This window comes from Myxocyprinus asiaticus, chromosome 34 (genome assembly GCF_019703515.2).
Source record: "Myxocyprinus asiaticus isolate MX2 ecotype Aquarium Trade chromosome 34, UBuf_Myxa_2, whole genome shotgun sequence".
Taxonomy (NCBI): domain Eukaryota; kingdom Metazoa; phylum Chordata; class Actinopteri; order Cypriniformes; family Catostomidae; genus Myxocyprinus; species Myxocyprinus asiaticus.
Genome location: NC_059377.1, coordinates 34,542,210 through 34,668,258, shown reverse-complemented (window position 1 = coordinate 34,668,258; position 126,049 = coordinate 34,542,210). Strand labels below are relative to the sequence as shown.

Here is a 126,049-nt window from a genome sequence, read left to right as displayed (position 1 = left end):
ATAGAACAGTATAGGAGATTATTCTGTTAAGGAATATTGCCTACAAAGGCAAACCTCAGTAACTACGCCGACAAAACTGAGAAAAATAGTTTCAAAGTTTTTTTATATTTTTATATTTCCTGCATTCGTATAGGAGATCAACTGACAACCTCCTTTAGGTTAATGTAAATATTTGCAGAGGAATATTCTGGGTTCAATGCAAGTTAAGCTCAGTCGACAGCATTTGTGGCATAATATAGATGACCACAAAAACTAATTTTGACTTGTCCCTCCTTTTCTTTAAAAAAAATAAATAAAATTGAGGTTACAGTGAGGCACTTACAATGTAAGTGAATGGGGCCAATTTTTGGAGGGTTTAAAGGCAGAAATGTGAAGCTTATAATTTTATAAAGCACTTACATACATTTTTCTGTTTAAACTTGTGTATTATTTGAGCTGTAAAGTTGTTTAAATAGTCATTTTTATGGTCGTTTTAGGGTTTACTGTGTTAGGTCATCAAGGCAACGAAGTTTGAAGAAAATTTGCTATAACTTTACACAGAAAAGGTTAGTAAGTGATTTTATCACACTAAAATCATGTTAACACACATATTGTCTATGTCTTGTGGCTATACTTTTGAAACAGTGAGTATTTTAACGTTTACGGATTGGCCCCATTTACTTCCATTGTAAGTGCCTTACTGTTACTCAGATTTTCGCTTTTAAAGAAATGGAGAGATTGAGTCTAATAAATGTGACACAAATTCTGTTGATTGAGCATAACAACACTGAATTGAATCTGGAATATTCCTTTAAGGTAACAGTTTTAGAAAGTTTCCATTTCTGTCGAGCTCTACCACTGCTAAATGGTTTTTTGGAAAATAGTTTTTTGAATATGAGAGCACAAGAAACACAAAGCATATTGAGGGCCATGGGGCCAAGCGTACAACATCCCAGTAAAGAAATATCAGCCAGCTTTTTAGAACATCTACCTTCATGTACAAATCTAAAAACATTACAAATTGATAGCACTGGACAAAACAGAGAGTGGTGCTTAGGTCATGGACCCTTGCTCCTAAAGTTTGGATGTCAAGATGATAAAAATGAGGCTTTTGACTACGCTACATGACTACACAACCCTTTTGGAGTGAGTTTGCTAATGATACAGATGCTATTATGTACAGAATTTATGCTCTTGTCCACTTAAATCTGCCATACCATTTAAAGAAATCTCCCACATTCGTGTCTTTTTGCTTGTCAGTACAAACAAGACAAAAATGGTATACATAGTTTTTTCTCATGAGATAGAAAAAGACTATTTTTCTATGATATCAGATAAGGGAGGGAAAATGTTGTTATGATGTGCAATAAGAACTTCATTAAGATTTACACACTTTACATACAAATTTAAATATGTATACAATTGTTCTCAACTATTTATGCAGTCTTCTATGAATATTTTCTCTTTCACTACAATATTGTTTTCTTTCTACACCATACATTCTTTCTATATGTATAAATGCTAATGTCACTTTTCCCTCACTTAAAAATTGCGCTCTGAAAATCTATTACGTAAAATGTCGGTCAGGCTCAGGCACAGAATTGTAAGTGAAGTGCTTCCTTGTCTACAACTTTTCAACTTGTTAGCACCCCTTTTTCCATTTTGCTCCCATAGTCTCTGGAGTTTTAAAAGCCCCTTTAAGCCTCCCTCCTACTTGAAGTTATATGTATATTTCTGCTTGCGCATGTTATACTACTCTCTGAAGTACTTTTTCTTCTAACATGGGGAGGCGCTCATGCGCATGTGGGCATGGTAGCGAGGGGGTGGCACAGCGGCTGGGGGTGTGGCCATTGGGAGGGACTGAGGGACGGGGCCACCGGAATGGGAGGAGTGGATGGTGTGAGGATAGGAAGAGGAAGAGGAGGAGGAGGCAGGTGGGAGGTGATAGCTGGCCCCGGAGGAGGGCCCTGATGAAGAGTGTGGATTGGATGGCCTGCTGCTTTTGGGTGGAGGCAGCGGGGTCTGGTTGAGTTGAATGGAGATGTCACTGGACACCTCAGAGGCGCTACGTCCACGCTGAGGAGGAGGCCAGGAGTCGGGGTGCAGGTATTGGCCGCTGTAGTCACTGCATTCAGACAGACGAGGACGATAGAGTGCAGGGTGGGGCCGGTACATCTCCTCCTCTGCATAGCGTTTCATGAAGAGATAGACGGACATAACCCCAGCACCCTACAAAGAACAAAAGATGTGAATCATTAGAATAATTCACATTTTATTTAAAATGTTAAAAACTTGAGCAATCATACCCATCTCTGTACAAGCAGATGGGTAAAAAATAATCAAGTACTTGGAAACTAGTCAATTAGAAACACTGTCTTCATGGGAATAATTTTGGAATGGCATACTACCATACTACTAACTCTTAATATTTATACTGTACTGTATATTGATATGGCAGAAATAGTAAGAGTAGTGTGGTAGTTTGCCATTTCAAATTAAGCCTCAGTGTCTTCAGGTTTGCTGACTTTTTTTTTGGAGGGCGAGTATGAGAGAGGGGGCGTGACGTTAAATTTGCCAGTGGTGGAAGTTTGCAAAATGGATGAAATCACTTACAGCACCATTAACCAATTATTCAAGTTAGAATCGATAAAATTGTTTATTGAATTAATTACATGATATGCCAGTTAATAAATCAAATGTATCCCAATTAATCGCATATATCAATATTGTCAAGAAAAGACCTCCAAATAAAGATATTTCAATGTATAATAAAAAAAATAATAATTATAAATAGGCCTATAATTTAATCAATATAATAATTCAAAGATGTTACATTGTGGTAGAGGTAAAGTATTGATAAGACAAAACAAAAAGTGGCTTTAGAAGTCAATAAATTGTTTGGTTTATTTCCATATCATTGAATAAAAGCGTATCACTGGCCTACAATCCACAGCAATCCATCCATTTGCAATTGAGTTCGTCCTTCTGTTCAAGGTAGACTTGGGCTGTTCTCACATGACATTACATTGTTCCATTCCGTCTGTACACACTTCAGAACGCTTTTGGAGCTACTCACGGTGGTTGTGTCAAGTTTAACTGATTTTCAGTGTCTCTAGACATAAATGATGTGTTTTTTTATGGTGCCTTTTTTTTTTTTTTTTTACATTATTCAACTCATTATTCAAACACAAACTTGCTGACACAATATGTGGTGTCCTTGCATTATTCCACCACAAGGTGGCACCCTTAGAACATAATGTTGATTCTAATAGTAATCTTAAAATGTGTTATCATACAATGTCTTATCACCTACCTTATCTTTTGATTGCCAAACATTTTTTTATTTCTGGCTTGTCAGGACCAAGTTGTTTGATGGCCAATCTCTGTCTTGAATTTGCAAGAGAAACGACACACTGTTACACACGTTCAGCGATAGTGCTCACCATGCTCACACTGCTGGCACGCACTAATACTAAAGTTACCTTTGGTTTGGCACTACATTTATGGGCAGTCTCAATGAGGGCTCGTTGCAGTACCATATTTGAGTATTTCTGTAACTGCTTATCTCCTGGGATTTTCATGCACAACAGTCTCTAGAATTTACTCTGAATGGTGCCAAAAACTAAAAACATCCAGTGAGCGGCAGTTCAGTGGACGGAAATGCCTTGTTGATGAGAGAGGTCAACAGTGAATGGCCAGACTGGTTTGAACTCAGATAACTGCTCTGTACAATTGTGGTGAGAAGAATGCTATTCTGAGATGCGGGTTGGCGCTGTTTTGGCGGCACTTGGGGGACCTACACAATATTAGGCAGGTGGTTTTAATGTTGTGGCTGATCAGTGTATATCAAACACTGTGTAACGGAGCTTTCAGCTACATTACGACTTCAAAATAAAATAAAAACTTATACTAGGCCTGCTTTTAAATACATATGTCAGCTAATTGAACACCTTTAAAGGGAAACAAATTACATTATTGGTAGTTTATACAGTATGTTTTCAAGTGGATGAATATTTAAGTGGTGCTCTGCCCTACTAGCCCATATAGATAAGCCGTTTGAAACTTTAAGACCCCTACACTCTGCTCTGTCCAGCTGTCTTTTAACAGCTGTAACTTTTTTAGCCTGTACAGCTGCGCATTACCTGCAAACAAAGCATGCAATGAAATTTTGCATTACACTGCGCAAAAATTGTTCAAGTTTGGCGAACTCTGACCTGCAAATTCTTATGACAAGAAGACATGTGAGTACTATAAGATCGAAACGTCACACATTGACCTCTTGTGTTAATACAAAGAATTCATATATAAAAGCTGTTTTTATTGTTGCAGGAAAGTAAGTAGATGGTATATTATAACATTTAAAATATAATATTTTTTGTTATTTGTGATATATTATTCACTAAAACTAGAAGTCTTCGAATGTGACATCCTGTCCATTGTCCGAAGTAATTTAACATGCTCGAAGCCTAGTGTGACCGCAGCTTTTGCAAGACCCTGAGAGAAATTGGCGAGACCACAGGAGTGTGCGCAATAGCAGGCAGGGGTGGCGTTTCCGTATGGCAGAGTATGACATTTGCCATACCCTAGCATGCAGACAAAACCAGGAAAATATATGCCTCATAAAGATGCAATTTGCTCATCACTTCAGTCTGTGTCTGCCTTGTTTACCAAAAGCATCATAAGCCCAATTATATCACAGAAACAACCATACAAATCATCTTAGAATTATGGGCTGTTTCCCAAAGGCATCATAATTTAAGTACATGAAAATGGTCGTAGATCTAGTGTTCTGAAGTAAGGACATATCTGACTTATGCAGACACCTGCAGGACAATTTCGAAATTACACCTCATACAATTTAATTCAGTTAATGTCTTACACTTTATGTACTATATGCAGACGTTTACAGTGTGACAATGATACTTTAATTTTAAATTGTATTTATATTTAAATAGAATATAATTATATAGGTCTACTTATGTAAATGAACCTACATAGGCCTATTTTTTTTAACTAATATATATAATAATATATAGTTTAAAATTAAGCATAAAATAGATAAATGAATGGGGAAAAAAAGAGAAAAATAGAATGTTTGATAAAATAATTCAATAGCATAAATCAACAAATTGTGTGAATGTGTATGTCTGTGTGTGTTTGCCCTGTGATGGACTGGCCACCTGTCCAGGGTGTTTCCCTGCCTTCGGCCCGAGACAGCTGGGATAGGCTCCAGCACTACCTGTGACCCTATATAGGACAAGTGGCTTTAGAAGATGGATGGATGGAACAAATTACAGAAATTTGTGTGCAGGACCACATAGTTGGTACAAAGTGGCCACATAATTGAATTAAAATTGTAATTCAGAGGGAATTGAGATGTTTTATTTGTTATATTGTGCTCTAGCAATAGGACTACTGCCAACATGGTAAACACACACATACACACACACACACACACATATGAATTTGTGTAAACAAAACATTGAAAACGTACTTTTGATGAACAAAGCACTGATTGTGTAAAAATAATAGATCGTACTGTATTGATTGTACAGTAATACAGATTTTGTTGTTGGTTATCCAAAGGTTTTTGGCTATACCCTAGGTTTTTGTAAATTCCTGCCGTTGATAGCAGGTACTGTAGGTTGCAGCTAATGCTTGCGAACATGAATCCATGTTAATGAGGAACTCCTGAACACTACAGTAAGGATTTGTTATGCAGGTTCTACATAAATAGTTTGAGCTAGTGGCTAATGTTACTACAGTAATATATGCACATATATGAGGTTACTGCAGACACTAGATGCTGACATTTACAGATTACTGAGCTGAACTTAGTGAATTAGCATATATGCAGCAAAAATGAAAGTGCTTAGCCTTTACCCAGCGGAAGCTAGAGTAAAATGAATGCATACTGATGAGGGCAGACCTATTGGTTTAGCAGCTAACAGCAGCTAAAGCTGTTAACACAGACGCATTTTAATGAACAGAGCTCTGTGATAAGAATGCACATACACACAGTCAGTTTGAGTGTAAACATTGGCAGTTGCTGGACTCTGTGGCTGACCTCTTTTAGCAGAAAGGAGCTGGCAGCAAAAGCAAATGACCAGCCATAATGGTAATGAAAGAACTGCTCTGGTTCCCGGGGCCTGTTCATCACTTCATCATTTATACTCGAGATATACAGCACCAGACCAACCACTAAACTTAAACCTAAGAGAGAGAAAGAGAGAAAAAAGAAGGTAAATCATGCATGAAAAGGGTAAATCGTGCGAAATGATATCTGCAAAAGAAAATGTATAGCAGAAGATGAGTTTGAAGGATTAAAAGTGGTGTAAAACTTGCTTCCACAATGTTGTGGGTGGTAGCCAGGGCATTGCTATTTGGCTTCTAAGGTGTTTTGAGTGGATCTTAACATCCTGCTATGCAGTTGCACGAGGATTCTGGGTGGTTGCTAGGACATTGAAAGCTGGTTGCTAGGGTGTTCTGAGTGGTTGCATACTAGCTCAAGTCTAAAGAGCCCATCCAACATATTCTTGTCCCTAGATTTCTAGTTTCTCCTTCAATGTAAGTCACCTGTTTTATCATCAACTAGGCAAAAATCATAAGGCCAATTACAAACAAAGTGAGAAACTACTATATACACAAAATAGAATAAAATGTTTTAATGACAATAACAAATGTAAGAAACGTATATGCCTTGTAAGCATTCACATTAAAGGTTTGTCGATGCTGCAGTGTTTTCTTATTATAGATCTGTATGATCAACATTGCTTTCTTCCGAACACTGGGACTGATACACCAGTGCATGCACACAGAACCTGTCAGACCAGGAGACATTAACATTTATAGTGTACTCAAATGTTGCTGTGGTTATGATGGAGAGAGCTGTGCTGCAGTGATTGTGTAGCGCAGAGAAAGAGAGAGAAAAAGAGGAGAAAGGAAAAGCCTCTGGCGTAATCAAACACATTATTGCAGTCTGTCACTGCCAGCTGTCTACACTGAGAATACCAACAAGGGATGTTCTTACATATTTCCATTTTGCATTAGAAATGCAAAACGTTCGGTGTTTAACTGCTGTGTCACATTAGGGCAAATATTTCCAGATAAACAAGCATGGGCGGTAAACAACAATACCCTTTGTTCTCCAGTCAAGAGCAATTAAGCAAAATGCGAAGTGAGTATTCAATAATGCAGTGCTGAATGAACTCAAGAGATGCAGATCTGCTCTGTAAGGAGTAATTTAATAACAGATGTTATAGAGAGTGATACCTGCCACCTTCTGTTGCACTGGTACTAATAGTCAACTATACCATGGTATTTATGTTTAAGATCTGCGAGCTTTGGATTTTAATAGCAAGAAAAATATAATGAAAGGGATAGTTCACCCAAAACAGAGAATTATGTCATCATTTACTCACCTTCTAGTTGTACCAAACCCATTTTACCTACTTTCTTCCATGGAAGAAAAGGAGACTGTTAGTCTCAGTCACCATTCACTTTCAATGCATCTTTTGTTTTTCCATACAATGCAAGTGACTCATTCTGTCTAACATCTCCCTTTGTGTTCCATAGAAGAGACAAAATTATACTGGTTTGGAACTTCATGAGTGTGAGTAAATCATGACAGAATTTTCATTTTTGGCTGAACTATCCCTTAAACATTGAAGTACTTTGTTGATAGATCATGACTTTTTTTTAATGAGAACTGATTATAAAAAATAAAAAAAATAAAAAAACTTGCCGACTTCCAACGTCCTATATGAAAAATGTTACATTTCTTCTGATTGGCGTCTCGAAGATGCCAGATATAAATGCAATTATTTTTTACATCTAAGATTGAATAATGTACACATTGTAGACTATTATTTTCATTATTCACAATAATATATATATATATATATATATATTTTACAGTATATTAGTGCTGTCAGTCGATAAAAATGTTAATCGCGATAAATTGTATAATGTTTCATAGTTAATTGCGATTAATCGCAGATTTTGAAAGCGCTAAAATTTTACTCTCTACATATTTATTTTCCTGTCAAAATGCACTTATTTCCCTCTTAGGATACAAAACAAAACAATATGTAACAATAATGTTTTATTAACATTTTACAAACAAAGCTTACAACAATATAAACATGCACTAAAATAGCACCAATTCAAGTAACATTAAACATTTCTAAAAGTCTAAGTGGGAGTTTGACTAATTGAAAGAATTAATCTCCCCATAGGTTGCATATTCAGTGCAATAGGCATTAAATCTCTTAAACTCTCATCCTCCACAATATTAATTAGCCGGCAGATTCTCGCTATCCGCTTTGCTACAGCAATCATGAGCCGCGTTCATAATTCACGTCAGGGCGTCAACGCCAGCACCGAGCACTGCTTTGAACTCCAAAATAAAAGCATTTGCAAACATCTCGTTCTGCATTTTCGTGATAGTTAAGACTTGATGTGTTTCTTTGGTAATTAAATTGCACCTTACAGAGGCTGCAAAGTACTTAATTTCTGTCACAAGTCCCACCTAGGCTTGTTTTGTACAATAAATAGCTTTTGATCACTGACACGGCTGTTGTGTGTGTGTTTGTGGTGTGTGGACACATCACAAAGGTTCCGCCCTGCTCCGACCAGTGTTTATGCTGGTTTATGCTTTCTTAATGGTAATGCGTCAATCGCGATTAAGAAAAATGTATGTGTTCAACTTTTAAAATGATCTCATGCGTTAATGCGTTAACTTTGACAGCTCTAATATATATATATATATATATATATATATATATATACATACACAGTATTTTTTATTTTTTTTAAGTGTACGAAAAGTGTGTGAAAACTCCCCCTGTCTTCCACTGGTCATACAAAATCACAGCATTGGTTGAGAAAATGCTACTGTTTCTGGATTGCCAAGCCACTCAAACAAACAGAGGAATGTTTTGAGAGAACCACAGAGCCCCAGTATTACACCTTTAGGTGAAATCAACCTACAAATTGCTTACAGTACGTAGTTGTCTCAGCATATTAAGATGGGATATAAGAAAGTTACAAGAAAATGTACACACATCAGCTTTATCTATAAACTATACCACATAGTAGAACATCACAGGCTTACTAGATTTTTTTTTCTGCAGTGTTGTGCATGTCTGTGTTCAGCACTTTGCAACACCGCTGTTGTGGTGTCTTGTGCTTTATTAATAATTCTGTAGAACAAAATGCTGAGCTAAATGTAACATTAGCACCTGATGCAGTGCTACACAGCACAGAGCTGGACGCCTGCCGGTGCTACTGCTCACACTACCACAAGAATCTGCAGTGGCTCCTTTTCCTGCATAACAGAATCCATTATTATTAAACTGCAGCAGTACCTACAGTAGAACTGCAGCAGCTGTAACACATGGGATATGATGACCTAGGTCTGCCACGCCTCCTATGCAAATGATCGGTGGGCTTACTTATTCTCCCACAGCTGCTGACTCTTTGCTTTGTGCCCCTATGTTAATTTCCTGACATCTAATGAAGACAGTGAGGCAAATTAGATTTTAAGAGCAACTCAGTGACTTATTCTAATTTGCAAATGTTGATTGGTTTGATTTTTAGCTTAAATGGTATCGCTTATAAGTGCAAATCAAGAACTGCAATTAAGCAAAACGGTACAAAAGGCTATATTGTGAATATAGTCATGGCTATAGGGCATTGTTAGTCACGGTTGACTTAATTTGAGTTTAAATGATTTTCTTATGTGAGAAGAAAGAGTGATACAAGAGACAACAACTATCAAAGCTGTGTAGGCTGTTGGTTGACAGGGACAACTGTTAATTATACGGTTTAACAGTAATATTTGACTGCAGAATGCCATGAATGACCAATCATAATGAAGCATTCCAGAGAGCCATGCAATAATGCTGCATTCACATCGTGTCGGAATTACATTACTTGCAAGATGGCAACTCCGAGATTCTACTCAGGACTGTTCACGTCCCGGGACCTCGGAAGCTATTTGTTTCTATGGTAACATTAATAACGCCAAAACGTTGTTGTTGATAAAAGCAAAGTACATCATGAATCATTAATTCACCTCTATATGTTTTTGCTAAATGTTTAAGAATAAAGAAAGTGCTCCATGTATAAATGGCATAGTAAAATATCAACTGAAATATGTGTTCACTACCTGTCATTTTTGAGGTTGCTGCCATATTGGTTCTTTTTAAATGATGTCACGACTATCAAGTCAAAGATTTTATAGAATTCCGAGTTTACAACTAGTAATTATGAGTTGAATGTTTAAAGACATTAATGTTTATTTTACAAGTCGGAATCTCGTAATTATGGTAATTCTGACATAACATGAATGCACCATAAGTAAGGGATAATATAAATTCAGCCAGTTATTAAAAGTCATCAAGGGTGATCAAGGTCTTGTATCACACTGAAAAGGTCTGGTCTGGTCTGAACGTTTAAAAAGAGAGAGAGAGAAAGAAAGGAAGAACGAATGGCAAGGGGAGAGAGAAAGAGAGAGAGAACTTAATGCAGATTAAAAGCCTTTGTGTGTTTGTTTACATTTGAATTTTTTGATGGTTAGAGTTTGAATAGTCTGGGCCCATTTGAATATTCCGTCAATGTAAGTCTATGGGTTTTTTTGAGTCCAATCAGTTAAGATCATAGCAACCTGAGTCAGAACATTTTGAACGGCTGTGCCAAGTTTGGTGGATGTAACCTGGAAGCTGTGGGAGAAGTTACATTTAAAAATGTTGTCTTTGTTTAGGGATTTTGGAAAACTCTTAATCAGCTGAAAGTGTAGGACATGTTGGCTTTTTCAAACCAGCATAATAATAACTGACTGACTGTACATTATCCCAGCTCACTAGAAAACTTCATTCTGATTGGTCAATTGTGGCATTTTGCACACAATTAGCCATGTAATTGTCTTTGCCAATTTCCAACTGTACATAGCTTTTCAGGTTTCATGTCTCTCGTATCACTCTTTCTTCTCACCAATAACTTACCAAATAAATAAATGGATATATTAACATTAATGAGATATGAAATATTAATTTAAATTGCAATTATTTTGTTATGTGAGAGGAAAGAGTCCGCAGAATGATACGAGTGACGTGAAACTAACACAGCTTTGGAGGAAATCGGTTCCCTGTGACAATGGTAAATTATACAGTTTAGTGGTCATTATACCATTACACAAATATATTTAGAATGCCACAATTGAAATATCAGAATCAATTATTCCAGACAGCTGTTGGATGTATCTGTCCCAGAATTCTACAACTGTTCAAACAGTAAAGCGTTCCAAACCGTCATGAGAATTCCGTCCCTGCAGGCTGATTCATACAGCTATCACCAGGCAACTGATACAATCAGCTTATATCTGTTATATAGCTGTCTCCAGGCCACATTGACTGAGTATTGTGAAAATGTGTGGCTTTCTAGAATAGTCTGAATGTACTGTTAGTCTGGAACACCTTGTTATTCTTTAGATAGCAGTGTATATGCTATATTTGGTGTATTTAACAATGGTTGAATAAACATACTCTGTGTTGGTGTTTTGTTGGTTTTTGCCCGCCAGTGAAATTCTTACCATCCGTTTTAGAACATATTTTGAATGTAAATAAGTAAACGCGTAAAACACTTTGACATTCTTGACTATCTGTTCCTATTAACAAAATGCAGATGACAGCTATTAGGCAGAAACCGGATCAGAGAGTGCTCTTGTTAATTACTGTTTGAAAGAAAAAAGTAGCACTTAATGGATATTGTGTGTAGCACATTACCATAGATGGATATCGGGAACACCATTTATTAAATATGCAAAACTCTCAGTGGGTTTCTCAGCCTGATTTCAGACCGAGCTGAAACTGAATATCAACAAACAAACAGGGTTGTAGTACATGAATTAAATCTAGAGAATGTAAGCTAGTAGCCTACACAACTATGGGCCAACAAATGTTATGTAAACTATAGTAAAAAGTTACTGCACAAGTATGAGAAATATGTAACATTCATTAATTTCATATGTAACAAATATCAAACAACTGTACATACAAAGTAGTGATTGTGCAATTTACCTGATAAGATGAAGAAGATTCCAGAGACAAAGGCCAAAATGGTGCGCTGGGGACGGATGTGGCCGATGTTACTTATGACGAAGGCCGTAAAGACAAAAAGAAGTGAGACCATGGGGAAGGGGGTGGCCGTTCTTACCATTTCTAACAGAACAAAGAGACAGAGTAAAGACATTACTTTTGAAAAAAAAATAATATACATAAAGTGGGGTCCAAAGGCCTGAGACAAGAACTAGCAAAAACGCATCTATTTTGCATTCTTTTGTAATTTAATATTTTTTTTTTAAATTTACAAATGTTATATTAGTAAAGACATTTACATATTTTACAGTGTCAAGAAAAAGTATGTGAACCCCTAGGCTAATGACATCAAGAAAAGCTAATTAGAGTCAGGAGTTGGCAAACCTGGCATCCAATTAATGAAACGAGATTGGAGGTGTGGGTTAGAGCTACTTTGAATTTTAAAAAGCACTCAAACATTTTAAGTTTGCTATTCACAAAAAACATCTGCTGACGTGCACCATGCCTCACAAAAAAGAGATCTAGGAAGACCAACGATCAAGAATTGTTGCTTTGTATAAAGCTGGAAAGGGTTACAAAGTTATCTTGAAGAGCTTGGATATTCATCTGTCCACAGTTAGACAAATTGTCTATAAATGGAGGCGATTTAGTACTGTGGCTACTCTCCCTAGAAGTGACCATCCAGCTAAGCTGACTCAAAGGACACACTGCAGAATGCTCAGTGAGGTAAAAAAAAGAACCCTAGAGTGACAGCTAAAGACTTGAAGTGGGAAAGAGGAGCCATTGGAACTGGTTAACATCTCTGTTCATGAGTCGACTATACCGCAAACATCAAACAGGCATGGCATTCCATGGCAGGACACCATGAAGTAAGCCGCTCCAACAAAAACACCGCTGCGTGCTTGAAGTTAGCCAAAGACCACCCTGACACTACCTAATATTACTGGAAAAAATGTTTAGTGGACTGATGAAAGTAAGGTTGAATAGTTTGGGAAGAACACACAGCACTACGAATGGTGTGAAAAGGGCACCGCATACCAACATGAAAGCATCATTCCAACAGTGAAGTATGGTGGATGGAGCATCATGATTTGGGGCTGCTTTGCTCCTTCAGGGCCTGAACCGCTTGTCATCATCAAGGGAGAAAAATTAATTCCTAAGTTTATCAAGAAGTAGAAGTTGGGTGATGCAGCAGGATACTACAGAATGGCTTCAAAAAAAGAAAATCCACCTTTTGGAGTGGCCCAGTCAGAGCCCAGACCTAAACCCAATAGAGATGCTGTGGAAAGACCTCAAGAGAGCTGTTCACACCAGACATCCTAAGAATATGGCTGAGCTGAAGCAGTTCTGTAAGGAAGAATGGTACAGAATTTCTTCTGAACGTCTGAATGGAAACGCTTGGTTGAGGTTATTCCTGCCAAAGCAGGATCGACCAGTTATTAAATCCAAGGGTTCAGCTACTTTTTTCACAGCACTGTGAATGTTTAATGGAATTTTGATGAAAATGAGATCACATTTTATGACCAATTAATGCAGAAAACTAGCTAATTCCAAAGGGTTCACATACTTTTTCTAGCCATATATATATATATATATATTTATTTATTTTTAAATTACAAAATATATTGTCAGCATAATCAAATTGAGTGGAGAGTTTCATTTAATTTAATGTCCCCCTTTTGTTTTATTGACAACATGCACTGAAGCTGGCATGGACTCCTTACATTTGTGCAAAACCTGATGATCAATGTTATCCAGCATAATTTGAGAATGTTTCAAATATAATTTTATGTGCTTCAATGCAGGAAATGTCACAAACTTCCATACATTTGATTAGTGACTTAGAAATACTGCAGAATCCTAAATATTTCTTATTCATTTTACAACTTTATAAACTTTTATTTTATTTCCAGGTTTAAATTAGATTAATCCTAGATTTCTGACTATATTACTGTTATAATAATAATAACTTGTTTACAGCACCTCTTCTCTAAAACTATATTTTTATTTAAAGTATTGCTTGAGAATGACTAATGTTCCAACACCTCATACTTTTTTTGTGTGTTTGTCTTGAATTGTATTCATACACAATAAAGTGAATGTAAAGTTCTCACTCAGTATATTGGCAGTGTTCTCAGTGGTGATCTCTATTTCTGGCTCTGTGAAGTATTCAGATGCCACACATCTCCCCTTCTCTGGCCCTGAGATAGAAAGAGAGACAGAGAGAAAGAGAGAGAGAGACAAGGGCACAAAGAGAGAAAAAGAAAAGAGAGGCAGGGAGTGCAGACAGAAAAAGACAGAGATTGACAATGACAGAGGGGAGACAGAGACAAACAGAAAGAGACAGAGCCATGATTTTTGTTCACACATTGAGAAGGTTGTGACAGAACTGAGCTCATATGCATTGCACACATATATAAAGTATACTGCACAAAAAATTACTGAGTGCATTATATAAATAAAACATATATAGTAGCACATGAACATTAGACCTCCCTCTCTGCACACACACACAGAAATAATAATAGAGCCTGTTTAAGCACACATAAATCATACTCTCTCTGGAGCATATGAAAAGTGTCCCAATTATACACACACCACACACCTGATGGGCAAAAAGTCTTCCTGTAGTGATTTGTCACACCCACATACACAAACTAACTAAATAACATACAACAGCACTGATAAAGCTTGAAAACAAGGTGACATCATCCTCACACTCCTCTTAGTCGGCCATTTGCTGCCAGCTGGTGTGGCATGGTTTCAGCCTCAGCATTTCCTGTCAGTGTTGTAACAACAAACCAGCATGCAATGTACAGCAAACTCATTTGTACAACATAGAAAAATGTAACCACTCCAAACGATGACTCTTGCTTAAAGCTGAAGTGTGTAGTTTCCAACATGGTCTCATTGAATCGTGTTCCTATACCTACATTTTTGCAAAATTATTTTTACGTGGCTCACTACAGTATATGTATTGTGACAGTTTTGTAGTGAAATGAAAACTAGAGGCCCTACAACAATGACTTTTCTGCACTTTCACACAAATCACTAAAACCACAGATTTCAGTTCATAAACACTTTTCGCTCTGTTCCTCACAATTTGCTATCTGATGTCATCTTAAAACTTTTACTATTGCACATAACTTCTCAGGTCATTAATTTTAACGTTTGCATTACCAACTGCATTTATAAGCTTGTGCAAGGTTGCTTCAACAATTGTTTTTCATCTCACATTTGCTTTTTATGACATTATCAGTTAGGTTTCGGTTTAAGGTTTAGGGTAGGGTTTGTTGATTTAAAACTCTATAGAGCATTAATGTTCAATGCTTTTAGCGCCACACAGTGGACATTTCACCTTGGAACTGTTGCTATCCTTTTGTAAAAATGTTGCTACACATACTTTTCATTAAACCATTCACAAAACCCTTTGAAGACATTTTATCAGTTTCAGTTATGGCACAGTTACTGAAAAATAACTACACCCTTCAGCTTTAAACACAGCCAAACAATACATATTTCATGACAAAAAGTATTTTTTATCTACAGAAATTTCACACAGTCACTGATTTGGCAACTTGCACCAGTTTGCCCACACAGCCTCAATATAGTTCCTGTTTCGATGTGTGGCACGATTTTGGAAGATGATGCAATAGGGTGCCACACCAGTACAGTGGCACACTGTAGACCTAGTCAGCTGCATAACACAGCAGGACGCCCACAAATAAACTGCGATTTAACCAAGGACAAATTTAGAGGAAACCGCCATATGATGCACTGTGATTTAACTGCTGACCTACAAGCAACACCTGATGCTAATTTAGAAGTTCAGAGGAATGGATGCTTAACACAATGTGACGCCACAATCAAGTAATTAGGTTTTGTTAATCAGATATTTGTCTCAGCAACAAACCAGGGAGGTGATAGAAGATGTAGTTAGTTACATAAGTAATCGCACCTACCAGCCACAAAACAGACCCTCCAGAGTCCAGAATGCAGGGCCATCTTCACTTCATTGGTTTGGTTCTGTTGCAGAACAATGCCCTCTTCCATTAACAACCAGTAGTCTGTAGACACAGCTACGCCCACCAGGAGTAGCCCGCATGCCCCAAACACAGACGACAGGAGCGTCAGTGCCTTGGTGCTAAAAGAACTCATCTAAAAAGAAAGGTGAAAGAGAAGGACATATGTAGCATTAAAACACTTGTATTGAATGTCAATAGCCAATATGTGTGATCCTTTCCCATCACTAAGAGACCAAGAAGGCTATTTCATAGAATTCAGTCAACCGCACTGAAACTTAATTCTGTTTTCTGTCTAAATATATAGTTAAATAAATCTATCCATAAGGTAAAGATGAACTGGACAATGAGACACTGGGCACAATGGAGCAAACCTAGTGAGCTGGCTTGCAGTATACTGTTAACATAGGCAGATGAGGTAGGCCCTTCTGAGGTAGCACCCTAATCTAAAATGAAAACTCTTAAAGGGATAGCTCACCCAAAAATGAAAATTCTCTCATCATTTACTCTCCCTCATGCACTCCCAGATGTGTATGACTTTCATTTCTTTTGCTAAACACAAACAAAGATTTTTAGAAGAATATTTCAGCTCTGCAGGTCCTTAAAATGTGAATGGTACCACAATTCTGAAACTCCAAAAGGACATAAAGGCAGAATAAAAGTAATCCATATGCCTCAGTGGTTCAATCTATATCTTCAGAAGCGATATGATAGGTGTAGGTGAGAAACAGATACGTTTTCAAGTCCTTTTTTACTGTAAATTCTCCTCCCTGCCCAGTAGGTGGAGATATGCACGAAGAATGCAAATTGCCAAAAACAAAAGCAGAAGAATGTGAAAGTCAAAGTGGAGATTGATGGTAAAAAGGACTTAAATATTGATCTGTTTCTCACCCACTCCTATCATATCGCTTCTGAAGATATAAATTTAACCACTAGAGTCGTATGGATTACTTTTCTGCTGCCTTCATATGATTTTTGAGCTTCAAAGTTCTGGTACCCATATACTTGCATTGTGAGGACCTACAGAGCTGAGATATTCTTCTAAAAATCTTCGTTTGTGTTCAGCAGAAGAAAGAAAGTCATAAAGATCTAGGATGGCATGAGGGTGAGTAAATGATGAGAGAATTTTCATTTCTGGATGAACTGTCCCTTTAAGAAGCTGATTTGGAATACTGTGTTACTATGTGGAAAATAGTATTTTTCAAGCACCTTGGAACATACAACACACCAGTGACTCTTGTAAGCATAAAACAAAAACAGTGGGTAAAAGAAAATGGTAAATTAGAATGTATTTTTATCTATAATTTTCAGTATTGAAAGAAATACACTTACAATCAACATTTCTCTCAACTATCCTAGATTATTTTTTTCAACTGAGTTCATTAAAATTACATAATCCGCGAGGTATTTTATAAGGCACCATAATGTTGCTGCCTACTTTTTGTGGTATCCAACAACTTACTGAAATAAATAATCACAATGGTAAAATGCATCAATTGCTTTTTCATTTTAATATCAACCATTTGCCAATAATTCATTCTCACTACCTTCATTATGCAAAAACAGCAGTCATGCGGAAAAAAACTGCTGTTTTGTTTCTATATCAACCACTTGCTAATTATCTGTTTTAAAGGCAAATATACTGCACTGTAAGTACTATTGTGCAAGAATGACAATATTAGATGTGCCTGCAGGGCTTGATGAAACATTTTCCTCCATGAAGAACTCCTGAACTAGTGTGTGACTCATCAACAGACTAGTGTCCTTTAAATAGTGTATGACTAAAATTATTAGGTGGAAACGTGCAGTGAGACATATCTTCAGAATCATACGAGGGCTTAAAGACACTACATCATTAGTGACCTTATTTTTATGGGCTTTAGCTTTTAATGAACATGGCATATACAGAATAGACAAGCAAATGGCAGGAGAGAGAGCAGAATGCGATGGGATTGGAACATGATGCAGGTTGGATCCATGCTCTACTGTACCTGCTGTGCCATGGTGCCAATAAGCATTAGTTATTAATCAGCTAGCCCCTCAAAGGTTTGCACTCTGACAAATAGTTGTTTGCACAGACAAATCATTAGTTAAATTTGTTGTTTAGGGTTATAGGGCCAGGGCGAACCAAGGGTTTTGGCAATACTCTATAGTCAAGCACCACAGCTGCATATTGCATTGGTCCTGTTGCCTATTGCAATTTATTTGTTGATGAGATCTACAGGTTAAATCAGAAAGAAGGAAAGAATCTGAAATAATAATTGAGGGTTATAAAAAATTTGGTTTTACAATGGCAGTGTCATGCCTCCTGGTTTATTACACATTCTACTCTCATGCTCTGAAACACGAGAGTAACACGAGCATTTCACTGCCAGGGATCCAGGAGTACCACAATTCCCTCAATTCATTGACGGGCACCATATAGCAAGTGAATCAGAAGCCTGGAAACTTAAAGGGATAGTTCAACAAAAAATATATATATAATTCTGTCATTATTCACCCTAAAGTCCCAAACCTATATGACTTTCTTTATTCAGAGAACACAAGGGAGATGTTAATCAGAATGTTTTGGACTGACTGCCTCAGTCACCGTTCACATTTATTGCATCTTTTTTCCATACAAGGAAAGTTAATTGTGACTATTGATAGACCGATATATCGGCATCGGCCAATAATCATGTTCGCTTGGCCGATTAACAGAAGTGTTAACATTCCCTTCCCTTGTATCAGTTCCAAACTCTATCAGTAGATTTGTCAATGGATAGTCAACACTTTTTATTTTAAAGATTTTTTCTTTTCAAGTTTATGCAAATTTAAGTAAATATTGCATAAAATAAGTGTTTGTTTCACTTTAGAAATTATTATCTGATTAAAGAGCCCATATTATGCTAATTTACAGGTTCATGATTTTATTTTGGGAGTCTACTAAAATAGGTTTACATGCTTTAATGTTAAAAAAAAACACATTATTTTTCTCATACTGTACATTTCTGCTAAACCTATTTTCATCCTTTAGCTCAAATGCTCTGATTAGGTCCTGTCTCTTTAAAGCCCCCTTTCCGAAAAGCCCAGTCTGCTCTGATTGGTCAGCTGGCCTAGTCTGTTTTGGTCAACCGCCTAGAGCGTGTGTCAGAAATGTAATGCCCCTTACCATAACTGAGTTTCAGGCCTCCTTAACAGCTGTAAACACTATTGTAACTATGGTAACAATGGCGTCAGTTTTTGCTGTACCAGTTCAGCACCGAGTCCGATAATAAAAGTTTGGAAGAACAAGCTGATCGACCCGAACCACCTTCACAAGCACGACTTGAGCAGGACATTTCACAGTGGTAAGTTCTAATTTTGTAGCTTTCTTACAAGTACACTGTTGATTTTTGTGAACCTAACAAAGCTTCAAGTAAGACACGTAGTGCATCTAAGTTAGTCATCTTTTGCTGGAATGGGTGTAGCCGAACTTTTGTTGCCAGAGCTGAATGGAGAACAGAGGCTTACTCCTGGTTGGACATTACCTGGGGGTATTTGAGAGTTAGTGAGCGAGTTAGCCTTGGACTACCGTGGATAACGGCCATAACATTACAGCTTGTAATTATATAATTATATAAGACTCTTGAGATCGACCATTTTGTTACACAGTTTTAGGTAAAAGCTGGCCCACAGCTGAATAGTAAACCCTTACCAAAACAATAACACTACATAGCAAGTTAACCGAGCACTAACGTGGATTGCAGATGTAAAATGACCGTTTGTAAAAATAAATCTCCACACTTGATTACTATTTATGATAGTAAGAACGACAAACAATCTGCATAATTCTACACAATTGTAGGTAAAAGTGGGCCTGCAGCTGATTAGCAAAACTATTTCAACACAATAACATTAGCTAGTAGGTTAGCAGAAGCCTACAGCTGTGCACTGGGTTTACACCGTAGCTACAACACAAAACTCCGCATTTGAACTCTCAGTAGCAGATAAATCCACAAATAATCAAGCATACTTACAGGTAGTGATCCTGAAGCGTCAGATTGTCTCAACAACGTGGGAACTGCACCATCTTTCAGGAGTAATCATCTTGAAAATCCGGCATTGGTTGTGGTTGTACTGCTAAATAATTAAAATACATTTTAACCACTGATTCTTCAATTTGTCTGCCTTTGGAAGTCAAAACAAAGAGGTTTTGCTTTTGCAGAGAAGAAAACAGCGTCTTCTCGACATGGCGACAACACTAACCCAACTCATCCTGGCCTAAGCTATAACTTTTGTTTGAGGGAGGGCCAAAGTAGCCCTTTGGCGGGCATTATGCAAATGTGTTACATAGTGACGTAGATACTTTACAGAAGAAATGGCTGGACTACAATCCAGCCGTTTCTTGTAGTTCTTGAGCAGCGTTGTCTGTGGGAGAGAATAACTCCAATTTTAAACTTTTGCGTGGACTTTGTGCTTTGTAACTTTGCAGACCTTTTACATGCACAAACAGCTATATTATACACTTAAGGAAAGGTCAAATCCCAAAAAGCATAATAGGGCATCTTTAATATCAGCCATTGGCCATCCTGCTCTCTAGATATCGGTATCGGCATTGCCCATTGAAAAACCCATATCGGTTGACCACTAATTGTGACTGAGGCTCAAACATTCTGCCTAACATCTCCTTTTGTAATCCACAGAAGAAAGAAAGTCATGATGGTGAGTAAATAATGATAATATTTTAACATCTTTTGGACATGGGCTTGGTTTCGGCAGGATGAGAAAAACATAATAGGTTATAATGGGTTAAATCCTCTCTGGTTAGTGCTGGGTGAGTGAACAAATGCTTTATAGTGAATACCAGGTGGTGTAAGGATTAAAGTTAAAGGTGGGGAAAATGGCTTTGGAAAAGATAATATGGTGAAAAAACTAAATTCCACTGAAGAATGCATTATCATTTGGGACACTAGAATTGCAATAATAATAATAATAATAATATTAACAACATTGCACCTTTGTTTAAATAAATATTCATAGTTCCATACAAGTTAAGCTCAATCAGCAGCATTTTTCCCTCCTTTTCTTTAAAAAAAAAAAAAGAGCAAAAATCCAAGTTACAGTGAGGCGCTTACTATAGAAGTGAATGGGGCCAATTTTTGGAGGGTTTAAAGGCCGAAATGTGAAGTTTATAATTTAGAAAAGCACTTACATTAATTATTCTGTTAAAACCTGTGTATTATTTCATCTATAAAGTTCAAGAATTTCATTTCACGTACAGCGTTACGCTATCATGAAAAAGTATGTGATTTTATCATATCAAAATCATATTAAAATGCACATTGTTACGTCTTGTGGCTATACTTAAAAAAAAAACAAATAATAATAATATTTAAACGTTTACGGATTGGCCCCATTCACTTCCATTGTAAGTGCCTCACTGTACCCAGATTTTTGCTTTTTTTTTTTTTTAAGAAAAGGAGGAACAAGTCTAAATTCATTTTTGTGGTAATCAACATTATGTCACAAATGCTGTCGACTGAGCTTAACTTGTTTTAAACCCATAACATTCCTTTAAGTGTATGCGGTTTTCCAGTTGCATATGGTCATACCAAACGTAATAAACACACAGATCATTGTGGTCAATATGAGAAATAGTTAGACATATGATAAAGCTATTGTAATGTAAATGTGCAAGTACTAATGTAACCCATTTAAGAGGCTTTGGGGGGAGAAGTGAGTAGAAAGAGAGTGAAAGGGAAAAAGATAAAAGAGAACAAATCAAGGCTAAAGGGTGGGAGAGAAAAAAAGAGACACAATTGGGAGCTGTCTGTCACTGTGGTGCTGAAATCAGGCAATGCATAGGCCTGTGATCCTCCACCAAAGCTCGGTATTCTTTCAATCATAAAGGGTTCTTCATAGCATATTTGTTAAAATGCTTTTATTTCATTAAAAATATTTTATTTCATTGTATTCGTATCAACATCACTTCAGAAAAAGTTGAATCTGGTTTTGTTGATTGTTTTTATTTTTTTTTTTTATTATGACACCTACTGAAATCCATTTTTTACATACATCATAAATAAAAGGGTTTCAAGGAAAACAAGTAGTCTAAAACTTTTGTTCCCACACTGAGAGATTGGCATCTTAGAATAGCCAATGAAAAGGAAATAATGTAAAGTAATTGCAAGGAGCTGTCCGGTGCTGAAATCATAGTTGAGCTACTGAGGAACACTGGGCACAAAATCTGGCCATCCACCGAAGACTTTAAGAATGCAATAAAAACCCTTAATGCCGTGACCATTAAAAACACTAGAACATAACCCAACCAATCTAAAACATCAGCCTTTATTAGCCTTAAAGCACAACAGAACTATATCCAGTCCCTCTTTATTTCTTTAAAGGGGATTTGGAGAATATACAGTAGGAGTACGTAGGAGGACAGTCAAAATATGCTAGACATGGCCACATTTAGAAAGACAGCCCTCATGGTGTACTGGGGGTTCCACAGATGGCATGTCCACTCGACTGGGGAGCAAAAGCTCACGGGGGTGTAGTTTTCTGTTGAGAAGGCAATATGTTCCCCTGTCAGCAGGTTAGGCCAATTGGCAAGTGGAAAGAGTGTGGGAGGAAATAGTTAGAGGAAAAAATGGAAAAATGCATGCTTCGTGAAGGATGGTGTTTAGAGGAAAAAAATGAGAGAGAGAGAGAGAGAGAGAGAGAGAGAGAGAGAGAGAGAGAGAGAGAGAGAGAGAGATAGATTTGGTTTGGGGAAAGACCTTGGCCCAAAATATCTCAAAGGGCAGTTGCACACAGTTGCACACAGCTCTCAATGACATAGGCACATGCATTCACATGTGCACATTCATGATTTCAGCTCAGTTCACAGAGACGTACAGCACCATTCATAAGGCTCACATTGATATGTGCATTCTAGCATTGCTACGAGGTAGCAGAAAATATTCATACGTGACATACAAATGTATACAGTATATATATATATATATATATATATATATATATATAACAAATCTGCCATTCTGCGCGTCATTTTTCCCTATACATTCTAACTCTCTCTTACACACGAACACACACACAGCGCGTGTATTCTTAATTCCACACAACCGCAGTACGCTCTTGGCTCGTGGCGATACCCAAGTGATCACTAGAGAAATGTACAAAAACCTTTCTCCAACATACATGACACACACAAGTCCAGACGCGACATTCGGCGATTTCAGCACCGAAAAAAAAAAATCTTTTCGCTAAATTTTCTGATAAAATGTACATACAATTCACCGTTTTGCTATGTTTGTTATGTGGTCCGCAGCCTAAACACAGCTCGCAAGTACTATTATAGCATATGTAAAGACCGAATCTGTCATTCTTGGCGAATCGTACTCGGATACTTGACTTGAAAACAGCGTAACGAATCGATCGATCGACTTAAAACTATGTTGTCTAATCACGCGCCACTAATACAGAGATGCTTACGTGCATTAAGAACGAAGAGGCGCGAGCACTCACCCTTTACCACGCGACCCAACTCAGCGGAGCACAGGCGTCGAGAGGAATAACCGAGCGCCCGGAAACCTTGACAGATTTTGCAGTTTTCCTCTCTCTCTCTCTCTCTCTCTCTCTCTCTCTCTCCGTCACTCCCTCACTTTATCTTTCACACAGACACTAACACACACCTCACACACACGTGTTTCCCCTCTCTCTCTTTCGCCCCCTTTCATGCCCCCCTTTCTCACTCTTTCGCTTCTTTCAGCAATGCGGAGATTTGGCTGAATGTGATGTACTGGGATGCATAGAGACAGTTTGAGTAAAGAGAGACTTTCCCTCAGATAGTTTGATGCTGATGAGCCTCAATAAGGTCAGAGTTAGTAAGGCATGAGTCATACATTTAACATTTAAAATACAGTACGTGGTATGAACAGCAAAAATGAGTATTTCATCCCTAAAATAAATTGAATTGACCTTTTCATCTGACATTCCAGGAATTCCTCAATTACGGGGTCTTTGTTGTTTATGCATAAAGTTTCATATTTTATATATAAAAATTAGTTAACACCAACATACATCGTTTCCCAGTGATTATTATACTTTTTTTTTTTTTTTTTTTTTTAACATTTTCCATCTGTTATCTATATAATTATATTCTATATAGGCAATGTTAAATATCAAGTTTATGTTCAGATTTATATTCAGTAAGAAAGTAAATAGCAAGCTTTTTTCCAAAGTGATTTACAGTATACTAAACTGAGAAACCTATAAGGTTAGATACACAAACACACACTCTCTCTTCAAGATATAATTAAAACATATTTTCATTGACAAAACATGTAGTGCTAAAAAATATGCATCTTATGGTATGTTTGCCTTTTAGAGGGAAAAGTTAGCTTTGCATTCTAACTGTAGAGAAAGTAGTATGAAAAAAATATCAGGCATAAAACTATGAAAAATGTGCTACATTATACATACATACATACATACACATATTCACACATACAGTATATATATATAATTCCTTACATTTATATAGCGCATTTCTAGGCACTCAAAACTCTTTACATAGTATAGAGGGAATCTCCTCAACCACCACCAGTGTGCAGCACCAACCTGACATTTTTTTAGGCTACAAACTGGTAATTACAAGGGTATTATGCTATAAATGTGGTTTATGAGGACATTTCTAGTGTCCCCATAATTAAAATCGCTTAAAAAACATACTAAATGCTGTTTTTTTTTATTTTTTTTTTATTTTTTATTTATTTTATTTTTTTTTTAATGTAAAAATGCAGAACGTTTTTTTTTTGTGAGGGTTAGGATTAGGGATAGGTTTAGGGGATAGAATCTATAGTTTGTACAATATAAAAATCATTATGTCTATGGAGAGTCCTCATAAGGATAGTCACACCAACATGCAACTATGAGATGTCCACTGTACTGCTGAGAAAATATGAATGCCAATTCTGCTGTGGGAAACATAGAGATACCACTAGACTGCAGCACATAAGCACATTTTTATAACACTGCAGTGTGTGTGTGTGTGTGTGTGTGTGTATTTGTGTGTGTGTGTGTGTGTGTGTGTGTGTGTGTGTGTGTGTGTTGTATATAAGTGTGGCCTCAACGTTTGTGTGTCTGTTTTTGATAAACCTTTATAAAGAAAATGAGTGTGTATGTGTGCGTATGTGTAGTTTAAGGTGCTGCAATGCACACAGCCTTGGGCTCTTGAGAGCACTGCTCTTGTTGTTGGTGGTGTGTGTATATACAGAATGTGTGTGTTTGTGTGCAATCATGAGTGTGTTTGACCAAGGCTGTGTAAGGTGAAAACCAAAAGTCTATGAAGTGGAAATAATTGGATATGTAAACAACATACATAAACAAATCACAAACACTTACATTCTTTTCTCTGTTTTAGTGGAAGACATTTCACATTCAGTCAATTCTGTGAGAATCAATAATGGAGGTGAAGACCGGATTTCAAAGTTAATAATTGAACAGCTAAATGAAAGCATTCTTATCTTTTATGATTTGCTATACGCTTGGATTGACTGACAGTGGTATAAAAACAAAGACAAATGTGAGAATTAATCCAGAGAACAGCAGAGAATCAGTCTTTTCCAACCCATCAGTTTTCATCAAGAATAACTGTTTTTATACATTTACAGTTTTTTACGATTACTTACACTAAAAATAACACACAGTTAGTGAAAACTGACACTCACGGAGGAAAAACTCCACAACTATAAGCACATTCTCAGCCTCACATTTTTTGCAAAACACTAAACACGCTTCTCTGCATTAGACACAGAAATCTAACATGATGTCACTTCTTTGCCATTTCAAGGCACTGCCTTTCAAAATACCACACCTATGAACCAATTGATCAAACATGGCCATCAGGTGTACAGACACTTAGATGCTTAACTGTAAACTCAGCAGTCAGGCTTAAGCATTATAAAAAGGCAACAGGTGAGTTTACCTGTCTTCAACAAAAATGGAAGGCAACATTGCAGTAAGAGGAAGAGGAAGAGGGAGAAACATAAATGGCCACAGAGCTATTTTGAATATCCCGGGCCAACGTGGTGGTACTGTAACATCACAATGTGTGCTGCAATCACGCAGAATGGGGTCATCCACCGCCATGCCAACTTAAGTCCTTACAATACGGCTCACATACTCACATTTTTACACCGACTACACAACATCGTCACAGCAGAAGACCAAATGGATGCAGAGCAGATGAGATACATTGTCATCTGGGACAATGTATCTTTCCACCAATCTGCTCTGGTCCAAATCTGGTTTCACCAGCATCCACAATTTTCACTCCAATACCTCCCACCATACTCTCCCTTCCTTAACCGCATTGAGGAGTTTTTCTCGGCATGGCGGTGGAAGGTTTACGATCTCCAGCCCTATGTCAGGATACCCCTCAATCAAGCCATGGAGGAGGCCTGCGACCTAATTGATGCAGGGTCTGTGCAAGGATGGATTCGTCATTCAAGAAGATTCTTCACTCACTGTCTTGCGAGAGAGGACATAGCCTATGATGTGGACGAAGTGCTATGGCCAGATCCAGCTAGGCGAAGAGATGATGTTTGTTTTTTTTGTTTTTTTTTAATTCATGCTTTACAGTAATTCTTTTTTGTCTCCACTAATGTCTTTGCTGTGTTTACTGTATGTACTATATTTAGAATATGTTCTGTTCTGATTTTCAGTGCAAAAAGCAACCTTTGGAAATGCATGGATGTATTTTACAATGTGGAGAGAAATAAATATTTTCATCAGTGTGCAGTACTGGTCTTGTGTGTTGTGTTTGGTCAATGTTTTCATGTACTTTACTCTAACAATATCTCTGAAAAAAATCAAACCCAGAATATACCATTAGAAAAGTAGAAATGTTGGGGGTCTGGGTAGCTCAGCGAGTATTGACACTGACTACTACCCCTGGAGTCGTGAGTTTGAATCCAGGGTGTGCTGAGTGACTCCAGCCAGGTCTCCTAAGCAACCAAATTGGTCTGGTTGCTAGGGAGGGTAGAGTCATATGGGGTAACCTCCTTATGGTCACGATTAGTGACTCTCGCTCTCAATGGGACACGTGGTAAGTTGTGCGTGGATCGCGGAGAGTATCATGAGCCTCCACATGCTGGGAGTCTCCGCGGTGTCATGCACAACGAGCCATATGATAAGATGCTCAGATTGACAGTCTCAGAAGCGGAGGCAACTGGGACTTGTCCTCCACCCGGATTAAGGTGAGAAACCGCATCGCCACGAGGACCTATTGGGCATTTCAAATTGGGGAGAAAAAGAAAAAAGTGTGTAACTGGTTCAAACAGAATCAGATTGTATGAATCATGAGTGTGCCATACAGTGTCAGAATTGAGTTTTTATTAATTATTGTATAGTTTTGAATGAAGTGTTTCATTTTGCAAAATATTTGAGGTGTTCTGCTACTTGTGTGTGGTTGTGTGAATTGTTTGTAGTGTTTTTGACCAAATGAGTCCTGTTTTCAAAATCATGCTTAAGCAATCGTAAAAAACTGTAAGTGTGAATGCATGTAATACAGAATTCACTTTATGGTGGTCCCAAGATTGAGACTCTTTCCCACGCTAAGGGTCTTCACAAATCGATCCATTCCAGTGCTGGAATGGCCACAGAAGGAGTGAGATCATCCTTCTTCTCTCTCCTCTTTCTCTCTCCCTTCCTCCCACTCCCCACTAAACCGCTTCTCCCTTCCTCTTTTTTGTTTGAATCTATTTTTAGACCCCTGGTGGGGAAACCCAATGCATGTGTGATAAAAATAACACACAGTGCCAATATCTCCAGTCAAGGACAGCGTAAAATCTGCATACAAATCTTGTTTTACAAATCATTGTACTAAGGCAGCATTACACACACACTCAAATATCACAGACAGATTGACATTTGAAACCAATCAAATAGCTGTTGAAGCATGCAGTAATGAAACAAACATTTCCTTACACATGTTATGGGGGAAATTGCTATCCAGTGGGTAATCGTTTGGGATTGTTTGAATGATAGCTGTGCTATTCACTTACCAAGAAAAATGCTAATTTCAGTGCTTGATTTATAGACTTAGGACAACCAGAAAATCCCTGGCGTTCCATAGAGAGATAGCCCGGAACCATCCCCTCACTATCATGTCGTTGCTGTGACAACCATGACTTCAAAGAGGTCTCATCAGAGAGCAGCGGGAATTAGGGGCAAGTTAAAACATGAAATCAACAGAAAAAAATTGAGGGAGAGTTTGATAGAAGAAGACAGGGGAATGTAGGGATGCAAGAGAGAGGTGGACATTCATATTTCAGTGGAAAAACAGAAAAATGATGAAAGAAAGAGACAGAGAGAGAGAGAGAGAGAGAGAAAGAGAGAGCAGCAAAGAATGCACAAGTACTCAAGTGAAGATTATGCAAATGAGCCAGCAGATTATAGGCATATCAATAGATGATTTATATGCATTTATTCATATATGGATAACTCATAGGGATATAGGAATCTAGAATGAAATGGAGATACAGGACAAGATAGAACTAACTCTAAATATTTATGAAGTGTGAAACAGAAATTAAGAATGCTGAATGAAAAAAAGAAAAAAGAATTAGAGACAAGAAAGTGTTGTTTATTATTACAAGGCAAGCTAAACCCCTAAACCAACCTGGTCTCATAGTATCACAATACTATATCTACATTTTTGCAAAATGTTTTTTACATGGCTTGTCTTATGTATCGTGGCAGTTTCCTGGTGAAATGAACACTAGAGGTGCAAACAACAATGACATTTATTCACTCTCAAATCATGATTATCAGTTCACAAACACTTTTCACTCTTCCTCACACAATGCTGTCTTATGACATCAAAACACTGCATTATATGTAAGATGATAAAATGTTACGTTTGTGTTACATAACCAGCTATTTGGGTGTCAGTTTGTTTTAAAAAGTGGTGGGGACATTTTGGTTGGGGATGATAGGGGGGGGTGGGGAGGGGGTAACATCACTCATGAACTTATGAATATTTATTAGGTTAACTGCAGATAATGATCTGCACATCTTATAATTTTGTCAGTCAGTCGATAAATACATGGATCAGCAAACTCAGTGGTGGTTCTAGCTTGTATGGCACCCTGGGCGAAACCCGCTTCAACACGCCCCCAAAGTTTTTGAACGGGGGTGGGGGGGGGGGGGGGAGTGTGTCTGTTCAACTTGGGTAAGCAACCACCCAGAACAGACTAGAAACCACATAGCAACACCCTAGCTACCAGCCAGAACACCCTAGCAACTGCAGAGTAATGCCTTGACAACCACCCACAACGCCTTAGCATTGTGGAGTTTGGCATAAGCAAGAAATGTACAAATCTAGTTACTAAATATAACAGTAAGTACCTGCTGACATACAGAAAGGGAAATAAATTGCACAGAATCTGAATTTGGGACCTCAGACCTTAAGCTTTTTGATAATTTCTTCTTGATAATACCTAAAATTAGTTTTTTGTCATCCAACACACACAGGCACACCACACAGCATAGTGCCTTGCATTAAAAACGTCAGAGCACATTTATCTTGCTTCTTTTTGGCCCCTAAGAGTAGAGGCAGTCCTGTGATCATTGACTGAAAGATAAAATCCCTGGTGTCTTACATGGAGTTAATTACATGCATAATGAATGCTTATGGTACATACTGTACATAAGCATAGCTGGGTTGTTGACTTGCATTCAAAGGCGCATACATACACTGTACAATCTAATTAATGGACATTTCTTAAATTTCTAAAGGCAATCGATTTGCATTTTTTTTTTTTTTTTTTTTTAAGTAAATGTACTTATTTGGCTCAAGTAAATTTAACAAGCTAAACTTAGCTCATCAGTGATTAAAGTATCATTGTTTTTATTTAATTATTAAAATTTAGCTATATCATGTCTTATACAGTATAGTGGGGACATAATGACTGGACTCTAGATTAGCCATATTGCACATTGGATTCTCCTCTGTACTTCTTTTGAAAAATACGATTGAGTACTGAAGAATGGCTTAAAATTAACAGACTCCAACTACACCATAGGTAACACTAATCACCCTAATGGTGACTTCACAGAACTGACAACAATCAACCAACTACAACAAAACAACAACAATAGTCATAATAATTAAAACTACCCACATTTTTAAATAACAATTATTGCTCTATATAAGATCCCTGGTTATAACCAAACATACATAATTTATTCAAGCGCAAGGCTTTTGAGTATTCCACACAGCTCAATTTTGTACTTGATAATTCTGAGTTAGTAGTACTTGAAGCTAAAGAAGCCTAAAGAACTTATACACTCACTGAACACTTTATGAGGTACACCTTTACACCTACTTATTCATGCAGTTATCTAATCAGCCAATCGTGTGTCAGCAGTGTAATGTATAAAATCATGCAGATACGGGTCAGGAGCTTCAGTTAACGTTCACATCAACCATCAGAATAAGGAAAAAATTTGATCTCAGTGGTTTCAGCCGTGGCATGATTGTTGGTGCCACACGGGCTGGTTTGAGTATTTTTGTAACTGCTGATCTCCTGAGATTTTCATGCACAACAGTCTCTAGAATTTACTCAGAATGGTGCCAAAAACAAAAAACATCCACTAAGCCGCAGTTCTGCAGATAGAAATTGAGAGAGGTCAGTGGAGAATGGCCAGACTGGTTCGAGCTGACAGAAAGGCAGAAAGATAACCAATCTGTACAATTGTAGTGAGCAGAATTTCATCTTAGAAAACACAACACATTGAACATTGAGGCGGATGGGCTACAACAGCAGAAGACCATGTCAGGTTCCACTGCTGTCAGCCAAGAACAGAAAGCTAATGCTGCAGACTGTTGTGCATAAAAATCCCAGGAGTTCAGCAGTTACAGAAATATTCAAACCAGCCTGTCTGGCACCAACAATCATGCCACCGTCGAAATCACTGCGATCACATTTTTTGACTTCTGACCCATATCTGCCTGATTTTATGCATTGCACTGCTGCCACACGATTAGCTGATTAGATAACTGCATGAATAAGTAGGTGTACAGGTGTACCTAATAAAGTGGTCGGTGAGTGTATATTTAGGTTATGATTCCAAAATGTGACATTTCAAGGACTGTTTAATTAGGACCACTTAAATGTTTTTATTAATGAAAACTTTAGGGTTAAGAGAGTAATGGTAACTTAATTAAAGCTAGTGAGAATAGTAAAAAATTCAGCTTAAATTGAGTAAACTTTTTTTTTACAATTTGACAACTTGACAATAACAATACAATTAAAGTAACTATTAGTATTAGTATTTACAGTGTACACACCCATCCATATAAAAGCACTTATTATACTTAAATTACAAACATAGATTTGTCACATATTAAGATCCTTTTATGGATACTCTATCCCAATTTGAGAGTGAGAAAAATTTGTCAAATGGAATTAAAACGCCTGCGTCCAAATAAAACTAACAAACAGCAAACAAGTGGATTTATGAAAAAGAAGCAGACATTTTTGTGTGAATTTAGCATATATACATGCAAATGCAGTGGATATGACTGAAACTGTTCATGTGATGGACTGGATATTTTTTAGGACTGTTATGATTTGTGGTGGTGACCCAGTTCGGGCAGTGCTGTGCTGTGCCTTGATGTTCTTTGTGTGTGTGTGTGTGTGTGTGTGTGTGTGTGTGTGTGGGTGGGTGGGTGCACTGTGGCCTCGAGCTGTCCTGCTCTACCACATCTGTGAGAGAAATTACTGGCAGTCAAGTTTTTGAGGACTTGTGAGATGTTGCATGATATTTTGAGTTGTGTTTGGATTTTTGAGGTCTGTATCCACTGATACTGATAATGCATCTCATTCCAAAGTCATATTTTGTTTGCACATTATTCACATATTCAAATATATCCATAATCCATCTGCAGGAAAAAGTTTAATATTCAGAATACTTAATGCAATTGATTTTGCATTTCTTGAAACAAAAAAGAAACATAAAAGATCCTTTATGGGGCTGAAACTAAAATATGTCATTATTATTCCATATGCCAGCCATCAAGGTTGCAGTAAAATATTAAAAATGGACCCCTCCTGTCCCCAATTTTGTGAGGCTTTGGTAACCTTTTGACTGCATAGCTTCATGTGGAAAATCCTTTATCATTTTCTTTGAAAGGAGGATTTCTCATGCCAGTGCTACATTGGATTCTCCCTTGATGTTCATGTTTAAAATAAAATTCATGTTTATTAGTTGAGCCACTGGCCCAGCACCAGCTTAGTTCCATTTTGTGAAAAATACTTATTGGCTAATCTTTAGCCATATTATTTCTATGGAGGGGGGTGTGGTGACTGAGGAAGTCAGTTTCTAACATTCTGTTTAACATCTCCATTTGAGTTCCATAGAATAAAGAAATTCATATGGGTTTGGAATGACATGAGGGTGAGTAAATTATGACAGAATTGTTATTTTTGGGTGAACTATACCTTTATCTTAAATCAAGGATTATGTGGAATGAGCCTTTGTTTATTTTCTCTTACTTTAGTAGATCTTTAGTTTCTTATTAGTGTCACAAGACTATTGAGTGCAAAAAAAAAAAAAAAACCTTAGTGCACACAAACACACTCCCACACATACACACACACAGAAAGAGACAGAGATATTGTTGACTTACTTGCAAATTATGTAAGCCCCTTTAGGTCAAAATGAAAGAGCAATCTGTTCTTATTAGTTGCATTCGTACAGTGCTGCTAAAACTCTTGTTAGGAGAAACAGGCCCATTTATTAAGTAATTTGACTAAATAAGATACTGAGGTGAGCCAGGGGTGAACTAGGAAATGCTTCAATGCCCAATAGTTAAAACAAGCCTCTTTAATTATCACTTTGACTTTGCCATTAGCTATAGTTCAGAGCATATTATGACACAGGAAATGTCATAACTAAAAGAGATATGTAAAACTGACACACCGCCGTTGACATTCACCCCTGTTCTTTCGATTATTTAAGATAGAACTCTGCGCACAGTAGCTTATGGTGTCAGATTACAGTCTCTTGTTATCACAAAATGTCTTAAGGCCACAGCTTTGCCATTTGTACCTTAATGATGTTTGGATTGTATGTATGGAGCAGTTGGGTGCTGCTGGCATTACTAGCTATTTTATCTCGGTCATGTCATTACAGATTGTAATTGTTTATTTTTTCTTTACATCATATTTTACTTTTGACAACTAATTCCTAATGTAACATGAAAAGTGCTACAATACAAAGTTTCAATTGTATTAGAAAAGTACAGTACGAGCCAAGACAGAGATTAGAGTGCAAACAATAATAATTTAATAAAATAAATAAATAATAAAATACTTATACTATATACATATACACCGATGAGCCAAAACATTAAGACCACTCACAGGTGAAGCGAGTAATCATCTCATAACAAGGCCACATCAACACGTTTGTAAGCAAACAATCAGTTCTCGTAGTCAACGTGTTGAATGCGGGAAAAGTGGGCAGGAGTAAAGACCTGAGCGACTTTGACAATGGCCAGATGGCAGGGTCAGAGCATCTCTGAAAGGGCAAGCCTTGTGGGGTGCTCCCAGTCAGCAGTGGTGAGTACCTACCGACAGTGGTCCAAGGAAGGACAAACCACAAGCCAGCGACAGGGTGTTGGGCGACCAAGGCTCATTGATGCTCGAGGGCAACAAAGGCTATCCTGTCTGGTCCAAACCGACAGAAGGTCTATTGTGGCACAATTCTCAGAAAATTTTAATGATGGTTACAGGAGAAATGTGTCACAACACACAGTGAATCGCACCTTGCAGTGTATGGTGCTGCGTAGCCGCAGACCAGTCAGAATGCCCATGATGACCCCTGTCCACGTTCAAAAGTGCCTACAATGTCACGTGAGTGTCAGAACTGTACCTTGGAGCAGTTGAAGAAGGTGGCCTGGTCCGATGAGTCCTGTTTTGTTTTACATCACTTGGACGGCCGTGTACATGTGTGCCGTTTAGCTGGGGAAGTGATGGCACCAGGATGCACTGTGGGAAGACGACAAGCCGGTGGAGGGAGTGTGATGCTCTGGGCAGTGCTCTGCTGGAAAAACCCAGGGTCCAGCCATTCATGTGGACGTCAGTTTGACACGTGGCACATACCTAAACATCGATGCAGACCAGGTACACCCCTTCATGGCAGGATAATGTGCCCTGCCACACTGCACACACTGTTCAGGAATGGTTTGAGGAACATGATGAAGAGTTCAAGGTGTTGCCCTGGCCTCCAAATTCCCCAGATCTCAATCCAATTGAGCATCAGTGGGATGTGCTGGACCAACAAGTCTGATCCATGGCAGCTCCACCTCATAACTTACAGGAATTGAAGGATCTGCTGCTAATGTCTTGGTGCCAGATATCACAGGACACCTTGTAGAGTCCATGCCTTGATGGGTCTACCAGTCTTTCACGTTGCTGTTTGGTGACTTTATGCCACTCCTGGTGCAAAGAATTAGAGCAGCTCGGCTTTGTTTGATGGCTTGTGTCCATCCATCTTCCTCTTGATCACAGTCCAGAGGTTTTCAATTGGGTTCAGGTCTGGAGATTGGGCTGGCCATGACAGGGTCTTGATCCGGTGGTCCTCCATCCACACCTTGATTGACCTGGCTGTGTGGCATGGAGCAATGTCCTGCTGGAAAAACCAATCCTTAGAGTTGGGGAGCACTGAAGGAAGTTTTCTTCCAGGATAACCTTGTACGTGGCTTGATTCATGTGTCCTTCACAAATACGAATCTGCCCGATTCCAGCCATGCTGAAGCACCCCCAGATCATCACCGATCCTCCACCAAATTTCACAGTGGGTGCCAGACACTGTGGCTTGAAGGCCTCTCCAGGCCTCCGTCTAACCATTAGATGACCAGGTGGAGGATCGGTGATGATGTGTAATTGGTTGTAATTCCGATTTATGAGCTGTGCCTATGTTGAAGTTCTCTGTAAAGGAAATTCCTGGAAGTTTGGAAATGCTGCCCTCTTGTGGCATGGTATGAGAATGCCTCGAATTGGGGGCATTTTTCATTATTAATAAAAAATGTATCTAAATTACACCTTATTAATATGAACACCTGGAAGAAATAACTAAAAATATACCAGCATTGTTTATTATTTCACACATAGACACGTTGTGAAACGTTAGTCAAAGTATAGTGGCCCCAAAAAGGACACTTAAAGGAATATGCTGGGTTCAATACAAGTTAAGCTCAAGCAACAGTATTTGTGGCATAATGTTGATTACCACAAAAAAAAAATATTTAGACTTGTCCAACTCTAAAAATAATAATTAAAAAAATACAAAAATACAAAAAAATAAAAATAAAAATAATAATAATAATAATAATTACAAAATTGGGTTACAGTGAGGCACTAACAATGGAAGTGAATGGGGCCAATCCGTATGAAATTCTCTGTTTTTCTAAGTATAGACACAAGACATAAACAATATGCGTGTTAACATGATTTTAGTGTGATACAATCGTATACTAACCTTTTCTGTGTAAAGTTATATCCAGTTTTACAACTTTGTTGCCATGACGACGTGCCACAGTAAACACTAAAACTACATTTTAAACTTTATAGCTCAATTAACACACTTTTTAACAGAACAATTCAAGTGCTTTTATAAAATCATAAGCTTCACATTTTTGCCATTAAACCCTCCAAAAATTGGCCCCATTCACTTCCATTGTAAGTGTCTTACTGTAACCTCGATTTTTTGCTTTTTTTAAAGAAAAGGAGGGACGACTCTAAATGTTTGTGTGTGTGTGTGTGTGTGTGTGTGTGTGTGTGTGAGTGTGTGTGGTAATTAACAGTATGCCACAAATGCTGTTGATTTAGCTTAACTTTTATTGAACCTGGAATATTCCTTTAAGCCTCACTTAGAATGTGATTGCATTATGTAACAAAATATTAAATCAAGTGGCATTATTTTTTGGGGGAAACAAAGGATTTTGTGGTTAAGTGTCCTAAACTGTTCTGAGACCACTGCATGTGTCCAGCAACTAATTTTGATACCTGGGAGAGCTTTAAAGATTCTATGTGAATGGAAACAATAGGAAATGTTTATTATTGGTGTTATAACATGGCATTACTTAGCAAGTCTCTGCCCTCCACCTCTCAGTACACTGTTAACCGTTACTGTAGTTTATAAGGTAAATAACTGTAAAATGACCAGTAAATTACTATAATATATTCATACAGTATTTAACTGTAATATACATTGCATCATGTGTAATTTCTGTGACAACACTCATTAATAAGAGTAAATTACTTTTTATCTAATTAATACAGTAACAAACTGTAACTAAATACAGCAAATTACTGCAGATGTATATCCTCGCAAAACCCACAACGTCTTTTCCTGAGGGGCTAACGTCTTTCTGTGTATATACTTTTTTAAAATTCATAAATCCTGGTAATTATTTGCATTAACATGGACATAGGCAGACTCCATTTGATCTCAGAGCATTTCTAGAGGAAAAATGCGCCGTCAGCATTTATAATGGAGTACACACAGAGACAACTGCAGGTAAGTTTAACGATGAAACTTGCCTCTATAATATTCTAAGGTTTGGTATTGGTAGTAAGATAAACTGTATATTTGTAACGATCATGAACTGTAATCTTGGCTTTTTCTCTCTCTCAGCCTCCCTCCACCCCCCACAATCTCAGGTACAAGCACCGATGTCCCGCGCACCTGTCTGAGGGAAAGCTGCATTTGAGCAGAGCAGAGTCACAAGGAATTCAAGTGGAAAACTTCAAGTTAAGTAAGAACAAGCAGTAATAAGATGATAATTCAAGAGAAATGTTTATAGAGAAATAAGAAAACTCTAATGTTATTGAAAGGATAAAGTTTACTTTGGGGCTATTCACAGAGGACGCGTCCATGATTCCGTCTGCCTTAAGTGTTGGTAAGTCTTTAGTTGTTGCGTCACGTCTCTCTGTTTTTCTTCTTCTTTTTTCTCACGTCGTGAGGGTTACGTTTTTAAGACGGTTCGTCAACTGAAAGCTGTTCAACATTTTAAAATGCATCTCCAGACCCATGTTTCGCTGCTTTTTCTTGCATCATGAGAGTCGCGTTTTTAAGACGGTGTGTCACGTTAAACGTTAAGGTTAAATGAGACCCACGCGTTCACTGTTGCGTTGCGCTCCATCTTTCTATTTTGGGCACAAATGTGAATGTCTTATGTGTACGGCCACACAGTTAAATTCGATTTTGGGGAGTACTGTGTGTGATGACCTCATGACTTTAAGACATTAACACTGATCATATACAGTTGAATTCAGAAGTTAACATACACCTTAGACAAATACATTTAAACTCAGTTTTTCACAATTCCTGACATTTAATCATAGAAAGCATTCCCTGTCTTAGGTCAGTTAGGATCACTACTTTATTTTAAGAATGTGAAATGTCAGAAAAATAGTAGAGAGAATGATTTATTTCAGCTTTAATTTCTCAATCACATTCCCAGTGGGTCAGAAGTTTACACACACTTTGTCAGTATTTGGTATCATTGCCTTTAAATTGTTTAACTTGGGTCAAACATTTTGTGAAGCCTTCCACAAGCTTCTCAAAATAAACTTCTGGAATTTTGGCCCATTCCTCCAGACAGAACTGGTGTAACCAGTAGCAGATTTAGGCATGGGCAACATGTGCCGTTGCCCAGGGCGGCAACTTGCGGTGGGGCGGCACGAGGCACCCACACATCCCCCCACCCCCCTGTCAACAACTTTGGGGGCGTGTTGAAACGGGTTTCGCCCAGGGCGCCATACAAGCTAGAACTGCCACTGGGTGTAACTGAGTCAGGTTTGCAGGCCTCCTTGCTTGCACACATTTTTTTTAGTTCTGCCCACATATTTTCTATCCGTTTGAGGTCAGGGCTTTGTGATGGCCACTCCAATACCTTGACTTTGTTGTCCTTAAGCCATTTTGCCACAACTTTGGAGGTATGCTTGGGGTCATTCTCCATTTGGAAGACCCATTTACGACCAAGCTTTAACTTCCTGGCTGATGTCTTGAGATGTTGCTTCAATATATCCACATAATGTTCCTTCCTCATGATGCCATCTATTTTGTGAAGTGCAACAGTCCCTCCTGCAGCAAAGCACCCCCACAACATGATGCTGCCACCCCCATGCTTCACGATTGGGATGGTGTTCTTTGGCTTGCAAGCCTCACCCTTTTTCCACCAAACATAATGATGGTCATTATGACTAAACAGTTCAATTTTTGTTTCATCGGACCAGAGGACATTTCTCCAAAAAGTAAGATCTTTGTCCCCTGTGCACTTGCAAACTGTAGTCTGGCTTTTTTATGGCGGTTTTGGAGCAGTGACTTCTTTCTTGCTGAGCAGCCTTTCAGGTTATATCGATATAGGACTCATTTTACGGTGGATATAGATACTCGTCTACATGTTTCCTCCAGCATCTTCACAAGATACCCACAGATACACCTCCAATTCAGTACACCTCCTATCAGAAGCTAATTGGCTAAAGGCTTGACATCATTTTCTGGAATTTTCCAAGCTGCTTAAAGGCACAGTTAACTTTGTGTATGTAAACTTCTGACCCACTGGAATTGTGATATAGTCAATTAAAAGTGAAACTATCTGTCTGTAAACAATTGTTGGAAAAATTACTCATGTCATGCACAAAGTAGATGTCCTAAATGACTTGCCAAATCTATAGTTTGTTAATATGAAATATGTGGAGTGGTTTTAATGACTTAGTATGTTATACTTATGATATGATACCTTCTGAAGACATGGATTTAACCACTGGAATCTTATGGATTACTTTTATGCTGCCTTAATGTGATTTTTGGAGCTACAAAGCTCTAGCCACCATTCACTTGCATTATATGGACCTACAGAGCTGAATATTCTTTCTGTTTGTGTTAAGCAGAAGAAAGAAAGTCATTCACATCTGGGATGACATGAGGGTGAGAAAATGATGAGCAATTTTTTTGGGGGTGAACTATACCTTTAATGTTTTACTATATAGACTTATCCCTTATTCTTGTCATGCTCCAATACAAAAAATTGGTGTTTTCTTTATTATTAATGCATTTTATATAATAATAACAATAAAAAATAATGTAAGGGATATTTACAGCTAGTTACTGTACAATTTATATTTTTACAGTAATATACCTCAGCTACCAATTACAGTAATCAGTAAATTACTGCACACAACAATTGCAGTAGCTTACTGTTATCACGTTTTTACATTAACTAGCTGGCAACAGTGTTGCCAGTGTGTTACTGTAGAAAAACCACGGTAAGGTCTAATAGTGTAGGATAATCTCACTGCTGGCATTTCCTGATATTGTAATCCAACTTCCACACAAAGTCACCCATTGGCTTATAGGGGCTCTATCAAAAGATATGAATTTTCCTGAGTGCATTTCACCAGAGGCAACAGTTTATCGCCGCATTTTCACAATCACACAGTTAAATTAATTTAGAAATTAATGTTTATCTTTTTATCTGACTCTTTCAGTCCCCCTAAACCCAGATTTCTCTCTTTGTCTTTTTCTGTACGTACTCACTCTTTCTCACACCTCCCTTTAAGATTCGTCCATCTCTTATCTGCTTTCTTCTTGGCCTGATTTCTGCTCTACATTCTCTACAGAAAAAGAAGCGAGAGAGAAAAATCTTTCGAAGTCTAGGAAGGGAGAGATAGACTGGCCCCTCCACTGGCACAACATAAAATAGAATTGGTTTGGTGATAAGAAGTAATTGAAAGAGTCAAATGTGACTCAGAACCAGTGTTTGTTTGAATTACCATCCATCACAAGAATTGCTGTGCAGAGTAAAAAGCAGATGTGAAGATAGTTTGATGCAAGATCCATACAAATCAGTATGGAACTGTGATAGTGACTCATATTTAATAAAACAGGTTAGATATATAATCCTATTAGCAAGTGTACATTGAAGGGTAAAGATTTTTCTTATAGCTTGCCTCTTATTTCCTTCATTAGTCTCTGGTAAATGGCCCCCATTGGTTAATTATATTTCCTCAGTGGTAGCACAGAAACACAGTGTGGAATACATAAATCTTAAATTTCTAACCAATTAAAAACAGGAGAGAGGGTTCATGGACTTACTGTATGATAGGAAACAAAAGACAGCGCTATTTGTTCCAAATGTCTGATCTTTGATCAATGCTCAATCTCTTACTTTGGTAACCTACAGTAACCCCTCATTCTCGCTTTTCTCGGTCTGGCGAATGAGTATTACTAGTTACCTTCACCTCAGTTTCTGATCAGATGAGAAAGTAATAGTGCTCCCTACAAATTTGATGTCACCTGCATTTTACATGCTTATATTTCTCTTGGGTTGTGCAATCTCCAGTGATCCTGCATACCAACAGTTTGGTGGCCAGTAGCTCTTTTATCTCCTACTTCCAATATTTCTCATTGGACTCAATATATTTAAAATGTTAATGTCAAGATAAACTACTCAGAATTACTTGGAAATCTGTCATTGTGAGGCAGTGTGTTATGACTCACATGCTGACTCTGAGTGAGCACTGTAGATGTTGGCATACTGTATTTAGAAATGGGTAAAAAACTGTAGATTCATCAGAAATGCTTAAGCAAGCATAGTGAATCGAAAGCAGTGCTGTTAAGAGTCAAACTCCCGTGGATATCATGAAATTCAATATGGATTTTGTTTTCCATGAGTTGCTGTTTTGCAGCATTTATAAGCCTTAATTTTTTTCTGGAGTTTTTGAAAAAGTAGGCTAGCGTTGGGGAGTCCAAGTCATTTTAGCAAATTGGTTCATAATGTTAAAAATAAATAAATAAATATTCACAACTTGAGTCATCACTCAAAAGTGTTTTCCAATTCCCTGCACAGCATTTTATGTAATATTTTGTATTAAAATAGCTGTATATTGCAGTATTTTTACTATTAAGTTATATAAATGACATAAAATCTTATTTATTGTTCATTCTTGTTAACAACATCACTAACAATGTTGTTGCCAATGTTAATTATTAAAGGGATAGTTCATCCAAAAATGTATGTTTATTTTTTAGTTTTTTACTGTACAGTGCACTTTCAAAGTTTGGTGTGGATGTGACTTTTACTTTCACATTCATCCACCCACTGGTTGTGGTTGATCAAAGGTGGAGATTCACCCACACCTATCATATCACTTCTGAAGACATGGATTTTACCACTGGAGTCGTATGGATAACTTTTATGCTGACTTTGTGCTTTTTGGACCTTCTTATTTCTGGTCACCATTACTTGCATTGTGAGGACCAACTGAGCAGAGAAAAATCTTACTTTGTGTTCAGCAGAAGACAGAAAGTCATACACATTTTGGCATGAGGGTGAGTAAATGATGAGAGCATTTTCATTTTTGGGTGAACTATCCCTTTAATAATAGGCTATTAATTATTACCAATTTATTAACAACATTGTTACCATATCACAGTTTTACTCCTAAAAAAAAGTAATCCCAAGTTGGGTGATCTACCAAAGCATTATGAACTGGTTCCATAGTGTCATTTAAAGAATCGGTTCAAAAGAATTACTAGTTTGCGAATCGTACATCATACTGTTGTTTTTTTATAATATACAATGGCGACCAAAAGTTTGGAATAATGTACAGATTTTGCTGTTTTGGAAGGAAATTGATACTTGAATTCACCAAAGTGACATGCAGCTGATCACAAAGTATAGTCAGGACATTACTGATGTAAAAAAAAGCACCATCACTATTTGAAAAAAGTCATTTTTGATCAAATCTAGACATGCCCCATTCCAGCAGTCATCACTCCAACACCTTATCCTTGAGTAATCGTGCTAAATTGCTAATTTGAAAAGCTATTTTGAAAGCTATTTGGTTAGTTAAATGAAGCTTAACATTGTCTTGTTCATAACATTTGAGTTGCCACAGTATGCAATAGACTGGCATGTCTTAAGGTCAATATTAGGTCAAAAATGGCAAAAAAGAATTTCATCAGTCAATCATTATTTTGAGGAATGAAGACTAGACAATGCTTGAAACTGCCAAAACAAATGAAGATTTCATACAAAGGTGTACACTACAGTCTTCAAAGACAAAGGACAACTGGCTCTAACAAGGACAGAAAGAGATGTTGAAGGCCAGATGTTCAACTAAACAAGAGGATAAGTACATCAGAGTCTCTAGTTTGAGAAATAGATGCCTCACATGTCCTCAGCTGACAGCTTCATTGAATTCTACCTGCTCAACACCAGTTTCATGTACAACAGTAAAGAGAAGACTCAGGGGTGCAGGCCTTCTGGGAAGATTTGCAAAGAAAAAGCCACTTTTGAAACAGAAAAACAAAAAGAAAAGGTTAGAGTGGGCAAGGAAACATAGACATTTGACAACAGATAATTGGAAAAGAGTGTTATGGATCTTAACCCCATTGAGCTTTTGTGGGATCAGCTAGACTGTAAGGTGCGTGAGAAGTGCCCGACAAGACAGCCACATCTATGGCAAGTGCTACAGGAAGCGTGGAGTGAAATGTCACCTGAGTATCTGGACAAACTGACAGCTAGAATGCCAAAGATCTGCAAATCTGTCATTGCTGCATGTGGAGGATTTTTTGATGGGAACTCTTTGAAGTAGTTTCAGAGAATTCTGAACATTTATTTCAAATTTTAATAGTACATTTTCACATTATTTATGTACTGACTATACATTTTGATCAGGTGAATGCCACTTTGGTGAATAAGTACCAATTTATTTCCATAAGAGCAAAATCTGTACATTATTCCAAACTTTTGGCCACCAGTGTGTATATATATATATATATATATATATATATATATATACATACACACACACATATATATATATATATATATATATATATATATGTGTGTGTGTGTGTGTGTATGTATATATATATATATATATATATATATATATATATATATATACATACACACACGCACACACTACCGGTCAAAAGTTTTGAAACACTTACTCATTCTTTATTATATTTTTTTCACATTTTAGAATAATAGTAAAGTCATCAAGACTATGGAATAACATAAATGGAACTATGGCAATTATGTTGTGACTAAACAAAATCCAAAATAAATCAAAACTGTGTTATATTTTAGCATCTTCAAAGTAGTCACCCTTTGCCTAGAATTTGCAGACATGTACTCTTGACATTTTCCCAACCAACTTCTTGAGGTATCACCCTGGGATGCTTTTTAAACAGTATTGAAGGAGTTCCCATCTATGTTGGGCACTTATTGGCTGCTTTTCTTTATTATTTGGTCAAAGTCATCAATTTCAAAAACTTTTTTTTTTTTTACATTTTTGTTTTATAATGAAATAAATTAATATGGTGGCACAACTATATTTTTGTCTACAAAACTATTTTCAAACATTTAAGCATACACCTTCAGATCAAAAGATTTTTAAGATCATAAGAAACATTTCAGTCGTGTTTCAAAACTTTGACCAGTAGTGAGAGTGTGTGTGAGTGTGTGTGTGTGTGTATATATATATATATATTCTTGTTGCACTCTAATCTGTCTTGCATAATATTATTCTGATGCAATTGAAACTTTGTGATGCAGTACTTTTCATACTACTGTCTCCTTAAGATGAATCGCATGTGATTTGTTTGTAATCCGCTTTGGATAAAAGCGTCTGCCAAATAAATAAATGTTTTAATGAATTATCAACTTTGTCTGAGATTTTTCTCCTAAACAATTCTTAGCAAAAATAAAACTACACAAAAATTTAACAATAGTTGGTGTACAGTAAGATTATAATGCTATAAAATTAACATGGATTGCATAACTCATATTTGGTGTATACAAATTTGATGAGAAATGTTTGAGTTCATTTGAGCTCTGTGAGGTTTCATTGCAGACTTTGGCATTGTGGCAAATCTGAGCACTGTTTGTGACATTGTTGAGATCTCTTCTGAAATGCTACAGGAGACAAGTGAAATTAAAGGGGTCTTTTTTCTGGTGAAAAATCTGAGAAGCAAGAGACTTATGATCTACTTAAACTCATTGCTGTTTAGGAAAAAAAACTATTGAGACATTAATGAGTTCTCTTCAACTTCAATCCAAACATTTTTTTATGTGAAAGGCCTTTCTAAAACTCTTTAAAAGTTTCTTCCTCGCATTAAGGTTAAAAAAAAAAGTGTCCTCGCAAATGATTTCCAATGGCTTTTCACAATCTTTTCAACTCCCCATGTCCCCAGTAAGTTAAAAAACAAAAGGCTTACAAATTATTCACAGCTTTGCTGTCAATCACAAAAAGATCTCTGCTGAAACATGCTGATACCAACAAAACAGACCAAAACACTGTCGTATTAAAAGTCTTTTATTCTGTTCTGCTCGCAGCACAGCATAGTATAGTCTCCCATGGTTGAGCGGCCCAGCAAGTGTGGCCCCCCCGTGAGGCTCCTCTACTGAGGGGAGTATGGCACAAGAACCTAACACAGTGGTACCGGGGGGCACTACCGTCCTGGCACAGAGTGGCATAAAACATAACTGGCTCTGCTTAGCAACATTATCAAAGTATTACAGAGCAGCATCGCATGTGTTTGAATGTGTTTTCAGCATTACAATGCAGCTTGGCACAGACAAGAGCACACACACATACCATTTCCAAAGCCAGACCCATGTGACACACATGGACGGAATGCTGCTAACAGCATAGCTTTTGACTTCAGAAGAGCAGCTGTCTGCTTCAGACCTACTTGCCACCTAAAAGTGACCCTAGGGAGGAGCCTACAGCTGCTCTAGAAGTTTTATCTTCTAAAGTTGTATCACCACGTCCAAAACTTTCACTACAGGGACAGTGACATACACACACCTCAGTCACAGCATTGGTTATTTGCAACATAAATTCATTGTGGTCGATGATCGGCCGTGTTATTCATAAAAACACAGTTGGAGACTGGTCTCTGATGTCAGCTGTTATGAGACGAGAGAAGACAAAGAGACAAAAGAAGACCAATTCAAAGAGAATAAATGTAGTATATATATATATATATATATATATATATATATATATATATATATATATATATATATTCATGATATTTGTTGACATATATAATTCTATATATATTTCTATATGTATATATTTATATGCTGCTGCTTCGATAAGGAGTTATCCTTAGAGTTATAAATAACGAACGAAAAACAAAACATTTACTGTCAAAGACACTATCAAAACACACAAGACACATATCTAGAGAAAGGCCTTTTTAAGATTCTTGGTGGCGATGGTTCCTACTAAACTTTGTGCAATATGCCTGATATTTTATTAGATTTGAAAATCAAAGGGGGGTGGAAATAATTATCTTAAGGTCCTTGCAGGTTCAGCCCAAATATTTTATCAAAGCTGTCTACTGAATTTCTGTGCGCAATGGAATGGAAAGAGAATTCAAAATTACTTTTTGTAGGTAATACATGAAACACATGTTAATTAATTCTGCCGACAGAAGGGTTTGAAAACAGTCCTTTTGTCTTCAGCTATACTGCTTTGCTGAACAGCTATTTCTCTATTGCTATCTAAACTTCACAAACACATACATGAGGTACATCTATATATAAAGTAATCCAGACAAGTATTACACAACAAAGTTGGAGAAAAAGGATATACATACATAAGCTGCCAAATATTTAAAATGTTAATGTCAAGATAAACTACTCAGAATTACTTGGAAATCTGTCATTGTGAGGCAGTGTGTTATGATTTGTTCAGAATTGACCCAATTTGTATAACTACTCTCCTGTTATTTTCTAAACACAAGTTTTTTTTTTTTTTGTTTTCTTAGTTTTTTTTTTTAATCACTGATTATGTTTCTAGTTCACATTACTTCATAGTCGCTTGACATTACTGTTTAGCCCACTGACAACAAAATATACCCCAATTAATTATTACTACTTAAAAAAGCTTAGCATACAACAAATAAGCTTGATATGGCTCAGATGCAGTTAAGCACACACAAAAAACAATTAGCCTGTTGGACTGTGCGTAGTTCTGTGTCAGATATGTACTTAAATAAATAATAACATATAAATAACAACTTACAATGTTTCAAACCAAATTAAAATTAGAACTAGTAAAGAAACATTCTGCAAAACAAACGTTGATGTTGCCTTGATAAAGCCTTGTCTGAAAGTTCAAAAAGCATTAGTTTCAAGGTTATTTAGGCATTATGTACTGTAGTTTGAAAACATCAACATCTAAACAGCTTTGAGATTTTGGGGATCTTTGACCATCCACTATTAGAAAACCATAAGCCTGGTCAATAAAAAAAAAAATAGAAAGAAAGAAAGCATACAGTACCAAGGCAGAACAGCCTGAAGGACTGTGCCTAGTTGGTGGATGTATAGCTTCAAAGCTCTAGGAGAAGTCAAAACAGAGTTAGGAATTTTGAAAAAACCTTAACCCAATTGTGTTCAATAACAGCAAGTTGGACTTGCCAAGCACACATAATTGCAAAATGCAGCAATCAAAAGAAACACAGCAAGACAATAATAAAAAAAAAACTTAAACCACGAGCGCACGTGTTTAAATTTTTAAACACACACACACAAAAAAACAAAAAACAGACATAGTTGACTCAGACCTGCTGCCAACACGCATTTGCCCTTAGCGATATTCACAGTCAATTATAGCAATCACTTCAAAGATGCTAGCTTGCCTAATGGTAAAAGTTCAATCTAAAGGACAGATCTACCTGACTTTTAATAATCAGTCTTTTCCTCACAGTTAAAAAAAATCAAACTTGATCTGGCTTTTTTACTTAACAGATGTGTCAAGTAAAAACATAAAATCTAATTTGCTGTCATTTCACCTGTTTTTCCTTGCTGCTATGTGTACAGTTTAAGCAAATTTGCTAAGAAAGTATGAATAGAATGTCAGAAACTAATAAATGACAGAGCAGAGCAGCTTGTAAAAAAAGGTGTAAAAACACAGTGTTAAACTGTAAACAGTGCTCTCCTTCACTTATCGCTCTCAGAATAATGACATGTCTTTCATAACTCACTGACATCTTGGTTGAGTACAGCACTGCAGTATGGCTAGCCCTGTCATCCTTGCACTCCAAACATCAGCGTTCAAAGCTACCGTAACTCGCTCTGACAAGGTCTCCCCAGAGAAAGTTACGATCTTAAAAGTGTCTTCTTGGTTGCATTACACTGTGTTGTCATGGCAACGTGTACATTCAGTTGAGATGGGAAGGGCTGCCACCAATTATAGGTTTTTGAAACATTGCATGTGCCCTACTGTAAAACAGCACAGTGCTTATGTTCTTTTAATAACTCAACACAACTGTTTCGAACCAGATCACAAAACATATATATTATATATAATAAAATAACTTTTAAATATAAAATATATGTATTGAATGTTGTTTGTAGTTAATTATGTATTGCTCAAGGGAGGAGAATGAAACATGAGGACCTGTGAAATGATTTCAGAGTAACAGGACTGTACATCAGCTCCACTTATGTTTGGCATTTAGCTATTAAGCCAATATGTGATCAATCATGGCTAACTTACCCAGTTGCTAGGAATATAAACACTGACAACAACAACACAAAATGCTAGATACTAATTGTGAACAAAGGTGGAGGTCAAGGTATATGCTCTGAGAAAAGAAATATGGATTGCTACTTTCCTTTATGAACGCTTCCCTTGAGATAAATTAAATGAATATACACAACAATTACATCATGATTCGGAGCAGGAAAAAAGAAAATGGGGGGTGGGGCATTAGGGCTTTGTATTTCGACCTCTGAATCTCCCCTTGAAAAATCATTCCTGAGCCATCGAGCAGCAAAACACTCCCAAGAAAATCACGTTTACCCATATTATCGACGCTCCACCTAAAAGCCCCCAAGAAGAAAGCAAAGCTAATTACATAGCCTCGCTAACATCAAAAAGATTTTTCAGCATGGCAGTACCATTCTTACACAAGTAAAGAGAGAGGGCTACAATTTATGTGACATCCCAATCCAAGTTTGTCTCTAAGGAGCATTAGAGGTTTGTGCAAGAGAAGAAGGGTGCTAGCTAGAACAACCCAACCCGACTGTCATGAACAGTTAACAGTTTGTGGCATAAGCAGGTGACTTGATTGCCCCGGAAGGCTGCTTGCTGATGTTCCTCATTTAATTATGTCCCTTAGACCTCACTCTCCACACTGGAGAAGTGGGCAGAGCCTCGACGTGAGCACAGGCTCTTGGTTTTGAGGGGAACATGTGGGGATTGATACCTTTGGGTTTGGGGAACCGAACGGAGTTTTTGATATTGGAGCTTAGCACTAGAGGACGACAAGGAGGAGGGCTGTGGGGCACCAGGTGTAGATGAGACAACTGAAGGGGAGGAAACTGATGAGGAGGAGGTAGGTGGAGGAACATGTATATGATGAGAGGAAGATGGTGGTGCTGGGAGTGCAGGGACCACTGGAGGGGGTAAAGATGGTGATAGACTCTGAGGTGGGGATGATTGTTGTCTGGACCGGTCTGAGCACTGCAGTCTTTGTATATTAAGGTTGGATTGGCTTCCAGATTTTGCCTGGCTCTGAGCCCGGTCCGGTTTGGATGACTGCCGCTTGGGTCTTACACTGCTGCTAAAATTGTGGCAATGGAGTAGCTCCTCCTGACTCCGAGAAGTTATCCGATTCCATTTGGAGTGATTGTTGGCGGAGTGATGGGGTGACTGGCAGGAACAGGATGTGTGGCCACTACTCTTTACTTGGGACCTGCTTTTAAACTTCTTTTCAGTCTTCATTGGTAACTTGTCTACAGACCAATATCTTCGAGGGGGTGGGGGAGTCAATGGAGTTGGAGGCCACCGGTTTGATCCTGACCCTCCTGATCCCCATCCTGTTCCTGCTCCGAACCCCAAGCTGCTTTCTCCACCACCCCATCCTAAAAATGTGTCATCTCTACTGTTTATACTGCCTGCTCTTTCTCTGGCTGGGTAGGTGCCAAAAAACCATCCTCCTCCCCCAATGCCTCCAACAGCCCTTCCTTCATGACCCTCCCAATATCTCTCAAACTTACCAAACTCTCCAGAGGAACCTTCATCATCTGTGTATATCTCAACAGTTTTTTCTCTTTCCCTTTCTGACTCTGAGTCCATTTCTATGCTTTCTCTCCGTCTCGCCTGGTCTTCTGGTCTACTTCTTTCCACGTCTGACTCCACATCCTCTTCCTCCTCAGAATCCCATTCATGAAATGACAGGCCTTCTCTCGAGCGGGCCTTACCTCTCCCATTCCTTCCCAAAAGGGGGCGACTCTCTCCACCTTTTCCTCGCTCAGCTACTACAGACTTTCGTCTTTTGGAGGAGAGTGGAAGCAGTGGAACAAAAGATGACGGAGATTCTGAAGTTGGATTCCCACTACCCCAAAATGTGACAGTTGAAGAAGGCTTGTTTGAGCTGGTATAATGCTTGTTGTTAAACCTTGGCCTGGAGTGTCCATGTGATTTAGGGCTTCTGTGATGCCTTTCCTTTCCTCTACTTCTCTCTTCATCATCGCCTGCTTGATTATCCCTTTCTCTCTTTACTCCTTCTCTGGGAATATCCCACTCATAACTCCTTGTAGAGCTTTCACTTTTCTTTTGGAAAGAGCTTCGCCTCAGTGCAGGATAGGAAGAGTATTCCTGTCCTATTAATTTTTCGAAAACATCTTTCCTGTCAGTGTCACCCTCCTCTTGTTCAGACCGCTTTTCCCTCTCCCTTCTCTTGGATTTCTCCTCTTTTTTCTTTTTCTTTTTCACCTTACGTCTTTTACGCTCCCTTTCCCTTTCACGCTCTTCTCTCTTCTTTTTTTTTCTACCCTTCTTCCTCCTCTTTCTCTCCCTTTCTCTCTCTTTGTGATGTCGTTTATCCTCTTTATCTCCTCTGTTGCCAGCTGCTCTTCTGTTATTTTCTTTCTCCCCCCAAGATGCCCACCACTCTTGAAGTTGTGCAAGCTGACTGCCTGCTCTGTCTCTCATCTGCGCCCTCTCTGTACATGGTTTGCGGGGTGGTATGGGTGGTGGAGGAGGACTGCTGGGCAGGGATCGAGAGGACATGCATGAATGACTTTTTCTCCTCCCCAAAAGCAAGCTGGACTCCTCTGTAAGCTCATCTGTGTCATAGTCCTCACATACATCTTGTACATCTGTCCGGTACCTGAAGCTATGTAATGATGTATAAGATGATGAGGAGGAGGGAGAATTGGATCGGGAGACTACTTCTGAAGAAGAGGATGAACTGGTGGTGCTGGAGCTGCTGGAAGAAGTAGATGTGTAGCATTTAGATGCAGAAGGCGAGGGCAGAGTTTGGGTAGGAGAAGGCACAGGTACAGGTAGAGGGAGGGGTGGAGGGCGACATCCCCTTCTGCCACCCCCATCCCTTACTCCGTACCTTCCGCCGCCTCTCCTCCCGAGGGGAAGGATGTTTTCATACAGTGGGCCCCCTGAGCCCTTCCTTTTTGAGAGGCTGCTTCTCCTCCAGAAGGTTTGATGAGGTGAAGAGGGATGTGGTAAAGCAGGGTTAATAGGTAAATGTCCAGAGACCTGACTTTTTGGAGGTAACCTTGGATTTCCAGAGGATTTTGTCCCACGATGCTTAGTTTTTGGAGTTAGGGTACCTACATTTTTTGGCTCTGCAGAAACACCCAAGCCCTCTGGATCAATTGGGCCATAGTATCTTTTGTATTCATCCAGACCCCCCTCCCCTCCACTTACTCCTGTGCCCCAGTGAGGGGGTATTCCCAGGAATTGTGATATGTCTGTAATCCCACTGCTCACACCACTGGGCTTTTCAGGGCCCACCTTTGGACGTGTCCACCGATCAACCACAGCTAATCTGCGATCATGGCGTGGTAGGAATGTAGAGCATGGCATAGGTGCTCCAAGAATGGGACTGTTCGATGGCCCTAAAGCCATGCCAGAATGTCCACCTGATGGAGGTGAGCCAGGAAGAATGGCGTTGTAAACTGGGGGCTGCTGGTGGTGTTGTTTTTTTTGTTGCTGCTGTTGTTGTGCCATAGTGATGGAGGGATTGGCCACAGCTGTAGAGATTATATGAGGTGGGGGAGGAGGAGGAACGGTGGAAACATGATGATATTGAGGAAGTGTGCTTTGGGAACCTCCAGGAGCTGTTTCATCCTCGAAATTGCAGCAGCTGTACATTCCCTGTAAGAGATAACAAGCAAAAGATTTATTTAACAAAGAGTTCTGAGATGCAGTATATCACAATATTCCCTTTGGAGACATAAACACAGATTTAGACGCTTGGAAAATGTCTCGGTAAAGACTTGAAACATTACCATAATAATGAAATACCAAAGCTCCCTGTGTTTTGATGATGCAAGTGTACACACTGTTAGCTCAGCTAAACTTTATCTGAGGTAATGGCAATGAAGACCTCACTATTTGAGTCCAATCTAACCTAACAGCCTTACAGTTCGCTCATAAAAAGTGTGTTTGCTTGCAAGGGGGATTTAAGGTTATTCTTATTCCTTCCACAATGTAAGTAAAGAAGACAAACAGTGCTAATACAGAATGAATAAATGATCCATCTTCTGTCATCCGTATTCCCTCAGTGTATTTAGTGGGAATACTGAATGGCCCATCACATTGCAACAATACAGGAATTATAGAAGTGTGCTGGAAAGTCCCATTCTATGGATTTAATGCCTGATTGATACAGATTACTGTGTCACTCTTTGTAATCTAACCGTGAACTAGCAGGTAACAAGACTTAAATCGTAAATTGCAAAAAGAGTAAGCTTACCTTTCATTTATAATTTAAACAGTTTCAGTTTTCTTAGTTTGATGTTTGTGATTTTTGCTTTCATGAAAAGTTGAATGTACAATATAAAATGGCGGACACACTGAGGACACAGTTTCTTGTGATTCTTGGTGTATTTGTCTCCAATATAAACCCTTTTCACATTTCTGGGTTTGGAGCAAGCAAGCAAACTATAGCAGGATAAACTTATATAGAAGAGAATAGGAGACCATAGCAAGTATTATTTTTGTGTTCCCATGTGCTCCAGCATCAAAAGAAAACAACTACGTTTCCACACCTTTCCGCGAGAGGAAAAAAGAAAGCGGTGGATCAGGGCAGTCAGAAAGAGAAAGATGCTGTATTTTGCTAATTTACCATCACTCCCTCAGCAGTTGCATTAGAAATCCCAATGCAGCAGTTGTAACTATTAAAATGGAAAATTAATTATAAATTGAAAATATAAAAACTTTCATAGGCATAGGGTCCATAGGCATATTTTCACAAAAAATATATTTGGAGATGAGTATATATTATTAGGGCTCTCAGTTGGGTCACTCACCCGACTGAAAGCGAGTAGGAAGTCCAGTCCTCCAGAACGGGCCAAACAGTGGCGGAGCTTCCAGTAGACAAGATGCTCCCATGCAAACACCAGCAGACTTAGGCCCATGGCTACGAGAAGCATATAAAATACCCCTGCCATGTTGTCTATGTCCAGCTTGGAACTCATCACCTCGATCTTATCATTATGGCAGATGCCAGAGAGCCAGAGTCGTTCAAGCATGTCGATCTCATCTTAAAAGAAGGAAAAGATGGGCACATTGACAGAAGATAAGAAACATGAAAGATAAGCAGGCCTACAAACAGGGCATAAGAGGGAGAATTGGACAGAGGGTAGAGAGTGATGCCAAAAGAAAAGAAGAGGAGGAGAAAAGAAAGAACAAAAGGAGGTGATAAAGAACAAGATTCAAAAACTATTGTTGGTCAAAGTGTCTTTAATTCAAATCTCCAGGCAGTGGAGATCTTGGTTTAGCTTCAGTTATTATTACATGGTGTTCACAAAAAGGTGAAAATGGAAAACGAAAAAACAGAGCAAGGAAAAAAATCATGAAAGGCAGAGAAGAGGAAAGAGAGAGAGGTAGAGAAAGAGAGACTGAGGTGGAAAATAACAGCTTTGATGGAGGTCTGAAATGGCCTGGTTTCGAGGCTCTTGTGATAAGACAAACCTAGAGTAGTTTGGAGATGAAAGCTCTAGGCTGATGGGCCTACCTCCCAACAATAGCCATTAGTGCATTTATCACAGTGAAAATGTCACTGTGGGAAAAAATGAAGGCATGACAAGGGCATGTTTTTGGCAGAGAAAACGACACATACATTTAGATGTCTGCTTTATTTTGAGGATTGTTTATTAAGGATTTCAAGAAGGAATATATTTATATGAAACTATGCAAACAAACACTAACTACATTTAGTTAATTATATGTTTCAATTTATGACAATATGTCCTTGAACTATGACTTGGGTAATGATAATGGGAAATTTAATCATGGGAACTGAAATCGTATGTTTCATCCCATTTTTTCAAACAGGCAAAATCAGCCCTAATGAGAATTCCTATTCAAATACACATCAAAATTAAAAATCAAGTCTGTTCAACTACTGCAGTGTTTACTGAAGTGACCCTTTGGCTATTCATTACTGTGTTCATTTACTGTGACTCTTTTCATAATTTCATTTATCATATTTTAGTTCTTCCAGCTCCCTTTCCTATTTAGTCTTTAATCACAATCGCAACTCTTTAGTTTCTTAATCAAAGTGTCTCTACAAAACCATGAAAAAAAAGCATGCAAGTGCAAGAGATGGGGAGTTAAATGGGTTATATCCCACCTCAGAGGATGTACAGTCAGAATAACACACCACACCCCAATAAGTGTTACACCATTCAAAAAGGTGCCTTATTTCAAAGCATTAACCTGTTGGGTCACCATCTAGACTAGTGATGTGCACGTGTAATCGAGCTAATAGACTATTACAAACTCTACTTGAGTATCCCAAATGTATTTCTCTTTGCAAATTTGTTTGCTGTGGGCAATGCTAAATTATCCTGGACTTTCTTATGGGATCAAAATCCCACCATATTGCAGTCAAGGATCCAAAAATAATAAGCATGAATCAAAATAATAAGCGTGAATCAAAAAATAATAAGCGCAAAAATAAATAAAAAGTGCAGATCAAAATAATAAGCACAGATCAAAAAAATAACAAGCATGAATCAAAAATATATCCGAATTGCAAACAAAATCACGTTATCCGAGTAGGCCATTATTATAGTCCGTTAACACATGTATCGAGTCAGCTGAATTTAGTTAGCAGAGTCTTTAGTTTAGGCATTATTTAAGACTTCCTTGTTTGTAGGTTATTGGCTGGATATCTAAAAAAAAAAAAAACACACACAAAAAAAAAAACAAGGCTGGGTTGGTGTGGATGTTTGATGCATGTTTTTACTAGCTGTACCAATGTAGCCGCAAGTTCAGAACCTAACTTGATCCACTTTTCCATGTTGCTGAATGTGCCGTTATGTACTGATCCTACGTTGGCTTCGTTGGCACGGCTTCATGTAGTTTCTTTTTCCACGATACTGCAGCGAAATCAGAAACAAGAGACCAAGTGTCCCCACGTCAATAAACAATGCAATAAAGTTGGCTTGATGTTGGACGTTCTTGATTTCACAAATAGTCACAAATTTAGGGATCATCTCTAAAGATACAGCAACACTGGAGCATACAAATCCAAAACATTTACAAACATTTCCATAACAGAGTATACAACTTCAGTAACATTTGAAGCAAATGACTTCCAAGCATACAACCAACTCCAAAGTGTGCATGTAGGTGTCAGCAATAATGCACACCTTTTAGATTTATGATATAATTAAAAAAAGAAAAATGTCCAGTTATATGTAAGCATTTCTATATTCATCAGTATTGTTATAGGCCTTGGTGTCGGGATCTGGATTTTATTTCGTGGAAAAGCGGATCAAGTTGGGTTCTGAACTCGCGACTACATTGGTACAGCTAGTAAAAACATGCACACCAAACCAGCCTTTTTTTCTTTTTTTTCTTTTTTAGATATGCAGCCAATAACCTACAAACAAGGAAGTCTTATGTAACCTCCACTCTTAGAATGATTGGCTAGAGGAGGAGCTGTCGATCAAGAACTAGTAGACCAATAGGTACGCAAAACGCCCCCCTGATTTACATGAAACTCTACTCACAAGTTTTGGAAAATCAAGCACAGAACTTGGAAACAAAAGCAAAGAAAAATACAGCGTAAGCATACAATTTTTTTTAAATATGAGCAAAATTGTCAGCGAGCACAAAAAACAATAATATAACCAAGGAAATCATGATTTTGTTTGCAATTCTGATGACTTTGCTTTAATTTTTTTGTTAGTTTTTTTGCAGCATATTTTAAATGTGTTTATACATTTTTGATTCATGCTTGTTATTTTTTTATCTGTGCTTATTATTTTGATTTATTATTTTTATTTATTTTTGCGCGTATATTTTTTTTTTTAATCTGTGCTTATTATTTTTTGATTCACGCTTATTATTTTGGGATCCGTGACCGCAATATATTTGGCGGGATTTTGATCTCATACTTTCCCTCTAGATCTCTCACTATATTTCGCAGTTACATTTGAGTCCACTGGGGGCGTTATGGATTAGTGTATAAGGAGACATGACAGCGTCTTCGTGTGCTTTCAAGCAAAGCCAAGTGTAGCAATACTTGTAATGTGTAGGCCTTTATCACAGTCCACGTGTCGTCACATTCGGCTCCGATTAGTAACGTAATCACACATCCGCCCATAGTTCTGTCCATGGACGATCGCCAGTTTTCATAAATAAATTAAACTAACATAGATGCTCTTGGCAGTAAACATGAACAATTTAAATAGTTTCTTTGTCTTAACACATCCATTTACCTTATGTATCATCTTCCCCTTTAAAGTATAATAGTGTCGGAGCAAGGCGATTATCAGGGCAAAGTTTTCCCGGTTCATGAGGAGCTGCGTGCTGTTCTGGTTACTCCCAGAGGATTATTGTGCTCAACTCAAGTCCGAAGAGACAGCATTTAAGTCTTTTAATGTAATTGTTTTCACTATTGAAGCTGTGACATTTTCATCTCTATTTTTTATTTACATTGCATTCGGTCGCCAGCAAACTCTTTTCCAACCATCACACTCAAACCGGGTGGACATACCTACACGTTAACAATGATTGAACCAGCTATTTTCTGTAATTGGACTCTGGGATGGAAATGTTTCTTTATTTGAACATTTTTAAATGGATCTTATGACATACCTGGAGATTATACTAAAAAGTAAGTACATGATAGCAATGTGATCTTTATCATTGCACATACACTGTGCAATCTTTCCTTGGATTATATGTTTTTTTTGTTTTTTTTTGTGATATACTATATACCCCAGTCTTGTTCAAATGCTCTTTAATGTGTATATGTACTCTTGTTTGTATTATATTCTTGCATTCCTCTAATAAAAAAAAAAAAACATACTTTTACTCTGTGAAGTGCTGCCTATCCACATACATACACTCCTTTAAAATCATAAAATTCATCAAATAATATGACACCGTTTTTCTTTGTTTCATCATTCATGAGTAATTATTGAAAGGTGAGGTAGGTCTCTGTAGATTAAGTATTTGATATTAATTGTACATTAAAAAGATCATAATTATTCCGCACAATGGGGACTGCCATTGAAATAGAATGCAGCGGAAGCTGTTTTACGCTACAAGGCGAAGCTTCCGCTGTGCAAACGCGGAAGTGTGATAAAGACTTATTGGTGTTCTGTTCTTGTTGGAGTCATGCATACCAACTGACAGCAATCTGTTTTTGTTGTGGAAAGAAAATGCAAAGCGGTACGAGAAACTCAGAAGCTTATCAGGCTGGTATGTGCATTAAATATCTGAACACGGGCAGAGTGGATTTTATAAAAAGCCAACTTTCACCAATTGTTTTTCTGAATAATAACATGTGAAATTATGAAAATGTGATGGTTTTATGTGTATTACCCTAATGCCATAAGTATTGGTATTTATGTAAGTTCCAGGTGAGTACAAATGGGTTTTACTGTTGTTTTTAAATTATTATATATTTTTTATATTTATGCATATTCATTTATTTCCTAAAAGAAAAATAGGTAAAGGTAGCTTATTTTTAAACCATTCTTTGTAACATTTGTGAATAAAACAAAATGTGTAATACTTGATATTTTTAACTGACATTTTAATTTACAAGTAACCGATTACTCATTTTTATTTTTATTTTTTTGGTTAGAGTACTCGACTACAAAATTACTTGAAAATGCCCATCCCTAATTTATACAGTATAATAAGAGTGTGTTTTTTATAGTGAAAATCAGGGGTATGAGTCTCAATATTACAACTCCTGTACTTAATGTTGATGTGATGTGTTATAGAGACGGTTCACAGAAAAATGTATATGCTGCCATTATTTACACACCCTCATGTTGCTCCTAACCCGTATGACTTTCTTTCTTCTGTGGAACACAAAAGGAGATGTTAGGCTCAGTCGCAATTCACTTTTATTGCATTTTCTTTCTCCATATAATGAAAGTGAATGGGGACGGAGGCTGTCATACAGATGTCATTCTCCTTTTGTGTTCCATGGAAGAAAGAAAGTCATATGGGTTTGTAACAACATAAGGGTGATTAAATGGTGACAGAATTTTTATTTTTGTGTGAACTATCCCTTTAATGTGTTCTACATGTAAAACTTGTCTACATGTATAAGCCCATCGGAACCCATTTGTACCTCTGTCTGTGTGTAAAAGGCAACTGGTTACCATTTCATAAAATAATTCTCTCACCATCTCCAACTAGCTGTAGTAGGGCAAGATCTAGTGGCCGCTTCCAACGTGAGTTTTTGTGTAAGGCAATGCCGTATCCTGTTGTAGCAAACACTTTGCCAGAGCCGATGGTCATCACTTTGCAGCCTTCATCCTTACGTGCCATGTAGTTCAAGACAGCTGCATCATATATGAATGCATCCAGTTTTCTGCAGAGAGAAAAGGGAAATGGCAAACAAAACATCAAGGCATGGGGGAAAATTAGTTTGAGAGACCAATTATCACTTTATTGATTGTTAAATGTTACATAGGTGGGGGGGAAAAAATCTTTAAGGAAAACCAATTCTGAAACTAAATTACTAAGTTCAGGCATGAAACTCTGAATAGCACAAACTGATAGGTTCTTTTAACTTGTTATCTGTTAGCCAATCACCTAGCTCGCATGTTATATGTCAAGAAAATCAGCTAACATGATGTAAGCTGATAGGTCCTTTGATATGTAATCAGGTAGCCAATCAACTTGCATACTCTTTTTACCTGACATTTAAATTTGCTCAGTTTGCAAGCCGGTTTCACTGCAGCGCGCTGTGAGTTTTCTCTGAAACCCACCACCTCCCCAGTTTTCACTTGTCTAGATCTGCTACATGGGGATTGTATCAATGTTTAATTGTGCAGCAGCATGCATACATGCTTGATGCAGCAGGTCTTGTGTTTTTCTAATCTGGCAAGACCAATATGGTATCAATATGTCATACCCACATTAACATATGAAATCTTTCCGAGAGTTGTCAGTACTGAAATAGAGATTGAGTACTCAGTGAAGCCAATTAAAGTCTCCATGTACTGGTTTGAAAAGCGTAGTGGGCTTGGAGCCTTTAGTTTATATTACAACCAAGAACAAGTTTTACTACTTCTATAGCTAACCAGAAGTTTGTGGTGTTCAGGGGAGGAACATTCTTATTCTAATGAGCATTTAATTGGACAAATTGAGTGGGTGCAGTATAAGTCGTAAATATTTTTGTTCCATATTCCCAGGAGAGAGAGAACGTAAAACCACTGGTCAAACCATTTAAATTCTGGTATAACTAAATGCTATCATTTTACCCCAGCAATTAACAAATTTACAATTTAAAAGTTTACACCTCAAAATGTAGTGATAAAAAAGTAAGTTGATAAAGAAAAGGAAATAAGAAGCTACTAAGGTTGCATAAATTAGGCTAAGGTACACAGCTACTTCATGCATGCAAAGGTTTTTTTTTTTTTTTTTTTTTTTTTTAGGCGAATAATCAAAAACCTCTTGTGTTTTCTGAGGCATGTCTTGTTTCCTTGCCATAAATGTGATAATATATGCACACAAGCACTTTACTGAATATCTGCAGAGAATGCTGGTATTGTCTGGCTGCTCACTTGGTGGAAATGGGCAGCATACAAGAGGACTAATTTGTGCAAGTATCGGTCTTTAAATGAGCCCTGTGTAGATCAAAACCATCAGAAATTGGCATATAGCCCAAAAAAAAAACACACACACAAAAAAAAAAAACTTCCATGGTGAAGATTAGTTATTGAGTGACAATTTTGATGTGTGATTTTTTTTTTTTTTTTTTTTTTTGGTATCATGTTTCTTCATTCCTTCTGTATTTTAAATTACATTTTGGCCCTCAGAGTGAAAATGTTTTGGCGTCCCAGTTATGCAGAAGCATTGTATTGAAATGGTGTTGTGATTTTTGCCTGTTTTTATTAGACAAAATAGTAGAAACTGAGAGGAAATTACAGGAGAAAGAGAGGAAGAATGGGATCAGGGAACAACATTGCATACCACTCTGAAATCTCTGCCACCAGCATAGTCACGATAGCTCAACGTGCCATTAGGGATTTTAACAAACCGGCAATCAAACTTAAACTTTTCTCCAGGGGATAAAATGTGTGGGGAAAAAATAAATAAATAAAATAAAATAAAATAAAAATTCACTCTCTTGATTTGTTTCCTGTACACAACAATAAAACATTTACAATAAAAGGGGGGAAAAGTACATTGCTATACCTTTTCAGAAGTCAGAAGGAAGCATATTGGTCATACCATATAAGAGTTCGAGCTTGAAGTATGTGCACCAATATGTCTCTTATCTTTGATCATATTTTTCCCACCTTGTAACATGCCAACATCTTCGCAGCCAAAACCCATACTGACAGCTTATTACTGACTTTTCGTTTGGCTACTCTTGAACATCTTGCTAAGCACACTTTGAGGTTATTAACGAGCTTGACTTGGCCCTCAAAGACCAGCCAGAACCACATTAGCATTCAAGGTGGCAGGTTTTGTCAGAAGTGTTATATCCAACAAAATAGAGCCCTTGGGGGAAAATGAGTCCCACATTTCAGTGAAGGCAAAGCCAAAAGATTAGAACACACAAAGACAGGTGTTTGATAGTGAAAAATTCTGGCCCACAGTGTAACACAACTGAAATAGGGAGACAGTAAAAGCAGTATGTAGGCTGTCGTGGAAAACACAAGTGCCTTTGAATATCAACTATGACTGAGTTTGAAACCTAGCTTGTTGACTTATGGGCCGGTGGCCCTAATTTACATTCAGTGGAGTGAAAGTTAAAGTCTCCGTCATTGCAGAAGGGAGGTGAGCAGGTGACTATTGTTACACAAACCAAGTGCTCATGACAGATTCTTTGCGAGAAATTACGAAGACTAAAAGTTGGGATTCTACATTCAAATAGGGAAGCATAACAGCTTTTTGTTTTTTTGCAATGCATATTCATGCCCTTTGTATGCATAATGCAGTGACTTCAGCATTAGATAGTATGGTCATAGACACACACACACACACACACACACACACTCTCTCTCTCTCTCTCTCGTGCACATAGGCCGTCTGAATGTTGATCCAAGGACAGAGAGGCAGTGTTACTGACATCACAGTGCTATTTAATAATTATGGATCCATCACTGCGTCTTATTATGCAGAGAAGCTAATGTATAATAGACAACTGTAGAAATGCTTGATTCTGTAATTAAATGCTACCAGATGAAAAATGTAATGATATAAAATCAAATGGCCTTTGTATAATGATGACAAAGTCTAAGTTTTAAAAGTTTTCTTCTAAACTACTGTACACAAAGGGGTGTCAAGAGACTAGACTTGGCACTTAAAAGCAACATCACAAAAGCAACATTCTACCATTGACTGAACAACTTCAATATGCGATGCCTTTAAGCTGATGCCACTTCACCTTTGCTCAGAATTTTTGCTCACTACAAACTAAAAAAATATTTGGTACTACTTTAAAGCAGGTGTCATGGTACATTTGCATAAATTTAAATGTATTCATTTAGCAGATGCTTTTATCCCAAGCTAAATACAAAATGAGGAAGGATACAACATAAGCAATTTATCTTAAGGAGACAGTAACACAAAAAGTGCTGCATTACAAAGTTGCAATTGCATAAGAAAAGGCCAAGATAGAGGTTAGAGTGCAAAAGTATATATATATTTTTTTAATTATTTGTATTTTTTATTGAGAGTATGGTAAAGTGCTCATGATAAATTTGTGTCTTCAGCCATTTTTTGAAGACAGAGAGGGAGTCTGCTTCACGGATATAATATAATATAATACATAGGTTGAAGTGACCTATCAAAAAAAGTCTGAATGGAACTTGTACATTAAGCTATATATGAATAGTAGAAATAGAAAAGTATAGAGAAAAAGAAGAAGAATACAAAAGTATTAGAGATGTATTGCGAGCACTGCATAGACAAGTTAAAAGAGAACTGTGCTGTGGAAGCAGAATTCCCTGCTGAATCCTTGGTCCATCCAGTGACATCACACCAATGGATGTAAGTCTATCGTCACACCCTTCTTCGAAATGGAGATGAAAAGTGACAGCCAACAAAATAATTAACACCTCTTTACACTAACACTAACACCATTATGTCACCCACATCCATCAGTTACTTGTGAGCATATCTGTTTTCCCCATTGCTTAAAAGATCATCTTGATTTGCTGGGACACAACACATTTGTGTTCTGATTTAGGGCCAGCATTAAAGCTTGAGTTTGAGGCCTGTATTTTTTGAGAGCTTTTTCGTTTACCAAGTTAGCTATGCAAAACACTACACTATAGATATATGCATATACAGTACATCTATATAGATGTCTAAAAATTACGCAAATACAGTGGTGGCCAAAAATATTGGCACCCTTGTTAAATATAAGCAAAGAAAAATAGGTCTTTATTGTTGATCCTTCTGATCTTCAATTTAATTCACAAAAATATATCCTGTAAAGGTTATCAAACAATTGCAAACACAACACAAGTTATCAAAAAACAAATATTTTTGTCAAATAAGTGTGTGGGCACCCTTTTATTCAATACTTTGTGCAACCACCCTTTGCCAAGATAAACAGCTCTGAGTCTTCTCCTATAATGTATAATGAGGTTGGAGAACACGTGACAAGGGATCTGAGACCATTCCTCTATACAGAATCTCTCCTGATCCTTCAAATTCCGAGGTCCACATGGTGGACTCTCATCTTCAGTTCACCCCACAGGTTTCCTACGGGGTTCAGGTCAGGGGACTGGGATGGCCATGGCAAAACCTTGATTTTGTAGTCAGTGAACCATTTTTGTGTTGATTTTGATGAGTGTTTTGGATAATTGTCTTGCTGGAAGATCCAACCAGGGCCCATTTTAAGCTTTCTGGCAGAGGCAGACAGGTTTTGATTTTTTTTATCTGTTGGTATTTGATAGAGTCCATGATGCCATGTATCCGGGGGTTAAATTGGGCTGGTATGGTCCGGAACAGCATTCCGGCACCTTCGATTTAAAAAAATAAATAATATATATATATATATATATATATATATATATATATATATATATATATATATATATATATATATATATATATATATACACATATATATACACATATACATATATATATATATATACACACACACACACACACACACACACACACACACACACTTGTTTGTCGATCCATCCCATTTATTGTATTCTTTGATGCAGTTTTTGTTTAATCCCCTTGACACATTCCGTCTCTATTTAGCGAGTATACATGTTCAAAAATATTTCAAGCTCATTATGCTTCAGTCTAGTCAGTTGTGGACGCTGGTAGAGGCAGCATATTCGAAAGCGGCACCAGACCACGCGGCCCTGCATAGATGTGCATTCCACTTCTGTACCGCGCCGTGGTCCGATCTCTGATTCATAGGAATCACATAATATCGAATCAACTGCTCACCCATTTCTTAGATACACTGATATGTAGTAGCGATTTGCTTAGTTTTGTTAAAAAGCTGAATACCTGAAGGGGTTTTGAATCAGGAATCAATCACATCCAAAGCAACATCAAATCAAAATATCATATGCCTACAACTTAGACCACTCGACCAACACACTGTAAAAGGTTTCACTGTTATTTGTATATTGATGTGTACTCCATTTTTGTTGATGCAGCATTTATTTTAATTTTAGAATTTTGTTCTAGAAAATATACAGTGGGATTCACTATAGTGAAAAGGCTTCTTCATGAGGCAGTGAAGAATTTTAAACTCTTACAATTTAATGCAAATATTTTCATTACCAATTATATATTATCAGAAATACAATTTGAGTTAAAGGTAGTTGTGCAGAAGGTGTTTGTTTCCCCCATTAAGAACAATGTGCATTTTCTTTTAAATTGTAACATTAGATATAAATTTAGCAGGTTTTATAAGATGACTCCCAACAGGCAAGAAGGTACCTTGTCCCAGCTGTCATCTGATTTTTATAAAATGTATAAAATACATGTGATAATATTCTTAATTTTTTTTTGTTTGTTTGTTTTGTTTTTTTTGGTCATCTACTAAACCAAGATTTCAATGTAATTATGTATTTTCACAATTAAGTTGAATAATGACATACATAAATAATGATAGACCAATCATTAAAACAGAATCCCAGTCAAATCGACTCATCTAAAAGAAGAAACTTCTATGAATTACACACCAAACAGGCCTATTAATAAATTCATATTTAGACACCCATTTATTTTATTAAAAGGGGGAGGGGGGGATTCTTAACATCTCCAGTTGATTGGAACCTAGTTATTGCCCTGATGGTGGAAATAGGTATTTTCAATGCTTTAGCTATTTTCTTATAGCCATTTTCCATTTTGTGAAGCTCAACAACCTTTTGCCGCACATCACAACTTTATTGTTTGGTCTTACCCATTGTGATAGATGGGTAAGGGAATTTGGCTTGTGTGCTACTTCATATTTATAACCCTCTGAAACAGGAAGTCATGGCTGAACAATTTCATGTTCCTAGTCACCCAGATGTACTAAAATGTTTTAAATGTGAATGGGAATATACTTCAGACTCATAAGAATTTCTAGGGGTGCCAATAATTGTGCCACACTATATATATATTTGACAAAAATATTTGTTTTTTGATAAAACTTGTGTTGTGTTTGCAATTGTGTTAACTCAGCAAAAAAGAAACGTCCTCACTTACAACTGGTTTTATTTTCAGCAAACTTAACATGTTTAAATATTTGTAAGACATACAACAACAACTAAGACATAAACTGAACATGTCTGAACACAGACATGTGACTAACAGAAATGGAATAATGTGTCTCTGAACAGGGGTGGGGGGGGGTGGGGGGTCAAAACCAAAAGTAACAGTCAGTATCTGTTGTGGCCTCCAGCTGCATTAAGTACTGCAGTGCATCTCCTCCTCAGGGACTGCACCGGATTTGCCAGTTCTTGCTGTGAGATGTTACCCTGCTCTTCCACCAAGGCACTTGCAAGTTCCCGGACATTTCTTGGGGGAATGGCCCTAGCCCTCATCCTCCGATCCAACAGGTCCCAGACGTGCTCACTGGAATTGAGATTCAGGCTCTTTGCTGGCCATGGCAGAACACTGACATTCCTGTCTTGCAGGAAATCATGCACAGAATGAGCAGTATGGCTGGTGGCATTTTCATGTTGGAGGGTCATGTCAGGATGAGCCTGCAGGAATGGTACCACATGAGGGAGGAGGATGTCTTCCCTGTAACGCACAGCACTGAGATTGCCTGCAATGACAACAAGCTCAGTCTGATGATGCTGTGACACACCGCCCCAGACCATGACGGACTCTCCACCTCCAAATCCATCCCGCTCCAGAGTACAGGCCTCGGTGTAATGCTCATTCCTTCAACGATAAACGTGAGTCCGACCATCACCCCTGGTGAGACAAAACCGTGACGTCTTTTTGCCAGTCCTGTCTGATCCAGTGAAGGTGGGTTTGTGCCCATAGGCGACATTGTTGCCGGTGATGTCTGGTAAGGACCTGCCTTACATCAGGCCTACAAGCCCTCATTCCAGCCTCTCTCAGCCTACTGCAGAGAGTCTGAGGACTGATGGAGGGATTGTGCATTCCTGATGTAACTCGGGCAGTTGTTGTTGCCATCCTGTACCTGTCAGGCAGGTGTGATATTCGAATGTACTGATCCTGTGCAGGTGTTGTTACACGTGGTCTGCCACTGCAAGGACGATCAGCTGTCCTTCCTGTCTCCCTGTAGTGCATCTCACAGTATGGACATTGCAATTTATTGCCCTGGCCACATCTGCAGTCCTCATGCCTCCATGCAGCATGCCTAAGGTAAGTTCACACAGATGAGCAGGAACCCTGGGCATCTTTCTTTTGATGTTTTTCAATATTTTGTGTGACCTTAATTGCCTACCGTCTGTAAGCTTTTAGTGTCTTAACGACCGTTCCACAGGTACATGTTCATTAATTGTTTATGGTTCATTGAACAAGCATGGAAAACATTGTTTAAACCATTTACAATAAAGATCTGTAAAGTTATTTGGATTTTTTACAAAAGTATCTTTAAAATACAGTGTCCTGAAAAAGGGACATTTCTTTTTTTTGCTGAGTTTACATTAGAGGATATATTTTTGTGAATATTTTGAATGAAAGATCAAAAGCATAAACAATAAAAACATATTTTTCACAGCCTTCTTTGCTCATATTTACCAAGGCTGTCAATAGTTTTGGCCACCACTGTATGTATAAAAAAGGTGGTGGACAGCCTTACTCAAACTTTGGAGTGTTCTGGAATTAAAATGAGGATGCAATAGGTCGGTTCTCAGTTAAGTACTTTAAGGGATAGTTTACTTAAAAATAACATTCTCTGATTATTTATTCTGCCAAGCAATTTGGTGCATTCATATTTAATTAAATTGATGTGCAGTTACAGTTAGGCATACATCAACTATTGTACATCGTAACATTCTGTTTTATATTGCAACAATAGTCATTATAGACTCACCCAGTTTTAAGGTTGTCAATGGCCTCTTCTACACCTCTCTGATTATTCCGCACCATATACTGATGCATGCTGGGGTAGTTGCTTCGTATATTCTCCTCTGTACTCCCATTCGGGACAGTGCCAAAGCGTAAAGGAGGATACTGCTCTGTGGGCTGCTGGAACTGAAAAAAACAGAGAAGCATTAGGCTTCTGAAAAATTAGATCACAGTTTAGGCCACTCAAATTTGGCTAACTATGATGGGAAACCCCAAAGAAGAAAAAAAAGAAAGAAAGAAAAAAAAAGAAAAAGAGTAAAAAGAAAGAATTAAATTATTGTTCTGCGATTATAAACCAATAATTTATTTGCATAATTTGGCCTACACTGTCCCACAAAAACAAAGACATTCAAACACATTTGAAAAGATTAATGGCGTGCATCCAGACATCCATGTTTTTGTTTATTGTTATGAAACTATGATTTCAGCTTTTGCAACAAGCAATTTATAAACACGTATGCCGTGCCTTAGATCAGTTTTGTCCAGCATGTGCTAGTCTCGGCCTCAAACAGCATGCCCACAGTCTGTTCACTGACCATCTCATGCTAAATTCAAACAAAAACAGCAAGTGTCCAATCTGATGAGCTGAATTATAGCCACTACACAACTAACGGGAGTCAGGGTGCACAGGTTTTTATCAGTCTGCCAGGAAATAAAGGTACCAGGCAGCTGTAATGAGCACCTCTGAGGAAGAACTAATCACTGGATTTGCCAAGTTTGCAAGGTTCATGACATCAAATATCTTGTGTTTTATTGTTGTTGTTGTTGTTGTTGTTGACACAATTAAAAACAAATTAATTAGGCTAGATATACACAAGCATAACAATATTCTGAGTATTATCTGAAATAATCATTACTTATTACTTTTGAACAGACACAAAATCTGATTACAAATTCTACACATATTTTGAGCTATCAGATTTACCCACCACTAAACTGAACATAAAAATCAGATCAGACTTTATGCCGATAATTAAAAGTCTGGCTCTTCAGACTAATGCTTCATTCATGTGCTATTGGAATTATCCTACTTCTCACTTCTGAATTCGTAATTACGATTACATTACGTTCAAGTTCTTTGTTGCCAGAAAGAAAAGGAAACATGGAGGACGCCAGGTTCATTGTTGCATATTTCTTGGGGAACTCTTATTATGACACTGTAATATGTGTTTGTCTCCTTGCTTTGCTTACTATAATAGAATTTTGGTCAAATACATGCTATTTTCTTTGTAAAAAAATTCACAATATGCATCAAATGGTTACGGATATATAAATGTATATGACCAAACCAAAATGTATACAGAAACCATACTCTCCCCCACCATGTTGAAAGTTTACATCTCCTCCTAACTTAAAATTACAGTATATGCCCTAGTTGCTGAGTAGTTATGTTGGAAGGGGCATGTTGACGTGAAATAATAGAAAACAATGATTTTGAAAAGTTATTTCAATTTCAGTGCTTTATTTCAATAATATGATTGTTATATATGACAGTCGAGTAATGACTCACTCTTTGCGGTTTGTTTCAATGTGTAATAATATGCTAGATTACATTTTAATTAATACATCTTATAGGTTGTGTAAAATTAATGCATGTGTGTTAAGTTATGCTGATTTACTGGTACAGCAAAAAAAAAAAAAAAAAAAAAAAAAAAAGATTTTGCCGTTGTTCATTATGTATTTGTTTAAGTCTGGTATCTTCCCTATTTTGTTTCTAACTTGAATGCATGACATGTTGTAGTAACGAATGCCAGGTATGCCAGGTCCACTTGAAGGCAGCATTATCTCAGAATTTTTCCCAGTCATAATTACAATTCATGTGCAACTTCTAAGTAGGAAACTCATTTTTATGATAATTCCGATAGCACATGAAGGTAGCATAAGCATGTGCTAAATCATATATTTTGTTCTGGAATACCTAAATATAACAATTAACTGAATCATTACACAAGTATAAAATACAAACATGCAAATATTTAATTAGACCTAATAAATGATGCATCAGCCTGAAAAGTCAACTAAAATATTTTTTTACAAAGATATATTTACTGTATATATGTATATATATTAATATTTATCAAACAAGATTCACCCATCACACATCATGCCTCTCTGTATATTAACGCAAGTCAAGTGCAACCACATGCAGTATCTTCATAAACTTAGTAATGGCTAAAATGGTGAAATTCTAAATTGCATAAGTCTTGCAATAGACAAATAAAACACAACTAATACAAATACACATATCCTTGTTTACCTTCTTATCACTGAGGCCAGAGACAGTGTCAATATACTCTTCTTGGATCATGAAGGCAGCTAGATTAGCAGTGTAGCTGGCCAGGAAGATGACAGCAAAGAAAGCCCAGACCAGCACCATAATCTTACTAGTGGTGCCTCTTGGGTTCTCCACCGGAACAGAGTTATTAAACACCAGAGCCCACAGCAGCCAAATAGACTTCCCTATGGTGAACTTTGAACCTCCTGCCTCTGGGGTTGGAAAACACAGGAAAGCAAAATGAGACATGGCTTATTATGACATAGATAGTGATAACAGGGAGTGTAAAGAAGACAAAAATAAGGCACATTAGAGAAGGAACATAGCTTGAGGTGAATTGTTGAACATTGTTTGATAAGGTAACACTTTACAATAAGGTTTAATTTATTAACATTAGTTAACATGAACTAACAATGAACAATACTTAAGCATTTATTAATCTTACTTAATGTTAGCTTCAGCATATACTAATACATTTTTAAAATCAAAAGTTGTGTTAGCTAACATTAGATAATGCACTATGAACTAACAATGAACAATTGTATTATTATTAACTAACATTAACAAAGATTAATAAATGCTGTAACAAATATATTGTTAATTGTTTATTCATGCAACTAATGCATTTACTAATGTTAACAAATGGAACCTTATTGTAAAGTGTTACCAATGATAATAGCAATCGGTTTGAGTTTAATAAACAAGTCCTTCATTGCTGATTGCATTCATAAAAGTGCCTTGAGCAAAACTTTAAAAGGTATTAAGCAACATACTCTTGCCACTTTGTAAGCTTCGGTTATATCCAACAGGGCTGAAGAACTCAAATATGAAGACGGTCACCGCCACAACCGTCAGACACATGACAAACATCATTACCCACACTGCTGGACTGTATGGCTCTACAATAGTGGAAGCAACATTTATGAAAAATTAATCGGACAATCCAAACATTGCTCATTGTTTACTAGAGCAGTGGTTTCCAAACTGGTTGCACCCTGGGGTGCTGCCATGACTGGCTAGGGGTGTAATGGAATCTCTGCACTGTTTAATATTTTAATAGCCACCGATGTTAAATGTACAGGCAGAGCCGAGTATCGACTCAATTCGCCACATGCGTGCTGTTTGACTACAGCCAGCTACTTTCAAACACTCACATATGTCTGCACGTGGTCTGTAGACATTATTCACAGTAGTGACATCTTTTATTTTTGATGGGAATGAAAACGAGGTTGTGAGGTATAGACTAACAGTCTCTTCAATGACATGCACTGTAAAGCTATCAAAGCTCTTACTGTAGTTCACATCTAATTTTCCACAAGTCATGTCATGTAATTTTTTTGTCTACTGAAATTTCTTGGAAAGATATGTTTTCAATGTTTCGTCAGCTGAACGTTCCAAAACAACTTTAAACCCATTCACGAGATGTCTATCCCTCAGAGTCTTGTATTCTCGTCAAAAATCAAAGATGGCGCTGCTGTGAATAAGGTCTGAATAAGTGCTTTTGTCTCACATTCAATGTAGCCGCGCTTGGACAGTCAAATGCACTTCTTGGCCAAAATGCCCCTTTTGACGTTATTATTTTAATGCTTTAAAGGGGTGCCGTAGTTTTAAAAAGTTTGGGAACCACTGTACTAAAGGATAAGTCTCAAAAAACTGTATAATTTGTTAGTATGCAAGAAAAAAAAACATCTAAACACAGAATAATTGTTTTGTTTGTTTTTTCATTTTACTTTACTTTTATTGAGAGAGGTAGTAAAGGGAAGGAAATTATGAGGAGAAGGGGGTAGGGGGGCAGAATCAAGAAATGCCACAAGCCAGACGAAAACTTGCCTGCAACATATCACATGCACTAAACACTAAGGCACAGCCCTGGCAAAAACATAATTTTTTTTGAAGAATCTTCTGTATGGTCAATGTGAATGATTTAATTTCTTTTGTTAAACACAAACAAAGATTTTTAGAAGAAAATCTCAGATCTGTAGGTCCTTTAAATGCAAGTGAATGGTGACCAAACCAGACCTTTCAAAAATCCAAAAATCATATTAAGGCATCATAAAAGTAATCAATATGACTCCAGTGTTTAATATGTCTTCTGAAGCGATGCAATCACTTTGAGTGAGAAACAGATAAATATTTAAATCAATTTTTACTAAAAATCTCCACTTTCACTTTTAGAATGTGAACATGAAAGTGGAGATTTATAGTAAAAATTATAGACTCATATTTATCTGTTTCTCACCTACACCTATCATATCGCTTCTGTGGACATAGATTTAACCACTGAAGTCATATGGATTACTTTTATCCTGCCTTTATGTGATTTTTGGAGCTTGAAAGGTCTGGTCACCATTTACTTGCATTGTAGGGACCTAGAGAGCTGAACTATTCTTCTAAAAATCTTCGTTTGTGTTCTGCAGAAGAAAGAAAGTCATACACATATGGGATGATATGAGGGTGAACGTGATTTTTGGGTGAACTTTACCTTTAAAAGATATGCTATATGATACAGTACATGCCACAAAAGTATATGAAGTTATATAAAGTCTGTGACACTATTCCCGTACCGAGGAAAGCAGATGGTGACACAGTGCCGTTGCTACGAGAGACCATGACACTGATGCCAGTCTCCACAAAAGGAACAGAGAACTCCACAACCTCTGACCTTTCTTCATTGATAGTCAGGGAGCCGATCGCCATGTCAGCCCGCCTGGACACCACCTGGTGGGGAAAGAGGCTATTAACACTTTAGAAACTGAGAAATGTTACCATCTCCAACAAGGTTGAGTGAATTTAACAGGTCTGTCAAGGTAGCTTGGTGTTATAGCTAACCTTAATAGCAAAACTAAAAAGTCTATATGAAAGTTATTTCGAATTTTGAAAACTTTATATCGGACAGTTATGTCACATTAATGTGACTCATGAATTTTATCCTCATTATAAAAGTTTAACCCCTAAAGAAAAAAGTCTTAAATAAATATATGAAGACTCCAGTCTTAAAAGCTTTCAGTAACCCATCTATTATCAAACACTTTCATTCGTGTAATAAATTAATCTTGGCTGACAGCAAATAGTGCATTTTTACAATAGCTTTGGTAAATGAAAACTATTGCTTTTGCGTGATGACGCATCTATGCATTTTAACATAAAGTAAGTCCAAGATAAGATAGCATAATCTAAACCAAAAATTACATGTACAATTTAAAAAGGTCATTTTCAAATGTTTATAATTGATATTGTAGAAAGATCACCTCAAAATAACAGCATCAGTGCCACAATTTAAGAACAAAAACTTGTGCAATTGAATTCAATAGACTTAGCAATAATAAATTCAAGGTGAACAAATAGTTGAGAGATAAAATGAGGGCCTGACCTCTCCAACCATCCCATTCCACTCTCCATTTATGTTCTTTCCATGTCTGCCATTGGTCACCAGATAGAGGTCATAGGTGAAGCCCACTATTTTAGCCAGGCGTTTGAGAACATCAATACAGAAGCCTTTGCAGCAGTGCTTCATGGATTGAATGCCCTCAACAACCATGCTGTAATTGAAAAGAAGAGATAGACAGACCAAAAGAAAGAGAAACAGAAAGGGGACAGCAACAAAAGAAAGAAATAATGAAGAGAAACCAAGCAAATGAAATGAAATGAACATCCCTGCATAGAATTCGGTGTCTTGTCACCCAAGGCAGCCACACATAATCTAGACTTAATCTATCACAATAAAACATAAAATTCTTAAAGACAACTGGCTGATTTGTTCCTCAATAGAAACTAGAGCTGTGATCAAACAGGAGTAGGTTATTGTTATAAATATAGTAGTTGGGGGAATCTCACAAACATATGTCTGTCAAATTCCACCACAAATTCAAAAGAGAAAAATAAGAAATAATATTTTGCTTTATATATATATATATATATATATATATATATATATATATATATATATATATATATATATATACACACACACACACACACACACACACACACACAGTTGAAGTCAGAAGTTTACATACACCTTAGCCCAATACATTTAAACTCTTGTCCTGACATTTAATCGTAGAAAACATTGCCTGCCTTAGGTCAGTTAGGATCACTACTTTATTTTAAGAATGTGAAATGTCAAAATAATAGTACAGAGAATGATTTATTTCAGCTTCTATTTCTTTCATCACATTCCCAGTGGGTCATAAGTTTACATACACTTTGTTAGTATTTGGTAGCATTGACTTTAAATTGTTTAACTTGAGTCAAATGTTTTGGGAAGCCTTCCACAAGATTCTCACAATAAGTTGCTGGAATTTTGGCCCATTCCTCCAGACAGAACTGGTGTAACTGAGTCATGTTTGTAGGCCTTCTTGCTTGCACACGCTTTTTCAGTTCTGCCCACAAATTTTCTATGGGACTGAGGTCAGGGGTTTGTTTTGGCCACTCCAATACCTTGACTTTGTTGTCCTTAAGCCATTTTGCCACAACTCTGGAGGTATGCTTGGGGTCATTGTCCATTTGGAAGACCCATTTGCGACAAGCTTTAACTTCAACTGATGTTGCTTCAGTATATTCACATAATTTTCCTTCCTCATGATGCCATCTATTTTGTGAAGTGCACCAGTCCCTCCTGTAGCAAAGCACCCCCACAACATGATGTTGCCACCCCCATGCTTTACAGTTGGGATGGTGTTCTTCGGCTTGCCAGCCTCACCCTTTTTCCTCCAAACATAACAATGGTCATTATGGCCATTTGTTTCATCAGACCAGAGGACATCTCTCCAGAAAGTAAGATCTTTGTCCCCATGTGCACTTGCAAACTGTAGTCTGGCATTTTTGGAGCAAGTGACCTTGCTGAGCAGCCTTTCAGGTTATGTCGATATAGGACTTGTTTTACTGTGGGTATAGATACTTGTCTACCTGTTTCCTCCAGCATCTTCACAAGATCCTTTGCTGTTGTTCTGGGATTGATTTGCACTTTTCGCAGCAAACTACATTCATCTCTATGAGACAGAATACGTCTCGTTCCTGAGCGGTATGTTGGCTGCGTGTTTCCATGGTGTTTATACTTGCGTACTATTGTTTGTACAGGTGAACGTGGTACCTTCAGGCATTTGAAAATTGCTCCCAAGCATGAACCAGAATTGTGGAGGTCCACAATTTTTTTTCTGAGGTCTTGGCTGATTCTTTTGATTTTCCCATGATGTCAAGCAAAGAGGCACCAAGTTTGAAGGTAGGCCTTAAAATACATCCACAGGTACACCTCCAACTGACTCCAATTAGCCTATCAGAAGCTAAATTTGGCTTGACATCATTTTCTGGAATTTTCCAAGCTGCTTAAAAGGCACAGTTACTGTACTTACATACTTATTGTATGTAAACTTCTGACCCACTGGAATGTGATAGTCAATTAAAAGTGAAACAATCTGCCTGTAAACAATTGTTGGAAAAATTACTTGTATCATGCACACAGTAGATGTCCTGAACGACTTGCCAAAACTATAGTTTATATATATATATATATATATATATATATATATATATATATTACACACACCCGGTCAAATGTTTTGAAACACTCATTCTTTATTATATATATATATATATATATATATATATATTTATTTATTTATTTTTTTTTTTTTACATTTTAGAATAATAGTAAAGTCATCAAAACTTTGGAATAACATAAATGGAACTATGGGAATTATGTTGTGACTAAACAAAATCCAAAATAAATCAAAACTGGGTTATATTTTAGCATCTTCAAAGTAGTCATCCTTTGCCTAGAATTTGCAGACATGTACTCGACATTTTCCCAACCAACTTCTTGAGGTATCACCCTGGGATGCTTTTTAAACAGTATTGAAGGAGTTCCCATCTATGTTGGGCACTTATTGGCTGCTTTTCTTTATTATTTGGTCCAAGTCATCAATTTCAAAAACCGGTAGTGTATATATACACACATACAGCGCATCCAGAAAGTATTCAGACCCCTTAATTTTTTTCACAATTTGTTATGTTGCAGCCTCATGCTAAAATGCTTTAAATTATTTCTTTTTTCACATCAATCTACACTCTATACCCCATTATGACGAAGCAAAAACCAGATTTTTGATAACTTTGCAAATTTATTAAAAAGAAAAAACTGAAATATCACATTGACATAAGTATTCAGATCCTTAACTCGGTACTTAGTTGAAGCACCTCTGGTAGCGATTACAGCCTCAGGTATTTTTGGGTATGATGCGACAAGCTTTGCAACCTGGATTTGGGGATTTTCTGCCATTCTTCTCTGCAGATCCTCTCAAGCTCTGTCAGGTTGGATGGGGACCATCAGTGGACAGCTAATTTCAGGTCTCTCCAGAGATGTTCGATTGGGTTCAAGTCCCAATCAAGTCAATCTTCGTTTCATCAGACCAGAGAACCTTGTTTCTCACAGTCTGAGAGTCCTTTAGGTGCTTTTTTATGCGTCTTGCACTGAGGAGAGGCTTCCGTCTGGCCATAAAGCCCAGATAAGTGGAGTGTTGCAGTGATGGTTGTCCTTCTGCCAGTTTCTCCCATCTCCACACATGATCTCTGGAGCTCAACCAGAGTGACCATCGAGTTCTTAGTCACCTCTTTACCAAGGCTCTTCTCCCCCGATTGCTCAGTTTGGCCGGGTGGCCAGCTCTAGAAAGAGTCCTGGTTGTTCCAAACTTCTTCCATTTAAGAATTATGGAGGCCACTGAGCTCTTGAGAACCTTCAATGAAACCATAAAAATGTTTGTAGCCTTCCCCAGATCTGTGCCTCAACACAATCCTGTCTCTGAGCTCTGCAGCAGTTCCTTTGACCTCATGGATTGGTTTTAGCTCTGATATGCATTTTCAGCTGTGAGACCTTATGTAGACAGGTGTGTGCCTTTCCAAATCATGTCCAATCAATTGAATTTACCACAGGTGGACTCCAATCAAAGTGTAGAAACATCTCAAAGATGATCCAGAGAAATGGGATGCACCTGAGCTAAATTTCAAGTGTCATAGTAAATGGTCTTAATACTTATGTCAATGTGATATTTCAGTTTATTCTTTTTTATAAATACATTTTCTAATTTAATGTCAATATGGTATGGAATGTAGATTGATGTGAAAAAAACAGAATTTAAAAGCATTTTAGTATAAGGCTGCAACATAAAATGTGAAAAAAAAAAAAAAAATTAAGGGGTCTGAATACTTTCTGAATTCACTGTATGTATATAGATATATATTACATACATGCACACACACACACACAAATTTATGTTGTAATGAAAATGTGGACACAATTAAATTAATTTGTTTTTTAAATAAATAGTTTTTTAATTCAAATAAATTCTGTTCAGTTCTTTGACATTTCTTCACATTACAGTAGGCTACTGAATTTAAGGAGAGGCATTTAATTGTTCTGAAAATCATGTAACAATGTAAAATATCATAATGGTATTAAAAATAGGCTTCATTTTCTTAATGTAAAATATAAATTGCAAATAAATAATTGTTTTTTCCCCAGACATTTCTTGACAGTTTTCATGAGATTTACCCAGGGGCTGTACGTAGACCAGGAGAAATTCTAACAATTCTCCATTTAAATAAGGTAAATGAAATAAAGTGCTCTAATACCGACCTGTCAATGTTCAACCACTTCCATTTCTATGTGCATGTCTAATGTATTTAAATTCAATCAGTACTAGCGACAGGAAGGGGAATTAATTCCCCTGGGGTAATGTGAATGTAATTCTCCACATCTGCATATTCACTTCCAAATTTGCCAAAGTGACAACCCAAAAGGTCGAACATTTCCAGTCTAAAAATCCAAAGACTGAACCTTGACCTGTTGTTGAGTGGGAGACGACACGGTACAGAGTCTCTGATGCAGGAGCCTGTTCCAGGTTCAGCAGGCTCTACGATGACAAACGGCCTCTCCTCCAGTGTGACAACACGCAAGTGCTGGGAATCGTCCAGAGGCTTGAGGAAGGGGCCGTAACGGGACCAGGGTGGATAACGCAGACGCAGCACTCCGTTCTCCCACCAACCTACCTACAATGGTATTGAGATGCCATAAAGTGGGACAGAAATCTTTCAGAGACCTCAGATGGATGCAAAGTGTATTGTTATGTTTTTTTAAATAAGTTAAATATTACAGACAGTGAGGGATTAGTGTTAGATGGGCATTTATATCTGGCATTCATACAGTAAGACAGTAACTGGATGTAGTCCCAGCTTTATTAAGTTAGAACCTTGGAGCTACAGAATGTCTAAATACCAAATAACATCTAAAATAACGTCTTTCCAGTAACCAAACCTATTTTGCCTTAGAACAAACATGTAAACCCAAACCTTTTAAAGCTCCTGAAACATGGCACTATCGTAAATTCTAATGGTTCCCGATCCCAATGGTTAACCATTTAATGTCAACAATTAAAGTGAACATGAAATCAAAGTTGAGCCTATTTACTTTTTTAATACCAATTAAAGGACTTTTTGTGCACGAATTATCTGTGCACATTATTCCATAGAAATTATTTTTATTTGTAATCTTTCATCAAAATGTAATAACTTGCTTCGCTTCTGAAACACCTTTACATTTCTGATGACATCACCAGTCCCTCTTATTTGTCAAACCCTCCCCTCAAACCAACTGGCTACATTCTGGTATGGAAAGCCCATTTTCACGATCTAATCACTTTTCACCCAGAAAATGCTATAAATTGTACTCTGAAATACAAAAGTAAAATAGGTTATTAATATTGTTTCGTGTTGACTTTACATTCTATAGAAAATTATGATAAAAATACATTTATTGGCATTCTGGCACACCAATGAATTATTAACTCTTTTCTTAACTCATTTGACAAACAATGCCTGAATAACCAAGACAAAAACATTTCTTGCCAAAATCTATTATTTCCCATTGCTTATTGGCATTTGCCAAAATGACTAGATGAGTCATTTTTAGAATTCATTTTATCATGGATTTAGAGTATTTAACAGGGGAAAGAGATTACAAACTGATCCTTTGATGGTTGATCATTTTTAGGCACAATAACCCAGTATACGTATGTACTTGTACTGAATATGAAAATCACAAGTCAGTGCTGTCAAAATATTTAAAATTTATAATAAAAGGCTTTTATCAAACAGCTTTGCAATTACAGTTCCATGAAAAGAGTAGAAAAGTGGGCTTTTGCACAATTTGTTGGCTTATATAAAACATATTTTACATTTAAAGAACTGAATTAATGTGACAGAGAAAAATGTACTGTAATGTAATGTAAATTTGCATATATTCATTCTTTGATTTACTTCAGACCCTCCTGCATGCGACACATGATTTAATTTCTAATGCATTCTTCACATTCGATTTATATTGAATTTAAATGGCAGGGCAAAATGGAAGCTCACTTGGGAGCTCAAAACCGCTAACAACAAGCGTGAATATCTAAATGCATTTAAGCATACTAATGGCTCCTCCCCTACCTCCTCCCAGCCTCTTCCTGCAGAGTAGGAGATAACATCCAGAAGCGGATTTGCCAGATAACCATCATTATTAAAGGAATAGTCCCGTCCAGATAGAGTTATGTTACTGAAGAACCTGCAAGAGGAGAAGAGAAAAAAAAGAGCAGGGTGAAAAAAAATGGAGTCTGAGTGAAACTGATAAAGAGAAGAGAGAGAGCAGACAGAGATAAAGAGTGATAGATGGGACTTCCATTAGTCACCTCTCCACTCTGGTTAGTGTGTGTGATTTGTGCTGAAAGCTTAAGGAACTCTAAAGTAAACCTCTTCTGTTGAACATTAAACGGAAATGACAACACTGATTCTCAATGACTATAAAAAAGAAATTAATTGATGAAAGAAAAGTGAAGGAATAAATCCAGAAGGAATAACTGGCTAAATAAATAACTGGCTTACTGAATGAATAAAATGGAAATAAAAAAATAATGTCAGTTTAAGGATGAACTTCATGAATTAATTAATTAATTAGGAAACAAGTAGAGAAAATCTGGATGGATGGATGGATGGATAAAAGTGTCTAAAAGATTAACTTCATGAACTTCACAAATTAATGAATAGGTATATGGATGGATGGAAAAAAAAAAAAAAAGGGAAGGATAGTGTCAAATATGAATTTCATGAAGAAATGATTCAGTAAAGAATGTAAAAAAACAGAAGTGGGTGGCTGGAGAAAGAACGACATGCCCAAAGGCACTGCAGCCATTGCTCTAACTGCGCTTTTTATCACACTTCCACATCGGAGGCAGAATGTTTTCAATATTCAGCATTCTGAGCTCTTAGGATGCCGCTGAGATGCTCTTGCTAGTCGCCATGACAACTAGAATCCTGAGATTAGCACTGAAACTCTGGAAAAAGAGGGACGCCAAACGTGAACGTCGCAACTGACAATTTTTTCCCATCCGCACGTGGGTGCAACTTCTCTCATCTCAGATTTTCTTTTCAGTGGCAATGCAGTAATAGCCAGAGAAAAAGACTCTTTCACTGGTCCATTTATTATTTTTGCCCATCATTTTACGGGACACTTGGCTCGTTTTATGAGATTTGTCTCATAAGTGTTGCTGCTTCTGTCTTGGGAGAAACTGTATTTGATATCTGATCCATAATTTATGTCAGGCTCTATATAAGAGATTATGTTCATTTCAAAGTGTTGGTCGGGATGACGGGTACGAAAAGCTTCTGGTTTAATGCCGTTTTATGCTGGTTTTATTACCGTTACTTGACACCTTATTTGAATTCTATTTTTATTGTTATTTGTTACTGCTTAATTATTAGCATTGTCTTTTTGTCCCTTGTCCCATACTTTGGCAATATTGTATGTAAACACAATCATGTCAATAAAGCACATTGAAATCGAAAAATGTAATTGAAATTAATGGCACTCTAAATGCATACTCAAACCTCACACAACACTTAAGAGAATCATGATCAAACCAAAGCACTAATATGTTACAAGGGATAGTTCACTCCAAAATGAAAATTCTGTCATCATCTACTCACCCTCATGTTCTTTCAAAACAATCTCAACTTCTTTCTTCCATATAACACAATAAGATACTTTAGACCGAATGTTAGGGACTGACAGCCTCAGTCACCATTTACTTTCATGCATCTTTTTTCCATACACTGAAAGTAAATAGTGACTGACATTGTTTTCCACAGATGAAAGAATGTCATGTAGGTTTGGAAAAACGTGAGGGTGAGTAATTTCGGGTGAACTATTCCTTTGAGGTACATTCATTGTAATCAAACCAAAGCACTAATATACAAGAACACCAATGTCATAAGCAACATATTTAATTGATCTCACACACATTTGAAGAGTGCAATGGAGAGTGTGAGAGTCTTAACAACCTGAGAGTCATTGTGAGACCTTGGCAATACCAGCACTCATTGCCCGATCTCTCGTTCTCTAGACCCCTGCAAGGTTGTCATAGCGACACAGCCATTGACATTACATGTGTTCCGCTAATGCCTTACATTGTGGGGTGAACAAACAACCTAAAGCACAGCACGTAGTTGAATACACATGTCACTCATGTCATCACAATGGAGACGAGAGAAAGAGAGATGAAGAAAAAGAGAGTGCTGGCATAACACATTGGAAACATAGCAGAGATGTACTGACATACAGAAACTGAAATAAAAAAGCCCGGAGACAAAAGGAAGAGGAAACGGAAAAAGTGTGAGACGCACATACTAACAGGATAAGAAGAGATGTGGAAAGAAAGGGATACAGAGCCAGAGGATATGAGAAGGAAGTGATGTTGTGAGAGTTAGCACACACCGATAGATTGAACATGGACAAAGAAAGAGAGGAAAGAGACAGAGAGATATGAATTAGGGAACAGAGAGGGGGAGTGTTTGAACATCGGAAACATTTAAGGGATTTTAATGTGTCCATTACAGCGGCATTAGTATGTTGATGAACAGATACATTGCCTTCTATTGCAACTGTGTATGTATGTGTGTGTCATAGAGAGAGAGAGTACTCAAAGCACTTTCAATATGGCTGTAAACACTAGAAATATGGTTACTCTATGGGTAAAGGTCAGAAAAAGTGAGAGAGAGGCTTAGTTTCAAAGCCTAGCAAGCTGCCTACATAGACAGCATTTTTGGGGATCTAAGGCATGCGCAAACTTTTCTTTAGAAATGAACACTCAGTTGGAATTGCCCAAAAATTCTGTCTAGGTAGGAATGTTTGAATATGCCTATGATGCTCAAAAATTCTGTCAAGCCCTCAGAGACCCAAGCACTGACATTGATGATTTATTTCCTTTTTGCCTCCTTAAAATGTTTTGAGGAAACCACTGATTATAAAAAAAAATCTTGTCAAAAAATCATTTTGTTTTGGGGTGAATTGTGTGGGACTTTAAAAATAATTGCAGTCAATGGAAAAATCTTGATTTTTAAGCATACTTTTCTTTGGGGTGATTTCTGTGTGACAAGCTGTGACATTCAATATGCAGATTTTTCCCACCAGAACTGTTTTTGCGACACAGTTCAGAGTGTCAGCTACTATGTGTTTTATTTATTTATTTATATACCATTTTTAATAAAAAAAATGTTTTGTTTATTTTGTTTTCACTTTACATGGAGTGTCTTTTCACTGTTATGTAGATGACACTCAAATGTATTTGCAGTTGAAACAGTTTTTTTGAATCCTTATTTGCCTGCCTTTCTGACATTAAATCTTGGATGTCCTTACATTTTTTAAACCGTAATGGGTCTCATTCATGAAACACAAGCAGAACAAATTTTTGTGTAAATTGTTCGTAAAGCCGTTCTTACGTAAATTCTCGGATTCATGAAAGTTTTCGTATGTTCAAAACATTAGTTAGTACGAACAAAATTTACACCTGCTCCCAACCACGTCTAAATCGAAAGACATCCGAATGTTTTGTATTCTTTTTGACAAACTGCCATAACTACATTTTGATAGAAGTGAAATTAAATAAGTAATGAAAACAATTAAGAATAATTAAACGAGTGAAATTAAACATACAAAATAACATAAATGAGGGGAATTTTTTTTAAAACCATATACTTAAAGCTACACTATGTAAGATTGTTTTGTTAGAAATAAACAATTTCAATAATGCATGAGTACAACAGCAATGCATCTTCCAAACCATGTTTTTGCCTCACTATGGTAAGCCTTAAATAATGATTGATATTTTAGAGCTGTCGGGATGGATTTGGCGGGAAACTGTATACTTCCGTCATTCGTCCATGCGTGTTTACATCATGTCAGTAAAGAAAATATGGTCCAGCTTCTACACCGCATGTAAATGTGCACTGACAGGTGTGGTAGTAGTTCGAAGCCGAAAGCTTGTAGCCACAACAAATGAGCGACATTGACCACAGATCATTCAAAAAGACAACCCTCTGTGGAATCACCCGTTCTCAAAATAAAGAATCCTCAAACCGAGAAGAGTCTGCAAGCAAAAAGGAAAAGCGACAGAGCCCATAATAAAACACGAAACAACATCGGATTGGCTTTTCAGAGCTGGCAACAACTGAGACCTTAAAGGATTTAAAACCGATCCAGAGATGGAGTTTTTTTGCTGGACAGCAGGTAAAATATTTTATCGGACCAATAGTGAGCCAGGTAGCTCTCTTAGCGCGGTAGTTCATTAGATAGCGTTAGCCACTCTAATGGGGCATTTTATTATGGATTGTGATACTGCAGTGCTTTCAATTTCATTTTCGAGGAAGGAAAAAAAATGATCTTTTATGCTGTTAACAATGCCAATCTCTAAACTAGTAACTACCATGGTCTATTTGCCTGCTAGCTAAGTTATAATAGTTTCCACCACTGGATTTTATCTGATATGACTAGCAATCGTCAAACGTCTAATGTCACTGTTGCCTAACTTTTGCAACGCTATTTATTTTAAACAACTGTTTTCAATAAGTTAAAAAAAAAAAAAGTTATGCTACTTACTGTCACAGTCTGTCTCCCTCATTTTCTTCAAGGACTCATATTTTGAAGTTCTCCTCCAGACTACATATCCCATGTTTCACTGCCCTCATCACTTCCATCTGTTCCTTATTATCCTCACCTGTCTTCCATTCCCTCATTTAGCTCCTTTTGTATAAATATCCTCTAGTTTTGCCCATTCCTTGGTTAGTCCTTGAAGTGTTACGTAGTGCTTAGTTTTGATGTTAAGATTAAGTGTTTGTTCCACTCCAGCAATTATAATTAAAAGATTGAAAATCTACTCCTGCGTCTCCTCTCTTCCACTCCACGTACCCAACGTTACACTTACCTGTTCATAAGACATATTTGTTTGGATATCCATCTTTTTATTTATTTTTTGAGGGGAGGGGCGAGTTTGTTTTTGCTAGTGAAATTCGCTCTGATAAGATGATGATAATTTAAAGCCTTTTTTTTTTTTTTTTTTTTTTTAGTGCTTGCATTTATTTCTCAAAGTAGCCTATAGTTTATTCCAAACTCTGCTTTATAAATTTTATATCATTTTTCCAGCAGAATTGCTTGGCATGGGGCAAAAAGTTCATGGAAAGGTGCAGTTTGTGTTTGATTTTCTTGAGAAAAAATGAATGCCCTCTAAAATGACTGGTTGGACTTTGAGAGTTTCTTCATTTGATATGAACTCTATAATTTAGGTTTTACTAATTTTGTATAGGCATCGATATATCACGCTCAGCTGATAACATGTGGTCAATGTTAATGCTGTTAAAGCTAGAAATAAACATGTCGCAGGCAGGTGCATAGGCTACACAACACAACAGAAAAAAAAAATAGGAATTCTATAAATTTCTTTGAAGATTATTCCAGTTGCAAGGGAAGTATATTACTGTTACAGTCTTGATTTACTCGAGAAGTTTCTCCAATGATGATGGCAATGTACTCAAATGAACCAGAGAAGGTAAATGGTGGTGGACATTCTCCTGTCAGCACAAACTGAACATTTATACACTAAAACTTAATATCAAACCATTTTTATTGACCTCTTTGACTGTTTAATTCACAAAATAACATCTAATGACATCAAAAGCATGCAATGACTGTAAGTTCCTCACTTTCTTTTTAATGGAACATGCAAGTGTTTGCTGAAGCCTTATCTTTCATTTACAGAGTTTGAGAGAGTTATTTATGCTTTTGTTTTGTCTTGAATACTGTAACTCCCTTTACATAGGAATAAGGACTTTTGATTAGCTTACGCACACGTGAACAAATCACTCCTATTTAATTTCTCTGCATTGGCTGCCAATCTGTTATAGAATTTATTTAAAAATATTACTTTTTGTTTTCAAGTCTTTAAATGGAGTGGCGCCTTCTTAATTTTTCTGATCTATTGGGTGTAAACAAACTTGTTAGATGTCTAAGGTCATCTGATCAGAGACTGTTGATGGTTCCCAGGTCAAGACTAAAGCTGAGGGGTGACTGTGCATTTGCGGAAGTTGGCCCAGAGAGATATTTGAATTTAAGTCAAAGACTTATTTCTTTGCCCTGGCTTATAATCAACCTTAGAGTGTATTGTGTGTTGCTTTGTGTAAAATTTCAGATTGTAATGTCCTCTTGTATATGTGGTTGTAGAGCACAGTTCAACTATTGTTACTTTTGTGCTTTTAAATAAAATGATTGATTGATTTAATTGCTTCTCACAAAAATGTCAATTCTGGGTCTCTGAGTGCAAGTTATGAATGTTCGAACACATCTGTGTTGCCCAAAAATACTGACTAAGTAGGAACATTAAAACACACCTATCATGCCAAAAAAATCGTCAAAGTAGAAACATTGAGACATACCTATCATGCCCAAAAATTTGAAGTTCGAAAATGCCTATGATATCCAAATATTATGTTTAGGTATATGTTTCAAATGACCTTATGATGCCATAAATGCTGTCTAGGTAGGAACTTTTTAACATACCTATGATGCCTAAAAATCCTGTCTAGGTAGGGACATTCGAACATGCCTTCTACCATTCCCAAAAATGCTGTATGGGCAGGAACATTCAAACGTGCCTATGATGCCCAAAAATGCTGTCTATGTAGGATCATTTGACCATGCCCAAACTTGCAGCTCAACGTGAGCTGCAAAGAGAGAGAGAGAGAGAGAGAGAAGTATGCTAAAGATTTTTCAATACTGCAGCAACATCCTGACAGCATGAGGTAATAAGAGGAAGTGGGTGTAAGAGTGAGTGAATGAGTGAATGAATGAATGAATGCATTAATGTGCAGTAAGATTGAGTTTGAGTGTGTGTGTGTGGGTAAGGCCGGGGTGGCTGAGATCTGTTCCACTGGTGACAGCCTGTGATATTTCCCCCTGCACCATAGCCAATTATCCTATTTACATGCAAAATGACACTGCATGCATGCCTCTTTAGAGCTGCCTGCAGGGGCAAGACCGGAGCAAAGAGGAGAAATGAAGGGATGAGGGGGCATGGAAAAATGATAGAGAGACTAGAGTATGAGATAAAGAGATGGAATTAGAGAGGAGACAGTAATGTTGACATGAGAGAGCAGAGTTATTATGAAGCATTAAGGGTCGGAGGAATGCACAGGCAAAAAGAGAGAAAGAGAGTGGGAGGATGTAAAAAGAGAGGAAAAGGCTGCATAAAAAGAAAAGAAAAATGTAAAGAAAGATGGATTTTTTTGTTGTTGTTTAAAAACAAGAGAGAGAGAGAGACAGAAAACAACCAAAAAAGACAAAAAAAAAAAAGTTTGAAAAGAGAGAGAGAGAGAGAGGCATTAATGGCTGAATAACAGTGTTGCAGTCTGGACAAGAATGCAGGTAAGTATTCACACTCCATTACCGTAAGCAGTACCAAAAGGGTAGCAGTTGAGGGCAACAAGTCTGTAGCCATATGCTTACTACACATTGTTATGCCCAATGCCTGCCTCTAATGACTGATTTAGGAACAGCTCTCAGCACATCTGCCTCCATATTTAATCTGGAGAGACTAGATTATGCTGTTCCCAGATCAGACACGCATATGGTGTGATGGTCAGAGACATTCTAATTATATAAATCTGTATATTTGATTACTATATACAGTATATATTGCAGAAAGGAATATAATGAGGGCAAATAAATATAAATAAAAAAAGTTTATTTCTTAAACTTAAAGCTAGACCTTAAAAGGAATGTTACAATACAAGTGAAGATCAATCGACAGTATTTGTTGCATAATATTGATTACTACAAAAATAGTTTTGGCTCGTTCCTTGTTTAGGCACTTACAATGGGAGTAGACAGCGCCAGCATTTGAAGGGTTTAAATGCGGAAATACGTTTTGTTCATATTCTCAATTCCTCCGTAAAATGTGTATTATTTGACCAAACCTGCATTTTCTTGCGGTGGTTCGAGATGGAAGAACTTCTAGTTATTTGTCACCATCATATCACCTGTGGGTGTCGCCAGTTCATTGACAAAGTGTGTCATCACGTACCTGAGGTCCATCCCAGCCGCACACTTCTGCACTATTCTACGTCATTTTGAAGTGCAAGTAGTATGTTAACACTGAAAACGCATTATTTGCGTTTGAAACGATATTTCCATCAGCCTGTAATCATTAAGTGCTCCATTTGGGACAATACTACACTTTGAATATTCATACACTGCATGCGTCACTTGGGACACAGCTCTGGTGTCGGGTAAATGCGTACCAAACAGCTTTTATTTAGAATGTTTGATTATTTTCATCATGAACGTGTGCATATAACAGGAAGAAAACAAGTTTATGTTCTGCTGATTGAAGACAATGCCAGCTACCCAATCAACTCCATGTAAGCAAGGAAGTTACATCACCTACACTCTTGGTATCCTTGCGCAGACATTATGGGAAAGAATTTATCAAGGTATTGCGTCGTCAAGACAATGAAGTTGAAATATTAGAGGTAGTTTAGAACATGAAAGGTTAGAGATTTTATCACATTAAAGTTGTTAACATATTTATATTAAAAGTCTTGTGGCTTTTTTGAAATAGTGTATATTTTTACATTGAGAATTGTAAATGCTTTCCTGTACACAAGTTTTAATGAAGGTTGAGAAGGATGGGAACTGTTTTTTTATTTTGGTTATCAACATTATGCCAAAAATGCTGTCGACAGAGTTTAACTTGTATTGAAACTGGAACTCCTTTAAATAAAGCCTATTTATAGTTTATCCAGCTGACCTCCAAAACTGTTGATCCAGTTGTTTATTTTATGCACAAATATAAGCACAAGTGGGTAGGCGAAATTGTGCGTGCAAAACACTAATAGGCTGGGTCAAGTGCAATTGTTCAGAGGTTCTTCTCCGGTTGTTGTGCCACCTACGTACTATTATGTATTCCATTCCCTGTCAAGCAACATTGATATAAATAAAAACAGCCCATTCATAATAATGTGGTAGTGTAATTGGGCTGTATGCAATGCATTCCCTGCTCTGTGACTGTATTGTCACCTGCGCTGCTCCGGATCACAATGTATGTGTTGTGTGTTCTATATCAGCCTCTCGTCCTGCTCACCCATCTCTCATCTGCTTGAAATATGCTTTGCTTCACTCCCATTGTTCATTGTTTTGGAATGTATTTTTGTGATATGTTTCTCTGTTTAATGTTTTATATTTAATTTCTGTACAGCGTCTTTGAGCTTTGGAAAGGCACTTTACAAAATAAACTTTGCGTTCAGATTTTGTGGCGAGAATAGACGTGGTTCTCAAACATCTTAGCGCAATGACCTATTTGTCAGGAAAATAGCAAATTGTGCTTGTCAGTTCATTAACATACAATACACCCACAGTTTGCATGCATACACCAACATATAACGCAAACACTCCCACCCACGCCCACTTGCGTTCTGTGCTGCTGCAAAATAGCACTTAGAATTAGCGCTCACGAAAGCTGAATAAGACTTAGTACAGGGACGTTGCGAGTAGCACTGCGAGTATCGTTGCGCCTAGCGCAGCCACGCAAATAGAGCCCTGGTTGCATTACAGTAATTGTTTGACTGTAATATAGTAAATAAAACACTGTATAACAACACTGAGAAAGATCATTGGGAATAATAAGTATTACAAACAAACTCAAGAGTAAAATGTCTGGAAGCATTATGGTTACGAGAATTTGGGAGGAAAATGTGCTTGATTAATGCTTTGAATAATGTAACGCAATAAAATCGTAATGGTCCTAAAACAGGCTTCATTTTCTCATGTAAAATATAATTTCTAATTTTTTCCTTTTCGGACTGAAATATAACCGGAAATATTTTTCAGAAAATTTGTTAGAGAACAAAAATTCACTTATGACTAAATGGTAAGAAGCTATGCAGTATGTCCTAAATCAAATATATTTTGCAACGGATTCAAAATAAGTAAAAAAAAAAAAAAAATTTATGAACTAGAACATTTATTATTCTTTACAAGAGCACTCATGAAGGACCTATAGATGTGATGCTGTGCTGAACACTAATGAATGGAGATTAATGGGAAAACCTTGAGCAAAATATAGCAACAACTCTTCATGTCCACGGACATCACGCACAAGTGGGAGGCTGTCTGCTGGCTCCCCAGGAGGAATAGATGTTGCAATATTTTGAGGTAGAAAAGCGAATCCCTTTTTGTTGAAAAGTAAAGAAATAAAGTTCTGGATAGTCTGGAAAAACTTTGTCTACACCTAGTTTGCAGAACTAATATCAAGCAAAATCAGATAGCTGATAATCATGCTAGTAAAGTGGGCACGAGAGAATGGTTAATATGTAAACGAACTTGCCGGGGTCGGTTAACCAAGCCCTTTTTGTCACCTGATGGCATGTTTAAGTGATTAACTTTTGAAGGTGGTTCAGAGATTTATGATTCTCTCAGTTTATGCCTGAGTGACATGAACACTTCCGAGAGTGCTCCCCCCTCATAAAAGACAAGTCAATGGTGCTGTTTGAGGCCACAGTTTTTTGGAGATTGAGTGATTTGTGAAAAGCATGACTGACAGGTAGCAAATCCCTGCAGTATGGGCTGTCAAACACAAATCAAATGCAGGTTGAGGGTGTGTGTGTGTTTGTGTATAAGTGAACACATGTGGGCTCATGGGGGTGATGGCTAAAGAAGAGACAGAGAAAATCCAGGAAACAGATAACACAGGGTTTTGATGTATTCATCACATTTGTGTTGTCTGGCATTGTTCTTTATTGCAGCTCTGAATATTGCATTGCAAGAGATGAAACAGGAAATTTTCATGATGCACCCAGTTTAAGGCCATTTCTTCTAATAGTACAAATTCAATGTAGTGTTCATGCATATTTAACACCAGTGATGCACGACTTGAAATAAAAGATTTCAGTTTTTGTCAGGAGTGTGTGGGGTGATATATTACAAAGAGCAAAAATGTAATAAATATTTATTAAATTAATGTTTCAACACTATTTGGTGTAATTTTTAATGTAGCATGTTTAGACTGCATTTGGTCATAGCACTATAATGATTTTAAATGTATTCGGGTGTTGTGTGTTTTTTTTTTTGTTTTTTCCACAACCATGGGAAGATCATGGTCACAAAAGACTTGCATGACTATAAGACACAGTATATTGTTGTCCTTTTCCTTTTTAAGGACAGGAATGTGCATCAAACAAAGGTGTAAAAAGAAAAGTTCGCCTCCCCCCCACCAAAAAAAAAAAAAAAAAAAAAAAACTTTCATCATTTACTCACCTTCATATTGTTCCTAACCTGAATTACTTGAAACACATATTAGATATGTAAGGCAACATGTTGTATGGAAAAAAAAGAGCAGAGTTAACATTTTTCAAAAAGTCTCCTCTTGGGTTCCGTGGGAGAAAGAAAGTCATACAGGTTTGAAACAACACAAGGTTCTGTATTCAAAAAGACAGATTTTTCATTTTTGGGTGAATTAACACTTTAAATTATTTATAAACAATTCAAGCTTCTCACCTGATCCTGCCTTGCACCCTCTGAGTTTGGTTTCCATCCATCACACAGTTCCCGGCAAAGCTTGTACCTCGAGCCCCACCGTACTCCCTACGTAAAGCCATGGCTCCATGTGTCAGTACCGACACACCCTTTGCGATTCGTCGACGTGGCTCATCCCTCCACCCCTGGGGTCGTACTGCAAACAGGGCCTTGGGCAGACCCTCTAGACCAAGTCCTAAAAGAGCTGGGCCCACTGCAAACCACATGTGTGAAGGTGTGGCCTGCCCTGATGCCCATGCCGCTTTAAAAATGTGCTCTGCCTCTTCTTGCGAGCAGTATAGGAGTCGCACCTATAGGGGTTGGTAAAGCAAAAATGGAACAAATATTCAAAGGGTTTCCTTTTCAATTTTAAAAGGCTCCAGCACAAAATATATAGCTTATAAAACAGCAGTGTTTTTAAAAGTTGACGTTATTTTTAAAGGAATATTCCAGGTTCAAAACAAGTTAAGCACAACCAACAGAATTTGTGGCATACAGTTGATTACCAGAAAATGTATTTTCACTTCCCCCTAGTTTAAAAACGAGGTTACAGTAAGGCACTTAAAATGGAAGTAAATGGGTTTGGTTCATAATTGCTAAAATACACACTGTTTTAAAAGTATAGCCACAGGATGTAAACATTTTATATCTTAACATGATCTGAGTGTGATCAAATCACGTACTAACCTTATCAGTGTAAAGTTACACAAATGTAAACATAAACGTGTAATGTCTTCAGACATATGTGAACAAAGAAAAAAAGTTGTCCAGGTCATGACCGGAATACTGACCATTAAGGTTAACTTGTATTGAGCACGGAATATTCCTTTAACCTGCACAGTGAGTAAAAAATGTGGTACTCCTGCACAAGACATCCAGCGCATGTTTACAAAGAAAAAACTGTGGTGGGTTAGATGACAATGAGAGATCCAAGCCTCATCAAAAAAGCCTGATTCAGTAAGCTCCTTCTAGCTCTTCACGATACTCCTATTATTGTCCTATTTATACGGAATAAAGCTACAAATTTGTAGAAGAACAGAGTGTTCTGGTCAGCTTGTTATTCATGTGCTAGCTTGAGCTCTTCATCATCCTTAGAATGACCATGATAGTGTTTCAAAAACCCACACCTAGGAGAAAGGGTTGTACAAGGCTTTTTCTCATGGATTTCTTACACGTTTCCAAAAATCACAGAAAAGGTCACATATATCAGACTTCTTGAAAGTGCTTAGACGTGTAGGGTTGTTGTTTTTCATTCTAAAGATGGGTTGCTTATCCCACTTCTCAACATGTAGCCACAGGCTCCTGACAGAGAGATAAAACTACTCGAGAGGCGAGTTGTGAGGGATTTGACATGGAGGCAAAGGTAGAATGCATATGCAGGTAGTTTATTAACCCTGCCCCCTCTACGAACAACTCCCGGTGTTCTCCTTTGCGGTTGTCCCCTTGGTCATGGTGCTGGACGATTCGGGTGACTTTGTTGAAAGTCACAAATCAAGGATGGATTCAGTATGTCGTTGGTGGCTACCCACGATCTCTCCTCTGGTCCGTAACCTTCTCAGTCCACCAGGTACTGCATCTGGCCCCCTCTACGACAAGAGTCCATGATCTCTCTGACCATGTAAGCAGGTGATCTGTCGATCTCCAGTGGAGGCGGCGGTTCAGGATCCGTGGTTCCGGAGCCAGACGCCGGGTGGACCGGTTTCAACAATGACACATGAAAGGAAGGAGAGATGCGGTAGTTTGCAGTTTGCAGGGTAGCAGCAACTTGAGATCCCGTGTAGATAACCAGACCCTCTGACCAGGCTGGTAGTTGGGGTGGGGACACCTCCGTCGATCAGCTTGGATTTGTTGGGCCCGGACGGCCCGCTGTAGTCTGACGTGCACACGGTCCCACACCTGCTCGCTCCGCCTGATCCAATCATCCACCACTGGCACCATAGAGGGTTCACCTGACCAAGGGAACATAGGAGGTTGGTAGCCCAGCACACATTGGAAGGGAGTGAGTCTAGTAGAGGAGTGAGTGAGGGAGTTCTGAGCATATTCCGCCCATGGGAGGAAATCGCTCCACTTTTGTTGTTCACGACTGCAGCATGACCTGAGATATCTGCCTATCTCCTGGTTCAGCCTCTCCACTTGTCCGTTTGCTTGAGGATGATAACCAGACATGAGGCTAATGTTGATGTCTAGCTGCTTGCAGAAGGCCTGCCAGACTCTGGAGGTAAACTGCGGTCCCCGATCAGATACTATGTCTTCTGGCAAACCATAGATCCTGAAAACTTGGAAGAGAGCATTTACGGTCTCCATGGCAGTGGGCATGACTTAGAAAAACGATCAATGATAAAGATGGTAGTATACCCATTGGAGTTTGGCAGATCTGTGATGAAGTCGACAGACAGGTGGGACCAGGGCCTCTGAGGGATAGGCAGTTGCTGTAGAAGGCCGGCTGGCAGTTCTCTGGGGGTTTTTGACTGTGCACAAACTTGACATGCCTTTACATATGCAGTGACATCATTTATGAGTGAAGGCCACCAGAATGAGTTACGTACCAGGCTTATCATCCTCTGGATACCAGGGTGTCCAGTGCTGAGGGAGGTATGAATCCATTGGATCATTCTCTGGCGTAGAGTGCGTGATACATACTGTTTTGTTGGGGGGCATTCAGGTGGTGCAGGATCTGTCTGTTGGGCTCTTTGGATTTCTTCAATGATGTCCCAGTTTATGGGTGTGATGATGACTGAAGGTGGTAATATGGATACATTTTGAAGTATGTTGTGAGAAGGATCATAGCGACGGGAAAGAGCATCAGCCTTGCAGTTCTTACTACCAGAGCGGTAGGTGACTGAATTGAAACCTTGTGAAGAAGAGTGACCATCGGGTTTGTCTGGGATTGAGTCGTTTTGCTCCCTTGATGTATTCAAGATTTTTATGGTCGGTGATTAATTGGAATGGATGGACAGATCCTTCAAGCCAGTGGCGCCACTCTTCTAACGCAGCCTTCATGGAGAGAAGTTCTTTGTTTCCAACATCATAGTTCCTTTCAGATGAGTTTAGTTTATGTGGGGAAAAAAAAGCGCATGGATAAAGTTTTCCAGGGTTACCGTTGTGTTGCCGCAGTCTGATACATCCACTTCCACAATGAATGGTTGGTTAGGATCGGGTGCTTGAGAATGGAGACCACCCGGTCGTGAAACTTGTCTTGAGGGTTTCGAAGGCTTTTTGAGCAAAGTCACTCCATGGTAGTTTGGATGGTTTTCCTTTGAGCAATGACTTAAGGAGCAGAAAACTTGTAGCTTCTTAACAGTATTGGGTCTTGGCCATTCCATGACTGCCTGGATCTTGGAGTTATCCATCTCAACACCCCTATGACTGTTTATATACCTCAAGAATTTTGTCTGGGTAGTGTGGAACTCACCATTTTCTGCTTTCACGTAGAGCTGATGTTTCTGTAGGCATGAAAGGACCATCTTAACATCTTTGATGTGTTGTGCCTTATCTTGGGAGTAGAAGAATATATCGTCGATATAGGCGATGACACACTTGTTTTAATGAATGATTGGAACACAGCTGATGCATTGGCCAGGCCATGAGGCATCACCTGGTACTCATAGTGCCCCCTAGTGGTGATGAAAGCGGTTTTCCACTCATCTCCTTTAATACAAATGAGATTGTAAGCACTTCTCAAATCAAGTTACGTGTAGATACGTGCTTCTCGTAGTTGTTCCAGGGCAGTTGGAACAAGAGGGAATGGGTACCTGTAGTCAATACAAAACCCTCAGTAGTCAATACATGGATGGAGCCCTCCATCTTTTTTCTCCACGAAGAAATGAACCCTGACGCTAGAGCCTCCTCGACGTAGGTTTCCATGGCCATGGTTTCAGGTCTTGATAACGGATATGCTTTGCTCATGGGAGGTGCCATGTTAGATAGTAACTCAAAAGCACAATCCCATAGACGATGAGGGGGTAGTTGTGTTGCCTTGATCTTGCTGAAAACTTCGGAAAACTCAGAATATTCTTTGGGGATCTTGACTTGAGCTTGAATCTCAGGACTTTCGATGCTAGTAGTTAAACATGGCATGGTGACAGTGACATGAAGACAATTTGACCGGCAATAATCTGACCATTGTTTTAGCTCACCCTGTTTCCAGGAGATGATGGGGTCGTGAATAGCCAACCATGGATAACCCAGGATGAGAATATTTTTGGGTGAGTTGATGACAAACAGAGATATGGTTTCTGTGTGAAATAATCCAATACGTAGTGTCACTGGAACAGTTTGGTGAATGATGCCTGTGTCTATGGGTGCATTATCCACAGCAGTGATGTTAATGGTGGGTATGCAAGGTACTGTTGGGATATGGAGTTCCTGTACAAGATCTTGATGAATCGAATTTACAGTGGCCCCTGAGTCAATGAGTGCAGAAACACATTTCAATTTATCATCAAAGGAGAGTTCGATGGGAAGAGAAAATCTGTAGTGTATGGGAGAGGAAATACTCTTGATACTCACATTTGTTCTAGAAGTTTGATATTTCTTGCTTTTGTGAGGGCATGCAGATTTCGATGACTCCTTTCACCACAGTAGTAACACAGTCCCCCTCTATGACGACAATCGCGTTCTTCATCAGAAACTCTATCATAGGTGATCTGCACTGATTCAGGAGCTTCGGAGCATGCCTGGACTTGACTGTGTACTGATGGTTGTGACTTGGAGCTACTTCTTGAACGTGGTGAATTTCGCAGCAAATTATCGATCTTTACAGCCAAGAAAATTAGTTCAGTGAGCACTGAATTCTCACCCTTGCATGCAAGTTCAATCTGCAGATTGTGGTTCAGTCCCTCTCTGAACAGTCTTAAGTGCGATATCGTTCCATACACTTTGGGCTGCTAGTGTCCTGAAGTGTATGGCAAAGTCAGCTGCTGAACGTGAACCTGGCATAAATGAAGCAGCTGAACAGAGACATCTTTACCTCCCTCTGGGTATTCAAACACTTCATGGATTTGGGAAGCGAAGTAATCAAATGAAGTTTGGAGTTGCTTATCAGTCTCCCAAACAGCACAAGCCCAGTCTAACACTTTACTGGTAAGTAATGTCATCATAAATGCACATTTCTTCGAATCCTGGCTGAATGAGTCTTGTTGGTTGGAGAAATATATTCTACACTGATGTAGAAACTCCTTACATTTCTCTGGTGAACCATCAAACTCATCAGGAAGAGCGAATCTTACCGGTGTAGCATGTGGAGATGGAAGAGAATGGATGTAGTGGGTGAGGCTCTCATTTGCAGCTCTTAGGTTGTTCAGTTGCTCTTGGTAACTTGCGAGAAGTTCTCTCTGGTAAGCGAATGCAGCCTGGAGCCGAGAAACATCCACTTTATTCAATGGTGGTGAAGTATTCTGTGAGGGACTCAACATGGAGGCGAATGTAGAATCCATATGCAGGAAGTTTATTAAACACAGCAAACAAACCCAAAACACAGGGCAGAGACGTAATCGTTGAAGCAGGCAAAGAAGTCGTTATCAAGTAATCAGTCCAACCAGGCAAACAGAGCAAAACAGTAATCCAAAAATCAGTAATCCAATAAAGCAGACACAATGGTCATAACAAGAAGGCAATGAAACAGGCAATGGGAAAAATGCTTGGTAAGGCAGTGAAACTAGCAATATGTCACAAAGTAACAATGGACAGGCATGGCTATTTATATGGTGTAAACAGGAAGTCACCATAGAAGAAGCGGTTCAAAGTTAGTATTCGGGAGAGGGCTCCCTCTGGTGGTCGGCTGAATGAATACCAGCCTCATTCATCACATGAGTGGTTGACTGGTTACTTGCACTCCTCCAACAGTTCTTATAACAACAGTTGCAAAATTGGCAGTGTAGAATCAATAGACTGTTTGTGAGAGGTTGCTTTTTTAGTTCATAAATGTTTGTCAGAATGCCAAAGTTTACTGGCTGTAGTGTTTTGTAATCTGGAGGAGAGATCAGAGTAAAATGAAAATTCTGCTGTCACTTACTCACCCTATGTTGGTCCAGACCTGTATAACTTTCTTTCTTCCATGAAAAAGAAAAGCAGATGTTAGGCAGAATGTTAAGGACTAACAACCTCAGTCACCTTTCACGTTCATTGTATGGAAAAAAGATGCAATGAAAGTGAATGGGGTGTTGTTGTCCCTAACATTCTGCATTACATCCTCTTTAGTGTTCCATGGACGACATAAAGTAATATGTTTTACATACATACATATACAGATTTGTAACAAAATGAGGGTGAGTAAATGATGACATAATTAACATTTTTGGGTCAACTCTCCAGTTAACTCATGGTAAAGAGGTAGATTTTTGAGCCAGGGGTTATTGGATTATTTAGTCTGACAGCTATTCTGATAATGGGCCAGTTTACAATTTATCAACATCCTGTTATTTTTTAGATAAGCTTATTAAAACAAACAAAAAAAAAATGCTATTAAGTTTGTTTCAAAGTGAAATGGAACAAATCACCAGAGGCAGGGTTTTACATTTATAACAAAGCTCAATGATAACATCTGTACTTTTATATATTAAGTGTCTGTTGGGCCCTTACAAAAACCGAACAGACATTTTAATCACTGTAAGTAAAAAGGAAAACTTCCTATCATATAGCATTAAGTGACCCCAATTTTTTACTTTTTCTTTTACTGTGCAGAGACCATGACAGGCACTTTGAATGTGGTCCTATATCAGTCACTGATTAGGGTCTAAAATTCTTGGTGCTTGGACACTGTGGGGAATTAATCAGTGAAGCTGTTAAATGCAGAGAATGTCTGCTGGCTGGGCTAGTCCTGTGGGGAATTGAGTTGGTCACCTTTGGGTCAGATGGAAACTGTCATTTAATGTCATGCTGCTCAGTAACATTACGTCTCCCCTTTCGTAGGTCACGCAACGTCCTTATCTTTGGTACACTTCATGTAAAGGCCACAGTACGAGAGAGGGAGAGAAAGAGAGAGAGAGAGAGAGAGAGAGAGAGAGAGAGAGAGGGAGAAGAAATGAAGGGAGGGTGGAGAAAAGAAAAGAAGAAAAGAGTGGAATGAATACAGGGACGATGAGTGGGAAGGTTAATCGAGAAAGCAAGCTGACAATATGGTGGAAGCGATGTATAGAACAAATGAGCTTGACCATATGGTACTAATATTGTAACGCTATAGAATAATTGCTCTAGAGATATTAGAGCTGCCTTTTTCCTTTTCATTGTCATATTCATACTTCTATAATTAACCAAGACTGATTTGGTAATACAATTGTTAATTGCACGGTCAGTGAAGCCACTTTGAATTTAAATGAAAAAACTGAAATAGGAGCTGGTGTGGGGGGAGCAGCAGTTCGTTGAAAGGAAAAGAAACAGAGGAAGAGAATGAAATTGACAAGTGCTATAGAGAAAGAGCGACTCAATGACACGTGGAGATTGTGAAAACAGAAGATATTAAATATAAGAAGGAATACTGTTTCTGAGCTCTTTTAAATTTTTCAGAATTTTGTAGTAAAGACAGATATAAATATGTATATATACAGTATACTATATATACAGTGGGTTTCAAAAGTCTGAGTCCACTCGTGTAAATGCATCTATTTTGCATTTTTCTAATTTAATACAGTTTATTTTTGTTCCACTACAAGTTATATAATCAGCATAACAATTTGAGTGAAAAATTAATTTTAGAAGAGCTATCATGGATTCCACAAGTTTGTTCACAACCTGATGATTCATGTTAACTAGCATGATTAGACAAAAATCCTAAAACTTTGTTTATTTCCAGATTTAAATTTTGAATCCAAGATTTTCAATGTTGTCTCAGATTTTGAACCCCACTGAACACATGTATATACTTATATTTCCTCTCCTGACCTGTGCTTCATTCTCCTTCAGTAGCCTGCGGGTGCGAGCACCTCCCAGGTCATCGGTCAGGTTGAGCATCACCACGCTCTTTCTCTCCCAACCGATGAAGGAGCCATCTATCATGCCCTCAACCATAGCAATGAAGTCCTCGTAGCCATGGTGGCGTGTGGTAACCACAGAGAACGCCGTCCAATCAAACTCCTCCAAAACTTCAAAAATGACCTCCAGTTGCAGGGCAGTAGAACAGGAGAATTGCAAGTAGACGGAGCCACTTTCCTGAAATTGAGAAGAAAATATGGAGCATGGTGAAATAAAAAACTTTGTAACCTAATATATTGCATAGAGAGTGACACTTTTAAAAGGTCCAAGGCATGGTCTAGTTTTAGATCAGTCATCTTCTACCCTTCTCTTTGTTTCACCATTTCTGATTCATCAGATCTTTTTCTCTACCCTCGTTTTTTCCTCCAAGTCTTCTGCTTTATTCTCATTCAGATCAGTACAGTCATTCTTAATACCCACACAGTGTGATGTAAAGCATTCCTTGCTATTCATAAGCCTGTGTTTCAGGAGACATTAGTGTCCTTGGCTGTTTTAGGATTTGAAACATTCTGTTCGGCTTCGACCAGCTCTGTTTTTATTTTCTATACCCAGGAAGGTGACCATTCTACTTTACAGTCGAGGATATTTATGACTCTGACATAAAGCCGTATTTTCTGATAGTAAAAAATAGCAATGCTTAGGCTGACACTTGCTAATGTATCATAATCATGATCAAATATATCATGAATATGGCATGACACCTGTTTTTTACCTGCTGCGGTGACACTGGCCATTAAACGAGATGAGTGCCGTCTCAATAACTAGCTGTTTTTCCTTAAAAATTCAGTCAAGCTTAGTGTGACCTCTATAGTGCTTTGAAGAATCATTTGTGTACAGATGTTTTGTGCGTACTGCAGCTGCTAAGACAACACATTAGAGTACATATTGTAATTGCGGCATTGCAATTATGTAGAGACAAATCATTCATTCTGAAGTCAGATTACTTACATCTGCGTGTAAACAGCATGTTCTGGAAAAGATTAGCTTATAGAAAACATTTCAAGTGTGTTTATGCCTTTAGAGAAGTTTACATACTGAAATAGAAGTATTCTCAAAGATGTGCATGTATGACTGGAACATTTGTGACTGTAGACACCTGACATAATGATCAAAACTAAATAGTGATCATGACAACAACAACAAACAATATTCTGTTTAACTCGCTGATATTAAGTTTGGCTTAAACTAGAACAGCTTTTCCACATTACAAACATTTCCTGTGGAAATGAAGACTCAATTAACTCCATGGTACTTTCCCTTATGAATAATTTTCCCCTAGGCATTACCTTGAAAATCTTGCAGTATTTTTTGTTTCATAATTACACACTGAATGTTGCTATGTTTATGATAAATATCTGTAAAATGTAAGCAGTGGAATTTAAAGGCACTCGGCATTTGTAATAATTTGCTTACTAAATGCGTATTACAATGTTACATGTGTTGACAATGCATGACCAAAGGATAAAGCTAGGCTATTACTTCGGGTCTCTCAAACAATAACTTAACAGAGGAGCCGCAAACCTGGTGAGGAAAAAATGTCACAATTGCATAGTAGAATTAAGCAGGCATAAAGGCTCACCTCCGCACTACATTTAAATGAAGAGCCGCTCGTAAAGAACTACTGTAACTTGCAGCGGTGTAGCACTAAAATGAGTCAGGTTACATTTCACAGGTGCTTCAACTGAGTATTGGAATCAAATACACTGATAAATTAAAAATGGTAGCAGGTGTATCATTTTTAATTCATTATATTTTATTGAGAGTAAGCGGGAGAAAGTGAGAGAAAAAGACAATATCAGATGACTTCCTGACATACATGCACATACTGTAAATAAAAAGTTTATATAATTTATGTTTGTTATGGGTCAGGACATTTTTTGTTAGTCATAACATCATTATTTATTCAACCTACTATAACATTCTAATATATAAACCAAGGATGGATTATGAACCCGGCAAATGGGGCCAATGCCCTGGGACTCTGACTTCCTGGGGCCTCGGGGGGTCTTACGCTGGGAGGCCCACAGTGACAATCAGAAAAAAGGCACTGCAAATGCAAAAATTATATAAATAGACTAAAAGTGCTTGAATGTGTGTCAGCCATATAATGTTTTCCCTTTTTCTTTAAGAGACAGTCGGATGCTAACATCTGTATTTCACATTTTGTGCTGAATGTGCTGTAGTTCATGTACAGTATAAGTATTTTTTTTATTTGTCCTAGAAGGGCTGTCACACATATGAAATTTGACTGATGATTAATTAATTAATTGTCATACAAATAATTGTGATAAACTATTTAATGGTCCGAACGGCTTGTCACAATTATGACGATTAAGTGTCTAATTGGCATACTTCTTAAGGTGTATGTGTGCTTAATACACATACCCCTTAAGAAATTATTTATTATGTTGTTATCATTTAACTTGGAATTGTAATAAAATAGGGATATATGATTTCCTTTAAGGCTTTAAAAAAATATTACACAGGGGTAGAATGACATGAAAAATTATATTTTAAATATCACAATATTTCCAAATACTTAAAATATCTCTCTTTTTGATTAACTTTAGTCTTGGTGAACTTTACATTGTTGTTTTTGGAACCCAGCCAACCTGAATATTATATTATATTATGCAATTGTAATATCTTTATTTTCTAAATTCTTCACTTTCATACGTTATTATGAGGCTTTCCGATTAAACACACAAGCCCTTATTTCTCATTAAGGAAGACTTTTGAGATTCCGTGTGAAAATATCTTTCTTCATCCTGTCATCTCCACAGAAATAGAGTAAGCAGGCGTGTCCTCCTCTGTGTCACTGCGTGTCATCAGCACTGCGTGTTTGAACCCACAATGAACATTTGCCATTACACAATTGTTAAATTTAAGTGAAACTGGAGTGCTTTGCAAACAAAACCTTGTTTATATTTTTGCGTGAGTTTGGCGTGAACGTCTGCAGACAGAGCACGCTTCTTCAGAGGCTGCTTTAAGTGCGTTTCGCGATGCGGCTCAGTGAGATGGTCGGAGTTCAGCACTCAAATAATGAAATAACACTGGAAAATGCAAAACAAAAATGCAGCGTTAGTGGAATTTGTAAATTCGCCTTAAATTCCGTCACATGTATGGTGCATATGTTGAGGCAGTCGAGGGAGGTGGGGGGCATCTTGGAAGCTGGTACCAGGGGCCTTGAATGACCATAATCCAGCCCTGCTATAAGCGATATATACATAAAAAAAAAAAAAAACATTTGTAGAGAAATCAAAATGTCAGATCTAAATGGTTTCAGATGTAAATGTCTATATGGAAATGAAGTACCTTCTGTTAGCTCTGACGGCAGCAATTACATTTTTTACACATAAAAAAATGGAACAACCTGTTCTGCAGTCTCTCAGCACCCAAAAAATAAGTATCATACTGTTGGAAATCTATAGATCAAAACTGTATTTGTAAGTCTATCAAAATCAATTTTCCTTTTTAATTTATTAAAAAAAAAAAAAAAAAAAAGAATGACCTATTTAATTTGAAAAGAAACATTCTTGAATATATTTTTTTAGTTCAACCCTATTGTTTTAGAAATGGAAGTTCTGAAGCTTTTGTCCCAATTTCACACACATATGTATCACATATAAATACAATAAGTCTAAAATTGGTCTAAAAATCTGTCTTTCCTCAAGGAACACTTCAAAAGCTCTCAATATAATCTTTTTAACATTTTCCCACTTGTAATCAGAGGTCACAGCCTTTAAAATGACTGGACTCCACAATGACCCAGTTTGTGCTGCTGTTGGGAAGATTTGAAAGACTTCAAGACATTTAATATTGCAGTATTGCATTGAAATGTCATAGGCTATGTTTTGTAGTATTGAGCTCGGCACCAGTGTTGTGAAGCGTTTCATATTCATTGCACCAGACTTGAACCAGAAGTTGTGCATTTGCTAGCTTGTGCCCCGAGACACAAATTTTATTTATTACTGCATTGTACACCATATTGAGGTCCAGATGGACTAAATGATGTATTTTGAGCATTCAAAAGCTTTCAGAGAATAATATGTACCCTGGAAGGCCATTTCTATGAAATAAGCCTAAAACACAAGCAATATATGCAACTTTACAGGGGAGGGAGGGGTGTTTGTGCTTTCAAAAGAATCACAATAGTAACAGACTTCAGTCTCCTCTCTCTGATGCCGCAGCTTTGATTCGCTTGAAATCAACACCTACGAACACTTGAAATTGGATTTGCAGCATTAGACTTAGCAGCCACTACAGTGCGAGGCAAGCGCCAAAGCTAATAGCTCGACCATCTTCTCACTTCTCACACCAAAATATTTAAACACCTGATGTAATTAATTACTGTCTTAATCAAACCACTTAAATGACTCCTTTGTGCCATGCTCTGGTTGGCAGGTTCACGGAGAGGTAACGGAAGTCTCTTGAGAAATGGCCTGCGAGAGTGAGTTAACTGCATGGCTCCAAACCCAAGCTCTCACCAATCCACAACACATGAGCATTTCTAAGTGCAGTTAATTAAAGTCTAAGCAAGCAAATGAAAATGTAATGTAATACTTTTCCACAGGAGAGAAAGACGCTGGCACAATGGCTCTCTCCAGGGTGAAAATAAAACAACAAAGGTAGCTTGAAAAGTATTTGAGTTTAATTGGTCATCTTAATTATGCTAAAATCTTTGAGTCCACCGTCACATGCAAGCAACAGATCTCGGTTATTGCATAATTAATTGTAATAGGGATTTTTCCGAACAAGTCCAGACAGTGCTTGTTCAAAGGAGCAAAAATAAGTGTGAAATAGACAGAGATTCCAAATATTTGTAAAGCCAGGGTTTGTGGCAACATGAGGCTTAAGTGACATAAGAGACCTTCAAAAGGCCTCTGACTGAGTCATTTCTGAACATAATAGATGTACCGGATGTGTTTGTGGAAGAATAACTCTTGCACACTGTAATCACAGAGCGGATACAAAACACCTGAAATACCACACATCTACTAAATATGATTTTCAGTTGTTGATAGCACCTTACTATGAAAATACAATGCCATATAAATAAATATTCATTGCATTTGCAAGGTGCGGTATGCATTTTTTTTTTTTATTTTTTTTTTTGGAAATGTATGCATGATATGTCCCTACTATACAGATATCACTGAAGTTGGTGTCCTGAGAAATCAGAATTGTTTCTGTGACAGCAATATAGGCTCTGGGGTCATCTTACCATTTTAAAGCCAATCAGAAAACTTAGCTATCTAACTGTGAATCAGTTTGTGCATTTGGGTCTTTGTTAAACAGGTTTGGGGAAAGTGGGCTTGGTTTAAGTGATGGTGGCAGTTTAATTCAGTGTGATTAAAGGAATGTTCCAGATTCAACACATGTTAAGCTCAATCAACAGCATTTGTGGTATAATGTTATTACCACAAAAAAAAAAAAAAAAATTACTTCTACTCCTTTTCTTTAAAAAAAGCAAAAATCGAGGTTATAGCGAGGCACTTACAATGGAAGTGAACACAACAAATTTTGGTGGGTTTAAAGTAGGGCTGGGCAATATACTGAATATTCCAGATTTAATCGCGATGATTTTGCTGACGATATAAAATTAAGCAATATTGTTAATTTCGCAATGATGTTAACGTGCTTTTTATTTGGCCATTTAATTTCATTAAGAGTGCATCAGTAGACTAATTTTACGATGCTTCAAGGCTGCACAATGAATCAAAATAAAGCCACAATGGTGAGTTGTATGTGATTAGTCAATTGCAGAAGTTGTTGATTAAAGACAGATAAACGTGGTCTGTTATTATACAAATCTACAATCGGCACAGTATAACAGAAAAGGAGGAGACTGTGTTTCACCAGATGCGGAACATTGTAAACGGTCAAACACACTCTCACACACTTTCAGTGTCAAAATAAAAACTCCAGAGGAAGGTGAAGTTAACAGGATAGAAATATATTACTTTTATATAAAACAAATCTAATACTACAAATAATAATGATAATTCAGTACTTTATTATAGTAATACACTAGACTGGGTCCCAGAATATTAATTTAGTATAATGCAATTTTCAACTGGGTTCCAAAAAACTATAGTGAAGTAGTAAAAAATATATTCAAAAAGTTAATTTAGTGAAAAACTGTGAGAAACATGTCTTCATTATTTTTTAATAGATTTTTATTCAATGCCTTTAAAATATTGAATCCACTTGGCTACAGTGGCTGTTTGGATTCCTCTGAATAAAAATAAATAAAATAAAAAAACACTTTTGAGCCATTTCAGAGCAAATACATAATAATTGAGATTTGTATCATCAATAGGCTTATCAATATATAATTTTTTTAGTCCTAGTTTAAAGGCATTACAGGGCATTAGAGCTTAGAAATTTTATAAAAGCACTTACATTAATTCTTCTGTTAAAACTCACTGATTATTTGAGCTGTGAAGTTGTTTAAATTGTCATTCTATGGCCATTTTATGGTTTTAGGGTTTATAGTGTTACGTCGTCATGGCAGCGAAGTTGTAAAATTGGATATAACTTTACACAAAGATTTTATCTTTGTTAACCCGCATATTGTTTACATCTTGTGGATACTTTTGAAACAGTGAGTATTTTAATGTTAACAGATTGGACCCATTTATTTAAGAAAAGGAGGGACAAGTCTAAATAAATATTTGTGGTTATCAACATTGTCACAAATGCTGTCAATTGGGCTTAACTTGTATTGAACTGCAAATATTCCTTTAAGACTAGTAGAACGCAGCAAAACAGCTGAAATTTCTTACACACTATGGCCGAGTTCGGAATGGCATACTACCAAACTACTCTTACTATTTCTGCCATAGACTGAGATGGCAGAAGTAGTAAGAGTAATATGGGTAGTATGCATTCCGAACTCAGCCTATGATCATTGTAGGCAATACAATTTAAAGTAATTTCTTATACCTATATCTCCAGATACACATGAAGCACCAATGCAAAATCTTAACTGCAAATAGAGGATTTGTTGCCTAGTTGTAGATAGGGTGGGCTAGTAACTTAAAGGTTGTAGGGTCAAATTCTGAGCAGGACGATCCATGATCTATTATCATTGTTTTATTAGCATTGATTTAATATAGACATACCATCATGATGGATTTCTTCCTCCAAATTTATACCGTTTACTTATTTAGAATAATCTAAGAACACAGCATCATGCAAAAATTTCGTAGTTTATGAAATTGCAAACATTTTAAAAAAAATTCACAAACCTCTTACAAAATATTTTTTCTCTGTTTACTCTACCAGAGCCCTGACAATTCACTCTTTTAAAAACCTCAGCTGACCTGTATTGTTGACTAATGCTAATTATTTTGAATAATTAGGCACTGTTTGACTAAATTTGATTTGAAGAGTCATATCTGGGAGACAGCGCAGTGTTTTTCCAGGTCACTGTGAGCAGTATGGATAGTGAGGATAACTGAGGTCATCGCTGAAAAATAGGTACTACAAAATACAATTTCTGGGGGAAAGTGTTATAGTAAAATATATATATATATATATATATATATATATATATATATATATATACTATAACAAAAGAATCAAGTCTAAAGGAAATGGAAATTTTAATTCATAAATTGCACAGACTCTTGCCCACAGGACAGCTACATCCATTCTATAAAATTAATTAAGAAACATTAAATCTAACACTGCATTCTAATCGGTCACGGAGGCAACTGAGATTCGTCCTCCGCCACCCGGATTAAGGTGAGTCACTACACCACCACAAGGACTTAAAGTGCATTGGAAATAAAAAAATAAATAAAATAAAAAGATATACAGTATGCAAATACTGTAAATAAGTAAGTTGAGAGTGTAGCTAGAGTGATTTAATTGTGTCATTCACAGTGTCATTCGCAGGTACTGGACTCGTTTGGCGTGATTTGTTTGATGCGATTCTGAGAGAGGTGGATATTTTTCTTCAGGTTTCACAGGTAGTGTAGTTGTTAACCAGAAATTCCACTATTAAACACAATTTTTGTTAAATGACTATGAAATAACGTGGACTGATTGCTTCAAAAGAAGCATACTGTACCTTCGATTAACAACCTCAGAGCTCATGTTAGGTCTGTCTTTAAAGGTTTATAAGGTATTGTTAATAATCAATTCCCAAATAGAGGAAATTAATGGGATTTTTACTTCAGGAACCAGACTGTTGCACTGTATAGTTGTTTAGGGCAGGATTTTGGACCAATGAGATTTCATGGTGGGCAGGGCTACCTGAGGCAAAAACTAGAAACCAAACAAACAACAAGACTGTTGACTGTTGCTCATTGCTTGTCATGGTCATGGATGGTTAGGACAACAACATATTTTCATGTAAGAGATTTTATCGCTTGTTGTGTTATTTCGTTGCACCTGGTTAGGACATGTTTAAAGCAGAGACTTTTATTTAATTATGAATGGATGTTTACACTTACCTGTGGCTCCCTCCCCAGGCCGGCCCCTCCCCCCACAGCAATGACAGGCACTCCTGTTTGGGCTGAAACGAACTCCAGCATCGGTGCTAACGGTGCACGGGTGGGTGGTGGTGGCTTTTCTTCTTCAAACACAAGGCCTTGCAGTGGAGTTGTCGCCAACAACTCACACAACTGTAGCAACAGGCTCCCGGGACTGCTCTCATTCACAGCAAGCCAGATGACATTAGCTGGCCCCCACGGTGTCATCACACTCTCACCCACCTGTCCCGACCAGGCCCGACTCAGAACACCCGTCCCCGAGCTGCCGCTTGGCCCGGCACCGGAGCCAGAGCCCGCCACAGAAGCACCGCCCACACCCCCCACCCCGGCACTCGTTTCCGGGAGGTGGGAGGAGCCTGAGTGGACCACAGCTATGTTCACTCCGCCCGAAGCCCCTCCCAAGTCCCTCTCTCTCTCCCGGGGGCGGAGCAGCAGTGGGGGGGAAGGCTGGGCCGGCCCAGTGCATGCCAGCACAGCCAATAGGAATGAAAGGGCGGGCCTTGCCGCCATGACAAGGGCAGAGATTCACTTGGGTGAGTAGCACTTTATGCAGGAACGAAACCTTGAAGGAGAAAAGAAATAAAGAATGTTAGATACAGTACAGGGCTGTACAGTGTGACAGTTTTGCTCACATTTGCAATCAAAAATTATCAAATGTAACAAATTTTAACCCATTCTATGTAAGTGAAGTCTAATTTCTGCCTACGAGGAGCACTACAACAACGAACATGCACAAATGAGCCGGTTGGCATGGATGCATTGTCACGATTGCAAAAATGTTCCTTCTATGCTTTGCGCTGATCGCGTGACCATGCTCAAGAACAGTGGTGGATCTTAGCATAGAAGATACAGACAGTCATCTAGGGTTGCAGTGTTTTCTGGGACACCCTGACGAGCCACGCCCCAGCATCAGTGTTTGAAATTAACAAACTATCTACTAACTTGATTGCATTTTACAGTATACCGTGCATTGCTTTTTGTTACATTGTATTGTGTATGCTGCCGCCGAGCAAACCAAGACACTTAACTAAACAGTCCTCTCTCTCTCTCGAATTCCACATTTAAGTGAATTTGGTTGTTTGGACAGTTAATATAAATTACCGGGTTAAAATAAAGATTTACCAGTTGACTTAGACCCTGTTTCCACCTGGTATTAAGATGCGTTTTGGGATATCCGATCACATGTGGTTAGCACTAAATACAGGTCTAAATGGGGTCTAAAACCTTTTGTGATCGGATCACAAAAAACAAATATGAATGTGATCAAAAACATGTGTGACCACATCACATTTGAGGTGTAAACGCTAATCCGTCCTGTATGCATCCTGGCAGCAGTGAAGCGCCACCCCTCACATTTTAATCAACCGCTGCACTAAAACAAGAGTTTAAACTTTGCCGGTTACAAGCCGCTTTAAAAGGAAATTACCGTCCTATCAAAAACATACACAATCACAAGAGCTTTACGGATCTTTTTTAGTGTGTCTGATATCAGCATAAAAGAGAAGCACGAACACCTGAAGCTTCTTTAATACAGGTAATCCACTAAATTAATGGATAATTCTGCTTGACATGTTGTGTTTGTGCTTAGATTAAACTTTAGCTTAAAGCTCAACAGACATAGTGAACACATGTTGTCACAGAAGACCCATTTAAGCGACCAGGTGTAAAGAGCAATGTATCTCACCTGAGCACGTGTGATTGGATCACCCGTGACGCATCTTAATACCAGGTGTATACGGGGTCTTATAAGTAGTGTTGGGAAGTCCAAATTATTTTAGTTAATCATTTTGTTTGACAGTTCATGTACATGAACCAGTTTCATAAACATTTCACTTCAGCGTGTAGAATTCATTGCGTCTTCTTTTTTAAGTGAAATGTTTAATTTCAGCTTTTTATCACTATGTTTTCGACTTAGTAATAAAAAATAGTGTGTTTTATATGTTCAATGTGTTATGTTCACTTAGAATGCATTTATTTGTTCAATTTAATGTTGCCATTTGTTTAATGTCACCCTATTTGAGATCATCATTGTTTTTGTGCCAGATAAATTATGTAGAATTTATAGTAGAAACAAATAATATCATTAAAAGTTAGTCATTTGCACCCTTATATTCTATGAGCATCTAGTTGCTTGATATCTTGCAGCAACATGATTTATTGTGTGTTGAATATTTAAAGCATTAAAAAATGTAGCATTATATCAGTTAAGTCATTAATAATATGACATTTTATCAAAATTGTAGTAGTAGTAGTAGTAGTAAATTGTAGTAGTAAATAATAAAAATAGTAATAAATAATTTAAAAAATGGTAGTTCCTGTAGCTCAACTGACAGAGCATGGTGCTAGCAATGATAAGTGAACACACAAACTGATACAATGTATACCCTGAATGCACTGTAAGTCGCTTTGGATAAAAACATCTGCCAAATGCATAAATGTAAATGTAAAAAATAGCAATAAAACAATTCTGACCAAACTCTTCAGTGTGCTGATACATTTTAATTTGTGCAAATGAATTGTTTTATTTTTTTATTTATTTATTTTTAATAGCACCAGTGCTAACACCTAAAAAAGGTAAGTGTACAGCTCTGTAGTAAAAGTTTGATTGAGAGTTGGCTGAACATGAACTAAGGAACTGGGTTAAAAATGAAAAATTACTGCCGTCATTAAAAAAGGATGGAGGCACAGATTATAGATGTAGCAAGTACATAAAACAACATAGCAACGCTGCAAAATCAAAGCTCTGCTTAGGCGAAGAAAAAAACGGAAGGCCAAGCCGTCAGCGTATAGTCCATCAACATCAATTAGGATGCCATCAGACATCAAGATACATTAACCTAGTAGAGGTAGTTAAGTCCCTGAGCAGGAATTAGAGAAGAAAAGCTAACATATCTCACCCCTTTGAACCCCACCATTCCCCAGGGTAGATGGGAAATCATTACTCCCCCTGCACTGATTCATGCATTAGTCCCTTCAAGCAGGAGAGAGTACTGAATCTTCACTATAAATCGCCCTGGCCATAAAGCGTCGTCTTTGCTTGGGTAGATTCAAAACAGACTGAGTAAATAAAAGTGAAAATAAAGAACACAGAAGAACAGAGGGGATGAAGCTGCCCTCTGCGCCTTTTGTTTGTGTTCCTCGTACAATGAGCGAAAGAGAGACCGAGAGAAAGGGAGGGAGAGATGGCGCGTTGTGCTGATACAAATGGGAGGCCGTGTAAGCGCCAGCAACACTATGAATCATTTTCAAGTCACTTTGTATGCTAGCTATCAAAACCTAACCACCCACCCACCTCTCCCTCCTCCTTCGCCCTAGACGCACACATAAACACTCTCTTTTAATTAACCTCCTACTAAACACACTTATTTATACACAAACAATGCATACGTACACGCAGAAATGGGCGAAATTCAGATATATTGCATGATATATTGCATAACTGTACCTGTACTCACAGTAACGTGCATATTAATTAAAAAGCACTGACTCAGGGCTTGGCAGCGCTCACGGACACACCCACACACAAACATGAATGCTGCTAATGTCAGCTTTGAACGAGAAGGCAAGCTGACATCATCATTTCTTATTTCATTTCATTCCTTCTCTCTCCCCTATTAATTCTCCTTGCAGGTCGTTTGACACAGAATGGGGGATTAAGACATGGGAAAGCAAGATCCATTTGGGAAAGACCAATTGGGAGAGGAGAGGGGTGAAGAAATAGAAAGGAAGTGGACATGTGGATGGACCCAGAGAGTAAAAAAGGCAAAGAAAAAGAGGGAGGAGGGGGACTGATAGAACCAAAGAGGTAAAAGAGAAATATTTAAGAGCGAGTACAATAACGCAAAGGATAGATGCCTATAAGGGAGTTTTGAGTAAAGGCAAAAGGAGTGTGCTACATTATTCAGCACATCATTACTGCATTCACACTGGCCTATGGGTGAAGACTGCAGTGCGAGTAGTGAAATGCTGCAGTATAAACGGAAGAGCACAAAACAAAATTTAGTTCACCCTTGTGTTGTTGTTTTGTGCACAGCACTTGAAAAGGAGGGTAAGAAAGCCTACTCGAGGCTTTTGAAAAAGGTTATACGTTTCATCATTCATTCTTCAAGTTGAAATCCATAGGAAATTTGGACCAGAAAAGGTGACTTCTTTGTGCACCAAGCATAAAAAATCCATTAAAATTATAATTCCGCTTGAAAGAAATATGAAGTAATGGATGGATAGGAAAACAATATCTTGTACAGTAGACAGAATCTAGATAGGAACATCTGTTTGGATAGTTAGCTATGATTGTAAATGAAGCAGTGGAGGCTTAAAGCTCCTTATGTTTGCTTCAAATGGGTTGTAAGTGAGAGAGCATGAAAATTACTTCTTTTAAACACAGCAGAGTAGGAAGTCCAACCCACACCTCAGGCAAAATAATCAGACATGCTTATTAATGCAGACAATCAAATGGAACTTGTAGCAAATGACTGTTTGAGAACTTAAAATATATATAGTTATTACAGATATTTTCCTAGAGACTATTTTATACCAGGCTGAAATCTTTCAAAACTAATATTTGGAGGATAGTTCACCCAAAAATGAAAATCATTTACTTACCCTTCCATACCCAGTTGACTTTCTTTCTTCCGTAGAACACAATGTTAGCCTCTTTCACAATTCACTTACATTGCATCCATGTTTTTTTCATACGTACAATCAGGGTTGGGGAGTAATGGAATACATGTAACGGGATTACGTATTTAAAATACAAAATATAAGTAACTGTATTCCACTACAGTTACAATTTAAATCATTGGTAATTAGAATACAGTTACATTCAAAAAGTATTTTAATTAATGAAGAGATTACTTTGCATTTTATTGTCATTTGTTTCATTTAATGTTTAGTCCTTTCAGATGGAAAACATTTATACATATAAATGATGTGATCCAAACTGCATTTGAACAGCGGTGAAACAATTTCTTATGATGAGTTACATTCATACGAGCAGACAGAGAAGTAAGTTTGAAGTAAGTTTGGAGCAGAAGAAATAGAAATAAACCTTGTGTAAATTGTCAGCTTTATGCTAAGATAAAATGCTATTTCTAGCCATTTTACATGCACGTTACCAGGCATGATCATATTTTTTCATCAAGAAAATTCACGTTAGATCATAATTTCTTTTTTTTCTAGTAAAACCTTTGATATTAGGGCAAAAATCATATTCTTGATAATAATTTTTGTATCGTTTTCCTGTAAAAATATCAGAAAATCCTTAAAACAAGATCAATTCGATTTTTCTTGTTTTAGAAACAACACTGCATAAGATATTTAGGTTTTTCAGAGAATGTATTTTTAACATGTGTATTTTGTCTTACTGTACTGGCAGAGTTTTTATAATCAAAACAAGTGAAAAAATCTACCAGTGCTGAAGAAGTAATCCAAAGTATTTAGAATACGTTACTGACCTTGAGTAATCTAACGAAATACATTACAAATGACATTTTACAGCATGTATTCTGTAATCTGTAGTGGAATACATTCAAAAGTAACTCTCCCAACCCTGTGTACAATGAAAGTGAATGGTGACTGATGCTAACATTCTGCTTAACACCTGCTTTGTGTTCAGTGTAAGAAAGAAAGTCATACGAGAACAACAAGTTTGTGAGTAAATTATGTCAGAACTTTTTGGGGGAACTAACTGCATTTAAGCAAGTCATTTAAATTTGCAGGTGCAAGTGTTGTTTGCCGACATTTGTGTAGTGGCCCTTTATAAATAAAAACAACCAAAAAGGTCAAACCAAAAAAGCAAACTTTGTTCCCCATTTGTATGAGCTTTCAAGGCTTGTTGCCAAGTGACAACAGTAAACAACCGCCGGTAGTAGGCTACTCATGCTGATGACGAAAGTGGTTCGGCACATCGGAACACAGTGTGAAAGCAGGGGTACAATTAAACTTGGGTATAGACTAAAGAAATCGAACAAGCTGTGAAAACACTCTAAGTCTGGCAATTTGGCCACTCATTGCCTCTGTGAGTATCCGTCTGATGATTAAGACTCTGGGCTAATAACTCAGACGTCACAAAATGTGATCCTAGTTAGGGTTGGCACATAAGCTGGGGAGTTTCTAAGTGAAACCTAACACAATCAAGTCTTTCAGCAAGGTACCTTATACCATGGTGCTCCAAGGAAACTGCTCCTGCCATTTGTGTACCAGAGTAGAAAGTGTCTGCTAAATGATAAGTAACCTCCATGAAAGCACACTGGAGGGTGAGTTTGCCCAAGGGGCATGAGAATGCCACCAAGCAATAATAATACTTTATTAAATATTTTGATGGTTTTTCAGTTGTACTTTACAAAATGAATGTGTCATAGAACTGTAATGTATATTAGTTTTATACTAGAAGTTGTCATTTTGAAAATAAATAAGGGATTTAATAAGGGGTAGTTCACCCAAAAAGGAAAATTCTGTCATCATTTACTCACTTTCATGTTGTTCCAAACCCTTAAGATTTATTTTCTTGTGGGGGCCTGGGTAGCTCAGCGAGTAAAGATGCTGACTACCACCCCTGGAGTCGTGAGTTCGAATCCAGGGCGTGCTGAGTGGCCTGGTTGCTAGAGAGGGGAGAGTCACATGGGGTAACCTCCTCGTGGTCACCATAATGTGGTTCACTCTCAGTGGGGCGTGTGGTGAGTTGTGCGTGGATGCCACAGAGAATAGCGTGAAGCCTCCACACGCGCATTTGATAAGATGCACGGATTTATGGTCTCAGATGTGGAGGCAACTGAGATTCATCCTCCACCACCCAGACTGAGGCGAGTCACTACACCACCATGAGAACTTAGAGCACATTGGGAATTGGGCATTCCAAATTGGGGAGAAAAAATAAAAAATTTTATAAAATAGAGACATGTAACACTATACCTAATATTTGGCAAAATGATTTTTAGGTGGCTTGCTCCATGTATGGTGACATTTTCCTGGTTAAAATGAACACTGTGGTGCTACAACTACAATTACTTTTATTCCCTTTAACACAAATCACGAGTAAAAGGGCAGATTATCAGTTCATAAACATTTATTTAGCAACTGTGTTTTTCATGTCACTTTTGATTTAATGACACTACCGGTTAGGTTTAGGTTTAAAGATTAGGGTAGGGAGGTAGGTTTTGTTGATTTAAAAACCTCGATAGAGCATTAACCTTCAAAACCTCATCTGTTTGGGAGAAAGTTTGACCCGCTTTTAGTGCCACTCAGTGGACATTTCACCTTGGAACTGCATTTTGTGTCATGTAATACGAGCAGTGTAATTTAATTTTTCCAAAAATTGCAATAATCACGTAACTTTCATGAGATCAGGCTTGAATGTTGAGTGGTGGTGGTGTAGTGGGCTAAAGCACATAACTGGTAACAGAAGGTTGCTGGTTCAATCTCCACAGCCATCACCATTGTGTCCTTGAGCAAGGCACTTAACTCCAGATTGCTCCAGGGGGATTGTCCCTGTAATAAGTGCACTGTAAGTCGCTTTGGATAAAAGCATCTGCCAACTGCATAAATGTAAATGTGATGTAATGAATGTTAAGAACTGAGAGCCACAGTCACTATTCACATTGATTATATGGAAAAAAGATCATACAGAAAGTCATACAGGTTTGGAATCGCATGAAGGTGAGTAAATGATGACAGAGTTTTATGTTTTCGGTGAACTATCCCTGTAAGATACATTCTTATGTGGTTTCTGCAACATTTAAATTTTGCTAATGTAGATTATAAGAACCGTACACTACATTTTACGTTAATTGTTAAATGGACAGTAAATGCAATTTTACTTCTACTTTAAGGGAATTGTAGTGTGAGTTCATGTTGTTTTCCCAAGAGTATGATGGCAGTAAATATTTTAGTTTCAACACAGAGGTTGCTCAGTACAAATCCATTTGGGGTTGATAAGTAGAATTGACCCATTCTGGGGTGAGTTACCTCATGATGAAATGAGCCAAAGAGAAATTGTGGCAGACTGTAAAGGCTATATACGTTTTGTGCAAAGGGACCAATATTAGCACACCGCAGCTTTCCAATATGTCCTAAAGAAAGAGCTCTACGAGGCACATGAAGATGAACCAATAATCTTCAGCAAAGCCAGCTAAATTAAAATTTCAATAATAATTGCTGTTAGCTGATGGCAACCATTTGCAGCACTTAGTTAATCTTTCCGAACAACATCAAACAAGCTAAACTGTGGAACTTGTCAAGGTAACTGAAGGGCAAAATTCAAATAAGCGCTACTTGCTGCTCAACAAGCAGGTTCTTTTCAGCACGGTTCAGCTTTAGGTACTAGCGTGCGTGGCAGTAAATTCGAGGGGTTCTGTATCCGACTGATTGACTCTAAGAAACTGACTGGCTTGGGAATCTTTTTTCCTAGTCCTTGAGACTTGCCTACATGAGTATGACTTGGCATATCCTCGCAAAACAGCCTATTTATTCATAAAGCTAACAAGAATGTATTGCTCTTTTAGCCACAGGTATTCTACACCCAAAATTACGCTCTTTTCAAAACAGCAATTTGTGTTCTGTATATCTTAAGCTAAGTACAAGCACTGGTTGTGCTTTTTGTCTGCATAGAGCAACCTCAATTTCTTCAATGGATGCTTTGGAAAAAGCTGGCTCTTTGAGGCTTTTTTTATGCTAAATAATGCACTTTAAATAACATACGACTCCTTTTTCACTGATCATTCACTTTTTAGCTGTTCCCCCAAGCCCCTACCCCCAAGGATTTGACAGCAGGTAAATTTACAGTGGCACACTTTCATTTCATCTTGAATAAACTCCGGCTGTAAAACACTTTCAGTGTTCTTGAATGATCCCCCATAAATATTCTAGTGTGGTACTGAAGCATCTGTGTGCTGGATTTTGAGTGGCTTGCAAATTTCTTTTTACATGTGCAAGTTGCTTGTTGGGGAAAAATGGAGGGCTGAACAGATGGTCACTTGTTCAGATCATAGGTCTGCAGTGCTCCCCAGAGAGAACCACTTATCTGAAATGACTCTCTTGGGAAAAAAGAAAATAAATAAATAAATATATAAGTGGTGCTAATGCGGGTAGCCCCATGTCATGCATCAGCATCTGAAAAGCCCACCATAAACCTCCTCTGCTTTTCTGATGTCTGGGTGGAATTGACTTCAACATCTCTATCAAAGCCTCTTCTGTTTTTTTATTTATTTATTTATTTTGTGAAAGCCCTGGATGTTGTCTAGCCGACAGTCCTGCAGGTCTTTTTTTGTTGTTATTGCTGCTGCTAAAGATGTGGGTAGATCACTGTCTCTGTGTTGTGCAGCACTGTCTTACATGCAGTTGTTGGTGGTTCGATCATGGAGATGAATTATGGTGGACTGAATGTGCTTCATCTAGTAGCACGAGCCCTTCATCATTCACATCTCATGGCACAGGCTTTACAAATGCTTCTCTGGATGGACAAAACATTTCTTTCTTTTTATTTTTAAAGGGGACATATTATGCCCCTTTTTACACTATGTAATATAAGTCTCAGGTGTCCCCAGAATGTATCTGTCAAGTTTCAGCTCAAAATTAGGGATGCAATGATACCACTTTTCTCTTCCGATCCGATTCCAATATCTGAAATCTCAGTATCGGCCGATACCGATCCCGATACCGATCCGATACTAGTGTTGTTGTTTTTTGCATAATCAGTTTAGAATATCTATACATTATTGTGTGGAACTAATTAGGGGTACTCTGTAATATGAAAAGAAACACAAATCTCTAACTACACATTATTTCAATATAAATGTATACAGTAGCCTATTAAGAAAATCTTTATTGTTGACTAGTTTACTGGATAATGTAGCAGCAAAATTAACAGGAATTCCAGTCTAAGCCTTCAGTAGAAAAGAAGCCAGTTTTCTTTGCATACATTTTTCAACTTGTATCTGGACTTTAAAGGATTCAGACCTCTTTTTTGTTCAATTTAGTTGTAAGACATCAGTCCACTTTTTTGGACTATTTTTGGAACCCATTCAACTGAAATATTGTTATAATTTGTACACAAACAATAATGATTATAACAATAAATTATTATTATTGATTATTATTATTATATGAATTGTAAATACATCAGTAATATATTCAATCATGCACCTTTAACTTTAAAACCTTCAGGCTTTTATTTTGACATTCTGAACTCTCCAGTAAGTCCTGTAAGTGGTATGTAGGTGTGTTTACAGTAGTTGAATTTGCTTATTCAAATTCTGGTAAAATGTTCAGTTCTAAATGCATATTATAAGTGAATCAGTCTATGAGCATCTACATCTGAGATGCTGTTCTTGAGTAGCGCTCAAATATTGCGCACCGCTGTGAAGGCTAAAAATAGCCACGTGTGCATCACCATCCTGTCCGTGAGTTTGTGTCAACAAAGCAGCGCCATTCACTAACGCGCTGGGCATACTATATATTTACTTATTAAACACAGCCTTTTGTGATTCACAGAGCTACTGCATGTCTTCAAGTGGCTTTGAATAAAATGCACAAGTCATATGAACTGCTTTAATGGTGTTTTTATGTTTCTTTTATATAATTTTTGGAGCTTGACAGTAATGAATATGACTATCACACAGTATCGGATTTGGATCGGGCTCATCGGACTGATACCCGATCCATCTAAAAGCTTCAGTATCGGAGCCGATACCGATCCAGGTATCGGATCAGTGCATCCCTACTCAAAATACCTCACAGATCATTTATTCTACAAGCCTTTATACTCCTGTTTTGTAGCCCTGTTCCAAACAGGCTGTTTTAGTGTCTGTATCTTTAAATGCAAAAGACTTGCTGCTCCCCACACCCCTTTCTGGAAGTGGGCTGTGCCTTTCCTGCTGGTGCCATGGTTACCCCTGCAACAACAATGCAGGAGAACCTAAACAGTTAAAAATTATAAATAGCACGAAGAACACACTAAGTCAGTCATCTTACTCTATTGTGCATATCAAAGGTCGAGTTATGAAATATTGAAAACAGCTATAGTTGTCGAAAATACCACTATCGTTTCATAATCGTTTTTGAAATAATGACCGGTTTTATTACACGGAAAATCTTCATTGCATGACCACTCAAGCGGGACTGTGGAGGACGCCAATCAGCTTATATCATAACCGAACCAGACCTGCAGCTTCATTGTTATGGAATAAGGTAGTTAGGGACTAGTTGCTACGTTTCACAAAGCACAATGTTTTCACAACAAGCGTTTTTCACGCAACGTGCAAACAAGCAAATTCAGAAAGTCAAATTGCAAACATTAAAAAAGTATAAAGTGCGAAACTTACGACTTGCAAATCTGAAGTTGGGTCACGGAGAGTTGGTATCGATCCATCCTTGATCCTTAGCTTTGAAGCAAATCCAGCCTTGTGTTGACCATCGTTGATGAAGCAGTCCGAGTTAGTGAGGAAATAAATATGGCGGACTGTGCGCTGCTCGCTCAGGTTTTAATGAGGGTGGATCTAAGCTACTCAGGCGGATCTCTTCGCCAGCCGTGGGCAGTACCTTTCCCCTTTTGCTGTCATAAGGGGCTGAAAACCTGAACGGCTCCTTCAGAGACACTGTTTTTTATTGATGGGGAAAGTAAAGAAACGAGGAGATGGACTTTTACCATATTTTGTGGCTGTCTACACACACTGGGGACACATAATTATGTTCAAAAAAATTGCATAATATATTTGCATAATATGTCAGAATCTCTTTTATTCGCCAGTATTTGTAAGATACAGAAATTTACTTTGGTCACATCTGAAATCTGCCCAACAGACATCACAATACACCCATTACAAAAAAAATATGAACATTACAATATACACAATACATATACAATTCACATATATTTATAAGAATAAATAGAGTGATTAAAGTGCATGGTGTGCACTGCAGTATGTACATCTTTAAAGGAATAGTTCACCAAAAAATGAAAATTCTCTCATCGTTTACTCACCCTCATGCCATCCCCAATATGTATGCTTTTCTTTCTTCTGCTGAACACAAATTAATATTTTTAGAAAAATAGTTCAGCTCTTTAGGTCCTCACAATGCAAGTGAATGGGTACCAACAATTTGAAGCTCCAAAAAGCACTTAAAGGCAGCATTAAAGTAATCCATAAGACTCCAGTGGTTAAATCTATATCTTCAGAAGCGATATGATAGATGTAGGTGAGAAACAGATCAATATTTAAGTTCTCCTCCCTGCCCAGTAGGTGGTGATATGCACGAAGAATGAGAATCGCCAAAAACAAGAGAAGAAGAATGTGAAAGTGGAGATTAATAGTAAAAAAGGACTTAAATATTGATCTGTTTCTCACCCACACTTATCATATCACTTCTGAAGATATGGATTTAACCACTGGAGTCTTATGGATTATATTTATGCTGCCTTTGTGCTTTTGGAGCGTCAAAGTTTTGGTAACAATTCACTTGTATTGTATGGACCTAAAGAGCTGACATATTCTTCTAAAAATAATAATCTGTGTTCAGCAGAATAAAGAAAGTCATACACATCTGGGATGGCATGAGGGTGAGTAAATAATGAGAGAATTTTCATTTTGGGGTGAACTATCCCTTTAACTGTTGAGGTTTTGGATGAGAAGGGATACAGCACTGGGAAAGAAGCTGTGTAAGTGGCTGTTGGTCCTAGTTTGGATAGCCTTAAACATCAGCCAGATGGAAGCATTTGGAACAAGCCATGACCGGGGTGGGAGGGGTCTTTAATAGTCTTTGTGGCCCGATTAACTGTTCTGGACTTGTAGAGCTCAGCAAATGATGGAGGATTGCAGTCAATGATTAATTAAGCACACTTTTATGTGTTGCAGCTGTTTCTTTGATTGAGCATCAGCAGAGCCAAGCCAGACAATAACAGAAGAAGTGATTACACTCACAATTATAGCTCTGTAAAACTGTATTAGAATCGGTTGTGCAATACTCTTGTTTCCTTAGCTGTCTTAGAAAGTTCTTTACATGCATTGCTGTGCTTTGTTAATAATGGATGTGATATTGTTGCCCCATTTGAGATTGTTAAAGATGATGAGTCTTTGATTAGCAGATGGGGGAGTACTATGTTTCCTGATGTTGTTGATCCACAACAGTCTTAGTGGCGTTGAGGTCCAGGTTGTTGGTGCCACACTACAAAGTAAGTGTCTCCACTTCTCTTCTGTAGGAACTTTCCTCCCCGTTTTTAATGAGACCAATGAGAGTGGTGTCATCTGAAAATTCAGTAGTTTGATCTAGGTGTCATTAGAAGTGCCGTCTCTGGTAAACAGGAAATACAGTAATGGAGAGAGCACACATCCTTGGGTTGTACCAGTGCTGATACAGTGGTTTGACATTTGGTGAGGTTGGGGCCTGCATGAACATACAGTATAGTTTCTGTCAGGTTCCATTAGTCTGGAAGCTGAAAATCCTCTACAGGACTCATTCCCCGGTCCTTTGCATCGCAAGTGCAAATGAGTTGAGCTACCACTGATTTGATCGTGCCCGAACAAGCTTGTAAATGTAGTTATGTAATGCAAACATTAAAATGTATTGCTTTATGCTATAGCAAAAGTATTTTGATGTTATAAGATACTTTTCACCTTGTTTATCACACAATGCTACTGTAAGTGTTTATGAACAGATAATCTGATGTCTTCCTCATGATTTGTGTGAAAGGGAATTAAAGTCATTAATGTTGTAGCACCTCTAGGGTTTATTTTACCAGTAAACTGCAGCAACGAGGCACAAAAAAATCGTTTTGCAAAAATGTAGTTATAGTAACATGATTCCATGAGACCAGATTGGGAAATAATAAGTCACTAACTGACAAGAGAGAAGTCTCATTTGAAACTGATTACAACTGATTCCATTAGTGTAAGTGAACAGAACCGTTCCTAACATTTCTAGAACATACACATTTTGGTACTGTAAACTCTTTAGTTACTATCACCTCTACTATGTCCTTAATCAATATGTAAGTGAATCAACGTTACTAACATTAATTTCCTTTGAGAAAATGTAGGTGTACTTCTTAATGTTATACATGTTCATGAATGAAGGCTGATACATAGTTCAATCCACAGCATGCATTTCAGGGGTCAAATGATTGGCTCATGAAATGTGGTTGTTACATACCCAAATGGAGCCAGGTGGTTGGCAGGGAAGGATTGAGGGATTGGTGACATCAGTTAAAAAAGGATGTTGTTTCAGAGGTGGAGCAAGTTTTTACATTTTGATATCTACAAATACAAACTTATTTCCTTTGGAACAATTTACACTGATGAATCATGCACAATAGGGCTGGGTAACAATTTTTACATTTTTGATTAATGTATGATCCCTTCATTTGAATGATCCCAACATTGATTCTTAAAATCAAAAAATTGATCTGTTAGTCTATGCCAGGGATGCTCATTATATCGATCAGGATCAAACAGTCTACGTGTGTTCTGAGAGCGCTCAAGGTAAAAAAAAAACACTTCAAAACTCTGTGAAAAATGCCCATCTTGGTGAGGCATTAAAACACAGTCAGTAATGTCTAAAGTGAAAGTAAACAGCAAGACAAAAATTGGATTTGTATCAAAACATCAGACTTGAAGTGTAAATGCAGCCTACCTGCCGCTGTCATGAATATTAATCAAATTATAACAAGGAAAGAGAAAACTACTCACTGCTCGTAATAAAGAATACTCCTACCATCAGAGCAATTCAAGCTTGAAGTACCATCTGTATTCTCCAGGTAGCACTAAGCGATAATCCAGCTGTATAGGCAATGCGCAGCTTATACAGAGAACAAATCACTCTTACTGACAGCAGACAGCACCAGCACAAGATGAGGACACGTTCTTGTGTTCAAACACAGCTTGATGGATCACAAATCCGAACGCAGGGATCTCAAGATGTGTTTTTTTACATTTATAAACTATGTTTAACTTGACACAGCGACCTAAAAATTGTATGACATTAACACAACGCAACCAAAGTGAGATGCAACAAAAGCATCCATCTGAAGCAGCTGTACATTGACGCGTCCTTAGACAAGCACTTACGATAATCTATCTCGGACAGATTGACTAATTCAATTGCAAAATGGATTGCTGTGAGCTGTAGGCCAATGATATTCAATAACATGGAATTAAACAATAGATTGGATTCTAAAGGCAATTTTTTTATTGTCTTATGAATTCTTTACTCATCTGCCACAATAATGTAATGCATTTTAATAATCTGAAATATTATTTTTTATAATATATATATATATATATATATATACACACACACTACCGGTCAAAAGTTTTGAAACACTTACTCATTCTTTATTATAATTTTTTTTCTTCACATTTTAGAATAATCGTGAAGTCATCAAAACTATGGAATAACATAAATGGAACTATGGGAATTATGTTGTGACTAAACAAAATCCAAAATAAATCAAAACTGTGTTATATTTTAGCATCTTCAAAGTAGTCACCCTTTGCCTACAATTTGTAGAAATGTACTCTTGACATTTTCTCAACCAGCTTCTTGAGGTATCACCCTGGGATGCTTTTTAAAGAGTATTGAAGGAGTTCCCATCTATGTTGGGCACTTATTGGCTGCTTTTCTTTATTATTTGGTCCAAGTCATCAATTTCAAAACCTTTTTTTTTTTAATTATTAAATTTCAGTTTTATAATGAAATAAATTAATATGGTGGCACAATTATATTTTTGTCTACAAAACTAATTTCAAACATTTAAGCATACACCTTCAGATCAAAACATTTTTAAGATCATGAGAAACATTTCAGTCAAGTGTTTCAAAACTTTTGACCGGTAGTGTGTGTGTGTGTGTGTGTGTGTGTGTGTGTGTGTGTGTATATATATATATATATATATATATATATATAATTAATGAAAAATATCTATTTATAAATATTTAATCATTATATATTGAATTATTGTTATTTGAGGGGCTTTCTCAGCAAATATTTATATATGCGATTAATTGTGATTAATTTGATAAATTTATTGGCATACCATGTAATTAATTAGATAAAAAAAATTTAATCAATTGACAGCCCTAATTATAATCATACATTGAAGATCAGTAATTTAAAAAGTCGTTACATTTCATTACTGTCATTACTCACAGTAAAAGTACTCACAGAAAGCATTGATTTCTGAAACCGTATGTTTGTTTATATTGTTTTTTTGTTTTTTTATTGCTTGTAATTTTTTTTCTTTGTTATTTTATTACTGTTTACTTTTCTTTAATAATTACTTGATAACAAACAATGTTTACTCAAATTAGCTATTTTATTGTGGTTTCGCAATTGATATTGGGAATCATCAAATTGCTTTCATATGTAAGCAAATTGGACATTATAAATGAAATATACAAAATTTAATTGGAATCTAATCAGTTCAAATTGAGAGCTTGTGAATAAGATTCAAATTGAATTGGGAAATCTGTATCGATACCCAGCCCTAGTGCACAATAAGATCAGGGATGCGTATTAAGAAAATAATTAGGGTCAGTTTTGGTTTCATGTTGACTTAGATCGACAACATTAATTATTTTTCCTTCTTTTCAAAGAGGTACTTTTTCACAAAGCAGATGGCTACATGTGATTACTACACAGAGTTCAGAGTATTGTACAACGATGCATGAGAAAATGTCCACCCACGGTCAATCTAGATGTTCAGAGGACGCACAGTCAACCACTGCCTCAACAAAGGAGAGTTTTAATTACATAATAATATGCAATATCTTAAAAACCTGCTGGTAATTACTTTGGATAATTAACAGAGCACGGACCCATTCATTGCATACATTACAGACCAGAACCTTGACATCAGCTGTCATCCATTCTCTACAATGTGCAATAACCTTCTCTTGGAAAAAAAAGAGGAAAAGATTCCATAGTAAGGTGTTATCTTCGGATTCACAAACAAACTGAAGATCCCCTCCCAACAAAAACATCTTCTTAGCAACATATTGCACAGCCTCAACCCAAAAGAAAGGAAGAGAAAAGTTAAGAAAAACGAATTAAATTCTGTCAAAATCGAATTGCTTTCCATGGCACTGCAAGGCCATGTTCTGACAAAGATGGAATTTTATGCAACTAAAGATGGCTTCCTCTTACTCAGGCCTAGCATGTCCCTCACAAAAGGGGTGAGACAGAAGGGGTGTTTGACTTGAAAAAAGGTGTCAAACACATGCCAGTCTGCTTTAGGGCACTTTCATTCCTGAGGCAACAATCACTTCCTTGACACAGAAGCCTGTCTTTATGGTGTTTAATTATTTTTTAATTACATCTTTGTTTTCTGTAAGTTAACAATATAATTAATTTGTCTGTTCAAATTGCCATTTATCTTCTGGAGACCTACATGGCAAAATCGGTTCTGTCGTTTTATCAAACAGCATCTTCATTTGGTCTTCCATGCGGTTTGGCATCCTTCCACAACACATAAGGACCGCGGCATTGCAATTTATTGCACCACAGACGCTTTACTTCATGCATATTCTTTGCAAGCATGTCTCTGTGAGAGACCATATTGTACCTGGGATCTTGCAAGCCGAAGAAGTCAAAGCAGGAGAAATACAATATGATACTCTGTGGGTGCAAGAATGTCTCTGTTGATGGGTCACTGGTACAGGCCTCTGCATCCACAAAAGGATGATGTGATGCAATGCATATTGATGTTATAAATAAGGTTGAAAGGGAAAAAGGGTGTTATGGCCTTTGTAAAGCTTTCTTTCCTCCAAGCATTTCTGTGCACAAATGGCGTGCATCCCCACACACTGTCCAGTCCCAGTGTATTTAACAAGGGGAAATTAATCAACAGGCGTCACTGTGATCTTGTTTCTAGTGTTCTTAACCATCATTAACTTAATTAGATTTAAAAAAAGAAGCTTGGGGAGGTGGGGGCGAAATTCAGCATGGCAGTATTTTCTAGGAAATACAGATTGCAAAGGTGAAAGAGCTTTCAAATGGAATGAAAGAAGGAAAGCAACAGATATAGGCAACAGACAGAGAAGAAGAAAGGCTGGGTGGATGAGGAAGAGATATAAGAACAGACCAAGGACATGAAGGTCTGAGAAAAGAAAAACAAGCTAAAATTGTGGGAAGAAGAACACTAAAAATCTCTCTTTCCTATCCTCTTCCTCTCAAGTGTTTCCTCTGCTTCTCATAGAGTATAAAAGGATTCAGTATTCTTTCATTTCATTTTCTTTTCTTTTTTTTATTGCTGTCCCATTTGCCCTGAGTTAATGAGTTGATATTTAGCTGGCTCAGACACATGCTCTTAAGGAGAGCTGCTGGGAATTGCAAGCTGGCTGAGGGCTACAGGGCCCACTTCACCATGCAGATGGAACTTTCGCACTTAAGGGGGGTCATTCCAGGCAAAGCCGGTTTACAACCACACTCGACTAATTCAAATTTTGTGAAATGCTGCAGTCAAGGTGAACCGCAAACTGTGGTGTGACAGATCTCTTGTTCTCTCGTGAAGGAACTAGATACCAGTGAAGCTAGATACCAATGGGTGATTCTTGCGATGGAGCCACTGGAGTGGGGTGTGGTCTGAACAGAGGGTGAAAGCACGCACCAAAAGATAGATAAGGTTTTGGAACGTGTCGTTGCAACACAACTATACTCACACTTGTCACTCAACAAGCTTTTTGAGCCTTTCCAATCTGGGTTTAGAAAGGGACACAGTAGAGAGACTGCCTTGGTTCGAGTCATGAATGACCTGCTTGTATCCACTGACTCTGGAGCCTCCACCATCTTGGTGTTGTTAGATCTGAGTGCAGCATTTGACACGGTGTGCCACTCCATTCTGCTTAATAGACTTGAGAGTTGGCTTGGTATCTCTGGTACTGTGCTTAAATGGTTTAAATCTTACCTTACTGATCGTTCCCAGTTTGTTGTTTTGGGAAACAACAAATCTGACATTGGACAGGTCTGTCATGGTGTTCCTCAGGGATCTGTCTTGGGTCCTATATTGTTTAGCATTTATATGCTTCCTCTGGGGCAAATTATTAGGAATTATGGCTTAGGGTACCACTTTTATGATAATGATACTCAGATCTATATCAGCTCTAAGTCCGATATTAATGTTACCTCTACAATATTTTCTGAGTGTGTGCAGGAAATAAAAATGTGGATGCACCATCATTTTTTAAAACTGAATTGTTCAAAGACAGAGGTTCTTCTCACTGGCACACCAGCAGCTATTCACAAAGGTAGCAATTTCAATTTGATTATAGATGATAGTATCGTAGTTCCATCTAATCATGCTCGTAACCTTGGTGTGATTTTTGATGCTCATTTGACATTAGATTCACACATTAAGAGTATCACAAAATCTGCATTCCATCACCTTAGAAAAATTGCTAGAATTAGGCCTTTCCTTACATTGCCTGATGCTGAAAGGCTTATTCACGCATTTGTAACTTCCAGGATTGATTATTGTAACGCACTACTTGTTGGTCTACCTGCTAAATCTATCAAACGGTTACAGTATATTCAGAATTCAGCAGCACATATTCTCACTTCTACTCCATCACGTCAGCACATCACAGGCATGCTTTATAGTTTGCATTGGCTTCCTGTTCAGTCGCGTATTGATTTTGAACGGCCCCTTCTTATATCTGTGACTTAGTCACCCTTTACATGCCTTCTCGTTCTCTTCGTTCTGCTGATTCTTTTACTCTTCAGCAGCCTCTTTGTAGACTAAAATCTATGGGTGAGAGAGCTTTTTCAGTTGCTGCACCTAGATTATGGAATGCACTTCCTCTTGCTGTTAGAGATGCTCCCACATTAGACAGTTTTAAAGTTGTTAAAAACCCATCTTTTTAAAATTGCTTATATAGATTGAGATGACTAGTATTTTATTTTATTGATTAGTTCTATTGTATTGTTTAGAATGATTTATTGTTTTGTACTGTATTACAGAACTTTTGTATTTTATTTGTCTTATTTGCATCTGTTTGTAGCGCTTTGGGTACTAGAAAAGCACATTATAAATAACATTTATTATTATTATCATTATTATTATTATTATTATAGTACCGGAGGATGAGGACCGCCCACTTGATGGCCAAACACTTGTGCTGTACTTAGTCTCTCTCAGCGAGAGCTTCCAACAAATGTACAGCACGGGGCACTCCTCCCCCTCCACCATCTGGGACAGTACCGCCCCCAACCCCCGTCCGATGCATTCATCTGCAAGATAAA

At 37.6% G+C, this 126,049-nt stretch overlaps 2 protein-coding genes across 2 annotated transcripts in view; both read right to left on the bottom strand.

Annotated features, from left to right (window-relative positions):
- LOC127425564 (voltage-dependent calcium channel gamma-7 subunit-like) overlaps positions 1-23,781 on the bottom strand; it is a 25,496-nt gene extending 1,715 nt beyond the window's left edge. The window contains exons 1-6 of the mRNA XM_051671686.1: positions 23,588-23,781; positions 16,040-16,235; positions 14,192-14,278; positions 12,060-12,200; positions 6,047-6,192; positions 1-2,208 (exon numbers count right to left, since the gene is read on the bottom strand). The exon at positions 1-2,208 is cut by the window's left edge and continues 1,715 nt beyond it. Of these exons, the coding sequence (XP_051527646.1) occupies positions 1,756-2,208; positions 6,047-6,192; positions 12,060-12,200; positions 14,192-14,278; positions 16,040-16,235 (1,023 nt within the window). The 5' untranslated portion in view covers positions 23,588-23,781 and the 3' untranslated portion in view covers positions 1-1,755. The remainder of the gene's footprint in view (positions 2,209-6,046; positions 6,193-12,059; positions 12,201-14,191; positions 14,279-16,039; positions 16,236-23,587) is intronic.
- A 24,507-nt stretch (positions 23,782-48,288) lies between these two features.
- Positions 48,289-106,142, bottom strand: LOC127424984 (glutamate receptor ionotropic, NMDA 2D-like). Its single transcript, XM_051670555.1, has 13 exons — positions 105,788-106,142; positions 97,233-97,499; positions 89,337-89,665; positions 77,912-78,026; positions 76,266-76,471; positions 71,799-71,967; positions 70,993-71,146; positions 69,202-69,327; positions 68,411-68,640; positions 66,119-66,279; positions 57,804-57,991; positions 52,452-52,684; positions 48,289-51,294 (listed from the first exon to the last, which is right to left on the bottom strand). The coding sequence occupies exons 1-13, from the start codon at positions 106,031-106,033 to the stop codon at positions 48,289-48,291; spliced, it is 5,430 nt and encodes a 1,809-aa protein (XP_051526515.1). The 5' UTR covers positions 106,034-106,142.
- Between the last annotated feature and the right edge of the window lie 19,907 nt (positions 106,143-126,049).

Coding starts and splice junctions, on each gene's coding strand:
- LOC127424984 (XM_051670555.1), bottom strand. CDS start 106,033: ATGACACCGTGGGGGCCAGCTAATGTCATCTGGCTTGCTGTGAATGAG. Junction 76,472..77,911: donor CAGGAAGAGGCTGGGAGGAG/GTAGGGGAGGAG, acceptor ATACCATTGTAG/GTAGGTTGGTGGGAGAACGG. Junction 69,328..70,992: donor GTCACCATCTGCTTTCCTCG/GTACGGGAATAG, acceptor CCACTATTGTAG/AGCCATACAGTCCAGCAGTG.